This window comes from Ruditapes philippinarum, unplaced genomic scaffold (genome assembly GCF_026571515.1).
Source record: "Ruditapes philippinarum isolate M1 unplaced genomic scaffold, ASM2657151v2 ctg2245_1_1_1_1, whole genome shotgun sequence".
NCBI lineage: Eukaryota > Metazoa > Mollusca > Bivalvia > Venerida > Veneridae > Ruditapes > Ruditapes philippinarum.
In genome coordinates this window covers 1-101,043 of record NW_026857123.1, presented here as the reverse complement: position 1 = coordinate 101,043, position 101,043 = coordinate 1, and the positions used below count along the sequence as shown (strand labels likewise).

At 33.7% G+C, this 101,043-nt stretch overlaps 3 protein-coding genes across 7 annotated transcripts; 1 reads left to right on the top strand and 2 right to left on the bottom strand.

Moving 5' to 3' along the window:
• Nucleotides 1-2,785: 2,785 nt before the first annotated feature.
• On the bottom strand, nucleotides 2,786-51,523 carry LOC132748839 (interaptin-like). Its single transcript, XM_060738493.1, has 8 exons — nucleotides 51,372-51,523; nucleotides 12,611-13,363; nucleotides 12,169-12,261; nucleotides 10,807-10,938; nucleotides 9,967-10,032; nucleotides 8,196-8,306; nucleotides 7,764-7,889; nucleotides 2,786-6,218 (listed from the first exon to the last, which is right to left on the bottom strand). The coding sequence occupies exons 2-8, from the start codon at nucleotides 13,307-13,309 to the stop codon at nucleotides 5,847-5,849; spliced, it is 1,599 nt and encodes a 532-aa protein (XP_060594476.1). The 5' UTR covers nucleotides 13,310-13,363; nucleotides 51,372-51,523; the 3' UTR covers nucleotides 2,786-5,846.
• LOC132748838 (probable E3 ubiquitin-protein ligase HERC4) lies at nucleotides 41,205-88,279 on the top strand. 5 transcript variants are annotated; one of them, XM_060738492.1, is made up of 29 exons: nucleotides 41,205-41,310; nucleotides 43,547-43,686; nucleotides 48,441-48,603; nucleotides 48,848-49,010; nucleotides 58,593-58,663; nucleotides 60,946-61,132; nucleotides 61,612-61,643; nucleotides 62,630-62,852; nucleotides 63,675-63,915; nucleotides 64,557-64,684; nucleotides 65,055-65,111; nucleotides 65,762-65,873; nucleotides 68,465-68,654; nucleotides 69,513-69,562; nucleotides 70,633-70,692; nucleotides 71,253-71,444; nucleotides 72,078-72,167; nucleotides 72,403-72,567; nucleotides 74,501-74,548; nucleotides 75,500-75,595; nucleotides 77,292-77,410; nucleotides 79,719-79,766; nucleotides 81,482-81,548; nucleotides 82,084-82,166; nucleotides 82,460-82,568; nucleotides 83,954-84,028; nucleotides 84,643-84,745; nucleotides 85,993-86,045; nucleotides 86,421-88,279. In XM_060738492.1, the coding sequence occupies exons 2-29, from the start codon at nucleotides 43,615-43,617 to the stop codon at nucleotides 86,574-86,576; spliced, it is 3,153 nt and encodes a 1,050-aa protein (XP_060594475.1). In that variant the 5' UTR covers nucleotides 41,205-41,310; nucleotides 43,547-43,614; the 3' UTR covers nucleotides 86,577-88,279. The 5 variants fall into 5 exon arrangements, with proteins under 5 accessions (XP_060594475.1, XP_060594471.1, XP_060594473.1 ...); XM_060738488.1 differs by lacking the exon at nucleotides 74,501-74,548 and adding an exon at nucleotides 73,123-73,173; XM_060738490.1 differs by lacking the exons at nucleotides 41,205-41,310; nucleotides 74,501-74,548 and adding exons at nucleotides 41,311-41,334; nucleotides 73,123-73,173.
• An 8,247-nt stretch (nucleotides 88,280-96,526) lies between these two features.
• On the bottom strand, nucleotides 96,527-97,665 carry LOC132748837 (sodium-dependent multivitamin transporter-like). Its single transcript, XM_060738487.1, has 3 exons — nucleotides 97,582-97,665; nucleotides 97,083-97,201; nucleotides 96,527-96,721 (listed from the first exon to the last, which is right to left on the bottom strand). The coding sequence occupies exons 1-3, from the start codon at nucleotides 97,646-97,648 to the stop codon at nucleotides 96,656-96,658; spliced, it is 252 nt and encodes an 83-aa protein (XP_060594470.1). The 5' UTR covers nucleotides 97,649-97,665; the 3' UTR covers nucleotides 96,527-96,655.
• Nucleotides 97,666-101,043: the final 3,378 nt, after the last annotated feature.

The window sequence follows — 101,043 nt, the reverse complement described above, 5'->3', positions numbered from 1 at the left end:
AAAGTTTTTAAAGCAAAATTATAAGTTCAAAGAGGAAATAACTTTTGAAATAAAGATGCTAGAGTTATGAACCTTGTCATTCATGATGTGAGTAATAAAAAGAACAATTATCTTAGGTCTAGAGTAGATACCATTTATAATAACAAAGATAATTTATATACAAGACGGCCAAGATGGCCCTGAAATCGCTCACCTGAGTATAAAAACTCTCCATGACAAGGGACAAGTAATATTGTGAACTATAAACAAAAGCAGATATAAAATCTAAATATAAACTGATATCACAAAGTTCAAATTTGTATCTAAAATAGTGCATGTATAAAAACATAACCAGTTGCTATTGCTAATTCCAAAAGATGTGTATATATAAGAACAAGAACTGTCGGAGGACAGTAACGCTCGACTATTCGAAAATTTGTCACAAGGGTGTTTCATTGATTATAATAATGCTTACCTATATGAATACATAAAATTGTCGGAAAAGGTACAAACCCTTCAAGTTTCAATACATTCCCTTCAGTAGTTATGGAGATACAAGCTTACACACAAAAACTTAACCAAGAATTTATGAATCCAAAAAGGGGCATTATTATGCGAAAAAGAAAATCCAAGTTATGGGACTTGTGCCAATCATCTTAGATAATCACAGACAACAAGAGTGTTAAGTTTCAATCCATTCCCTTCAGTAGTTATGGAGATACCAGCTTACACGCAAAAAATTAACCAAGAATTTCTAAGTCCAAAAAGGGGCATAATTATGTTAAAAAGCAAATCAGACTGATGGGCCTTGTGTCAATCATCTTAGATAATCACAGAGAACAAGTGTGTGAAGTTTCAATCCATTCCCTTCAGTAGTTATGGAGATACCAGCTTACACGCAAAAACTTAACCAAGAATTTCTAAGTCGAAAAAGGGACATTATTAAGTAAAAAAGCAAATCAGAGTTATGGGACTTGTGCCAATCATCTAAGATAATCACAGAAAACAAGTGTGTGAAGTTTCAATCCATTCCCTTCAGTAGTTACGGAGATACCAGCTTACACGCAAAAACTTAACCAAGAATTTCTAAGTCGAAAAAGGGGCATTTTTATGTAAAAAAGCAAATCAGAGTTATGGGACTTGTGCCAATCATCTTTGATAATCACAGAGAACAAGCGTGTGAAGTTTCAATCCATTCCCTTCAGTAGTTATGGAGATACCAGCTTACACGCAAAAACTTAACCAAGAATTTCTAAGTCGAAAAAGGGGCATTATTATGTTAAAAAAGCAAATCAGAGTTATGGGACTTGTGCCAATCATCTTAGATAATCACAGAGAACAAGTGTGTGAAGTTTCAATCCATTCCCTTCAGTAGTTATGGAGATACCAGCTTACACGCAAAAACTTAACAAGAATTTCTAAGTCGAAAAAGGGGCATAATTATGTAAAAAAAGCAAATCAGAGTTATGGGACTTGTACCAATCATCTTAGATAATCACAGAGAACAAGTGTGTGAAGTTTTCAATCCATTCCCGATCAGTAGTTAATATGGACATACCAGCTTACACGCAAAAACTTAACCAAGAATTTCTAAGTCAAAAAAGGGACATAATTATGTAAAAAAAGCAACCCAGAGTTATGGGACTTGTACCAATCATCTAAGATAATCACAGAGAACAAGTGTGTGAAGTTTCAATCCATTCCCTTCAGTAGTTATGGAGATACCAGCTTACATACAAAAACTTAACCACAAATTTCTAAGTCGAAAAGGGGCATAATTATGTAAAAAAGCAAATCAGAGTTATGGGACTTGTGCCAATCATCTTAGATAATCACAGAGAACAAGTGTGTGAAGTTTCAATCCATTCCCTTCAGTGGTTATGGAGATACCAGCTTACATACAAAAACTTAACCACAGGGACGCCGACGCCGACACCGACGCCGACGCCGACAAATGGGTGACTGCATTAGCTCGATTATTCTGCGAATAGTCGAGCTAAAAATCAATGACCCCCTGGGACGGGCCAATTTTGATCCCATAACTTTTATTTAAACAAACTTGGTACACATTCACCAGATGATTCATGCAAAATATCTATGCTTTAGCTATTAAGCTTTTTTTTTAAAAGAAGATTTTTAAGCTTTTACTATAAACATATAAGGAAAATCAATGAGCACACATGGCGGGGCCAATTTTGACCCCAGGGTTTTTATTTGAACAAATTGGTAGACTCTAACTAAAAGATGTTTCATGCCATATATCTAAGCTCTAGCTCCTTTGGTTTTTTATAAAAGAGATATTTTAAGTTTTTCTTTCAGTTGCCATGGCAACCAGAGTTCTGCATTGAATTAAATACTTTGAATTAAAGTTGACCACCAAAGGAACATTCCTGTGAAGTATGGATGAAATTGGCTTAGCACTTTATGAGATGTTGTTTAAAGTAAAAGTTGATGGACCCATGCCGGACGAAAAGGGATCACAAAAGCTCACCATATCCCTTTGTGACAGGTGAGCTAATAAGATAAAATCCATTTCAAAAACAGTTTTTATCCAAAAAATCCAAAACTTTCATCTGAAATCTGAATGTGGATGCCAACGCTGTGGTGAGGACAGCTCTCCATATACTTTGCACAGTCAAGCTAACAATTGGCATTTTGGAACCAAAATATAGATTTCCAACTTCAAAGTATATTGATGAATATGAGCAACAATGTAATATATTTTGCTGTTGTATCATTGATTGAATAGTGTCTGTATATCTGACTTTTCACTTCTTATTTATATGAGAAATAAACAATAACAATATTAGATATAAAACATTTTATATAGTTAACATATCTTTAACTGCATTTATAACTCATGTAAACAGCATGACAAAATATGAAAATTTCAAATTTATACAAATGAAAACATGTTATGTATTTCATATAACTTTGACCATACATTGATGTACAACAATAGAGGCAAACATAACAAGGAATATCAATATATGAGCCGCGTCATGAAAAAACCAACGTAATGCGTTTGCGACCGGCATGGATGCAGACCAGTCTGATCAGACTCCATGCTGTTTGCTATCAGTTTCTCTACTTGTAATAGAGTTGGCAAGCGAACAGCATGGATCCCGATAAGACTACGCGGACACGCAGGTTAGTCTGGATCCTTGCTGGACGCATACCCACTTGTCATGACGCGGCTCATGTACTCCAATGTACCTGTAATGGGTAGTAAGAATAAGTTATCTGTATGAAAGTCTCAGAGAAATTGATGATTTAATGATAGGTGTTAAACAGTCAAAATCATTTCTGGCACAATATAATAAAATGAGCATATTGTCATATTCACCTCGTTTTTTTTTCCCTTTTGTCAATACATAACTGTATCTTTATAGTTTGCTTTAACCATGCTAAACTAAAAACTGATGGAGATAATAAAACACAAGAGGGCCATGATGGCCCTAATATTGCTCACCTGAATATAAATACCTTTAATGACAAGGAAAAAGTAAACTATAAGCAAAAGAAGTCTCTTGTTGCTATTCAAAATCAGTGGTTTCTTTGGAGGTCACTGAATGCTATGCAATTCAATGGTGAAGTTTGGCTAAAATTAGCCCAGTCATTTATGGGGAATTGTTGTTAAAGTAAAACTTTACAGACAGTCAGACGATGGATGGACTGACACCAGACAAATTGCAATCACAAAAGCTCACTTGTCACTCTGTGGCAGGTGAGCTAAAAAAGTGAATATAGGTGATTAAAGTTTTCACAGGATCACTTTGAACTTGACAAGCACCTTATCAATGTGGGTGATCATCCTATGTAGTAAGAAGTATATTGGTCAGTTGGTTCTCTTGTTATTGAGTGAAAACAATTTTTAAAGACCTTGACCTTCACACGTTGGTGCATGAAAATATTAAGTGTCTGTTACTCAACATTGAATGGTTCAAATCCTATGAAGTTTGAAAAAAAGTTCTTATATCCTTGAGTGGAAATGGTAACCTTGACCTTTATGCATCTGCACCCAAACAAAGAGGCATTCCACTAAATGAAGGTGATTTTCCTATGAAGTTTTATGGCTTTTGGTCAAATGGTTCCCTAGTGATTGATCACATTCAAGGCCACTGACCTTGACCTTCATGCATTTGTGCCCAAGAACAATAGGTGTTATACTCAATGAGAATGGCCATCCCATGAAGTTTGAGTAATCATCTAATCAAGTTTAAGTGAAATGGTTCTCTAGTTATTGAGCAGAAACAATTTTCACATTCAAGGCCACTGACATTTACCTCAAGGCATGTATGCCCAAAAACAGAGGCCTTCTACTCAATGAGATTAATCATCCTATAAAGTTGGAACGGTGTGCATCAAATAGTTCTCTAGTTATTAAGTGGAAATGGTTTTCACAGTCACTGTGACCTTGACCATTAAGCATGGGCATCCAAAATTAATAGGAATCTTCTATTCAATAAGGGTAATCATCTTATAAGGTTTGAAAGCTTATGTCATATAGTTCTGTAGTTATTGAGCAAAAAAGCATTCTCACATTCAAGGTCTCCATAACATTGGTCCTCACACATCAGCATCTGACTGACCATTATTTGCAAAACAATATGGCACGCCTCGATAATTAGATAAATAAAAACAGTAATATTTTTAGATAATTTTGATTTTCTCAAAATTTACTTTATACAGAGATACATATTTATTATAAGCAGTTTCTGAAATTTCATACACCAGTATTTATCTTATATCTAGATATACAGGTTTAACACTTAATCCAAGTTTAAATTTAGCAATTGCAAAATGCAAATGAAAAAAAGAAAAATGTGAGTAACTCTTCTTTTAATTTGCAAACTTTTGCAAATGAAGCAGGCAGTTAAAGAACATAACTTGGTAAGATTTTGTAAAAAGACATGAATTATTAATAAAAATGTCATCATCAAAGGCAAAAATTGTGCCTTGTTTATTCCAATTATTCTCCTTTCAAAATACATGTAATTAACTTTGCTGAAAACATTATTTCCTAAGCTATCCAGTGACTAGGTATCTTTCCATATAGGTTTCATTTACTATCGTTAGCCAATCAGAGTGTTCCTTTTACAGGTAGGAGAAGCTATCAAGGATCTTTACAAAACATCAGAATGGTCTTAGACAAGTTCAATAAATGACAACTTTGAGGCACTTTCTCAACTTCAGTAAGAAACAAGGTGATGGTCTTTTTTATGCTAATTGATGTCCGAAACTGCACAGTCCTGCCAGTTTGTACTGCTATTATTGTCTACCATTGGTGATTTTTTGTTATAATTACAAATGGATATAAAAAACTTTATTAGATAGCATACATGTACATGGCTTATATTTAACTAATTGCATATACGTTTTTTACGTTAAGCAATTACAAAATAAACAGATATATGTAGTTCATGGATATTAATACAATGTTGAAAAAAAAGTTCTGATTGGTTTCAGTGGGTTAAAATTTATTGTACTCGCAAAATTTGCAAGTGAATAAAAATGTTTAAATCTAGACTTGTTTATCTGCTGCATTTTTGTAATGGATCTGTCTTGTCTTAAATGTGGAACAGTCCATTTAATGAATTTCAGCATGTACAAAAACTGAGCTACTAACAGTATATAGCCTCATCAAACTTCATACATGCTGACCTGGCAAAGGCTTATCACTTTCAGTTGGCTAAATGTTAATTGTCATATCTTTGATAATTGGAGAAAGTTAATTCCCTCAAAAATGCTTTTTTCTGTTTGCTATTAATTAGAAAACAAAAGATTTCTCAAGACAAATTATATCCAATACTGTATGTCAGGTAAAACATGATTATGTAAATGTTTTATTAAACAGGAAAAAATTCTCAATCAATGCATGATTGTAAATGCATTAGGTAAACATTTTCCATTTGGAAAGTTTGCCAACAACGAGGACATTCCCAGCCTGGAATATTTGACAGCTTTTGTTCATCTTGATCTCCTAGTGACAGATTATTTTGAAATATTTTATGTGGTCTGTTTTCTGGGTGTATGTTTAAACCACAGTTTCTTGAGTTATACGGAGAGGTGTTTGAGTGACTGGAGCCGTATCGTGCATTCTCTCTCGACCGATTACTGCCACCTGATCTGTTCCTTTCAGAAGACACTGTTCTTTGTGATGTAAATCTTAAACTTGGGAAATCTTCCAGCGAGCGGGTTTTCTCTAGAGCATTCTTTTCTTGGCGAAGTTCTTCATACTAATAAAAAAAAAGCAAGTAAATCAAGAGAAGAAAACACAAAAAAAATATTTAAAAGCATATTTATTCACGATCATTTCTTTATTCCAACAAAACTGCCTTAAAGATATGCAGAGTTGTGTAAACTAACAAATAATCAAAGTCAATAAATAATGAATTTATTACACTTCTTTTTGCTTTACTTTAATTTTAACTGACATGATTATTATGTATATGCCTCTTAAAAAATTTCTAGGATTTACAATAGTTAAATAAAATTTCTAGTAAATCAAAATAAGTACAGATCACAGAGATAACAACAATGATTTTATAAAGTAAAAAATTGAATAAAGTGGACAAACTAGAACTGCCACTGTCATGGCGTGAATACCCCCGCATTACACTTTGTCAGAATCACATTTTTGAAATCAAGGCCCTGTGACCTTGACCCAGTGACCTCAAAATCAATAGGGGTCATCTACTCACCATGACTAACCTCCATGCCAAATATGAAGACTGTGGGTCAAAGGAATCTGAAGTTATTGGCGGACAAGGAAAAACTAACGGACAGCCGGACGGAAAAGCTGATTCCAGTATACCCCCTATAACTTCGTTGTGTGGGGGTATTAATATGAAAATTGCACATCCATGCTTCTTCAATATTGTCAGTGAACCAAAACACAGCATACATTTAAAGGAATATTTAGGTAAAATAATGACAAAAATACTAAAATGATCTCATGTACTCAAATCACGCTAAAATGATGTTTCTTAAAGTTCCAGCTTGAATTTCTGCTTAAATTCTATTTTTTGGGGTTTGAAACGTAAATATATCTATATATGTTTAACATGTGTACACAGTATCTTGAATTTTTTGAGAGTGTACGCAGTATCATAAGGTCTATTTCCTGTAAATAGTACGTTTTAAGACATTTTTCGTACAAAGGAAAAATAACAAAGATTTAAAATATATTAATGAAACAGGTTCTACAATAAAATAACTTCCAGCTGTGTGAAACTTTCAGTTTAATCGACAATTTCTCAATTTCCGTAACATTACAACGCTGGGTGTATGCAATATGCAGAATCAAAATTGCATTCAACGCGAAATATTGACAAAAAAAGGAAGACTTGTGTCAAGGCATTTGGAATATCAAAACTAGAAGTAAGGACATCTTCTTTGCAAAAGAAATTAAATTCAAATCGTTTTTTTGTTTAAAATACCAGTTGAAAAAGTGTTTGAAGTATCAGAATTTTGAGGATGCGCGCACATGGTATGACCCCCTTGCAAGCACCATTGATATCATGCTACCAAAAAAAACTTTTCTCTGAGTACTTTGTGCTTAGGTGAGCCAAAAAATGAGTGGTTTATCAAACAAACAAAATATTCATTGAAATAATATATGAGCTGCGTCACGACAAAACCGACATAATGCGTTTGCGACCAGCATGGATCCAGACCAGCCTGCACGTCCGCGCAGTCTGATCAGGATCCATGCTGTTCGCTATCAGTTTCTCTATTTGTAATAGAGTTTGTAAGCGGCTCAATTACATAACACAATTCACCTGTTGTCTAAGTGAGCCAAGCTGAGCTGACATCTTCCTTGTATCATCTGCTTTTATTCTAAGTCTTTCATCAGCATTCCTAAACCTAGCTTTTTCTTCTTGCAGACAGGTACTTAAAATCTTAACCTTAAAAGATCATGGACAAAGTGAATAATTTTAATCAACAAAATTAGTTTAAGCACATTTACTTTAGTTTGTTGGTGATAAAATATTGAAGCTTACTTCAACCATCTATTTATGAGTCTGTTCCTATATTTAACCAGTTCAGATGCCATATAAGGATTTACACCCACTCTCCCTGAGCTAAGAGATAGACACCTTAACTACTAAATCATCTCTCCCCTGGTAGTTAGGTCTATGTACATACTAGAAATTATTTATCCAATTATTAACAACTGTTTCATTGAGAGAATTTTTTTCTAAAAATCTTACATTTTCTACTAATGCTTCATAGGCTTCATTTTTCTGAATAAGCTCTCTTTTCATGTCTGCTTTGTCTTTTATCAACATGTTTTCCAATTCCTCCTTTTCATCTTTGATCAGCTGGAAAATAATTTTGGTATATCCATTAACAATGGACATTATACTGCTGACATTTTATTATGGATTGCTTTAAATTCTGACCTGTTCATCTTTTTGTGGAACAGTTTATGTAACAATTGGTCTACCAACAGTATATATGTAGTTTGATCTAACTAAATAAAGAGCAGACTGCCTGTCTCTGTATAGAGTGTAACTTCCGAAATCTGGAACTTCTGAAATCCGGAAACTTCTGAAATCAGAACATTTTTCAGGGTCCCGAAATTTCACCTTCTGTTTTCTATATAATTAAAACCTAGGAATTATGGAACTTCTAAATTCCGAACGATTTTCAGGTAAAATTTGGGTTATATCAACTGAAATCTACTTCCAAAATCCGGAAATGATAAGGTGTGAAGGAATATCTTAAACAATTGATGTTAAGTGTTTCTTTTTGTTCGATTAATTCCGAACCTCTGAATTCCGGTAACTTCAAAATTCAGAACTTTTTGGCTAGTCCCATAGGTGTTTGGTTTTGAAGTTACACTGTATATGCACTGTATTAGCTCTATATAGGTGGCATAGAAAAGTCACAGTTGATAAAATTAAATGATTAAGTTTTTTTTATTGCTCTGAGATTTACTTTAACTAAAATTTGTCATTTGGTTTTCCCCAAAAGTATGTATTTGTCTCGTGTTGATTTTCTATGCATTTACCTAGTGTTTTTGTACTTTGGAAAGAAACTGGAAGGATAAAATGTTGCATGTTTGGTAAGAGATATCAAAAATTGGTATATTAATCTATTTACAAATTAATTTATGATTATTATAATACTATTACATTATAAATATGGAACATGGCAATGGACGTTGTAAAATGTGTTTGCCAATAAAATTTTTGAAAAATCTTGAAAATCTTGTTATTTACATGATAATAAACAAGAAATGTTTTTTAAAACATGTATACCATCCACCCCCAAACACTAGCCAATTAGCCAAGTGGCAAGATCATTCTGACCAAGTTCAAGTTATTGGTTACATGGTCAATGTGACCTTGACATTTGACCCTGTGACCTCAAAATCAATGACCTAAACACCAATGAAGTTTGAGGGCAAATGGCCCATGGATTGTTAAATTATTGGTGGGAAACCATTTTGACAAACAAAGTGAATGTTACCTTGACCTCGGCCCCCTGCTCCCATAATCAATAGGGTGCTTGACTGGCAAAGACCAATGCACCTATATATTTTGGGGTTGTTAAGTTATTGGTCGGAAACTGTTTTACAGACAAGGTGAATGTGACCTTGACCTTTAATCACTTGACCTTCAAATCATAAGGGGTCCCCTACTAGCCAACACCAATGCACCTGCAAAGTTTGAAGAGCCCATGGGTTGTCAAGATATTTTGTTATAAAAGGTCAATGTGACCTTGAACTAGTGACCCCAAAAAGTTACAGGTTGGACAAATCTCAATACAAAGTAAGATGTTCCTAGGTTGAGCATTCTTAGCTATTTCTTGGAAATAGTTCTGTATACCGACCAACAAATACCCCTACTTCTTTGAAAGGGGCATAATAACTGAGTTATAAACAGACTGGAATAAACAATCCCAACACTGACGACTGTATAATATGTAATATGATTAGAAAAAACACTTTTATTTCCAAGAACTCAAAAAACTTACTTGATTCGTCTTTGTAAGTTCTTCAACTTCTTCTCTTAATCTTAGAATTTCTGCTTCAGTGGATCCCTGGTAACATAGATGCTAGCTATATTATCACAATCATAGATGCTAGCTATATTATCACAATCATTTATCTGGTAACATAGATGCTAACTATATTATCACAATCATTTATCAATTAATTCAGATAATGTAAAGTGATTATGGAATGACAACAGCCTAAGACATTAACAAAAATAAGAAGATCATCTAAAGTATCTCTGTCCATGAGTGCAATTATTACAAGAGAAACTGTGGAAAACTGCATCAGAATTGCAGAACCACAGACAAAGTGGGAACAAATAGCCCAAAAAGTACCTGTAAATGGTGAAAGAGATAGAATAATGCCATGAAAAATCAATAAATTGAAAAACCAAAATATTTCATACAACATACATAATAAGTATGTGTCTTAGGAAATTTCATCAAATTACAAGTAGATTGTACATTTAATGCAGAGATATATTTCATTTGGGAACTCTTCTACTTCACCACTTTAACAATAATTGTTTCTAATTACAGCTTTTCTAGCTTAAAAAAAATTGGTTGTACTCAAAACTACTCACTTAACAGTTGTATTTTATTCAGAAGTGCTTTTTCTTTGGGCTTTGGTTGTAAGTTCACTAACACAGTCTAGTTCATATGGCCACTTTCTAGTTACAGGCATTATAGGCACCTGAGTAGAATCAAAGTCACTCTGTAAGCTAGCTGGATAGCTTCCTCATTTGAAAAAAATGCAAAGACCCTTTCAGGCTGTGAGGAAAAAGTGGTTCAGAAGTGCTTAAAGCTGATGTTACTTACTTGGGAACTTGGATCACTATCAGTCTTAGATTGCTCTGCTGAGTCACTCTCTGAGCTCAACTCAAAGCTTTCATCTTTCACATGCAGCTGCTTTAGTTGATCTATTTCTCCCTCTTTTTCTTGAAGATGTCGCTTAAAAGTAATGCCACAACATAATTTCTATTGTCAAAATATCATTCTTGTACAGGGTAAGAAAAGAATATCATAGGAAAAGAAATATAAAAGCCAATTCTTAAAGGGACTCAACTGAGGTTTAAAAGCCTAAAAACATAACATTAGAATTTCTTACATAAATGAACTGGGGGGCTTAAAACAGAAATATGTGCAAAGATAGTTAAGAAATATACTTTAAAATAAATCGTAGTTTTATGCTTTTCTTAGCCTAATTTGAGTGAAAAGCGTTAAATTTTTTTTTACAATTTGTATAATTATTATGGAAAAACGAAGTGCGCGAATGATCAGAAAGTTTGCACAAAGATTTGTGGTCTACACCTACATCAAATGGTACATTTATCTGGAAAAAAATATTTTCTGTCCCATCATGTCAAAAAACCTCAGTGGGGTCCCTTTAAGAAATAATTAATTTCATTTCAATAATGTAAGTTCAATTCTAATTTATCAAATGAGAATAATAGGATAATCCAGATGTTTACATATTGTGTCTCTTCAAATGTTTCAGATGTAGGGAATGACAAATCATCCCATGTGAGAAATAAAAATTCTAGAAATTCCTAAAAAAAATTTTGAACTCCATGCAAGAATTAATCATGAAAAGATCCATGTCCACCTTTAAGTTTCTGCAACTTTTCATCTTCTCTTAAAGAACATAATTTCTCATAATTGGTCGCTCTAAGTGAAAATCTTAAAATATAAGTAATGCTTAAACAAATTGGTTGATTTTTCTCTGTACAGTTTTAAAGTCACACACACACACAAAATGGTCATATGACCATTATCTAGCTTTATTTTAACAGACAGCTGACCACATATGTCCCTCTGTGCATTATTTCACAAACAGAAATATTAGTAAAGTCTGAATACCTTAAATCAAGTGGATAGCAGCAAAGAATCTAAAGCCTCTAGCAGTATTTGAACCCATAAAGAATCAAGGGGCAAATGAGTTTAAGTGACTGTAACCATTCTGCCATAGACGCATCAAAAAGCATGAGGAAAGAATTGAGCCCCGTCATGACAAAACCAACATAGTGCGTTTGCAACCAGCATGGATCCAAACCAGCCGGCGTATCCGCGCAGTATGATCAGCATGGATCCTGATCAGACTGCCCGGATGAGCAAGCCGGTCTGGATCCTTGCAGGTCGCAAACCCATTATGTTGGTTTTGTTGTGACGCGGCTCAATTACCTGTAATTTCTGATTGGAAAAACGGAGCTGTTGTATTTCATTTCTCATTTTATCCATTTCTTTTTCATTTGTTGCAGTATCACTCTGTGTTTTCTAACATTTGAAAAAAGTACAATGTATTAAAATATACAAAAATATAAAAGATCTCATTTACTAAATGATGTATTTTTTTTATTATCAAATTGTCTTTATGTATTAATCAAATGAATTTTATTTATGTTAATAAATGATTCTTTAAAGTTATTTGAAGAGAATGAAAAGTCTGAAACTAATGGTTGTTCAGTATATAATATAACTAAGTTATCATTTTTTAATATATCTCTTAAACTTTTCCTTACAAAATATCATCCAGGGTAAATATCAAAATTGTATTATGAAATGCAATCTTACATTTTATTTAAAACTTTCCATTTAAAAGGCTAATTTAAAATTTATTGTTTACCTGTTTCATTTGTAGATTATGCAGTATACTCTTGGTTTTCATTAACTCATTAATAACATTGTTGAAATACTGTGCTGAAACACCAGGAGGCTCCTGAAAACTATCTCTTAAACTGAGGAATTCACTTGAATCTCTATCGGAGGAGGACAATTTTCCGGAGGAGAGAGAGCCGGGATCCTCGATACTCCCGCTAGCTCCATCTGCACTTACATGCACTGAACTACCTTGACTTCTATTGTCTGAAGACCATTTGTCAGTTCTTTGTTTCGTATCAGGAAATAAAAATATTTCTGGTGACGATACCTTTCTCGTATCTTGTAGTTTGTCATAACTTTCTGGAGCAGATTTTGATCTTAATACCGGCTCCTTGCTGCTTGTAGGTGTAACTCTCATCTCATCTAGTCTTATCTTTTGTTCTAAATGAGCACAGTGGTCTTTAAGATCTTTATTTTCTTTTTGTATTAAGCGCATATTTTGTAAAAGCAGCTCAAGGACTTTATCCACATTGCCATTTTGCTGCAGATTTTCAGTATTCTGCCATGGTGTTAAATGTCTGATAACAGTTCCTTGGGGTAAGAATGAAGGATCTGACTGCCCAGGAGTCTGCTGGTTATTTATCTGCTGGGTCCTGAACTCTGTCTGTGACATTTGTGTATATTCTGACAACGCTTTTTGATGTAAATCAGAAGGTTTAAACATTGTGCTTAATTTTGTTCTTCATATACCATTTAAATCCTCCTCCAATGGCTTTATCTGTGAGAAACAAGATAAAACAAAGTGTATTGATAGTTAAGATTATAATCATTTTAAAGTAAGAAAGTTGTACTACTTTTGGGAAAAAAGTTATGTTAATGACATACCATGATAAGCAAAGACCAACACATGAACATCTGAAATGTTTTAATTTAGATCTTCAGTTTAACAAGAGGGCCATGATGGCCCTAAGGTCGCTCACCTGTATAAAGGCACCCAGAGCGGGGCCAGTTTAAACCCCAGGGCTTTTTATTTGAACAAACTTGGAAGACACCCATTAGAAGATGTTCACGATGTTAAGTTTTTACTACACACATATAATGAAAGATAAATATGTTGTATTTGAAATACAAATACAAGCAACAAACAATGTAACAATGTGCAATGTAAAACATGAATAATGTAGGAGGAATTGCCACAGAAGAAGTGTTCACTATATATTCTGTATAAGGAAAAAATATTATATTCTGTATAAGGAAAAAAAACAAAGGGCCATAATTAGGTAAAAAATTATCTAATCACAAAACCTCTACAATATGCACCAGGGCACTTGATGACAAAGCTTCTGTGAAAGTTTGAACAAAATCTGTTGAGAAATGTAGGACTAGTTCAGCACAGAAGAATTTGTTCACTATATATTGATAATTCTGTATAAGGAAAAAAACAAAGGGGCATAATTAGGTCAAATATTATCCAATCACAAAACCGCGACAATATGCGCCAGGACACTTGATAACAAAGCTTCTGTGAAAGTTTGGTCAAAATCCGTTGAGAAATGTAGGAGAAGTTGCGCACGGTAGAAATTGTTCACAATATATTCTGTATAAGGAAAGAAACAAAGGGCCATAATTACGTCAAACATTATCCAATCACAAAACCCTGACAATATGTGCCAGGGCACTAGATAACAAAGCTTCTGAGAATGTTTGGTCAAAATCCGTTGAGAAATGTAGGAGGAGTTGCGCACAGAAGAAATTGTTCACAATATATTCTATATAAGGAAAAAAACAAAGGGCCATAATTAGGTCAAATATTATTCAATCGCAAAACCCGGACAATATGTGCCAGGGCACTTGATGACAAAGCTTCTGTGAAAGTTTGGTCAAAATCCATTGAGAAATGAAGGAGAAGTTGCGCACAGAAGAAATTGTTCACAATATATTCTATATAAGAAAAAACAACAAAGGGCCATAATAAGGTCAAATATTATCCAATGGCAAAACCCCGACAATATGCGCCAGGGCACTTGATAACAAAGCTTCTGTGAAAGTTTGGTCAAAATCTGTTGAGAAATGTAGGAGGAGTTGCGCACAGAAGAAATTGTTTACGTCGCCCACCCGCCAATCCGCCCGCCGACATACCTCAATCTAATTACCAGTTTTTTCCTTCGGAAAACCTGGTTAAAAACAACAATCTACCCCCTCCTTCCGCCCCCCCCCCCCCTTGGCAGGGGCAATTTTAACCCAAGGGCTTTTATTTGAACAAACTTGGTAGACGCCCATAAGCTAAACATCTAAGCTCTAGCTCATTGGATTTTTTTTTTTAAAGAAGATTTTTTAAGTTTTTACTGTACACATATAGTTAAAACCAATGACAACCCTGGGGCGGGGCCAATTTTGACCCCAGGGCTTTTATTTGAACAAACTTTGTAGACAATTACTAGAAGATGTTTCATGCTAAATATCTAAACTCTAGCTATTTGGGTTTTTTCAAAGAAGATTTTTAAGTTTCTGCTATACAACAATAAGGAAAATCAATAACACCCAGGGCAGGGCCAATTTTGACTCCAGGGCTTTAATTTGAACAAATTTTGTAGACACTCATTAGAAGATGTTTCATGCTTAATATCTTAACTCCAGCTATTTGGGTTTTTTCAAAGAAGATTTTTAAGTTTCTGCCATACAACAATAAGGAAAATCAATAACACCCAGGGCAGGGCCAATTTTGAATCCAGGGCTTTTATTTGAACAAATTTTGTAGACACTCACTAGAAGATGTTTCATGCTTAATATCTAAACTCCAGCTATTTGGGTTTTTTCAAAGAAGATTTTTTAAGTTTTTACTATATACATATAAGGAAAATCAATGACCCCCGGGGCGGGGCCAATTTTGACCCCAGGGCTTTTATTTGAACAAACTTGGCAGACACCAATTAGAACATGTTTTATGCTAAATATCTTAGCTCTTTGAGTTCTTTAAAAGAAGATTTTTTAAGTTTAAACTATATGCATATAGGGAAAATCAATGACCCCCCTGGGGCGGGGCCAATTTTGACCCAAGGGCTTTTATTTGAACAAACTTTGTAGACACTCATTAGAAGATGTTTCATGCCTAATATCTTAACTCTAGCTATTTGGGTTTTTTCAAAGAAGATTTTTAAGTCTTTACTATATGCATATAGGGAAAATCAAAGACCCCCTGGGGTGGGGCCAATTTTGACCCAAGGGCTTTTATTTGAACAAACTTGGTAGACACTCACTAGAAGATGTTTCATGCTTAATTTCTAAACTCTAGCTATTTGGGTTTTTTCAAAGAAGATTTTTTAAGTTTTTACTATATGCATATAGGGAAAATCAATGACCCCCTGGGGCGGGGCCAATTTTAACCCCAGGGCTTTTATTTGAACAAACTTGGTAGACACACATTAGAAGATGTTTCATGCTAAATATCTAAGCTCTAGCTCTTTGGGTTCTTTAAAAGAAGGTTTTTTAAGTTTTTACTATATGCATAGAGGGAAAATCAAAGACCCCCTGGGGCGGGGGCCAATTTTGACCCCTGGGCTTTTATTTGAACAAACTTGGTAGACACTCACTAGAAGATGTTTCATGCTAAATAACTTAGCTCTAGCTCTTTGGGTTCTTTAAAAGAAGATATTTTAAGTTTTTACTATATGCATATAGGGAAAATCAAAGACCCCCTGGGGCGGGGCCAATTTTGACCCCAGGGCTTTTATTTGAACAAACTTGGTAGACACTCATTAGAAGATGTTTCATGCCAAATATCTAAGCTCTAGCTCTATGGGTTTTTTTATAGAAGATATTTAAAGTTTTTTTCTTTTGGTTGCCATGGCAACCAGAGTTCTGCATGGAATTAAATTCTTTGAACAATTTTAAAAGGTGACCACCAAAGGAACATTCCTGTGAAGTTTGGATGAAATTGGCTTAGTGGTTTATGAGGAGATGTCATTTAGAGTAAAAGTTTACGGACAGACGGACGGACGACGGACGGACGGATGAAAAGCGATCACAAAAGCTCACCAAAGGAACAATAAAAATAGCTAAGCTACGTTCAATGGTTTCTTTTATTAAAATTTTAACAACTTTTTTTTTGCCATTAAAACAAAGACATTTTTTACCCTTTCTTCAGAAAATAAAACAATCAAAAGTACATTCAAATATCAACCTTAAACTTGTTTTATTTATTCATTACAAAATAAACTTCATGAAGGAATATTCTTATTCAAATGAGGCTATTTGAGTATTAAAGCAGGTTGTCAGCAACAGTGTTAAAACCATTAAAAATGTTGACTTCCTGCTCATTTAAAAAGATATTTTAACAATTAAGACAATTTGTCCCATCTTTCCTGACCATAACTTTCACACATTCACATTATGGTAAGGCCATCCTTAAAAAAATGTTTGTTTGCAGTAACCCGACCCAGAATTTTCAAGGTGGGTAGGTAGGTCGATTTTTTTTTTATTATTGAACTGTACTCCTAAATATACATGGAATTTCAAAATGCTGGACAATATATGCTTTGATAATCTGGTAACAATTAATAAATTGATAACTGAATTCTAATTTCCTTTAAAAGAACGAAAACAAAGCACAAGGCATAATTTTCTGATTCAAAAACAAAAAAATATCCAGACCATGAAAAAAAATTTGAGTAGGGGCAAATTTTGTGAGTCGGTCATGTTACTGCAAACAAACATTTTTTTAAGGATGGCCTAATTTAAATATTCAACAAGTATGAACCAAACCCTTGTCCAAAATGTTCTTTTGTCAAAGTATGAAGATAATCCATTTATTAAATACAAAGTTACACTCAATTATAGCAAAAATCAGTGAAAATTTATTAATTTAACCTTCAAGGTCAAGATCATTAAAGAGCAAGGTCAATTTGAGATTGATATAAACATGAAGGTGTTATCATAAACAGATGTGAATATGAAGTCAATCCAATAACAAAGTTATCCCAGGTTACAGCAAAAAGATGAAAATTTCAGTAATTTGACCTACAAGGTCAAGGTCATTTCTAGTGAAGGTCAAGGTCTGTCTGGTCAACTTGAAGGGCTACCCTGAAAGATTATTATGTTTCAGTTTGAAGACAATCCATTCAAAAAAACAAAGTTATTGCCACTTGAAGCAACAAGAACAATCGGAGAACACATGTGTCGCCTCATGATAGCAATTACTCAGCAAAAATCATTCAACCAATATGCATGAGAATTTGAGCTATCGATCAATCCTGTAAAGTTTCATTGAAATTGCATAAGTAGTATAACAGGGGTACTACAGACAAATTGCAAAATTAAAATCATGAAAGGGTCGAAACTCTGACAACAAGAGGGCCATGATGGCCCTGAGGTCGCTCACCTGTATATAGCCAACACCCCCCCCCCCCCCCCCCGGGCCAATTTTTACCCAAGGGCTTTTATTTGTTTATTTGAACAGCCTTGGTAGACACCCATAAGAAGATGTTTCATGCTAAACATCTAAGTTCTAGCTCATTGGCTTTTTTAAAAGAAGACTTTTAAAGTTTTTACTATACACATATAGTTAAAAACAATGACACCCCTGGGGCAGGGCCAGTTTTGACCCCCGGGCTTTTATTTGAACAAACTTTGTAGACATTTACTTAAAGACGTTTCATGCTTAATATCTAAACTCTAGTTATTTGGGTTTTTTCAAAGAGGATTTTTAAGTTTTTGCTATACACATATAAGGAAAATCAATGACCCCCCCCCCCCGGGTGGGGCCAGTTTTGACCCCAGGGCTTTTATTTGAACATGCTTGGTAGACACCGATTAGAACATGTTTCATGCTAAATATCTTAGCACTAGCTCTTTGAGTTCTTTAAAAGAAGATTTTTTAAGTTTTTTCTATATGCATATAGGGAAAATCAATGACCCCATGGGGCGGGGTCAATTTTGACCCCAGGGCTTTTATTTGAACAAACTTGGTAGACATTCACTAGAAGACGTTTCATGCCAAATATCTAAGCTCTAGCTCTTATGGTTCTTTAAAAGAAGATTTTTTAAGTTTTTACTATATACATATAGGGAAAATCAATGACCCCCGGGGCTGAGCCAATTTTGACCCCAGGGCTTTTATTTGAACAAACTTGGTAGACACTCACTAGAAGATGTTTCATGCTTAATATCTTAGCTCTAGCTCTTTGGGTTCTTTAAAAGAAGATTTTTTAAGTTTTTACTATATGCATATAGGGAAAATCAATGACCCCCTGGGGCGGGGCCAATTTTGACCCCAGGGCTTTTATTTGAATAAACTTGGTAGACATTCACTAGAAGATGTTTCATGCCAAATATCTAAGCTCTAGCTCTTACGGTTCTTTAAAAGAAGATTTTTAAGTTTTTATTATATGCATATAGGGAAAATCAATAAAATAGATAAATACAGAATCCCTAAAGAAAGCCCAACAAAGCCTAACCCCCGGGGCGGGGCCAATTTTGACCCCAGAGCTTTTATTTGAACAAACTTGTTAGACACTCACTAGAAGATGTTTCATGACAAATATCTCAGCTCTAGCTCTTTGGGTTCTTTTAAAGAAGATTTTTAAAGTTTTTACTATATGCATATAGGGAAAATCAATGACCCCCTGGGGCGGGGCCAATTTTGACCCCAGGGCTTTTATTTGAACAAAATTGGTAGACACTCACTAGAAGATGTTTCATGCCAAATATCTTAGCTCTAGCTCTTTGGGTTCTTTAAAAGAAGAATTTTTAAGTTTTAACTATATGCATATAGGGAAAATCAATGACCCCCTGGGGCGGGGCCAATTTTGACCCCAGGGCTTTTATTTGAACAAACTTGGTAGACATTCACTAGAAGATGTTTCATGCTTAATATCTAAGCTCTAGCTCTTACAGTTCTTTAAAAGAAGATTTTTAAGTTTTTACTATATGCATATAGGGAAAATCAATGACCCCCGGGGCGGGGCCAATTTTGACCCTAGGGCTTTTATTTGAACAAACTTGGTAGACACTCACTAGAAGATGTTTCATGCCAAATATCTTAGCTCTAGCTCTTTGGGTTCTTTAAAAGAAGATTTTTTAAGTTTTTACTATATGCATATAGGGAAAATCAATGACCCCCTGGGTCGGGGCCAATTTTGACCCCAGGGCTTTTATTTGAACAAATTTGGTAGACACTCACTAGAAGATGTTTCATGCCAAATATCTAAGCTCTAGCTCTAAGGGTTGTTTAAAAGAAGATATTAAAAGATTTTTCTTTCGGTTGCCATGGCAACCAGAGTTCTGCATGGAATTAAATTCTTTGAACAATTTTTAAAGGTGACCACCAAAGGAACATTCCTGTGAAGTTTGGATGAAATTGGCTCAGTGGTTTATGAGGAGATGTCATTTAAAGCAAAAGTTTACGGACGGACGACGGACGGACGGACGGACGCCGGACGAAAAGCGATCACAAAAGCTCACCCTGTCACTTTGTGACAGGTGAGCTAAAAAAACACCTTTTTTATATTCAAGTGCCATAACTCAGCCAACAAGAGCTGTCGGTAGGACAGCAACGCTCGACTATTCTTAGTGCTTGATAGTAAGAAAAAATGCTTGATACAATTACCTCCTCCTGTTTACAGGTTGGGGTAATGATGGTGAACAAGTGTGCAAAGTTTCAAAGCCATATGTCAATGGACTTTGAAAATATTTGAACTATTACAAAAACTTTAACGTAAATTCTAAGTCGAAAAAGGAGCATAATTCTGTCAAAATGCTTGAAACAGTTACCTCCTCCTGTTTACAGGTTGGGGTCATGATGGTGAACAAGTGTTCAAAGTTTCAAAGCCATATGTCAATGGACTTTGAAAATATTTGAACTATTACAAAAACTTTAACGTAAATTCTAAGTCGAAAAAGGGGCATAATTCTGTCAAAATGCTTGATACAGTTACCTCCTCCTATCTACAGGTTGGGGTCATGATGGTGAACAAGTGTGCCAAGTTTCAAAGCCATATGTCAATGGACTTTGAAAATATTTGAACTATTACAAAAACTTTAACGTAAATTCTAAGTTGAACTAGAAATGTGTCCATAGGACACGGATGCCCCCACACGCCACTGTTCTGTCAATCTTATGACTCTAGGTCAAATATTTTTTGGACTACATGTGCCACAAGTTGAAAACTAAAAATCAACAAAGGGCCATAATTCTGTTAAATTTGGTCGCAGCAAAAATTCCTACCTTTACTACCATCTACACATAAGGTAGTTAATCCCTGGCAGTTTAAGCAAAATCTGCCATCCGGAGTTGCGTTCACAAAATTTCTAAATAGTATATAATGAAAAAAACAACAAAGGGCCATAATTCTGTTAAATTTGGTTGCAGCGAAAATTCCTTCCTTTACTGCCATCTACACATAAAGGTTGTTCATCCTTGGAAGTTTAAGCGAAATCTGCCATCCGGTTTAAGAGGAGTTGCATTCACAAAATTTCTATATAGTATATAGTGAAAAAATCAACAAAGGGCCATAATTCTGTAAAATTTGGTCGCAGCAAAAATTCCTTCCTTTACTACCATCTTCACCTTAAGGTTGTTCATCCCTGTAAGTTTAAGCAAAATCTGCCATGCGGTTTAAGAGGAGTTGCATTCACAAAATTTCTATATAGTATATAGTGAAAAAATCAACAAAGGGCCATAATTCTGTTAACTTTGGTCGCAGCAAAAATTCCTTCCTTTACTACCATCTACACATTAAGGTTGTTCATCCCTGTTAGTTTAAGCAAAATCTGCCATGCGGTTTAAGAGGAGTTGCGTTCACAAAATTTCTACATAGTATATAGTGAAAAAATCAACAAAGGGCCATAATTCTGTTAAATTTGGTCGCAGCAAAAATTCCTTCCTTTACTACCATCTACACATTAAGGTTGTTCATCCCTGTAAGTTTAAGCAAAATCTGCCATGCGGTTTAAGAGGAGTTGCGTTCACAAAATTTCTACATAGTATCTAGTGAAAAAATCAACAAAGGGCCATAATTCTGTTAAATTTGGTCGCAGCGAAAATTCCTTCCTTTACTACCATCTACACATTAAGGTTGTTCATCCTTGTAAGTTTAAGCAAAATCTGCCATCCGGTTTAAGAGGAGTTGCGTTCACAAGATTTCGGGACGTACGGACGGACTGACGGACGGACGGACTGACGGACGGACACTCGGACGGACAAGTGCAACGCTATATGCTCCCACTCTGTGGGGGCATAAAAAGGGGCATAATTCTGTCAAAATGCTTGATACAGTTACCTCCTCCTGTCTACAGGTTGGGGTCATGATGGTGAACAAGTGTGCAAAGTTTCAAAGCCATATGTCAATGGACTTTGAAAATATTTGAACTATTACAAAAACTTTAATGTAAATTCTAAGTCGAAAAAGGGGCATAATTCTGTCAAAATGCTTGATACAGTTACCTCCTCCTGTCTACAGGTTGGGGTCATGATGGTGAACAAGTGTGCCAAGTTTCAAAGCCATATGTCAATGGACTTTGAAAATATTTGAACTATTACAAAAACTTTAACGTAAATTCTAAGTCGAAAAAGGGGCATAATTCTGTCAAAATGCTTGATACAGTTACCTCCTCCTGTCTACAGGTTGGGGTCATGATGGTGAACAAGTGTGCAAAGTTTCAAAGCCATATGTCAATGGACTTTGAAAATATTTGAACTATTACAAAAACTTTAATGTAAATTCTAAGTCGAAAAAGGGGCATAATTCTGTCAAAATGCTTGATACAGTTACCTCCTCCTGTCTACAGGTTGGGGTCATGATGGTGAACAAGTGTGCCAAGTTTCAAAGCCATATGTCAATGGACTTTGAAAATATTTGAACTATTACAAAAACTTTAACATAAGTGGTTACGCCGACGCAGACACCAACGCCGACGCCGACGCTCGGGTGACTACAATAGCTCTACTTATTCTTATCGAATAGTGGAGCTAAAAATCATTCAACCGGAAAACCCATGAAATATGAGCAAGGACTTAGGCTACAGATCAATCCTGTAAAGTTTCTTTGAAATTGCATAAGTGACATTACAAGAGTAGTCCGGACAAACTTTAAAAATAAAAATTATTAAAGAGCCATAAATCTGACAAAAATCATTGAACCAGAAAATGCTGATGATATGCACAACTAAACTTGGTACTGTTAAGTTTGGATGAAATTGCACCATAAGTTTATGAGGAGAAGTCCGGACCTTAAAGGTCAAGGTCATTTATGAATGAAGGTCAAAGTTAGTCTGGTCTACTTGAAGGTCTTGCTTGCTAAATACAAAGTTTCATTACATTATCTTATTCCTAACTCTAGTTATTTACCTGAAACACAATTTTTCTTTCTTGCGGTAAAAATTCCTTGACCATTGGGGGTCTAAAAGCAATCCCTAGCCCCACATAAGCTTGCTATATACCGGTAAACATAGTATACCAAGTTTGATTAAAATATTTCATTCTGAACACTAGGTATCAAATGAAATTCACACATTTGACACCCACTTCACCAAGTCCTTTACCTATTTTAAGCACACTCCTGATATCTAGTTCAGTTGAGCTCATTTTGTTGGCAAATTTAGGTCTGTGCTAAATCAATTTGCCTTTGGTTAATTTGCGTCAACTTTTATAAAAGCTATCAAGATATAGATTCTGTTTATGTGGCTTGTTTGTTAAATTATAAATTTATATCACCATCATGCCATCGTCTTCCGGTGGTCATGCGCAATGGTACATCAACAATGCATGCCTTCTCATTATTCAACCCCATACCCTTTCTATTTACATATCTTTGAGATCTTAGTATTTAAAACATGAAAAATAACAAAAGGCAATCGCTCAAAAATTTAAGAAAATGAAGTTGTCATCTTTGTGCACTGTACATAATTATGAACTTTCAAGTTGATATTTTAAGAACAGCAAAATTTTAGCATATATTAAATATTTTTGTTCTATATACAGGATAATGACATAAATGGAAAATTTAATGTTAAGATAACAAGTTTTATAATTCATAACTCAAATTAATTAGTTAGTATTCTTGTTTTTACTATCTGTCGTATCAGAATCTGACATCTTTCTGTATGTGTACTGGTCATACTGACCGAAAGGCGATGGCATGATGGTGAAAACGCGATGGTACCATGTGAAAACGCGATGACACGATGGTGAAAAAAGATGGTACGATAGTGAAAATGCAATGATATGATGGTGAAAACAGAATTGCACAATGATTGAAACCCGATGGTATAATGGTGAAATCGCGATGGTATGATGGTGATAACGCGATGGTACGATAGTGACAGGACGATGGCACGATGTTGAAAACGCAATGGTACGATGTTGAAAACACCATGGCGCGATGGTATGATGGTGAAAACGCGGTGGTGCGATGGTGAAAGCGCAATGGCACGATGGTGAAAACGCAATGGTACAATGTTGAAAACTTGATGGCGCAATGGTGAAAACACGATGGCACAATGGTGAAAATGTGATGGTATGATGGTGAAAATGTGATGGTACGATGATGAATTAAGTGGGATGGTAGTCCAACTAATTAGACTTGTCAAAGAGACACCGAGATAATTTTGGACGGGCGCTGTCTTTTTCCAAGTCCAACCACGAACTGCATTTTTATGCACGGACGCTTCCCAATTAGAAGTTGTTGGGAGCGAAAACTAAAAAAGTTTCAAAGAAACGGTCTACATTACCTGAAAGAGAACCGTTTTTTATGCAAGGTTCCAAGTTTTCATACTTCAAAGTCGAACACAAGTCTAAATATTCCACTTTAACTTTTTAAATCGTTCAAAATTATTGAAAGCGGCCATATTGGAAAATGACGCAAGCGGTGACATGGTAAAATTGTAAAATTTCCATGGTGTAACACAGGTATCGGCGGCAATCGATTGTATTTGTCAAGCTTTATTATACAATTTGTTTAAGTTATTTATATGAATTATTGCAGGAATAACTCTTTTATTCACACACGAATATTTCAGCATTAAAAATAAAATGTGAAAAGGAAATTCTGATAACCTTACTTAGAAATTAAATAGTTTATGATGTCCGACGTCAGATCTTACTGCATTTTAAAAGTCCATTTAAATTGTCAAATTAGAAATTGTAATGTCGGATATTTAACATCTGTGATCATTAGGTGAAATTTCTGAACTGCCTTTTTATTTTATAACCCTGCCATGATTTCACACATATGAAAATACAATGTGATTGTAGGTACATCTTAATGAATTATAATTAAACTATACATGATGAAGCAAAGAAGAATTTCAATTTATATTAAACTCCATATCAATTTCTAGTTTATTATCTTTAAAAAAAATTGAGGACAGTTGTGTAGGGACAGAAGTTCAAAACAACCAAAAATAACTTTAAATTCTGAGAAAAAAATCTTAAAATTTCAAACTATAAAATGGAATTTCAGACAGACTCCTCAGTAAAATGCAACTGTCGCACAGATATGACGGGTTTATGATAAAAACGAAGCAAATAAAATTCCATGTTATCTAGTTCTCACTTTTCATTGAACGGCAGCTCGAATGTGTCAAATTGAAAGTTCCATGATTACCGCCGTATTTTGTACACATCTGTGGGTGTTGATAAAAAATTTCACTATTATTAAGTTTAAGTGATCAATTCTGTTTAAACCAGCGGAAGGGAGCACTTGCACCTAACAGAGCCGTATTTGGCACTCATGTGTATTTATGTTTCGAATTTGCAGTTTCAGGCGGTTTTTTTGGTGGTTTTTTTAGGGTGGATATGTGGATAAGTTTTTACTGTTTTCTTTACATTTCTTTGCTTGCTTTCCGAACCTTGTATTGATAATCATTATCTGTTTGTTATGGTTAGGTATACATGTATACAATATGATAAACAAGATGAACAAGGAAAGGCGGCGTTCAATGAACGCAACCCCCACACGACCCAGGAACAAGAACCATTGGCAAGGAGCCCAGGAGGATCCTAAACAAAAACGGGACAGGGCGCAAGGGAAGCCACAGTCAGGCTTATCATTAAAATGTAACTGAAAAGGAAATCAAAGAAAATATATGAATGATTAATTGGACCACTAAGTAAACGGGCACAGGGGAAGGGGAAAGGAAATTCGGGGAAGGGGGAGGGGGCGAAATAAAGAAATATAACTAGGGGCAAAGGGAAGAAACTTACCATAGACAAGAAAATAACAAGGGACACAAACAAAAGTGTCACCAAAACAGTATGAAACAACAAGACATACACCTTATACATGTATAAGTCTCTTAATCTGTTCATTTGAAAATTCTGATCTTCTAAATGACTTTTTTTAATATCCTCTACATAAAATTTATTTCAATTAAAATATGTGACCCTTCCCTTATAGTTACACAGCATATGACTGGATCACAATAAAGTTCCTTTTTAATAAATTAATAAAGTATGTCAAGAAGACATTAAACTTTATCAGTAAGTTAAATTTGGTATTATATATCGGGCCATCCTTAAAAATATGTTTGTTTGCAGTAACCCGACCCAGAATTTTCAAGGTGGGTAGGTAGGTCGATTTTTTTTTTTTTTTTTTTTTTTATTGAACTGTACTCCCAAAAAACATTGAATTTCAAAATGCAGGACAATATATGCTTTGATAATCTGGTAACAATTGTAACCGGGGATAAATGATTGAAGACTTGCTTCTATTTCATCATTTTATTGTCGGACATACAAAAACGAGCCTACAAACAAAATACAAAGGAATTACAAATAATTGATTTACAAAATAATAAAATTACACATTTCATCCAATTCATCAATGGAAAAGAATAAATATGACATTAGAAATATATATATTCTTACCAGGATCAGCATACAAGAACTTTCCATAAATGATGTTCAAGTTTACTATAATAAGTAACTACTACTATCAACAACTATACTGTAAAGTAAGTTATCAGTTACTCGTATAATGTGGAACTGGCGAAGGGAAATATTTTACTTAAGCAAGAAAATGTTTCGCGGGGATTTTAGGGTCATGCACGTGAAATATTAGTGAACACATTCATACAACCTTTCAACTTACAGTGACCTCTCGTACGAAACAGACTATACAAAACATTACCACAGTTAGGCAAACAAACGACGACACAACAGTTAGGCGAATACCAACCAAATACAACATAACACGGAGGATACAATATACCAGTGATAAACAGAAAACGATACACAGGTTACACAATTAATAAATTGATAACTGAATTCTAATTTAATAAGAACTACATTTTATTTCTACTATCAACCTTTAAAAGAACGAAAACAAAGCACAAGGCATAATTTTCTGATTCAAAAAATAATTTCTTTTATCCAGACCATGAAAAAAAAATTTGAGTAGGGGCAAATTTTGTGAGTCGGTCTCGTTACTGCAAACAAACATTTTTTTAAGGATGGCCTCGGCAATCGGTGAAAAAGAACTCTTAAAATATTTGTACAAATACTGAATAATTTGAAGTGTATTTCAAGTAGTTTCCTTCAATATTTCTTTTATGTTCTTAATTGTCATATAAATATGCATGTATAAATGAAGTCAGTATTTTATCCGAGAGTGACATTTGGCAGTCATTAGCAGTTAACAAGAACGCAAACCACCTATTGATAAATGTTGAGTACATGTACTAAAATATTTAAAAAATATTAAACAACAGTACATGTACGGAGCCTATTTGCTACCATTGCATTTTAGGTTAAATACATTGATACTTTTCAATAGTATTCAATAATGCAAACATTTATTAAAAAATAATGAATAGATTTATTTCCCCCGATAATTTTTTTAATTTAATCTTCATGCGTAACCCACACTTACCTGCTACACACACTGGTAGCTAATACCAGCTTTCACGGAATCGATTTTTTACGATGACGTCATAACATGTCCGCCAAAGGTAGAGTAGACAGTACAAATTTGAAAGAAATCGCATGTATGCGTTAAGACAGGTACAATCTAATATTTTTTCTAGGAGAAGTTAGTACTAAAATTTATATTCTATTGATCTGTACAGGACATTGAAGTTACTTTCAGGTTTAAGCAGTAAAAATCAGCCCAAACTATCGGTACACTGACTCTAGTGTTGCCGGTAGATTTTCCGTGCGTAAAAATGACAGTTAAAATTAGGCGTAACGGTTTGACAGTAATAAAAAAAAAAGTCTGTAAAATGGATCAAACCGTTCACGCCAAATTAATTAGGCTAGTGGGATGGCACAATGTTAAAACGCGCTAGTACGATGGTGAAATGCAATGGTACAATGTAGTCAAAATTGTTGACGTGCCAAAGCTTGATTCTGAGATATTTTCGTTCTGGGGCAGAATCTCGTAGAGGCGAGATATTGCCCAGACACGAAAATAGCACAATATCTCGTCGCGCAGTACAATTAGTTGGACTATGGTACAATGGTGAAAATGCGATATAACATCACATTTTCACCATTGTACCATTGCAATTTCACCATCAACAGTACGATGGCATCGTACCATCGTGTTTTCACCATCATTCCATCATGTTTTCATCATCATGACGTGTCATCGCATTTTCAACATTGTACCATCGTGCATTGCAGGTAAGGACGAAATAAAAAAATCACTATTGTCCAAACGGAACACAGTAAAAAAATCCTTAAAACGCACAATTTGTTGGGCCAAGTTAGTGTCTGACAGCAATATATTTTTCTATCTGAGTATCTTGCCAAACTGTCCCTATCTTAGTTTGAATCATTTCGGTCCTACTAAACACTGCTAAGGACTGCTAAGGACCGCTAAGGACCGCTAAGGACTGCTAAGGACTGCTAAGGAGCCACAAAGGACTACTAAAGAGGCACAAAGGACCTTAAAATACCTCCTAGGCCATTCTTACATTACATGGTATTATTTTTAGTGAAAAAAAATATATGATTTTAAGAAAAAATATGATTTTGGTGAAAATTTTATGAGTTGTCGGACCGCTAAGGACTGCTCAGATACACAAAAGACTGCTAAGGAGGCACAAAGGACCTTAAAATACCTCCTAGGGCATTCTTATAATACAAGGTAGTATGTTTAGTGACAAAAATGTATTATTTTATGAAAAAATATCATTATAGTGATAAAATTCATGTTTTGAAGAGTTGCCCGACCGCTAAGGACTGCTCAGATGCACTCACAACTGCTAGGGAGGTACAAAGGACCTTCAAATCCCTCCTAGAACATTCTTATAATATATGGTAGTAAGTTAATAGACAAAAGTGTATTATTGTAAGAAAAAAATATAATTTTGGTGATAGAATTTATGTTTTTGATGAGTTGCGGGACCCCTAAGGACTGCTCAGGTGCGAAAAGGACTGCTAGGGACCTCAAATATTTCCTAAGGAGGCACAAATGACCTTAAAATACCTGTAAGGGCATTCTTATAATACATGGTAGTATGTTTAGTGATAAAAATGTATAATTTTAAGGATAAATATCATTATAGTGATAAAATTCATGTTTTGTAAGAGTTGTCGGACCGCTAAGGAATGCTCAGGTGCACTAACAACTGCTAGGAAGGCACAAAGGACCTTCAAATCCCTCCTAGAACATTCTTATAATATATGGTAGTAAGTTAATAGACAAAAATGTATTATTGTAAGAAAAAATATAATTTTGGGGATAGAATTTATGTTTTTGATGAGTTGCAGGACCCCTTAGGACTGCTAGGGAAGTACAAAGAATCTTAAAATACCTCCTAGGGGCACAAAGGACTGCAAGGGAGGCAAAAAGGACATTTAAATACCTCCTAGGGCATTCTAATAATATATGGTAGTATGTTTAGTGACAAAAAATGTATAATTTTAAAAAAAATATATAATTTTGGTAATAGAATTTATGCTTTCGATGAGTTGCCGGACCGTTAAGGACTGCTCAGGTGCACTGACAACTGCTAGAGAGGCACAAAGAACCTTAAATTACTTCTTTGGGCATTTTAATATTATATTGTAGTAAGGTAATAGATAAAAAATGTATTATTTTAAGAAAAAATATAATTTTGGTGATAGAATTTATGCTTTTGATGAGTTGCCGGACCGCTAAAAACTGCTAGGGAGGTACAAAGAATCTTAAAATACCTCCTAGGGGCACAAAGGACTTCTAGGGAGGCACAAAGGACATTTATATATCTCCTAGGGCAGCATGGACCCTGATCAGACTTCAAACTTGGTATGCATGCTTCTTTCAATAACCCGAAGTGCAGTGCACAAGGACTGGTACTCTGCAGTTTTGATTTTTTGAGTTATTGCCCTTTGTTAATTTTCATACTTTAATTTTGTCCGGGCCATTTCTCTTCAACTAAAAAAGCTATGGACTTGAAACTTCATAGGATGATAGATCTCATTATTAAGAAGTGCAGTGCACAAGAATTAGTACTCTGCATTTCTTAATTTTTGAGTTATGGCCCTTTGTTAATTTTCATACTTAATTTTTGTCCAGGCCATTTCTCCGAAAGTATAAAAGTTATGGACTTGAAACTTCATAGGATGATAGATCTCATTAAAAAGAAGTTCAGTGCATAAGGACTGATACTCTGCATTTCTTATTTTTGAGTTATTGCCCTTTGTTGATGTTCTTACTTTATTTTTGTCCTGGTCATTTCTTTTCAAGTATGAAAGCTATGGACTTGAAACATCATAGAATGATAGATCTTATTGATAAGAAGTGCAGTGTACAGAAACTGCTGCTCTGCACTTATTATTTTTTAAGTTATTGCCCTTTGTTATTTTTCATATTTCATTTTTGTCCTGGCCATTTCCCCTAAACTACATTGTTCACAAGGCGACACATCCGACTCGCGGAGTTCTAGTTTCATAAAATTATACATTTTTTGTCACTAAACATACTACCATGAATTATAAAAATGCCCCAACAGTTATTTTAAGGTCCTTTGTGCCTCCCTAGGAAATATTTATAGGTCTTTGTGCCTGCCTAGCAGTCCTTTTCGCACCTGAGCAGTCCTTAGCGGTCCTGCAACTCATCGAAAGCATAAATTCTATCACCAAAATTATATTTTTTTCTTACAATAATACATTTTTGTCTATTAACTTACTACCATATATTATAAGAATGTTCTAGGAGGGATTTGAAGGTCCTTTGTGCCTCCCTAGCAGTTGTGAGTGCATCTGAGCAGTCCTTAGCGGTCGGGCAACTCTTCAAAAACATGAATTTTATCACTATAATGATATTTTTTCTTAAAATTATACATTTTTTGTCACTAAACATACTACCATGAATTATAAGAATGCCCCCAACAGTTATTTTAAGGTCCTCTGTGCCTCCCTAGGAAATATTTATAGGTCTTTGTGCCTGCCTAGCAGTCCTTTTCGCACCTGAGCAGTCCTTAGCGGTCCAGCAACTCATCGAAAGCATAAAATTCTATCACCAAAATTATATTTTTTTCTTACAATAATACACTTTTGTCTATTAACTTACTACCATATATTATAAGAATGTTCTAGGAGGGATTTGAAGGTCCTTTGTACCTCCCTAGCAGTTGTGAGTGCATCTGAGCAGTCCTTAGCGGTCGGGCAACTCTTCAAAAACATGAATTTTATCACTATAATGATATTTTTTCATAAAATAATACATTTTTGTCACTAAACATACTACCTTGTATTATAAGAATGCCCTAGGAGGGATTTGAAGGTCCTTTGTGCCTCCCTAGCAGTTGTTAGTGCATCTGAGCATTCCTTAGCGGTCCGACAACTCTTCAAAAACATGAATTTTATCACTATAATGATATTTTTTCATAAAATAATACATTTTTGTCACTAAACATACTACCTTGTATTATAAGAATGCCCTAGGAGGTATTTTAAGGTCCTTTGTGCCTCCTTAGCAGTCTTTTGTGTATCTGAGCAGTCCTTAGCGGTCCGACAACGCTTCAAAAACATGAATTTTATCACTATAATGATATTTTTTCATAAAATTATACATTTTTTGTCACTAAACATACTACCATGAATTATAAGAATGCCCCAACAGTTATTTTAAGGTCCTCTGTGCCTCCCTAGGAAATATTTATAGGTCTTTGTGCCTGCCTAGCAGTCCTTTTCGCACCTGAGCAGTCCTTAGCGGTCCAGCAACTCATCGAAAGCATAAATTCTATCACCAAAATTATATTTTTTTCTTACAATAATACACTTTTGTCTATTAACTTACTACCATATATTATAAGAATGTTCTAGGAGGGATTTGAAGGTCCTTTGTGCCTCCCTAGCAGTTGTTAGTGCACCTGAGCATTCCTTAGCGGTCCGACAACTCTTCAAAAACATGAATTTTATCACTATAATGATATTTTTTCTTACAATTATACATTTTTTGTCACTAAACATACTACCATGAATTATAAGAATGCCCCAACAGTTATTTTAAGGTCCTCTGTGCCTCCCTAGGAAATATTTATAGGTCTTTGTGCCTGCCTAGCAGTCCTTTTCGCACCTGAGCAGTCGTTAGCGGTCCAGCAACTCATCGAAAGCATAAATTCTATCACCAAAATTATATTTTTTTCTTACAATAATACACTTTTGTCTATTAACTTACTACCATATATTATAAGAATGTTCTAGGAGGGATTTGAAGGTCCTTTGTACCTCCCTAGCAGTTGTGAGTGCATCTGAGCAGTCCTTAGCGGTCGGGCAACTCTTCAAAAACATGAATTTTATCACTATAATGATATTTTTTCATAAAATAATACATTTTTGTCACTAAACATACTACCTTGTATTATAAGAATGCCCTAGGAGGTATTTTAAGGTCCTTTGTGCCTCCTTAGCAGTCTTTTGTGTATCTGAGCAGTCCTTAGCGGTCCGACAACGCTTCAAAAACATGAATTTTATCACTATAATGATATTTTTTTTCATAAAATTATACATTTTTTGTCACTAAACATACTACCATGAATTATAAGAATGCCCCAACAGTTATTTTAAGGTCCTTTGTGCCTCCCTAGGAAATATTTATAGGTCTTTGTGCCTGCCTAGCAGTCCTTTTCGCACCTGAGCAGTCCTTAGCGGTCCTGCAACTCATCGAAAGCATAAATTCTATCACCAAAATTATATTTTTTTCTTACAATAATACACTTTTGTCTATTAACTTACTACCATATATTATAAGAATGTTCTAGGAGGGATATGAAGGTCCTTTGTGCCTCCCTAGCAGTTGTTAGTGCACCTGAGCAGTCCTTAGCGGTCGGGCAACTCTTCAAAAACATGAATTTTATCACTATAATGATATTTTTTCTTAAAATTATACATTTTTTGTCACTAAACATACTACCATGAATTATAAGAATGCCCCAACAGTTATTTTAAGGTCCTCTGTGCCTCCCTCGGAAATATTTATAGGTCTTTGTGCCTGCCTAACAGTCCTTTACGCACCTGAGCAGTCCTTAGCGGTCCGGCAACTCATCGAAAGCATAAATTCTATCACCAAAATTATATTTTTTTTCTTACAATAATACATTTTTGTCTATTCACTTACTACCATATATGATAAAAATGTTCTAGGAGGGATTTGAAGGTCCTTTGTGCCTCCCTAGCAGTTGTTAGTGCACCTGAGCATTCCTTAACGGTCCGACAACTCTTCAAAAACATAAATTTGATCACTATAATGATATTTATCCTTGTCCATGTATCCTTGGATATTCAAAGTTTCATTTGGATGGATGATCAATCTATGAGTTGTAGCATTTCTAATTATGGCTAGTCTATCTTTGTTCTTCTTTAATTCTTTTTCCCTTAAAACCAAGCATCTAAATGATAAATACCAAGAAGTGTGTAGTTGCGCCTTCTGTAGAAACTGTTCCCCAAAATTTTGTTTGCATTCCATTAGTAATTCGTTCAATATGTTTGTCCCAAGAATGATTGGAGTTGTTGTCGAATAATCGGTATCTGGTGTTATTAAGAACAGGCATGTCAGAGATTTAGATTTTGGCAGTCCCACTTTAATGCTGAGTTCTAATTCAAGATATCCTAAATAAGGTAATTGTTTTCCATCAGCACATTCAATGTTCAATATGTTTTCCAAAGGCTGAATTTTAATATGTTGAAGATGGCTGTTATGGAATGACTGCGAAATCAGGCTAAACACAACTTCCACTGTCTAATAAAGCTGTTGTATCTATGTTGTTGATGGATATATTAACCTCGTTGGTATTTCCTACTAATTTGGAATCTCTATTAATAGTAGTGCCCTGATTGGATTCCGAAATCTGAGCACTTATTCTTTTGGGCAGTACTTAGCAATGTGTCCTTTTTCATTACACTTAAAACATGTTGGCTGATTTAGTGGGCAGTTTCTAGATAGATGTCCCTTCTCATTGCAATTATAGCAAGTTGGCTGAAACGTGTTTGTACCAATAGGTCTTGCCGGTCTAACGTCATTTCTACCTCTTCCTCTATAACCTCTGTAATTGGAACCTCTCCATGAACCTCTGTATCCTCTTGGAAATCTATTGTAATTATATTGATGTTGATCTTGTTTCTTTTCCTTTTCAATATTATCGATTCTGTCATTCAGCTTCTTTAAAAGATCTTTCACTTCTGACATTTCTGAAGTTTCTTTCTTCTCTAAATTTGCTGCCACATTACATCTTTTAGTAGTAGATTCCGATTTCTGACTTTTAGTTCCGCTTCTATCTTCCTCAATTCAATTTTGAAAAGATCATAATCATCTATAGTGTCACACTTATAAGCTGCTAAATGTTTAATGTCTGGTCTTAATCCTTGGTACAGTACTTGCTTTAATATTTCATCATCTGTTTTCTTCAATGCTTTTCAAACTGACTGCCTTGCGTAAATATTTCTTCCAATTTTGATGAAAAACTAAGAATAGACTCATTTGATTGTTTTGTGGAATAGAATTTTCTAAGAATGCTCTCCTTTGTTTCTTATATTTCCAAATGTACTTTTCCAATTTCGTCAACACTTCTTTCACTGTAACTCCAATCCCAAGTCGTCTCACTACATCACTTGCATTTCCTTTAACTGCTCTACGATACCAAGAAGTATCTGGTCATCTGTAAAATATTTTTCACCCAACAATAAACAAAATTTTCCAAAATAAAAATGCCCCCCAAGGCTCAGTCTCCTTTATTATTTTCTCCTTTTATAAAATTTTTAGTTTAATTCTGGGAAATTTTGGGTTTTTAACCCCCTTCCCTTATACTACTTTTCATCTTTTACTCCCCACTTAGTTAAAGGGGTTTCCCACTTTTAAAATTTTGCCCATATTTCAACAATGTAATTTAAAATCTTCGGGAAGTTTTCCCATTTTCTCGGGTTTTCACAGATAATTTATTGAAAACACATTCCAAAAATTTGCCCTTTTCCTCCTCACTTAATTGACATCCTAAACTCTTTTTTCTTTTCCTTTTCCCCCCGGGGAAGTCCATTTTTAAAATTCCAAAATTTCCCATTTTCTTTTAAAAATCACCAAATGAAATCCACTTCTGAATTAAATCATTTAAGTTTTCACTTAACTAAGTTTTCACTTCACTTAAGTATTCACTCAACTTAAGTATCCACTCAACTTAAGTATTCACTTGATGTTAGTATTTCCTCAACTTAAGTATTCACTATCCACTTAAGTATTTCACTCCACAATTCACTTAAGTATTTCACTTCACAATTCACTTAAGTATTTCACTTCACTTCAATTAAGTATTTCACTTCATTATTCACTTAAGTATTTCACTTCACTATTTACTTAAGTATTTCACTTCACTATTCACTTAAGTATTTCACTTCACTATTCACTTCACTATTCACTTAAGTATTTCAATTTCACTCAACTTCACTTAAGTTGATTGATGAACTCTCCAATATAATGAATCTGTAATTCAAATAAATCAATCCCACTCAAACTAAGTTTTTACTCAACTTAAGTTTTTACTCAAATAGTCACACTTAGTTAGGTAATTATGTTCAACGTGTACTTTTCCGTTCAATCACATCGTAATATTTGCTCCTCTAATGATTATCTAATTTCATCAAAATATAAACGCACCCAATGTTCAAATAAGTGTCTTTTTTATATTTTATGAATCACAAATCACAACACAATTATAGTATTTTTCCTTTCAATTAATACAATATTCCTTCCAAATTGTTGAAAACCCTTTTCACAATTCAACCACTTGCCATCAATTAATTTCACTTTGCAATATTAATCAAACAAATTTCTTCAGGCCTTTTCAATATAATAATGTAACCTTCTTTTATTTTAAATTTCACGTTCAAAATGCCGATATTGCACAATATTATGCAACGCGATTATGGTGAATTTGGTTTTGAATAATAAAATATTAATTAAGTTTCTGATTTATTTTATCAGTAACTTAAAACACAAAAAAAAATTTATACATGTACATGTTTTGCTGTTTGTTTTGTTTTCTAAGTGCTTTAAACAATTACTTGATAATAATCAAACAATTGCAAAAAAATCACTTTGACAAAATTACTATAATTATTTCTTTAAATAAAGAAACAAATATATTAATTTAAAAGTTAATTTCTTACTAGTTTGTAAGAAATCACAACCCACATATGGCTTATAAATTATTGAAAGTTTATATTTCAATAATTTACATCATTTTTTTTTATAGCTCAATCTTTAATTGTTTCATCATATATATGTTTTCTTTTAATTGAAGTACCTTTAATATATTAATTATGCAATCAATAACACACAATTGCAATTGATAACACTTTGTTTACTCAAGTATACCAATTCAACTTTATATAGGTCAAGTCAAGTTCATCAATACACATTTATCAATAGTTGTATAGTAAAATGACCATGTGACACTGACATCACTGCTGTAAATACAATATCCAATGAAAACACAGCAAAAAAATCACATGACTTTTACATCACAATCAATAAACCAATGAAAAATGGGAATCCCTGAAATACAGGTCAACTAATTTGCATACAAATGAAATTGCAATCCACAACAGCTGATAAATCTGTAGCTTTGTTTACTAAACAATCCTAAGTAGAACCTTCAGGAATAATTACACACAGGTGTATGATACCTTAACCTTTTCCCTTATAGAAGCGAGAATCGCCGTCTTTTACCATTCCCTGATAGAAGCGAGAATCGACGGCTTTATCGATTACCGCATGTAAGCGAGAATCGCCGACATGCATGATCTCAATGGAAGCGACTTTCGCCGACTTTAATATTTACCTGTCCAAAAATCAACAATTTTCCCGGAAAATAGACATGTAAATTGTGTTAATATCGTAAAGATCAACATTTCATGAGGGGATTCCGTGCATAAAATTATGGTGTTACTATTTAAAGTTTTTGTATAATTAGCGACCAACCAGCTGAGGGGTTTTCCTTACGTCACGCAGTTAATGAGTGCGCGGGTCAATGAAATAAATATAGAACGTATCGTAAGACAGGAACAAAAGTGTCTAAAAATAGCATCTAATGAATAAATAGTATTTATATGATCACGGGTCGTTCACGTGCCAGGCATGGTATAATGGATTTGATGTTTGTTTTGGTTTATGATAGCTGACATGTGTATATACACGGATTAATTAACGTCCTGACAAGGGGTATCTCTCTGGCCCCTGCAATAAAATATTTCCGGTAGCAGCGGCGTTTTTATTAAGAAAATGACCGACAAAGAAATGTTTAATAGTTTAAATTCTTTCATGTGCGCTATTGTTTTCATAACAGACACAGCATGGGGCCGTGTATTATACGACATGATAAAATCATATCCCATATATCATCTTTGATGTCGGCAACATGAAAATGCCGAAAAGGCCGTGGAACTCGAGGATGTCTTTCCTTTATCATCATTTGATCTAAATTAGATCTATAAATGATAAAATTTAATTAAATTCATAATTCATGAAGAAAATATATGACCATGACAGCAGAAATTCTGAAATATTTCATTCAACAGTTATATACATGTATTACAGAAATGACAGTTACTATTATGAAATAAAATATAAAAAAAAAAACTGATAAAATAAATAAAAAAAAGATTTCTTTTTACTGGTATAAAAAAAGGTAAAAAAAGAACTTGTTATTTATTTCACTAAAAATGAATGCTGCATAAACCAAAAAAATTAATAATAAATTAGCCATATTTCCCTAATGAGAGAAAAAATTATACATCATTTTATTGTTTATAACTACTGTAATTATACTGTTATAAAGCCCACAAATATAAAATTTATACCACTGGAAAGATAATTCAAATCTCTACAAATCTTACATTGACATATATATTGTCAAACTTGTAATTAAACCATTTCACATTAGTTAAAACACATAAGTAGCCTAATTTATCTGAAACAATGGAGAAAAAAACACCTAGTATATAGTTTATTACTTTATAACTCATGTAGACATATTTGTATAAACCCAACAAATATGATATTTATACCATTGGAAAGGTATTTCAATTCTCTACAAACTTTTTATTGATACAAAAATTGTCAAAACACAACTTAATACTTTATTTTCCAGTTAAAGTATATAAATATCTAAATTGACCAATTTTACCTATAATTTATCATACCCTATATGGAGATAGTGTGTGACTCCTTATCAGTAGGATATTGATTATTGATTATCTATCTGGCTACTGTATTATGGGGTGTAAAGCAGTAAATTAAGGGGGCTGTATCAGGGAAAAGGTTAAAATAGATCCAAACAACAGAATTTTCCAGCAAACCTGAAATTTGATGAATCAATCAAAGGGGAAATACTTACATTATCAAATTGTACACTAAATCAAAAGGTCAAGAAGTGTATTGATCAATGATTTGTTTACACTCTAATTTTTAATGAATTTAGGAGAGAATTGTTTCACAATCAGCAGTATAAAAGAAATAGATTTAATTAGAAGGAATTAGATTGATTGACAGTTAGAAAAGGTACATTACTGATACTGAATTGGGAGCCTTCACCTGTTATTTAATTAATCATGCAAAGGTGAAATCTTTCAGATTTACAATTTATCAATCACACATATTACTCAAAAAACTGCAGTTGCAAAAGAATCATTATTAAATAACACAAACAAATACTTTATACTCTGTTATTTCTAAATTTATATGTATGTATTTTTGTTAATCGGTCAACTGCAATTGATTGAATAATCACATTTCAAATATTCCTACTTACAATCTGTTGAACAACTTTGCAGCCAATAGAACATTGTACCAATATTCACTTGTAATAATAAATAGATAAAGTTCTAATGTCACATTTTCTCATATATCACACATAAAATGATATCTGCACAATTTACAGTTCTAAATGTTCATCTTTACTCCATACGTCTGTCTAGATGGTTGATACTTGGGTGAAATTGGTCCGTCCTTGTTAACTTGATGAATAATGGTCTGTCTTCCCAATTTGTCGGTTGACATCGGTTCAACAAACTTCATTGCTCATCTGCTCAATATTTCTACGTCACCGATCTTGATCTGTTGACGCCATTTGTAACTTGGTTGAAATTAAAAGGTTGTACTAACCAAGAAATTGGGTTCTACTCTTATCTCCGCGGCGTCTAAATTTGGATCAAAGATGTCTTTCCAAACAAATAACTGTGCACAGTTCTAATGTATTTATTTATCTTCTAGTTCTGACATACATGTATATCAATCTTACATATATATCCAAACATCAGTAAACCAATCAATGATCGACAAACTAAATGAATCGTCAATGAATCGTCAATGAATCGTCAATAAATCTCATTCAATCGAATCGATCAAATCAATCGACACTCTGAAAGTAAACAAATTATATCAACATAAAAATAAAGTAAAATCCAGTTCCTATATCTGAAAAGCATAATTATCAATTATAAAAACATCCTTACTTAGTTGATCAATTACAAATAGATATTTGCAACACATTACACATAGGTACATTAACATATAATATAGTTATATGCTTTCTATTGGCTGTCATTAACATAAATAGTTCATTTAATGAAATAATCATAAAATACATAACAATCATAGAGAATATCCAAACTTACCAGTTTGTGGAACTGAATGTACAATTATATCATATTACATCATCTTCTTCAGAACACACATACTTCCAAACTCTCTGTGCTGTAATTTCTGCAAATTATAATAAACAAAATGTGCAAAGTGATGGGAATGAAATGTGATATTAAGTTAATAGAAAGATAGATTTACTGCTTTTTCTGAAACAATTCTCAAACCACGAAAACTAATGATATTTCAAATAAGACCACAATCATTACTTAATTAAAAACAAATCTATGACATACACTCTTTAAAACACTGATAATAACCAAATACAACTCAAAATCATAAATACCAACTATCAATAATCCAAATTTTAAATAAATTTAAAACACTAAGAAAATGTCTGATCTTATTTTTCACAAAGCCGCTTCAACAAAAACAAAACTAGTCACATGATCAAAATTGCGGGAAACCAAGGGAAACAACTCAAACAACCAAAAATGTATCAAGACACTTGAATTATCCATCCTGTTACAAAATTATACATTTTTATCACTAAACATACTACCATGTATTATAAGAATGCCCTTACAGGTATTTTAAGGTCATTTGTGCCTCCTTAGGAAATATTTTAAGGTCCCTAGCAGTCCTTTTCGCACCTGAGCAGTCCTTAGGGGTCCCGCAACTCATCAAAAACATAAATTCTATCACCAAAATTATATTTTTTTCTTACAAAAATACATTTTTTATCTATTAACTTACTACTATATAATATAAAAATGCCCTAGGAAGTAATTTAAGGTCCTTTGTGCCTCCTTAGCAGTTGTTAGTGCACCTGAGCAGTCCTTAGCGGTCCGACAACTCTTCAAAAACATAAATTTTATCACTAAAATGATATTTTTTCTTAAAATAATACATTTTTTGTCACTAAACATACTACCTTGTATTATAAGAATGCCCTAGGAGGTATTTTAAGGTCCTTTGTGCCTCCTTAGCAGTCTTTTGTGTATCTGAGCAGTCCTTAGCGGTCCGACAACTCATAAAATTTTCACCAAAATCATATTTTTTCTTAAAATTATATTTTTTTTTTCACTAAAAATAATACCATGTAATGTAAGAATGGCCTAGGAGGTATTTTAAGGTCCTTTGTGCCTCTTTAGTAGTCCTTTGTGGCTCCTTAGCAGTCCTTAGCGGTCCTTAGCAGTCCTTAGCAGTGTTTAGTAGGACCCTGAATAATTTATTTCCCTTATTTACTTTTAAAAGAAAATTGATTCATGAAAAACAATCCGTTAAACAACTCTTTTGCTATATAAAAAACGAGTATATGTCATTTAATTATACATACCATGAATGATACACAGAACATTTGTTGACTAATTTGTTTTTCTTCCGCGATTGGAAATTCCTGTAAGCGTTTGAGGATCCAGACAAAGGTCACAGACCCTTATCATTCTTTTGCATTTTATGAATTTGTTTTTTCTAATATTTATAGCAATAAAAAGGGAACTTCAAATATATTAATAGGAAATAAAACATTTTTAACTTCATCAAGCCTTTAAGCTGCTCAATTCATCACACATTCTAGATGAGTGGAAATAATTCTTGAACATTCCACACAAGTAAAATTTAGTGTTGTGCAACCTATTCAATTTTTGACGTTCAAGGAAAATCCGAAAATCAGGTATAGTTTCCAGGAATTTAACAGGTTGTTTGTGTTCCCACTTACAATTTCAATTGCAATGCGTTCAAGGTTTACTGTAAATAGAATTGTTATTTCTGTAGGTATATAACATTCTTTTGATGCCTTTGTCACATATTTTCGTGACCAACATAGTTACCTGTCAGTGTTCGTGATTTAGTTGATTTCTAATTGGTATGTCTTAGAATGGAAGTTTGAATACGTTTGGTTTGACTAAATCAAAAGAACAGAAAACTGGAAGAAATTTTAAGGCAAATTAAATGGTAATGATCAGCTTTGTATATAGAATGTTCAAATTATTCTAAAAATTTCATCACAAGTTTATTTTATTGTTCAAATTATTCTAAAAATTTCATCACAAGTTTATTTTATTTGTGCATGGACATATGTGATATGTTACATTTTTAGCCATAACAACAACATGATCACATACTTTTTGCCATTTACAAATTTAAATATAGTCTTTCCCTAGTCCTATAAATATGACGTCGCTTTGAGATATTTTTGCTGCTGGGCAAAGTCAGGCTTGACCGACAAAAACTATAACAAGCCTGTAATGTCTAATATATTGGACTAAGTCTTTCCCATGTAAGATAAATTCCAAACCTAGGGTCAAATTTCAGTACAGTTATTATGTCTTTGATCAGTTACTGGTTTTGTAGCAGTTTCCAGACCTCAACAATGTTTTACCTGTTTATCTTGTTCATGTTGTACTATACCGTCTATTTTTACCAATAAGGCACCTACTTTTTCAAATCAGTTCAATGCAACACAGCAATCAAAATTTAAAAGTATACATTAAGAGCAGTATAATACTTGCCATAATGTCCTGGACACCCAGGATTGTCTCGGAAATAAGGTGTCTGTCTCAGAGATAAGATAAGTTTTATTTCAAATACCTTTATTTCACGTCGGCTTTTATAACCAACATTATATAACATAAAGTATAAGATCAACAAAGATGAAACAGCTGCAATAAAAATTCATCAGGCATGATGTATATATAAAATACATGTAGTCCTTTTTAAATATTTTTTTTATAAAAATGAATCAGATGCTAAAAATTACTTAATTCTACATCGATAATTTACTTAATTCTAAATCACTAGCTTGTATGTTAAATTATGCTTACAATGTCAAGTATCTAAAAACATTTTACTTAAAGTTCAATAATATACTGATTTAACAATTAAAAGTTAAATGAATAGTTAAATAAATAATTAAAAAAAAACAGTTTTTATCTAATTTAAATATGAAAGACTATGGGTTATCAAACAGATACACAAAGACAGAGGGGATTATACATGTAAGTCAACAGTTGAACTCATGTAGCTAGCTTGAGTTGAGCTGGGAAGATAAGCAAAAACAAAACTTCACAAATAAAGCAACATCCATTCCTATCTAGAAACTAAATGATAATATTATAAAATAAGCTGGTTGGAGACATCCCGGTGATGATTTATGTCACGGTAAAAATAAAAATCTAAAATAATCTACTTTCCAGCCAGAAAAACATTTTTATATAATCTTATTGTCAAGTTATGAACGCAATTAACAAACGATAATCCCCATACAGCATTGCAATATACAGTAAATGGTGACACTAATCCTTTGATTGGTAAATATATGTGCCTCTTCCAACTAACAATTATCGGCAGTAATTTTGATCAATTAAAAGATTAATTGTTTACCCCCTGTGGCTTCCTGAGCGAAGGTGTCAACAACTGGCCAGCATGAATTTAATCTGCCTGCTGACTATTATTAGTGGTCAAACACTGAAAATTACCGCTAAATGTGAGGTGATGAAATCTACAGGATTCGGCGAATGTTTCAGGTATATTTACCAAACAACATGACTTATTGTCCTTACTTAACATAGCTTTTAAAGTTTATTCTATTCTATGGCTGATTGAATTTACGAAGCCTTAAAACTTTAAAGAAACAGGTAGAAAAACTGTGATTTTATAACCTATATCTACCAGCATACTGTGAATTGTTCAGAGATTTTGGCAATAATTATTTCAATCAACCTGTCTTACATCACATGATGTTAATCACCTCTGATAGAATGACATGAATAAATATTGAGGGTGCTTCTTTTTAGGAATATCATACTTTCTTGCCTAGAGGAAACAGATGATATTTATTTGTAAAATGCATGAGAAGAATCACTGATTACCAATTTACAGTGCATATTTTGCTATCTTTTTTTTCACAGTGTAATGATCAATATATCAAGTTAGATAACCTACACAAGAAGTTCTTCATAACTTTAAGGCAGGGGAGATGAGCAGACTATTTTGTTGGGGCAGTAACCAATCAGGGCAGCTTGGAATTGGCAATTTAGAACAACAAAAGGTTAGACGAAAGCATCTCAGTATTAAAGGTTCTTGAGAGTGACTGAGAAATACTTTTGTATAGTTGTTAACAATTTGTAGTGTTTTTTTCACAAACATTTTTTTTGAAAAACTGTATGATTTATGATTATAAAGAACATTTTAGGGGACTGGTTTGGCCTGACTTTATCTGATTTATATATACACAGACATTCATGTGTAATATCAATTTGCCTTATATTGTTATGCACACGGTTGTTCATCCATTTGCATAAAGGCCATCTTACTGTAAACTAAACAAAAGAGAAAAAAGAGTCACAATAGAATAAAGGGCCAATGGCCCTCTACTGAATAAAAGAAAGTATCAAAAAAGACAGAAATGTTACTTATAATGAGATGATGTGCAGAATGCAGGACATCCTCAGATTAAGGTTACATTTTGTATGAATTTTAAAATTGTGTGGTCACACTTATTATTTCATTTGATATGTACTTCTTTGACATATATTATGCTATGAATGGACTGTATATATTTAACATGTATTTCTTGTTCTGACAATTTCAATGTACATTGTAACACAATGTTGTTGCAATTATTAGCTCGACTATTCGATAAGAATAAGTAGAGCTATTGCAGTCACCCGAGCGTCGGCGTCGGCGTAACCACTTATGTTAAAGTTTTTGTAATAGTTCAAATATTTTCAAAGTCCATTGACATATGGCTTTGAAACTTTGCACACTTGTTCACCATCATGACCCCAACCTGTAGACAGGAGGAGGTAACTCTACCAAGCATTTTGACAGAATTATGCCCCTTTTTCGACTTAGAATTTACGTTAAAGTTTTTGTAATAGTTCAAATATTTTCAAAGTCCATTGACATATGGCTTTGAAACTTTGCACACTTGTTCACCATCATGACCCCAACCTGTAGACAGGAGGAGGTAACTCTATCAAGTATTTTTGACAGAATTATGCCCCTTTTTCGACTTTAGAATTTACGTTAAAGTTTTTGTAATAGTTCAAATATTTTCAAAGTCCATTGACATATGGCTTTGAAACTTTGCACACTTGTTCACCATCATGACCCCAACCTGTAAACAGGAGGAGGTAACTCTATCAAGCATTTTGACAGAATTATGCCCCTTTTTCGACTTAGAATTTACGTTCAAGTTTTTGTAATAGTTCAAATATTTTTCAAAGTCCATAGACATATGGCTTTGAAACTTTGCACACTTGTTCAACATCATGACCCCAACCTGTAGACAGCAGGAGGTAACTCTATTAAGCATTTTGACAGAATTATGCCCCTTTTTCGACTTAGAATTTACGTTAAAGTTTTTGTAATAGTTCAAATATTTTCAAAGTCCATTGACATATGGCTTTGAAACTTTGCACACTTGTTCAACATCATGACCCCAACCTGTAAACAGGAGGAGGTAACTGTATCAGGCATTTTTTTTACTATCAAGCACTAAGAATAGTCGAGCATGCTGTCCTACCGACAGCTCTTGTTTTTGTAATATTGTAGTTGTATATATTGTAAATTATGTTTCATAGAGGCCAACATGGAAGATTGGGAAACCAAATGTGTAGCCTTGATAAATAAAGCCTTTACTTACTTACTTTACACTACTTTTCAAAAGCTACAAATGTTATATTAATCATGACCCCAGCTCAAAATTGGCCCCCCCAGCGGTAGTCACGTCTTGCTTTATTTAGACTGAGGTATAGGAAAACACATCTCACATGGTTCGTACCGTCTTAATAAGTGCTTAAATTTGAGTCCCTGTCTTAAAAAGTGCTTAAAAAATGTAAAATAGTGCTTAAAAGTCCTTGAATTTGATTACTGTCTGAAAAGTGCTTAAAAAGTGCTTATTTGCTGAAAATATGCTTGAAAATGATTGAATGACATAGTGCCGATAAAAATCAACAGTTAACAAAATAAAAAAAATGATCCAATTTAGTATCAAAATCAATGAAATGTTTGCTCAAGATAACAGTACGTGGTCAATTTGCACTTGTTTTGAACTAATTTGTATTTGATGCACCCTTTGTTGTTCTTCTATAAAACCTTAACTTGGCCAGAAAATGTGTATGATTCAAGAAAAACTTGTGTAAAAACTATCCTTCTTAGGTTGAATATTTTGTTGATATATGTGCAACAAATGTGCTTAAAAATGGGAATACATGCTTAAATAGTGCTTAAATAGTGCTTGAATTTTGGCATTGGATGTCTCTATGAACCCTGTCTCATCTTTTGTGGATAACAACTATGCCTCTATATTTGACATAAAGTGAACATTACATTGTACATGGCAATTGCCTACTGTAGCCCTCTATTAAAGTTTTAAGAATCATTCACCTAGGGTAAAAATGTTCCCACCTTGGAGGTCATAAAGTATCACAAGGAAAACAAACATAAAATATTTTTCAGACATGTTTCTTAATTGGGTGTTCTTGTTCACAAATTAAATTATTAATATTGCTGGGGAAAAAAACAGCGAATAAACTGAAATTTTGCTTACAATTTATTGGTCCAGACCTCCATGACATTATACATAAATCTCTTAAATTCCTGTCATGTGAAAAAACCTCAGTGGAGACCCTTTAATGTTTGTCTTAATTACAAGAAATTATTGAATTATAGAAACAATAAAAAGCATTTGTATTGCAGTGTTCTTTCTTGTTGGGTGGTTCCAGTATTCCTCACTTGAATACTGTTTAATCACCCCTAGGATATGAGGCCTGCTTTTTAGCTCGACTTTTCTATGAAAAGGGGAGCTATCCTACTCGCCCCGGCGTCGGCGTCGGCGTTGGCGTCACACCTTGGTTAAGTTTTTCGTACCACCCCACTTTATTTCAGAAGTATTACAAGTATGGCTTTGAAACTTACCATACTTGTTCACCATCATAACCTCCATCTACAGACAAGAGTACATAACTCTGTCAAGGTTTTTGACAGAATTATGGCCCTTTTTTGACTAAGAAAGTGTATTGAGCTTGGTTAAGTTTTTTGTACCACCTCACTTTATTTCAAAACCATTGGAGGTATTGCTTTGAAACTGACCATACTTGTTTACCATCACGACCTTCATCAACAGACAAGAGGACATAACTCTGTCAAGGTTTTTTTGACAGAATTATGCCCCCTTTTGACTTAGAAAAATACATTGAATATGGTAAAATCCACTTATTGCCTTAACCCTTTGAGATATTGCTTTGAAACTTTTAATGCTATTTCACATCATTACCCCATCTGTACGCAAGAGAAGGTAACTCTGTCAAGGATTTGTTTTAAAAATTAAGGCCTTTTATCGACTTAGAATCTTGGTTAAGTTTTTAGTACCAGTCCACTTTTTGACTGAACTGTTTGAGATATTAATTTGAAAGTTGGAATACTTGTTTACAATCATGATTCCCAAACATGTCCAGGAGAAGGTAATTCTGTCAAAGATTTTATTTGAATTTGTATTGCCTTTTACTGCAAAAACTTTTTTTATTGGCAAGCAATAAAAAAGTCGAGCGCGCTGTCTTACGGACAGCTCTTGTTAAATGTGTCTTTTGACATTATATCTGTGATATGCAGGCTTCATAACCTCAGATCTCCTTTCAAAATTCCATTTTATTTAGTTCCGCCCATTGTTTTCTCGTTTCGGGCACACGCATTTTTTTACTTGGGGACCATATGCCGCTTTTCATGGAATGGCACTAACGTGTCACATTGAAGGTTCCATGATAACCGCCATATGAACACATCTGCAGATGTTTCAAAATTCTAAATTTTACTAGATCGTGTTAAATGTTGAATTCTGCTTAAGCCGGTGCTAGGGGGCGTGGACGGTAGTTTGCACTTGACAGTACTGTCCATGAACAGGCTCAATCAAACCGAGCCTGCAACATTTTCAATTTTGTCACATTGGCCTTTCTTTAGGGATTCTTATTTCACTCTATTTTATCGCCACATCAGCGTTGTTTGTGCCGTGTGGAGGCTGTAAAAAGTCGCCCCGTACATTCAATCAGGGATGTTATATTTCCGATCCTTAGAGATCGTTCAGCACGACATCATTGTTGTGCTTGTGGTATTTTAGTTCTATCAATTCGGCATCTTTCTTGTTGGGTGGTTCCAGTATTCCTCACTTGAATACTGTTAATCACCCTTAGGATGAGAGGCCTGCTTTTTAAATTTGTCTTTTGATGTTATATCTGTGATATGCAGGCTTCATAACCTCAGATCCCCTTTCAAAATTCCATTTTATTTAGTTCAGCCCATTGTTTTCTCGTTTAGGGCACAAGCATTTTTTTACTTTGGGACCATATGCCGCTTTTCATGGAATGGCACTAACGTGTCACATTGAAGGTTCCATGATAACCGCCATATGAACACATCTGCGGATGTTTCAAAATTCTAAATTTTACCAGATCATGTTAAATGTTGAATTCTGCTTAAGCCGGTGCTAGGGGGCGTGGACGGTAGTTTGCACTTGACAGTACCGTCCATGAACAGGCTCAATCAAACCGAGCCTGCACATTTTCAATTTTGTTGCGTTGGCCTTTCTTTAGGGATTCTTATTTCACTCTATTTTATTGTGTGATGCTGCTATGAGTTATTAACTTATTTAAATTATAGCTGTTTTCCTAAGTGATAGATATTATTAATTATTTTGAAATTTTACATCAATTTAAGATATATGGCTACTTAGTGTTATACAAATGTATGATATCATTCTGTTGTATCATTATATACAGTGGATGCAACTGTATTTGTTTTTTTAAGGTCACAGAGCCTATGATAGTGAAGGATCCACCAAAAGGGGATATTGCTCAAATTGTTTGTGGAGAATCACATACTTTGTTTGTAATCAAAGATGGCAGTTTATATTCCTGTGGAAACAATGATTATGGACAACTTGGACATAGTAAAAGAACTTCTATACCAGGTAAGCCTCTAATTTCAAGGTTTAGGAATATATATTGTACAAGAATTTTTAATTTCTGAAAGTAATGGTTAAGAAAATTCCAGATTGATTTTGCCAACTTTGGTAGTTTAAATGAAATATGAATATTTCCTGTTGTAATTGGTTAAAGATAGATATAGGTTTTATGTAACATTTTGGAAGAAACCTACATATAAATTTGGCGAGTGAATATCAGTTATAATTTAGAGTACATGTATGGTTTCAGAACAAATTGATGAATTGAAAGCACAAACAGTTAAATATGCAAGTGTTGGTACCAGTCACAGTGTGTGTTTGACAGAAGCTGGTGAGTTGTTCAGTTGGGGAGATAACTCACACGGTCAACTTGGTAGAGGTCAACTTGAACCAGAGCTTTGCAGGAAACCCAAGTATGAAATGTGATATTTTTACATTATTTAGTAAATATCTACCCTTTATCATAACCATTGATGATTACTTGTTATTTTTCGTAAACAATATAGGCCTGGTACACTGAACTGTATATGCTTGGTAAGAGGAATATTGTATTCTCGGTCTGCTGAACTGTATATGCTTGGTAACATCAACATTATAGGCCATAAACTACATGTTTATTATTTGTCTGGTAAACTGTATCATATATGCAAGGTAAATTGAGCATTCTATGCATGGTAAACTAAACATTTTTGCATTGAAAACTGATCAATTTATGTTAGGTAAACAGAACATTATATGCCTGATAAACTAAATAATATAGGCCTAATGAGGTAAACATTATAGGCTTGGTAAATAGAAAGATACCGGCCAAATGAGGAAAATGAGGAAAATAAAGGTTTAGTGAAGTGTGCATTATATGCCTAGTAAATTAAACATGATAGGCCTAGTGAAGTTAGAATTATGGACCTAGTAAAGTGAACATTATAGGCCTAATAAAGTGAAAATCATAGGGCTAGTATAATGAACATTATAGGCCTAGTAAAGTGAACATCATAGGCCTAGTGAAGTGAACATTATAGGCCTAGTAAAATGAACATTATAGGTCTAGTAAAGTGAATATCATAGGCCTAGTAAAGTGAACATCATAGGCCTAGTGAAGTGAACATTATAGGCCTAGTAAAATGAACATTATAGGCCTAGTAAAGTGAATATCATAGGCTTAGTAAAGTGAATATCTTAGGCCTAGTGAAGTGAACATCATAGGCCTAGTAAAGTGAACATCATAACCTAGTAAAATGGACATTATAGGCCTAGTAAAGTAAACATAGACCTAGTAAAATGTACCTTATAAGCCTAGTAAAATGAACATTATAGGCCTCATAAAGTGAACATCATAGGGCTAGTATAATGAACATTATAGGCCTAGTATAATGAACATTATAGGCCAAGTAAAATGAACATTATAGGCCTAGTAAAGTGAATATCATAGGCCTAGTAAAGTGAACATCTTAGGCCTAGTGAAGTGAACAATATAGGCCTAGTGAAGTGAACATTATAGACCTAGTGAAGTGAACATCATAACCTAGTAAAATGAACATTATAGGCCTAGTAAAGTGAACATCATAGGCCTAGTGAAGTGAACATCATAACCTAGTAAAATGGACATTATAGGCCTAGTAAAGTAAACATAAACCTAGTAAAATATACCTTATAGGCCTAGTTAAATGAACATTATAGGCCTCATAAATGAACATTATAGGCCTAGTAAAATGAACATTATAGGCCTAGTAAAATGGACATTATAGGCCTAGTAAAATGGACATTATAGGCCTAGTAAAATGGACATTATAGGCCTAGTAAAATGGACATTATAGGCCTAGTAAAATGGACATTATAGGGCTAGTAAAATGGACATTATAGGCCTAGTAAAATGGACATTATAGGCCTAGTAAAATGGACATTATAGGCCTAGTAAAATGGACATTATAGGCCTAGTAAAATGGACATTATAGGCCTAGTAAAATGGACATTATAGGCCTAGTAAAATGGACATTATAGGCCTAGTAAAATGGACATTATAGGCCTAGTAAAGTGAACATTATAGGGCTAGTAAAGTGAACATTATAGGGCTAGTAAAGTGAACATTATAGGGCTAGTAAAGTGAACATTATAGGGCTAGTAAAGTGAACATTATAGGGCTAGTAAAGTGAACATTATAGGGCTAGTAAAGTGAACATTATAGGCCTAGTAAATTGAACATTATAGGCCTAGTAAAGTGAACATTATAGGCCTAGTAAAGTGAACATTATAGGCCTAGTAAAATGGACATTATAGGCCTAGTAAAATGGACATTATAGGCCTAGTAAAATGGACATTATAGGGCTAGTAAAATGGACATTATAGGCCTAGTAAAGTGAACATTATAGGGCTAGTAAAATGGACATTATAGGCCTAGTAAAGTAAACATTACATTGTACAAGTCTGTTACACTGTTTAATAGAATATCATATGTATGGTAAAAATAATTTTTGTTCCTTTCTTTAGTATAGTAATTAAGTTACATTTTAATTTACTAGTATTATATATATTATATGTGCATCATTTACCACATGTAAATATAACATTATCATTTAATTACATTTTAATGATAAGAATTTGTTGCTTTTAATAATTGGTATGTATAAATCATGAATTTATCAAGGATAAAACAAACATCAACATCATTCTGTATCGTGCACTTTGATTAAACATGACATTTTGATATTGGTACAATGATTTAAAAGTAGTTATTTTTTATGCTTTGAAATTATCTCATGTAACTAACATATTCCTACCTCAATATTTGTATTTGGGGAATTTCTGCCAGTCTCTTTCCTTTATAACAAGTCTTGTCTAAATACTTAGATTTTTATATTTCCCCATATGATATATCTTTAAGTGACTTTTTTAAGAAAAAGAAAATATGGAAGAAAATATTTCCTGTTGAGATATAATAAGTCAAGTAGGAATAAGAGGGAAGTTGAGTGATGTTATTTATATATGTTTGTTTGGTATTTATAGATTAGGATCCTGGAGGTTAGTCTTCCAATCATAGTAAATTTCCCTGTATATCTACATGTATTTATGTATTACAGTATTTGAATGGGTTAAATAAATGATTTGGTAAGGAGATACAGTTTCACATTGTTATATATAAAGATGTCGGAGATAACATTGGGGTTGTTTGTCTTTGTTAAGTGAAATACATAACAATATTGAAACATTGTATTGTGAAGATTTCATGTATCATATACCGGTATTCACTTGCCTGTACGAAATTTTGGCACGGATTCTGGGCGGAATTGGCACGGAATTGACACGGAATCAGTGATTTCTGGGCGGACCAGGGACGGAAACGCAAATTCCGTGTCATTCCGTCTCACAAGAAAAATATTTTGTTCACTTTTCTGGGCGGAAAACTAGAAAAATTCCGGCTGGAATTTTATTTGGAGCAGAATTTATACTTAAACATTTCATCTTGGACAGAATTTTCAACTTTGAAATTTTCTTGGGAAGGAATGGTCTTCACTATGGGCGGAATTCTATACTTAAACATTTTTCTTGAACAGAATTTCACATATAAGATGTCTAAATCATAATTGTACTCTTGTTTTTGCACTTGCGGACATTGAAATTTTACGAACTGTACTTATTTTTTTTTTTGAAGCATGATACTTGACCAATAATTACAGGTGTATTTTTAGAATAAATATGTTTATTTTTTTAGACATTAAAATAGGCCTTCTTTTTAGATATTATGGCAAATGATATATTATTTGTCAGACTAATTTAGAAAATTTTTTTTTTACTGAAAAACAACTGTAATAATCTTAGTGTAGAACTTGAAAACATTCACCTCCAAAATGCTTAAGTTTATAATATAAAGGTTTTTCATACAGCTTGTATATACATGTACTGTATTATGAATTTATGACATCATCTGAAAGCAACATTGAAATAAGAATGCTGTTTAAATTTGAATATACTGTAGAATATAGGACAGCCACAGGACAAGATAGTGTGCTTGCCATTTTAAATTCTAAGAATTCATGATTTTGTTATAAAAAAATAATAATAAAAAAAATTAAAAAAACAAAAACAGTGCATGAAATAATCTCATATATTATGCCCTTTTAAACTATATAAAATTGATCAACCAATATGCCCAATAATTGCTTTTATTTAGGTAAATAGTTTTATACACAGAGAGTTTACACTACACAGATCAGAGCTCTGATAAAACTCAACTGACCAGCAGTTTCCCACGGATCTATGCATGACTAATTTACTCAACTGGTCATTCCAACAGATCGGACTATTCCATTGAATTATTTTGGAGAGATAACATTATAAATATATAAGCAGAATTTGTCTAGGACATTGCAATTTTCTTTTGTACAAAAATTTGTAATGATTTTTAAATTCTATCTATATATTTATTTGTTACTTGAATATATTTTTTACATTCAATAAATGAAAGTTAAGATGATGAGTAAATTAACCCTGTTTTACATAATGATTGACCTGTCCATGCAGTTATACAGTTGTGAATTTTGAATTCTAAGATATCTGGGTCAGCAAAAAGAGTGCAAATTACAGAGGATGAACTTGATATTTTAACAATTTTGGAGATATAGTTTTGTTCAAGATCTCAAAGTGTTTTAGTATTTGTATGATAAATAAGTGTGATAACATGGGACAAGGAGATGTACAACATAATCTAAGGTAATTATAAACCTTTAGTTACATTAATGCAGAAACAGGTTTTATATCAAACTATCAATGGTAGCAAACTAAAATTTGTAGCAAGAGGTCAATGTTGTTTTTATATTTTCAACTTCGTACATTTGTTTTTTTTCTGATAATTGTTTTAAATCTTTAATACTTGTATAATTTGTAAGATATAAATTATTCAATGATTCTATATAATGAATGTGTATATTGTATAATAAAAGCAAAATTTTAGTAGTAACTGATCTTTTTCATTTCCTGGAAATTAAACAAATTAAATCAATTTGATTAAATAGGAATAAATGGTACAAATTCAGAAGTTTTGTACAGTTGAACAGGGTCATCATAATCATTTATTATTTTACATGTATGTGTTGTGTTTCCAATGGAACAATCTAACATTACATTTTACACTCATATTTGCAGGCTGGGACTTAAGTGCTGACTGTGAGATGCAAGGTATTTCAATAAAGATGTGCAGTATTAATCCTGAAAAGGTATATTTTTAAATCTCAATACTTTACTATTCAACATCTTTCCTTGAAAAATAAATTAAACCAGTAATAAATAGTGTCACAAATAAAGCAGTTAATTAATTCTTATACAGAGCAATTCTAAACACTTGTGCACTGAAATAAGATACTGTGTAAGCTTTAGTATTTTTGAATATGCAAAAGCACAGTTAATATTTAATTTAATACTGTTGAAACATAAAATTTGATGTTATCAAAAAATATGAAATATAACTGCACATAATTATGCAATGAATCATAAATCATTACAACATTTTTGTTTAATTTATTATAAATTTTATTATTAAAGGTGAACACAACCACAAGAAGTTCTAGGAAACACAGGCAGTGGACTTAAAACAGACATCAATTAAAGAAATAGTATTTAAATAATCAGAAACATTTGAAACAAATTTATGATTAAAACATTCACAGCAAAATAATTGCAAAAAACAAAGTGTTGGATTCTAAGAAAACCAGTACCTACCAAAACCTGCAGCTAAAAAAAACTGTGTGTTATAGTGAATGTAAGGTATTCTATTCTGTATTTGGACTAAAGGATATGTATTAAATTTTATGAAAGAAAAATTAATGTGATACATTATTGATAATTTTATCCCAAAAAATGTGATCATGTTAAACTCATAAAAATTCCGCCCCCATGAATTCTGTCCCAGAATTCCGCCCAGAATCCTTTTTGACAATTCCGTTCCGAAATTCCGCCCCAAGATTCCGCTTCAAAATTCCGCCCCAAGATTCCGCTCCAACTCATTTGCATATTTCGTCCCAATTCCGCCCAGAATCCGTCCCGTTTCCGCCTGGAATCCGGCCGGAATCCGTGCCAAAAGCAAATGGTTTAACACTTGTATATTTGGGGGAGAATTTCAATTTCTGGGCGGAATCTGCCATTGAATTCCGCCCCATTTCCGTGCAGAAAATTTCGTACAGGTGTGGCTGCATTCAGCTGCTAACATTTCTTTCTTATTGCCAAAAAGAAAAAGATATCACGTCTCATGTTTATTTTAATATTCTGAAATAAAATCCTTGTATTTAAGTAGTGCAAAATATGTGCTTTATATGTTAGTTATTTTTTTTTTTAGCTCACCTGTCACTTTGTGACAGGGTGAGCTTTTGTGATCGCTTTTTGTCGGGCGTCCGCCTGTCCGTCGTCCGTAAACTTTTACTATAAATAACATCTCCTCATAAACCACTAAGCCAATTTCATCCAAACTTCACAGGAATGTTCCTTTGGTGGTCACCTTTGAAAATTGTTCAAAGACTTTAATTCCATGCAGAACTCTGGTTGCCATGGCAACCAAAAGAAAAAAACTTTAAATATCTTCTTCTAAAAAACCCAAAGAGCTAGAGCTTAGATATTTGGCATGAAACATCTTCTAGTGAGTGTCTACCAAGTTTGTTCAAATAAAAGCCCTGGGGTCAAAATTGGCCCTGCCCCAGGGGGTCATTGATTTTCCCTATATGTATATAGTAAAAACTTAAAAAATCTTCTTTTAAAGAACCCAAAGAGCTAGAGCTAAGATATTTAGCATGAAACATATTCTAATGGGTGTCTTCCAAGTTTGTTCAAATAAAAGCCCTGGGGTCAAAATTGGCCCCGCCCCAGGGGGTCATTGATTTTTCCTATATGCATATAGTAAAAACTTAAAAATCTTTTTTAGCTCGACTATTCAATAAGAATAAGTAGAGCTATTGCAGTCACCCGAGCGTCGGCGTCTGCGTCGGCGTAACCACTTATGTTAAAGTTTTTGTAATAGTTCAAATATTTTCAAAGTCCATTGACATATGGCTTTGAAACTTTGCACACTTGTTCACCATCATGACCCCAACCTGTAGACAGGAGGAGGTAACTCTATCAAGCATTTTGACAGAATTATGCCCCTTTTTCGACTTAGAATTTACGTTAAAGTTTTTGTAATACCTCAAATATTTTCAAAGTTTATTGACATATGGCTTTGAAACTTTGCACACTTGTTCACCATCATTACCCCAACCTGTAAACAGGAGGAGGTAACTGTATCAAGCATTTTTTTTACTATCAAGCACTAAGAATAGTCGAGCGTTGCTGTCCTACCGACAGCTCTTGTTTAAAGAACACAAAGAGCTAGATCTAAGATATTTAGCATGAAACATGTTCTAATGGATGTCTACCAAGTTTGTTCAAATAAGAGCCCTGGGGTCAAAATTGGCCCTGCCCCAAGGGGTCATTGATTTTCCCTATATAAATATAGTAAAAACTTAAAAATCTTCTTTTAAAGAACACAAAGAGCTAGATTTAAGCTATTTGGCATGAAACATGTTCTAATGGATGTCTACCAAGTTTGTTCAAATAAGAGCCCTGGGATCAAAATTGGCCCCGCCCCTTTTCCTTATATGTGTATAGCAAAAACTTAAAAATCTTCCTCGAAAAAAACCTGAATAGCTAGAGTTTATATATTAAGCATGAAACATCTTTAGTAAATGTCTACAAAGATTGTTCAAATAAAAGCCCTGGGATCAAAACTGGCCCTGCCCCAGGGGTGTCATTGTTTTTAAATATACGAGGGTTGTTCGGGAAGTTTTGAGAATTTTGTCATATCTCCTATATTTTTTGTTTCTACGACGTAATATTTTGCACATACTAAGATTAGCATATCACGGAACTATTCCTAAAAATTGAATAGAATCAGACAACAATAGCCGGAAATAGCAGTAACCATAGCAACACTATAACGCCGCACCGGAGCAGTCCGACTCTAAAGAAAGGTATAAAGCGCTACACTAATAATATTTCGTAATTTTGATAACGTAAAAAATGCGCGAAAACGCTGGTCAGCAGCGGAACGTCAGGACATCATTTCCTGAAAATATCATAACGTTATTTAAATTATCAATGGATCAACATTGTTTTAAAGTTGTTGCCCAGAGCCACTGAGTTAACAACATGACGTCGATAGGTGACGTTGAATTGCGAAGTATCGTGAAATTTTGTGTTACTCTGTAAAAGTCTTCCACAGAAACAATGAAAATGATCAATTCTATAGGAAAATACAAGAAATGCAGTCCGGCTACAGTGTATAGATGGCATGCTCGTTTTAAAGGAAGAATCTCGATCGAAGATGATCCTAGATGCGGTCAGCAGTCTTTTTGTTGCATGTTCAATTAAAGACTCGGTAAAAGACATGATAAATTGCGACAGAAGAACGACAGTTAGAGCTATTGCAGATGAACTTTGCGTATCAGTTTCTACTGTACACGGAATACTAATAAGTGGATCAGCCGACACAGGAAATGCATCGAAATTGCAGGTGACTACGTTGAAAAGGTGCGACGATCGATGGACTTTAACGTCGCATAACGTTGCTAATGACTTCGGCGTGCTCCGGGTGTTTGTTATATGGTTATTTACTATTTTTATTATGTTTTAGTTTCTGTGTGTTTGATGATGATATTTTCAGATACTGTACGGTATATATTGAAATAAATGCGTATATATTTATATTTACGCTAACCCGACTACAACGTGTGCTATAAAACAATTCTCAGAACTTCCCGAACAACCCTCGTATGTGTAAAGAAAAAACTAAGAAAACTTCTTTTAAAAAACCCAACGAGCTAGACCTTAGATATTTAGCATGAAACATCTTCTAATGGGTGTATACCAAGTTTGTTCAAATAAAAGCCCTGGGGTTTAAACTGGCCCCGCTCTGGGGGGCCTATATACAGGTGAGCGACATCAGGGCCATCATGGCCCTCTTGTTTAATTTGTAATTTACAAATTTATATGTTAGTTATGTTTATGAGATGCTTGACTGGCAATTAAGAAAAAAGTTTTCTATGTGATGATAATATGTTATGTTTAACATCTTAACTGTATGAAAAGTTGATCTAACAGAATAAGATTTACAAAAACAACAACTACTTTTTCCTCTCCCAGTCAACTTTATAAAGATCATCAACATCACTATCTCTATAGTCTGTAGTAATATGATTTTCAGGAATAGTAGAACATTTTTACAATTAACTTATGATAAGGTAGTCTTACTGTAATGCTTTACCACAAAAGGATTTCTAACATCGGCCAACATCATAATAAATTGGTCATTTCCGGAATGTTATTTTTCTTAATCTAAAGTATTCAATAATTTTTAATCGTTTATAAACTGAATTTAGTATATACCGATAAAGGATGAGTGATTGTAAATAATCTAATGCCCAAGATTTTGAAAAAATAACATTTCGGAAATAACTGATTTGCTACGATATTGGCCGATGTTAGATTTTTTTGGCAAGAAAGCATTACAGTAAGACTTCCTTAAGATGATGTGACCAATTTTACATGTTAGTGAACAGCATGTGTATAGAAAGTCTTATGAGGTGTTATCAGAACCGTTTCACTCTTTTTAGTCTGCAGTATGGTTTTCATGGAACTGCTGACCTGTACATAAAAGAAAATATAGGATAATTATATACCCATGACTTTAAATACTGGAATAGATTTGTACTATCATTTTTTCTATTTGTTGAATAAAGTTTGGCTAAGTGTCTACAAGTTTGTTATGAAACTCAGTTTAAACTTATAACAATCTCATTGGGACCATGACCTTTTCTATATTATATTCAAGGTTTTTGATGGCCAACATAAGGAATTAGTATCTTATGAACATTTTATATATACTTGTATATAGCCAACATTATGTTCTATGTATATTTAAGTTCAGGCAACCCCTGTAGTGTTTGTGTATAATTTATTTGAATTGCAATGTTATTTTACAGACTGATCAAGTTCCCTCGTACTATTGTACAAGTTAGCTGTGGAAGGTATCACAATTTGTTACTCACTGATGGTATGTACTGCAATATGTTCACAACTATTTCAATACCATGAAGTAACAAAGTATCTATTGTTCATCTTTATGGCTATGATAATGTATGCAATGTTTTGACAGACACACAATATTTGACACAATTTGACTAAGATCAGCCCAGTGTGTTTTTGACCTTTATTTTTGTATAGCAATTCACCTGTGTGTGTGTTTGTGTGTGTGTTATATAGATTATATAGTGAACTTAAAAAATCTTCTTGTTAAAAACCACTAGTCCAATTTCCACCAAACTTGGCAGGATTGATCCTTGGGTGAAGGGCTTCCAAACTTGTTCAAAGAATTTCATTCCATGCAGAAATCTGGTTGCCATGGCAACCAAAAGGAATTATAAGAATAAATTTAAAATATCTTCTTGTAAAGACCCAAAAGGCCTAGAGCTTAGATATTTTGCATAAGGCATTGTCTGGTAGACCCTTACCAAGATTGTTCAAATTATAGCCCTGGGGTCAAAATCGGCTCTGCCCTGGGGTCATTTATTTTCACTATATGTACATATAGTAAAAAATTAAAATACCTTCTTGTAAAGACCCAAAAGGCTTAGAGCTTAGATATTTTGCATAAGGCATTGTCTGGTAGACCTCTACCCAGATTGTTCAAATTATAGCCCTGGGGTCAAAATCGGCCCCGCCCTGTGGGTCATTGGTTTTCCTTATATGTATATAGTAAAACTTATAGTAAAAACTTTAACAAAAATTCTTCTAGCAATTGACAAATGCTAGAGGTTAGATATTTTGCATGAAACCTTGTGTAGTAAACCTCTAGCAAGATTGTTCAAATTATAGCCCTGGGGTCAAAATGGCCCCGCCCTGGGGGTTATTGATTTCAATATATACATATAGTAAAAAATCAAAAAATCTTATTGTCTGAATGTACAAGGCTTATAGCTTTAATATTTGTTAAATAATATCATCTATAGGTACTCTACCAAAGTTGTTCAAATTTTGCCTCTAGTGTCAAAAGTAGCCCCACCCCGGGGGCCATAGGTTTTCCTTATATGTATATAGTAAAAACTTAAAAAATCATCTTCTCTAAATTTACAAAGGCTAGAGTTAAGATATTTTGCATGAAACATTGTGTAGTGAACCTCTAGCAAGTTTGTTCAAATTATAGCCCTGGGGTCAAAATTGGCCCCACCCCAGGGGTCATTGATTTTCACTATGCACATATAGTAAAAAATTAAAAAAATTCTCTTGTCTGAAGGTACAAGGCTTAGAGCTTTGATATTTGGTACCGGTATATAATATCATCTATGAGTCCTCTACTAAAGTTGTTTTAATTATGCCCCTAGTGTAAAAATTGCCCTGCCCCAGAGGCAATAGTTGTCCTTATATGTATAAAGTAAAAACTTGAAAAATCTTCTTCTCTGAATCAACAAAGGCTAGAGGTTAAATTATGGCATGAGTTTTTGCTAAGTGAACCTCTACCAAGATTGTTCAAATTATAGCCCTGGGGTAAAAATTGGTTCCGCCCCGGGGGTCATTGATTTTCATTATGTACATATAGTGAAAAAATAAAAAATATTTTTGTCTGAAGGTACAAGGCATAGATCTTTGATGTTTTATATATAATATCATTTATAGGTCCTCTACCAAAGTTGTTAAATTTTTCCCCTGGTGTCAAAATTGCCCTGCCCGGGGGCAGTGATTCTCATTATGTACACAGTAAAAACAGAAAATAAAACAAATGTTTTCTGAATGGGAGAAAGCTACAGCTTAGATATTTGACTTGAAATGTTGTTTGGTGGACCTGTATCAAGATTGTTTTGAATTAAACCCTTGTGTCAAAATTTTGCCTTGCCCAAGGGGACAGTGACCTACTTTCTTGTCCTTTGATGTACAGCAATGAAATTTTGACCATGTGCACAGTTTTAGTTGTAAAATTGAACTTTGATATCAGGTGACCTAGATTTTGATGATGTGACCTACTTTCTTGTCCTTTGATGTACAGCTATGAAATTTGAACCATGCGGTTGCATAACATTTTTCTCAAATGCAATCTTGTTTTCCATTATGTTAAAAAACAAATTTCTATATGTCATAAATCTGTTATTTTATAGGAATTTTCAATTGTTTATACATGGCCCTTTCATTAATGTTACATTCATTGAAGTGAATAGCATTTATGTTTTGCTTGTTTATTAAATTAGCCACTTCAAGATGACTCTATTAGATTATGTTTATATGATATAGTTGAGTCTGAATTTAATTTAACATTTATTCTTTCACTGTATTATTTTGTTATAGATGGACAGATATACAGTTGGGGAGACAACAGATTTGGTCAACTAGGGCTAGGTCACACTATATCACAGAATATTCCACAGTATATAGCTAGCTTGAAAGGAATCCCTGTAGCTCAGGTTGTTTGTGGGGGCTCCCATAGTTTACTGCTGTCAAAATCTGGGGCTATATTTGGCTGGGGAAGAAACTGGTGAGTATTTTGTAAGCATTCTAAAATTATTATTATTATGATAATTATGTGCTGGTAGCTGTGGGGCATCCGTGGCCGAATGGTTAAGGTTGTTGACTTCAAACCACTTGCATCTTACTGCTGTAAGTGCAAGTGTCGTCAAATTTTACATGTTAGAATGCTATCCAGCTAGCTAATAGAATGTAGGAGGTTCTGCTCTGGTGTTTGTTTGTGTAGGAAATAATGTACAGAAGGGCACCTGAGGTCTTACTCCACCAGTAAAGCTTGAAAGTTGCCATTTGACCTATTCTGTGTTGGTACAACGTAAAACCCAACCAAAAAAAAACACACACAAAAAATGACGGTTTTGCATTGATTTTGTTCTTTTTACCTTCTGTTTTGTATGAAAATTGTACAAATATCATATTGAATCAGTATTTTTGTAACACATGCTCCTTAATTTAGTGACAATGATTACGTAAAAATTCTTTTGTTTTCAGTTTTGGTCAACTTGGCTTGAATGATGAATTAGGTAACTTATATAATTTTTTTTTTAATTTTATGTCAAAAATTTTTATGTAGCATGGTTTGCAATGTGCAAAGTTCAGTTGTAGATACAAATGTAAACGTGTAGTTTTTTACATCTTTACAACATATCAACATTTATAAAAAAAAGATATTAATTTATAAATGAGAATAGATTACCAAGAAAATGCCACAGCCATAGAAAAGGACCTGTTGATACCAAATCATGATTATGTACTTACTATGATACATACATCGCACATTCGGATAGTTGTGTCGCCTATACAGGGATTACTTCTTCCTCGTCTGTCTGTCCATCTGTTTGTCCGTCCGTCCGTCACAAAACTCGTCCTAACTTCTCCTCAGATACTACTGGTGAAATTTCTTCCAAACTTAACAGGAACGATCAATACCAAGTCTTGTTGTGCATATTGTCGGCATTTTCTGGTTCTCAGATTTTTGTGAGAGTTATGACCCTTTAATGATTTTAAGTTTTAAAGTTTGTACAGGCTACTCCTCTCATACCACTAATGCAAATTCATTGAACTTTACAAAATTGATCATAGCTGGAGTACTTGCACATATTTCACAGGTTTTCTGGTTGGAGGATTTTTAGTCGAGTTATTGCCCTTGAATAAAAAATGTGTTTTGAAATGTTAATGATTTTTGTGTCTCTTGCTATGCAATAGCTGCAACATGCAATTGGCTATCAGGAGGGGACACATGTCAACATGTCAGCACTGATGGCCCTTGTATTTATTATTTTTGCTCATTGTAAATTTATATTTGAAAAAAAAACAAAAACAAACAACACACACACAAAATAAAGCATTGTAAGGAAATGTTCTGAATCTTGATGTAATAGAAGATTTTGTTGCTTGCCTCATGCACATTTATTATCTTTGAGATTATTGAGTTATGATTTTTCTGAAGGAACAAGATTTTAGAAACACAAGTTTTTACAGCAGGAAATGATATATTTTTGTTCTGTAGATCGACATTTCCCTTGTTTGTGTAAATCACTGCGACATCAACGAGTATGCTATATTGGCTGTGGTGAGGATCACACTTTGGCCCTGACACTGGATGGAGGAGTATTCACCTTTGGTGCAGGGACATTCGGGCAACTTGGACATGGCTCCAAAACACAAGAAATTTTACCAAAGAAGGTTACAGAGTTAATGGGATCTAAAGTTACACAAATAGCTTGTGGGAGGTTAGACCAACAATAGTCTTAAATTGCTCAATTTTTCACTGTTTAATTTTCAAGAAATTGATTGATTGTTAGATTTTATGACAAAAAAAAACAACAAATAATGATGAAAATTGACTGGACTAATCTGTAAAGCATAGGCTTTCAGTTAAAAAAAGATAAAAGCATATGCAACTTTATGTTTTTCAACCCAAAACAAATGTATAAGATACTGTTTATGTCAAGAAGTGTAGTTTTTATGCACCCTGAAGGGTGAGCATATTGTCACAGCCTTGTCCATCCGTCCATTATTTGGTCCGTCCGTCCGTTGTGCCTGTCCAGAACATAACTTAAAAACCCTTGGACATAATTTGTTTAAACTTAACACAGTGGTAGAGGGCATTGAGGGGGAGTGCAGTATCAAAGAACATTATTTTGGAGTTACAGCCCTTTGTTCATTTTGACACTTGGAACTTTGTCCAGGACATAACTCTAAAACTATTAGAGATATGAACAAGAAATTTTGTAGGTAGATAGATCTCATTATAGCCTTTTTTCAATTTTACACTGTGAACTTTGTCCGGGACATTAATGTGAAGCCACAAGAGGTATCAACAAGAAACTAATTTGGTAGATTGATCTCATTGATTAGAAGTCCAGTGCAAAGAACAGTTTCTCTGCCTTGGCTAATTTTGGAATTATTGCACTTTGAACAGGAACATAACTCTGAAACTTCAAGAGGTGCCCTTTTCTGTGTCCAAAACTTATTCGGGAAGCATCACCTGGTTCAAACCGGGCTCTTGTATAATTTATATATATCAAATTTATATATATTTATATATACAGACGGCACTGTTTAGTGTTTGTATCAGACAGTGGAAGGCTGTATGGTTTTGGATCTGAAGCCAACGGTCAACTTTGTACAAATAGTGTGGAAGTGAAATCTCTGCCAGTGGCTATAAAAGGACAGTTTGTGGCATTCAATAATGCTGGTAGATCAAACAATTCAGGAAATAGTTCATCATTTGTGATAAATATTGTAGCTGCTGGAGGAGATTACTGTTTTCTGTGGGCGGTCTCAGAACAGGTATCAACTTCTTACTATAAAGTACAAGTGATCATTCATAGCTAATACATCTAAAACATGACAAGATAGGAAATGGTTAAGGCTGTTGAGGTAGAGACGTTAAGTCACTTTTCCTTTACCTCAGTGCTGTGGACTGAATTCTTAAATTCTTCTTGAGGATTTCTATGAGGCTAACATAGGGGTGGTTGTTGGTTTATATTGGATGCCTTCTTATGTCTAAAATTAAAACGTGAACAATACCACATGAAAGGTCACCTGAGATCTTTCTCAATCAGTAAAACTGGAAAGTCATATGACCTGAATTTGTCTGTGTGAGTAGAAACCAAAGAAAACTGCTACCTATTTTGTTACCTATTTTAAAACAGTTAGTTATTCAGGTGTTAAAGTAAACCTGTTAATTTACAATGTTTAAATAAAAGTCATATTGGTGGAGGTGAAAATAACAGATTGCTGCCCAAACAACCTGCTTTTCTACATACTAGTATTAATAAACTACTAACACCTAGCAACAGAAAGAGAGCATAGTAAAGGAAACTCCTGCGAATTTGACTGTTTAAGACAGACATCCTTTACTGTACATATATAAAATTTGTACATGACCTCAGTAAAGTCCATAACAATATTATGAATTTATTTCACAGATCAAGATTTCTCCACTAGATCACAGACTGTGGAGCTCTATGTTTTCTATAAAAATATTATCTGTGGATATGACTGAGAGAATTTCCAAATTGACATCAAGTGATAGTGTACCTGTAGAGTTTGAGGAGTAAGTCATGTTTACTTTAACTGTTGAAGTATTTTAAAGATGTTATGTTAACAAAAGATTATCAATAGATTATAATATTATAACATTATACTTTTTTCAGGTCCTAACCTTTGTATGCATGATGGGATTTTAAAATAAATTGGTGCACATTACCAATATAGAACTCTTTTTCTAGGGAATTATAAAACAAAACTTGTATGAATAAAATATTAATTGTTTTTCAATTTTATATTATTATGTAAGTCCAAAAATAGTAATTAACAAATTCATGGACCTTTTAGTGAAAATGAGTTGAATAATATTACCTTTAATAGCAAATTATCTTGAAAATGATCATTTTTGTTATGTCAACTTATTTGTATAATTTCAGGGAAGTCATTAGAGTATTTTCATCAGCTTCATGTTTAAACTCTTCCTTCTTATTGAAGTAAGTATTGTCTGAATTGTAAACACTTTACTTTGTTCAATGGATACAATGTGTTACTATTTTAATGTCACAGTATGAGAATGTTTTTTATAGATACAAGGTTAATGGTTTAGAATAAAGTTGTTTTCATTGGCAAAACTCACCTATCCAAGACCCAACAATAAATCTAATTGCCAATTAAGCTGTTTTCTATGTCCATATTTTCTATGACTATATTTAGTAATAAGTTTGGCTATTTAGAAAATTGATGAAAAGTCTCATAGATTCAGCATTTGACATACTACTTATGTATAAAGGACAACATTATTGCATGTTTGTAACCATCACAATATTAGACTGGTTTTGTATTTTAATCTTTCCATTGTCAGACAAATTAATTTAAAGGTGTTATCCTAAGATTAAGCTGCTCACAGTATGTACTCAGACTGCTCTACTTTGTGGGCATGTACAGGGTGTTTCATAATATCTGTCCTTATTAGAAAGTTACATATTTGGTATATTTGTTTATCTATGATATCAAATCATATATCATTTTAAAGGCTAAAGACATACTGTACATAGAGTGCAAAGTTCTATACCAGTCATGTTAGCCTATTGGTGTTAGGATTCAGGTGTGACCAGTAATAACTGATACAGTTATAATTATACAGGGACAATGAGCATTATGGTAGTAGTAGTAAGAGGCATGGAGTAGATCTGGAACTAGTTAGGAGCAAGTTTGATAAGATGAGTGATACATCTAACGTTCATATCATACAAAAGGTATTGTTTACATACATATATGTTAAATTAGCCGCGTCATGACATAACCAAAATAGTGGGTTTGCGACCAGCCTGGATCCAGACCAGCTTACGCATCCACCCAGTCTGATCAGGATCCATGCTGTTGGCGTACCAACCCTATTACAAGTAGAGAAACTGATAGCGAACAGCATGGATCCTGATCAGACTGCACATTTGCGCAGGCTGGTCTGGATCCATGCTGGTCGCAAACGCACTATGTTGGTTTTGTCGTGACATGGCTCATTAATGGTATTTGATTTTACCCTGAACCAGCTGATTGTCATAAATGGACTCATCCAGCTCCTATATTTGGAACTGTCCATTATCAGTATTGGGGATATCAAGAGGAACTTTTGAATTTTGTCAGCAAACAGTACAGAGCCTGGTCAGACTGCATAGATGTGTTAGCTGGCTGGGGTTTATACTGGTGGCATATGGTAATGCTCCAGCAGATTGAAGGTTAAAGTAAAGAATGTATAAGGCTGTATTTATACCCCCACCACAAAATGTGGGTGGGGGGGCTATAATGGATTCGCTTTGTCGCGTCCGTCAGTCGGTCCGTCGTCCGTCTCCATTTTTGTGTCTGCTCTATAAATCCTATACCAATTGAAGGATTTTCTTCAAACTTGGCTCAAATGTTCACCTCAACAAGGGGATGTGCAGAACTCATGTTGCCCATGTGTCAGCTCAAGGTCAAGGTCACAATTGAAGGTCAAATATCAAACAATCATATATTAGACAGTATGTCATGTCCGCTCTGTAAGTCCTACACTAATTGAAAGATTTTCTTCAAACTTGGCTCAAATATTCACCTCAACAAGGGGATGTGCAGAACTCATGTTGCCCATGTGTCAGCTCAAGGTCAAGGTCACAATTGAAGGTCAAATATCAAACAATCAAATATAAGACAGTATGTCGTGTCTGCTCTGTAAGTCCTACACAAATTGAAAGATTTTCTTCAAACTTGGCTCAAATGTTCATCTCAACAAGGGGATGTGCAGAACCCATGTTGCCCATGTGTCAGCTCAAGGTCAAGGTCACAATTGAAGGTCAAATATCAAACAATCAAATATTAGACAGTTGAAGGTCAAATAACAAACAATCAAATATTAGACAGTATGTTGTGTCCGCTCTGTAAGTCCTACAGTAATTGAAAGATTTTCTTCAATCTTGGCTCAAATTTTCACCTCAACAAGGTAATGTGCAGAACCCATGTTACCATTTTGCCGGCTTAAGGTCAAGGTCACACTTGGGGGTCAAAAATTGACTTGGAAAATATTCTTAAATTTTAACATGTATTTTAATATTTCTGAAACTAGCACAGTTATTTCCTTAAAACTTGAAATATATATAAAGTTTCACAATTAAGATATGCTGGTCAAGTTTCATAACTCTGTATTGCATTTTAACAAAGTTATGCCCCTTTTTAAGTCTTCAAATTTACATACAATTAAATATTAGACAATATGTCGTGTCTGCTCTTTAAATCCTATACTAATGGAAGAAGTTTCTTCGAACTTTACTCAAATGTTCACCCCAATTGGGCAATGTGCAGGACCCATCTTACTCTTGTGCCAGATTAAGGTCAAGGCCACACTTGAAGGTCAAAAATTGACTTAGAAATGTTAAGTACATTGGGAAAATGAAAGGTTATTTGTAACTGTTTCGAACATGATTGACAATATATATATTTATACTATTACCTGTACAATTAGTCTTCTTTTCACCAGAGATAATTTCTTTTTATGTATATGTATTTGTGCCCCTAAAGTTATTCCCTTAACCACCTTTCCAAGTTGTCTTCTGTCAAGGACATTGGTGGGGGTATGAATCGCATTCAGCGATAGTTCTAGTTATATAAGGCTTGACATTTGCGATATGAGTGTGTCAGGTCTAGTAGAATACAAGATAAATATTTTACTTTATTTTTTATCACTTAAAATCTCATAAGTATAAATTTCAAAGACATTTTTAGCTAAAACTTTCTGCATATACATACAGTCAATATATGTTCATTCGGACACATAGGGCCGGAGCAAATTTGTGATTATAGTTCACACCATCTGAGGATATCCGCTTCCATAGTCAAGTACTTGTGCATATTTTTGCTTGAATGATTTTTTGCCGAGTTATGACACTTGAATAAAAAAAGGGTGTCGATAAAGTTTGTAAATATGAGAAAGTATTTGTTGTCTTGAACACTCTTTTTAAAGTAAAAATGCCTAGGTCATGGATCCTCTACTGGGCCTGCTGGGCGGGGTAGGGAGCATTTGTCTGTTTCCAACAACAAGTCTTGGTTAATTGTTAAGTTGTACTTTTATGCCATTGGATTAAATAAGTTAGCTTGCATTTTGAATTTTTATTGAAGACAATATTGTAAGTTTTCAGTAAAAAATATGGTAAATTCTTTATGTTACTTTATGAAGTACACAAAATTGTTTTTTGAAGTATCAATCAGCATCATACCTGGAGTATGTCATGTGAATCAGATTTAAAGCTTAAATTAAAGTTGAATAGTTTTCTGTTTATAATAAGAATAAAATTGAAATGAAATTTGTTTTATCCTGCAGATTTTACTTAGTTTAAGTGGAACATTGTATCCAAGTCTTCCAAAATCGCCGCCAGATGTTGAAGCCCTGCGTTTATATTTGATACTGCCTCATCTCCATATGTTTGAGCAGCCAAAATACTACAACACTTTGATAGAGCCATTTGGTAACTCCATCATCAGTCTTGATAAACAAGCTTCTAGAGTTCTTGGTAAGTAACAGTACATGTATATTGCAAGGTTTGACTGATCCTCTGTCTTCATCAGAATTACAGGGTTGAATGGTTCTGTGTGAAAATCCGAGTTAGAGTGTGATTTTTTTTTAACATTCTTTATTATGATTTGAATATTTTATTTGTATAAGTTTCACTATATAATGCAACTATATATATTACAATGCTGGATTATATGACCTACATCTAGAACACAGAATTGCTATTCTCATTTGTTGTTTTTCTGCTCCCAAAAAATTTAGATCGAGCATATACAAGTAGTACTGTTTATTTCCCTCCATCCTTCTGTCTGTCCCTATGATTTGTCATAGCTTTTTCATTTATTGGTGGACATCTTAGATATTTTATTGTGTTGATTGACATGGTTTTTTTGTATTCTTCTTTGATTGAGTTTAAATCGCTGGAGCTAAAAATAGTTTCCCTGCTTGCCATTATAGTATTAATGAAAGTGACTTTTGAGATCATCCATTTGTGTAACAGATATTTGTCTTTGAAGATATTAGGCAAAAATAAGTGTAATTTTGTGGCAATCATTAGTATTTATTGATGAGCAAGGTTTATCATTTGAATAAACTTCCTGCCAGGTGTAAATAATATTTAATTCGTACCTGTTACTCTATAGAAGCTGACTTTTGTTATAAGAAATAAAAGACTTGATTCAAATTCATTGTAAGGGGAAAGGTCATGGGTGTTTTTTATAATCATGAATTTAGAGAACAGTAGACAGAAGGGAAGAATGTTTATTGTCCCAATCGCAAACATTGTATATTGTGCACATTGTAAGTCTTTGTGTGTTTATTCTTATTAAAATTTTGAATATCTCAAATTTTGTTTCAGATTTGTGGTGGGGAAGTTTTACATCTCCATTTTTTCTCAGGCTTGTTTATGTGAGTATATAGAGGATATTTGTTTGTTTTGCATGTAAGATTGAAATATAATTTCACTGAGTGAACACCAGATGCAATATTTTCACGAGTGGCACAGCCACGAGTGAAAATATAATAGCTGGTGTTCACGAATGAAATATATTTCAATCTTATATGTAAAACAAATAAATTTTCTTTTTATTTCATGCCTTTTAAGTGATTTAAAATATTTTTACTGATTTTGCAGCGTAACGTCGCGCATTCTCCTTTGTGACGTCATCACATCATGACGTCACATCATCAACTTTGAAATATAGTTCTGTTAAATTTCTCTAATTTTGTTACATTCATAACATGATGTATGGTGACATTGACTTTCTTTTCCTAAAGAAGCAAAATTTACGTATGACGGCATTTATTTCTGCCTGTTATTCCATTGCATTCACATATAGTCCGTCTACAGTGAAAATTATATTTTATAAATTTCACTAGTGGTTTATCAGAATATAATCATCTGATATATTACAATAAAACACTGGAAAGCATGCAATAATGTGTGTTTATCATATTACATTTTCCCAACGCAATGCTGAATTATTCTTGTTTTCCTTATTCCATAGACACCTACCTTTACATAATCACTTTATCTGTACTTAACATAATGGTTACTTATTTTTAGGTAAAGGTCGTTTTGACATTTCTTGGGTTTTTTTTTATACTTTTGACCAAAGCTTTGTCAAATATGAACCAGGTATTTGTTACAAAAAGTAATATCTAAACTTATCATGAAGCAGCATTTCAACACTGTTTAAAATTTTGTAATAAACTTGAATATTCTTGACAAATGACATATTGGTAGTTTTGTTTTTCAATCTTTTGTTATTGTTTATTAAAATCTTGCAAATACTAAAATGAAATTATGTTCACTTCATTTGCTGAAATATTGTGTAGTGCCAACATTTGTATAAGCTGTATTGGAATGGTAATTATTATGCCCATTGTTCTTGAATCACAATAATAACTTGTACACCAGTGTTTGTAATTTTATATCCTATATTATTATATAATTCTTCTGTGTAATGTTTTCACAGATCTTCAAAGAAACTGTGATATATATACTTCAGCTGCCTGACCCACAACAATTACAAGAGGTATGTGTTTAATATAGAATCACAAATAAATATTTACACAATTTTTTCTCCCTTCAAATCAATATCTTTTTGTTATACTTTATGTATATTTAAATGGATGACTGTCTAATGGAAACAAAATAAAAAATAGGAATATAAAATCAGATCACTGAATAAGAATTAAGAGGGGCGTCAGTTGCTGAGTGGTTAAGGTCTTGACTTCAAACCATTTGCCCATCACCTCTGTGGGTTATATATCTCCAGGGACATGGATAGTTTTTTTATAAGACAGCTATCTGGCTAACTAATGGAAAGTTGGTAGATCTACTCAGGTGCCTGTTCATGCCTGTAAAGCTGGAAAGTCACATGTGATCTTTACAGTGGTAGTGCCAGGAGAAAGTTGAAACCCAACCAAAAACAAAAAGTAAATAATGATTTTAAAGAATATCAAATATAAATTAACTTTTGGACACTATTTTGAAGTGAAGTTTGTATACAAAAATAATCATGCATTTAATGCTCGGATATATAGGCTTAGATAAAAAGGATAAATATCATCCATGTACTGTTTATATTAACAGATGGAAACTCGGTTCAAAGCTTTGTTTATATCATTGGAAGTACTGAAGAAGTTAAACAATGTGAATGAACAGAATGGTCAGATAATTCCTTACAATAAATTCTATATCAATGACCTTAAAGACAAGGTGAACTTGAAAGGAGATTATGTCAACTGGGTACAGACACAGAGCCATGTTAAATTTGCACCTGGGGTAAGTGAACATATTATTCTGACAGACATGTATGATGACTGTCCTTTGATTATGAATACTTAAAACATTCTTGCATATATTTGATTCTGGTATTCTATACCATTCTCAGTTAAAGGTGTAAGTTTCTTTTAGAGAACAAAAATGTTTGGCAGTGTGGACAAGTGGTTTACACCTAAAACTTGATGACTTTCTTGGTTCAAATCTTGTTTGAGGCAAGCCGTTGTTTCCTTTCAGAGTACTGGTTGGTTCCAAGAATGGATTACAGAGTGTATTAACTTGTATCTTCCTACACAGTGAAACTAAAATAAATTATATATGCACTAAATCTAGAAGTAATGCAGACATCTACTTAGAGTTAATCTATACCATTTTGTTCTGTATAATAATGTACATTGTACAAATAAATTTTGACACAATTAAAAACTTATTATTAATTAAATGATAAATATAAGAATAGGCATAATCTTGACAGAAGATTTTCAAAACTTTATTTTAAGGATGAAAATATGGGTGACAGTCTTAAAGGACTTACTTTATCATAGATTTTAGAATTTTGAATTTATTTTTTTCTACTTAAATAATAATAGTGAGGATATTGCCTTGTTGATTGACTGGTGTATTGCTTGTTTTCAGCAAAGACTGCTATTTTGTAATTATCCATTCACATTTGATGCTGCTGCTAAAAGTTTGTTGCTGCAGACAGATGCTCTCTTACAAATGCAGGTAAATAATAGATTGAATGAGATTCACAAAGTATAAAAAGATATGATTTGTATTAACAGAAATTGTTTAACTGAACATATTTCTTAAAAAATTGACTTATGTGACTTAAAGCGTTAGAAAGAATACCTTGGATTTTCTTACAAATTTTTGTAGATGGATTCTCTGAGTTAGTGTGATGCTTAAATGATTTGCTATTGTTATTTTGAGTTGAAGTTTTTAATATCACTGTTTGTAGTCTGCCATTGAAGAAGTGCGGCGAAGAAATATTCAATGTTTATTCCTACCTATTGATCCAGAGAACCCTTGTTTGGTGTTCTGTGTTTCACGGACAAACATTGTACATGATACCTTACAGCAGTTGATGAATAAAGGAAGTGCTGACCTCAAGAAACCTTTAAAGGTTTGATTTATACTTTTATAATCACAATTACATTTGGTTTCAACACTAATGTGAATTTTTTGATTTTACAGATAAGTAAGTAAGTAAGTAAGTAACGACTTTATTTAATGAGGCAACACAGTTGGGCAAGCCCAGTCTTCCCTGTGAGCCTCAACAATGTACAAAACAATTTATAAAATAAAATACATCAATAAGAGAATAAATAACTACATAAGTTGATTTCATTATTATAAGATTGTCTTTAAAGTAATAATTGTCAGTACATATTGTAAGAACATGAAATATTGTCATCTTTTATGTATAAGTGTTATGTATTAGTCATTATTTTTGGCTTTCTGATTTAGTTCTAGGTGACATTAAATTTTATACCAAGTAAATTATTTCATTTTCAAATATATAACAATAATGAAGAAATAAATGTAATTTTGTATGATAATTTTGATGATGATGATAATGATGATGAAGTTTATGGTAAAAATGATGATGATGATGATATTGAAAACGATGAAGATGAGAATGATTGATAACATTGTACATGTAAGTTCTACAAATCAGATAACATTTTCTGGTGATGAGGAGACAATAGATGCTGGTGGTGTTACCAAGGTTTGTACACAAGTAGTGTTGATTTGTTACTATCATGTCTGCTTTATCTATGTAGTGTAGAGCAGAAAGTTTGTTATAACACTGAAACGTCTTACAGAATAGTAACAACATTTGACGAACATCAAATATATACATATTATTTGTTAATTTTAAATCTTGAGGAGCTGTTGAAACAAGCTTTCTGTTTCTAACGACAAGATTCTTCTATTACTGAAATAATCAGGGCTGATCATTTGCATTCTGACACTGTGTGGACAACTAGAAGTTATTATAATAATTTTTGTTTTCCTTTTCCTTAAAAATTTTCAATTTACTGCTTCTCATTTTCTTCCCGTTAGGGGTCATGTTTTATTATCCACTGGAATTGATAGTAGATTGGGAAGATATTGTGTATATTGCCTTTGATCTGTTTGTCCATTCATCTATTTGTCACAAAGTTTAACCTTGACCTTAGTGCTGAAGTCCTTCCACCTTGAACTTAACATTGAAGTCCTTCACCTACAAACCAAAATCTTTACAGGTACACGCAGCTTGAGGTTTACCCACTAAACCAACAATTGGGTCACTGGGTCAAAGTCTTAAGGTTGAACACCCCAGACATGGTTGAATGTTCATTCAAACATAGTCCTGTTACATTTATATAATTTAATTTGTCCATCATATATAAGTTCTCATGGTTTTGAAGCTTACTAACCATCTGTAGTTTTTTCTCCAGTTTAACTAATAGCGATGGTCTGACAACTGACTGAATTTAATAAACTAATATATCAGAATTAATTTGATAATCATTCAGTGCAGTCTGATTAGTCTAAGCTGCTCTATTTTAATAGCACATTGAAAACAAATCAGACCTAGCACTTCCAAATTCAAAGCTAAAAAACAGAATAATCGTAACAAATGCCATAGCTAAAAAACTTAATTATCCTTACAAGTTCAACATGTAAGGGTTAAACTATTCTAGAATTAGGGAGAGATGGCAAAGTGGCTTATGTGGCTGCCTCAGAATCAAGGGATCATAGGTTCAAGGCCTTCCTTACTTTTAGCCTCAGCAAGGTTTTCTCATGTGGCAAAAGTGCAAGTAAGTTCCAGAAAGCACAGTGTTTCTATTAATTACTAAGTTTCATTGCAACTGTGCAAAAAATGAATTTATGTACATCATGTTGTACATATAAACTTCATTATTCCTAGAGGTAACTTAAATTGGAATTTTACTCTCTTTGTCCACACAGTGACATTTTCATCCACTCATATTGTCATGAACCTCTTTTATACTCACATTGATCACATTGACATTGGTGTGTAAGGATATTGGGATGTTTGTTTTCAGGTGGTATTTGATGGGGAGGAAGCACAAGATGAGGGTGGTGTAAGAAAGGTGGGCAACTTATTTCTAAATTAAGAAAGCATGTTTCTGTAGGTTTACCTATCTAAAAGATTTTTCATAGAGGATTCTGTCTCTACAAAGATAACACAAAAACAAACTCAAGTAAGGTAGAATGATGTTTGCTGATGTGGTGGTGGTAGTGGTTGTTGTTTACCCACCAGGTCATGCCAGTAAGACACACTGAATGGATTGTTTGATGATGTTTTCACAACAAAGGTTTTATATGTTTGAGCTCTTTAGTATGATACTACTGTATCTGTTGGTGAATAAAGATGCAGGCAAATGACAGTTGGTTATCACAAGTTAAAGATGTCAGTCATTTCATCATTTTCCTATCTATTTCCAGTCTTTGCTTATCTGCCAGTCATATTCATAAATGCCATCCTTCATTTGAACTATATCCCTAACTCTTGATTATTTGCTTTGCATATGTGAGAAAATAATTAATTAATGAAATTTCTTTAAACTTTATTGTTAGGTTATTTTGATTATTTATTTCATAAATCTGTTTCTAGTATTATCATCTTACAAAAAATAATACCGTATCAATTGTGAAAACATTGCTGTATAATATTGCACAGTTTTAGTTCAGATGAATTGTTGTTCAATCAATTACTAACCATCTGAACAACAAACTTTGAAATATTATATGATAATGCAAGGGGAAAATATCACATGTTTCCATTCTGATATGCTTGATGTATATTTGTTGAACTTGATAAAGTATAACAGTATTGTACCTGATGTTAGTTGTGTTAATTCACATCACACATACATAATAGTATTTTTACTCAATCAAGAGCTTTGTCTTTATGTAATATGGAAATAATGGAAACACTGTCAGCTTGTGGAGTAAATAAGTTTTTGTTCAGTTATAAAAATGATAATGGCAAACAAATTGTGGAAATAGCATTGATGATATTATATTGCTCACTTTTACAGGAATTCTTTCTGTTACTACTGAGAGAGCTATTAGATCCAAAATATGGAATGTTCAAGTTTTATGAAGAATCTAGAATGCAGTGGTTCTCCCCTTTTGTAAGTATTTTGAAAAATTCTTGAACAAGGCTCATGGCTTGATATTTTTCCAAAATTACAAATCCTTACACTTCATAAGACATCTTCTTGTGTATTGGCTGAATTAGGAAGAAAGTAGACTGGCAAGAAACAATGGAAAATATGTTTTACTGACTGAAAAATAACTTTTTAGAGTGAAAATACAGAAAATCAAAATACCAATTCTGTATTATCAATATTTCTCAATATTTTATTTATAAGTATATGATAAAAATGTTACATTGTAAAGATAGTTTTAATGAATTACCATGCTATCAGTGTAAAGTAAAATCACCCAAAATGTCCATACAATGTTAACTAGATTTTATCAAATTGGTTGTTTAATTTTAAAGGGAGACACAGACAAAATTTTGATTTCTTTATTTTTGAATTTTCTTTCATTGTTCTGTAAATGTCCTCAAACTGAATACACTAAACAGTCAAAGGAACAAAACTTTTCTTCAAATAAAGAATAAAATGGTGTTTTCCTAACCTGACCCGCGTGGGTCAGGTTAGAGCGCTAAGATTTCACAATAGTTGTCACTGTGTACTCTGGAAATGTTAAAGAACATGTCAAATAAATAACTTAGACTTGTTTCAATCATTCAATATCCGCAATACCTGTTATTGTAACTTCCAGGGTTTGTTGAAATCACATGACTTGTTTTTAAACTATTCGGTGATTCTGTTGGCGTCTAAATTTCGTTTAACATATATAGATATATTTAAGCTTCAAACCCAAAATATACAGAATTTATACAGAAATTCATGCTGGGACTTTAAGAAATGTCATTTTAGAGTGATTTGAGTACAGAAGATCATTTTTATATTTTTGTCATTATTTTGCCTGAGTATCCCTTTAAGTTATTTCTATCAAAAATCTTTTAATATTACATTGGACAGTTCTAATAACAAACAGAACTTGCTGTTTATAAAGAGTTACTGGTGTAAGGGCTAAAAGCATTAGTTTGTAATGCAATAAGCCTTTGTCATGATTGGACAGAATATTATACACCTTTGCCATAAGTTTAGGGCCAGATCAGTTTGCCCATCAATGCCGTCTGGCTAGTCTCTTTACTGGTGGTAGTTCAAATTTATATTTTGATTTTAAAATCCCTTAATTTTCAAATGGAATGTGCTAAACTCAAGTCAGGGCAAATTCATTTCACAAATTTAGCAGGTTTTTATGAGTTAAGATATTTATGGGGAGGCTGAAGTTTTAAATTAAAATGTGTTGCCCAATCATGTTGAAAATATTACCAGCAGAAATAGATGATATCTAGTAAGGTACCTAGAAACTTGTGTTAGTTTCCTTGCAAGAGTGGTAGCAAAAATACTGTAAATATTGTATTCTTTATATGAGAAAGAAGCATTTTCATTTCTATATAAGCACCTGAAATGAATCAACATATAACTACTATTTCTGAAATATAAATTATATTTAATTAGTTTTTAATAAGACTGTAATAAAAAAAGGACACTGCCCCTCAAAGAAAAATTCTTTAAAATCATGCAGTTTTCCTCCAAAATTGAATGAGCATAGAGTTTTATTTCTTCCCCTTTTGTAAGTTTATCCTATAATTTCCCCCCAAGATTAAGGTTTGCTTCCCCAATCTGTGGAAGAAAGCCATGAATTGTACATATAAGAGAGTTACAGGTAATGATTGCTTTATTTCAGGCATTTGAGGATCATCAGATGTACTGTTTGATTGGAGTTTTATGTGGTCTAGCTATATATAACTCTGTCATTATACAACTTAGCTTTCCTTTAGTTCTCTTCAAAAAACTTTTAAATAGGTAAGTTTGGCTTATATAATATACATGTATATCATATTCAATTTTCACCCCAGCTGGCGGGCATCAACTTTTGGTTTCCGCGCAATAACTTGAGTTTTCTTTGGCCTATTGACATTAAACTTGGTTTATTGGTAGCTTATATCAAAAGGCAGCTTGGGATTGCTACCAAGATGTCTGTGCTTAAGGTCAAGGTCACTGTTGCTAAAAATAGGAAATTAGTTTCCGCTCAATAACTTGACTTTGCTTAGGCTTACTGACACCAAACTTAGTGTATGGGTAGCTTATATCAAGAGGCAGCTTGGGGTTGCAACCAGGTGTCTGTGATCAAGGTAAAGGTCACTGTTGCTAAAAATAGAAATTCAGTGTCCACTCAATAACTTGAGTTTGCTTAGGCCTATTGACACCAAACTTGGTGTATGTTTAGTAAGTATATCAAGTGGCAGCTTGGGATTGCTACGGAGGTGTCTGTGATCAAGGTCACTGTTACTAAAAATAGAAATGCACTTTCCAATCAATAACTTGAGTTTGCTTTGACCTATTGACACCAAACTTGCTGTGTGGGTAAATTATATTCAGATGCAGCTTGGGATTGCTATTTAGATGTCTGGCAGCAAGGTCAAGGTCACTTGTTTACAATAGAATCTTCAGCTTCTACTCAATAACTTCAGTATACTTTGACCTATTGATACTTAACTTGGCATGTGTGTAGCTAACATGAATATGAACCTTGTGTTGCTTCTCAGATATCTGGTATATTTTTATTTTGAACTATTGAAACCAACTTTCTGTGTTGGTACAAATAACAGCATTATTTTTTACTTCACTGCCATACTTCATTCCTAATTCCTGTCACATCAAAACTTGGTCATTGAAAACCTGGTTTTTGTCACATTGCTGTTTGTTTGTTTCTAAAGAACTGGAATTTACAATTGAGGATAATTTTTTCTTTATTTTGTATCACAATGGTTATAGTTAAGATTTATACTTTGTGAAAGTATTTAATGCAATGTAAATTATAGAATCTGTTGAGGATTTAAAGAATGCTGAGATATAGTCCAGATAAAAATAACTACATGTATAGGGTATTAAAGGGACATGTACCTCAGAAATATTATATATGGAAGAGCAAGATATTTTAATGAATTAAATGCTGTTAAAGTACAAGTTTCACTAAGTGTCTTGTATGTTTATTAGTCCCCTACCGGTTTACCGGAGGGGACTTTAGGTTTACCCTCCGTCCGTCTGTCTGTTTGTCCGTCTGTCTGTCAGTCCGTCCGTCCACAAAACTGGATCCCGCGATAACTTGAAAAGTGCTGAAAATATTTTTATGAAACTTGATATATGGATAGATGGCAGTATGGAGATTATGCACGTCTTTTTTTTCTTCCTATGTTGAAAATTCTGGTTGCTATGGCAACAAATATGCTTAAAATATGGCAAATTTTGCACATAAACTGGATCCAGTGATAACGTAAAAAGTACTGGAAATATTTTTATGAAACTTGAAATATGGGTAGATGGCAGTCTGGAGATTATGCACGTCCTTTTCTTTTCTTCCTATGTTGAAAATTCTGGTTGCTATGGCAACAAATAGACTGAAAATATGGCAAAATTTACAAATAAACTGGATCCTGTGTTAACGCAAAAAGTATTAGAAATATTTTTATGAAACTTGTAATATGGGTAGATGGCAGTCTGGAGATTATGCACGTTTTTTTCTTTTCTTCTTATGTTGAAAATTCTGGTTGCTATGGCAACACATAGACTGAAAATATGGCAAATTTTACACATACATTGAATCCAGTGATAACTCAAAAAGTACTGGAAATATTTTTATGAAACTTGACATATGGGTAGGTGGCAGTCTTGAGATTATGCATATCTTATCTGTTCTCCCTATTTTGAAAAAATATTGGTTGCCTTGGCAACAAATAGGCTTAAAACATGGCAAATATAACATTATTTGTAATTAGTCAAAAAGAGCTGAATTTTTTTTATGAAATTGCATCTTTAATTCAAGAGTTATTTCCTCTTTAAGAATTTTGCTTTTAAAAATGTTATATTTTGGTAACAGGGATGTTTCAAATATTAACTTTAGAGTGTCCTTCAGTCTGTCTGTCTGTCTGTTCATAAAAACTGTTTCCTGTGATCACTTTTAAAGAACTTTTCCAACAAATTTGCTTAAAATATAGAAAAATTGAAACGTTAGTGAATGGCCAATGGCCCTTCAGAATGTTGATGGGGTTCTAACCGGTAGGGGACTTATGGATTGCTTGCAATACTATGATAATTGCTTGTTATTATACAGGAAGCCTTCATTAGATGATGTTTTAGAGCTGATGCCTACGATAGGGAGGTAATGTCTTAATATTCTCTTTTATAGTTTAATCATACAATATATAATAATACATAGAGGATATTTGTTTAGTTCAGTGTAAGATCGGAATATATTTCACCGAGTGAGGACCAAAAGGTATATTTCACGAGTTGCGCAGCCACGAGTGAAATATGAACTTTTGGTGTTCACAAGGTGAAATATATTTCGATCTTACACTAAACTAAACAAATTTTCTTTTTATTATATGCAAAGAAACGTTTTAAAAAGACATTAAATCTAATACTGAATGAAAAGCGCGCCAAATAATAATACAACGTGACGTCATTTACGACGTCACGCCATTAAGTTGGTACCCAGTACTGTGCACGCTTGTATTTCACTGAGGGGCTTAAATTCAAAACAGTGAAATTATCAAAGTGGTAATTTCACTGTTTCAAACAGTGAAATTACCAGTTTTATATCACTGATATATTTCTATAAACCACCGAAAAGCATGTAATAAAAGTAGATAAAGCTATTTGATTTGTATGAAGTTATAAATGATGACATCAACCCTATTTCTTATAGTTTTATGGTGGTTCTTAGTTTTGTGAAACAGGGTTATCTATATGCCAGGATAGGAGTACAAAGAAATTATAAATTCTCAGTTGAAGGATACTTGGTATTATACATATACATTGTATTCCAATAAAGTCCTGAATACAATTATTTAACCTAAACATTGATACATGTACTCAGTGTCCTCTTGTGATATGCATGGGACATAAAACCTATAATAATGTCAGTCCAGGATTAATTATATTGGGTATGGTCAGTTTTTAGCTGAAAACCGGTTAGAAAATTCAATAACCAATAACCGAGGTTTGTTTTTGTCAAAGAGGCGAAAAAGTTTTAAATTGATTCTAAATATTACCTTAGTGTTTTGTGACAAGAGAACACAATTAGTTTGTATTTTAGTTTTACTCAACAATGTATTTTTTCTGATGGAGTACGGTACAACTGAAAATAGTTACTACATGTATATATGGGATATGTACATTGTATTATAATAATTTTGAGTACAACAAAATAGGAACAAAATGTCATATTTTGTCATAAAGAAACAAAGTGAATGATTTTATTAGTACCATCCTTTAAACGTTTAACACTGTAATTAGGAAAGCATTTTTTTGTAACCATGACAACCCTTAGTTATAGGATAAAGTGTAGAGCCCCCTCATTCAAGTGAGTTGCCAATAATACATAAAAATAGATATAAAATCAATTTTTTTTTGTGGTAAAATGAAACAGTATGAATTTCTGATTGTCCAAACATGTGGTTTCAATTTATGAATAGATTATTGATTTTTGCCCAAAAAACATTTTAGGTTATTCATTAAAATGAGCAGTCTGTACACTTTATCCCATTGAAAATAGTCTTATAAATAGTAATATTAAAAAAGTAATAAAATGAATCTTACCTTGGAGGCTGGACTGACTAATATTATGCTGGTTTTATGCAATTCTATATTATAGATAGAATTTGAAGGGTTAAATTTTATATTTGCCATTTATAAAATAGCAAAATGCTAAAAGCATATTAGTTGGAAGAGGATTGTGATATTTTAGTGCTTCTACATGAAGCCATATGAAGTTGAGCCTTATTTAACATTATTATATTGTCATCAAGACCTCAATTAATTTACAATTTTAGTTTTTAAGACAAATAAATGTATGTATCTCTGACATTACAGAAGTTTTGAAAGTTTACTAAACTACGAAGGTGATGACATTGAGGATGTTTTCTGCCTTACATTTGAGGTATTGTGTACTTATATCTTATATTCCTTGGTCTTAAAAATATTAACTAACCATTTTATAAATAATACGAGTTAAGTATGTTTCAAAGGGGAAAAAATGGTCAAGCTCCCATCTTAGTTTGTTGTACTATTTTGATCATCATTTTTTTAGTGATTCCTTTTAACATTTATGCTATGTAAATAGAACTTGACCACATGTTTTAGAAACACATATGACAAATCACATACATGTTTTAGTTACTGTATAGAGATGGCTTATACATGTTTTAGTTACTGTATAGAGATGGCTTATATAGTAATATGTTACAGAATCTTCCTTTTGGGCTATAGGTTCATGGTTTGATTGGTCTAACCATGGCATGTGTCAGACACTTAAAGATACAGCGTAAAGTCCCTACTTATTGAACTCTAGTTAAAGATATTTACACCATGAAAGCTCAAAAACTTTTTATAATATTAACATACTGTGAATTTTGGTTTGGGATAAGTATCAAACATTATTATAGAAATACTTACATATATTTCATTCTTTCCAGATCACTCAGGAATGTTTTGGTGAAACAAAAACTGTAGAACTTGTATCCAATGGTTCTTCTAAGGTTGTAAATAAAGAGAATAGGTAATGGAGTATGTGCTTTAACATTTGTATAAATCACATTCTTAAAAAAGAAGTCATTACCTGCATTACTGTTTTCTTAATGAATTCTTTAGAAATCTTCTGTCATCTTTACATAAATATACATGGAGCTATTGTTCAGACTATTGGTATGCATTAAGTTTCTTTCAGATCTTATTTTCATAAAATGTATAAATAAAAATTATATATTGACAATACAATTTTCACAACAAATTTAGAAATTCTTTTATCTTGGAATAGAGTGTATGAAAGTGATGATATAAATATGTTTACAGGAAAGAGTTTGTAGACCTGTATGTTAACTACATTTTCAACAAAGCGGTGGAGAGCCATTTTAGTTCATTCTACACAGGATTTCATAAAGTTTGCGGAGGTCGAGTTCTTGTAAGTTACGATATACATGTATGATAGTTACATCAATGTAAGGTCAGTTTACTGTAAGATGTCTCTGTAAATAACTGATTGTAATTTTTGTAAGTCACTTCAAAATTCACTGTTGTTTAGGTCCAAAAATGGATATTGAGTTCTTTCATTTGAAGGTGATACTGATTAGGTTTATGATTACAGTTTTCCTAAAATACCTTGAAAGTCACCATATGAATTTTCAATGTGTATTGAAAACAAACCAAGAAAGAAGATTCCTGATAATAATTAAATTGCATCTTTAAATTTACAGAGGTTTTTGTGCCTCCACTTTAGTGGCGGGGATTTAGATTTACCCTTGTCCGTCCGTCCTTCCCTCCGTCCGTCCCTTCACTTTTGTGTCGCATGTAACTCAAAAAGTATTTGATCTAGCGTCATGAAATTTTACAGGAATGTTGATCAGCATGTGAAGTTGTGCACCTGGGTATTTTCGTCTGGATATTTTTAGTATTTTTAGAGTTATTGCCCTTGACTTAGTAAAATTTTGCAATTTTCAACTTGTGTCGCATGTAACTCAAAAAGTATTTGACCTAGAGTCATGAAATTTTACAGGAATGTTGATCAGCATGTGTAGTTGTGCACCTAGGTATTTTCATCTGGATATTTTTAGTATTTTAAGAGTTATTGCCCTTGACTTAGTAAAATTTTGCAATTTTCAACTTGTGTCGCATGTAACTCAAAAAGCATTTGACCTACATGTAGAGTCATGAAACTTTACAGGAATGTGGATCAGCATATGTAGTTGTGCACCTGGTTATTTTCGTCTGGATATTTTTAGTATTTTTAGAGTTATTGCCCTTGATTTAGTAAAATTTTGCAATTTTCAACTTGTGTCGCATGTAACTCAAAAAGTATTTTACATAGAGTCATGAAACTTTACAGGAATGTTGATCAGCATGTGTTGTTGTGCACCTGGGAATTTCGTCTGGTAAAATTTTGCAATTTTCAACTTGTGTCGCATGTAACTCAAAAAGGATTTGACATAGACACATTAAACCTTACGGGAAAGTTGCTCAGTATATTAAGTTCTGCACCTGGTGTTTCGCTTGTGGATTTATCCAGTATTTGTAGAGTTATTTCCCTTGACTTACTAAAAGATTTTTAGTTTTCAAAAGCTATTTGACCTAGAGTCATAAGATTGACAGAACAGTGGCGCGGTGGGGGCACCTGTGTCCTATGGACACATTTCTAGTTTATTATTATTTTCATCATTTAGATTAAACCATTGTTAAGTGTTTTGTTGAATGTAGATTAATCATTCACTTCATTTTAAGTTATTATTTCCTTCTAATATGTACTGTCACAATTTTAATCTGAGAAATATAACCAATTCACATATATTACAGGAATTGTTCCATCCAGAAGAGCTTAGATCTATGGTTATAGGGAATGAAAATTATGACTTCCATGAACTAGAAAAGGTTTAAATCTTTCCATTGACATTTTGTAATAACTTAACAAATTTCCTCTTTTAGAGGTAAAGTTAAATATTGTTTTGAACATGTCAGTGTATTGTTAGTTGGTAAATTACATGGTTTTGGTTTAATAATAAAAATAAACTTGAGTTTACTGGATGTTTAAGATTTAAAGCAGCTGCCTCAAGATTCATGTTAATTTTCATGAAAATTTTGGAAATGTATTTTAATAGTAAAATATTGTGAATTGAACAAATAAAAAAATTAACATAATGCAATTGACACAATGCAAGAAAATTACCAAAAAGTTGTCAACATATGCAAAAACAGCCCTTACTGCATTAGTAACACAGTAGAAATATGGTAATAAAATACTGCAAAATCAGTCTTAAACTGCACTTTACATGTAAAATATAACTAGGATCTTGAATGTTTTACCTTTCTCAAAATTTTAGTACATTTTTCTCAAAATTGATTTTCTGAAAAAATATTTTGGCTCATCTGGAGGCGTGCATATTTAAAAACAGTTGTCACAATGCTGTTTACCTGATGTTATGAATATTACAACCCAATCTGTTATTACACAGTAAACATACATGTATATCTTCCATATCTTACAGAACACTGAATACAAGGGAGATTACCACAGATATCACCAGACAATCAAACATTTCTGGGATGTATTCCATGATCTTACTCTAGAGGACAAGAAGAAATTCTTATGTAATTATTTTCTATCAAGCTATCTCTTGAAGTGAAGTAAGGTTGATTTACAGAAATAGATAGAAATATGATGTGCAGTTCAGTTAACAAAATGTTTATAGGATCATGGTTACTTTCTTTTTTCAGACTGAAAACTATAGTGCCTACCTCCTCTAAACATGACTATAAGCCAAATTTTTATACTTTTTTCATTTTAAGGCTTAAAGTTTAAAGTCATTTACAATATTGAAAGTTCTTTTGTTATATGGAAGGTTGGTGACTTTAAATATGCATTCTATAACATGTGTTTAGGTCTGTCTGTAAATGCAGTCTTCAATATCAAGTAATGACCCTGGACATGCCATGAGTCATGCATTTAAAGGGTTAATTTTGAAGTACATAGTGGTGATAATTTACCACAATGTAATTTCCACAGAGTATGAATTTTGAGTCAAAAGTAGGTCACTGTAGAGCGGCCAATGGGAACCTAAATGTACAGTAACCGGAGACAATATGAAGAGGATGCAGCCCGAAAAAGGCTGTTGGTGCCAATTAAAGGGTCTGCCTTTCAAGCCATCACTCTGTGCTAGGGGCTCATGTAGCCTTGCACTCTTCCTCATTGTCCCTGCCTACTTTGTAGGGCCACTCCCTTCAGCTTAGTCATTACATTGGCAGCTGGTTAGCAGGATACAAGTTTTGGTTATCTTTTTCGCGATCACAATTTCTTCAAATCTCCTGCTGATTCCCTGTGACTTCTTCACAATGTACATGTATCGAGGGGAAGAGAGATGTGTTTAGATGGCCAAATACAAAAGTTATATAATTGATTCCAGTTTAATGCACAAGTACATCACAAGAGCGAAAAATATACTTTAAAAAGAAGTCTCCAAAATATGACCAGAAACTACAATACCCAGATCTTAGATATATGGCATGTAACATCACCTTATTGTCCTCTACAAAATTCACTTTTTTTATTGGCACTGCTGCTTGGATCACTTAGTTCATACAAGTTTTTATAGGAAATGACATTAAAGTCTTCTCGTGTGAAAATACAATGCTCAGAGCTAAATAATTTAGCAAGTAGTATTGTACTTCTTTTAAATTTATATAAATTATACCCCCATTACAAATTGTGACACTAATACTTACTTCTGCATTGAAGAGTTGTGCCCTATACAATGTGCTTCAGGCGAGTGATCGAGGGTGACATTGCCCTCTTGTTTGCTCTTCTCATTAGCAATGGTGTTCTTCTATTCTGGTTTCAGTATACCTCACAGGAAGTGACAAAATTCCAATAGTTGGAATGAAACATGTCAAGGTAATATTTCTTTTTATTTTTCTAATTATAATTTATTAATTCTATTTATAATTTATAAACATTTAACATGTATTTACATTCAGGAAAAATTATTAATCATTGAGCTAGATGTGCTGTTTTTTCATAAAAGTATGTAACAGTTTATTGGAAATAAGGGGCAAATTATTAAAGGTCAACAATTTTGACCTTAGGAAGCAGCCAAGGGGCTATATGAGTAGAAGATTAGCATTTGTCTTGACAAAATTCAGTTAACATTTTACATGCTTTGTAATAGTACTGTATTTCATTTAACATGTATGTTTGATCATCAGTTTTAAAGTATACTAGGGTTTACTGATGTGATGAAACTTTGAACTATGATTGTTTTATTATCAGCTTGTGATACAGCCTATGAATGTTGAAGAGAAATATCTACCTGTGGCTCATACATGCTTCAACCTTCTAGATCTTCCTAAATACTCTACGAAGGAGACAATGAAAAACAAACTGTTACAGGCCATTCAGCAAACAGAGGGGTTTGGACTGGTTTAATTTTCAAACAAAAATATGACATAAACTAATGTATAATTGTAAGTTTAAAGCATACCTTGTTGAAATGATATCTTTCAAATCAACAGATACCTCAGAATGTTTAAGATTGTCTCCCTGTGAATAGACTTGATGGTTGTCTATTGAGGGTAAAAATAGTGTGATGTTTATTGTAACATCCAATCCAGAACACATGGTAGTTCATTGTGGTGTTGACAAATTTAAACATGGTGGAAAATATGAAATTTCCCCTTCATAAATAAACCTTTTCAAATTGCATTTTATTACCTAGATAGAATGTCTTTATAAAGGATGTTACTTGTATGCTAACTTTCTGTGAATATTGCATGGTAACTTTCTATGTGATATTTAAATAAAATACATATGTTAAGACATAATTATTGATTGAAGGTTGATGGTAACACTCAGTAAATGTTATGCTACTTGTTACATTAATAAAAGGCAATGATGTCTTCTTTAGTTTTACATTACATGATTGTTTAGCAGCAAAATAAATTGATTTCTTTGCAAAGATATTTGGTATCAAAGTACTTGTACAGACTTCTTTTCATGAGATTGATGGTATTTAGCTTGCTAAGACTTGAAAGAAGTTTTTATTCTGTACTGCATAGCCCTTTCATTCGTTGACTAAAATCTTAGCAATTTGCTATATACTGTATACTAACATAGGTTAAAGTTCAGTGGCATTAAGGTCAATTATCTTAAGACTGAATAAATACAAAGCTTTTAAAAAGAAATCCTTATCTGTTGATGCATTTTATTCATTATTATAACTCACACTATATACTCCATATCAAGTCAAAAAACAAAACAATCTAATGGTGCCCCCTTTAAAAAAATTACATTTTGTTGTAGTTACCTCCCTTCATACAGTATTGTTCTGCTAAAATAGTAAGGCCTTATTGACTTAAACAATAAGACACATTAGGGTGAAAACTCATTTTATAACTTATACTTTCATAGCCTTTATTTATTGAATTATTTCTTAAATGTTTGTAATGGAGGTACCTTACATAGACTTTTACACTTGTGTGATGATTGAATTCAACGAGGGTCAAGATCATTGAAAATAAAAAAAGAAATTATACTTTTATAAATAGCTTGTGGTTGGGTTGGAGCAGCTTAGGTATCATCAATTTATCACCCTAGTGTAGTAACGGGTTAACTCCTCCGAATATAGTTGTATAGAATTTAGCCTGTTCCTGCACTAAGGTGACAATTTTGCATCAACTTTAGATGTTTACGTTCACTAATTGTATAAAATTTAAACAATGAGTAATCAGATGCTGCCTCTAGTAAAATATACCTGTATTACTCTAGCTATTGTTAAGTATCTTGTCTTTTGTTTTTGTGTTTAATTTTACTCTTAATTATCTTATTTCTGTTGCTGTTAAATCATATAAAAGTTCAGTAGAAACATGCATTATATCTTGGTTATATATACAATGTAAGCAGAGTTTAGAAGGGAGGAAAGCTAGCATCAAAGTCATACAAGAGGTGTTCAAATATGAATGCAACTTGGCCAATATATGCTGTGAATGCTTTAAAAAATTGTTTTTTGTTTCATTCATTGTGTTTAAAGCAATTTCGTCGTCACTCTGAATTACAAACTTTCTTACTTACTTTAAAGGGCTGATTTGATAAAATATATTTCAGGAAAGGGGAATATAATTACATTATTCTTTCCACAAAAAAAACCCTATTAGCTTACCTCCAAACTCTATAAAAAAGCAATAAATTATTGTGATCTGTATATACATGCACTATCGTTGGATTTTGTAATAATTTTATTGTGTGAAATGCTAATTGTGATATATTGTCAGCATAATGTATTTAATATAATGATATATTTGATATAAAATATGAAGATATCATGGAGTTTTATTTGGCTTATATTGAGCTATGTCAATGATACATCTGTGGGTAGAATAATATGTTTATATTGTTTAAACTATGTTAGAGATGAAGTGTATACACAATTAAGTTTTTATGACAAATGTTATATTTTAATCCATGACAAATGATCTGCTGCTATGATAGTTTTATTGGTAATATTTTTACATTTCATCTAAAATATTACCACTGAATGTTGTAGGTTACTACTAGTTTTACCATGAATTCTGTAATGTCAGTTTTACAAGTTGCAGCAGTCAACAATCACTTTCCCCTCACTACTTTGAGTTTGAATTGTGTCAGGGACTTTACATTCTTTAACATAAGGAAGCTGTCCAGCTAGCTAACGGAAGGCTCTATTCAGGTCTGAGTCTGAAATTATGTCTTCCTTCACTAGTAAAGCTTGAAAGTTACAGTATGACCATTACAGTCTTGGTGTGACTTGAAATCCAACAAAACAAACAATCAAAAGCTCTCTGGATCAAAAGTAACACCTTTCTTATAAAAGGGGCATTGTAAAGATGTTCTGTATCCAAGCAGATTGGTACAAGTTAAATTTAATTTATCTATACAGAAAATTGGTATATTTTATCTATACAGTAAATTGGTATATTTTATCTATACAGAAAATTAGAATAAGTTAAATTTAACCTATCTATGAAGTAAATAGCTATATGTTAAATCTAGCATGTCTATTATGTTAAATCTAACTTGTCTATAAAGTAAATATTTATATGTTAAATCAAATTTATCTAGACTGTAAACAGGTTTGACTTCAGAATTTAATTTACTTCATGAACCTTTCACTGCATGAGCATATCGTGAAAAATGGCTGTTTTCATTGAAAATCCTCCTGTTACAAGTTCAAACTGCTTTGAAACTATAAAAAGGCTTCAATACTGATCAAACTTGGCACAAATGTTGACTTGACCATATCCTTTGTAACAGCATGCTCTCTCTTAAATTTCCTGTTACCATGGCAATGGGACATCTCAAAATTGCCAAAATTACTATTTCGTCAAAATTGATTTCAAAGTGCTGCAGCTCCTTAATGGATTTAGATAGAGTCAAAGGCTTTTCAGTGTTGGTTACACCTTATGTTAAGATTGACCTTGAGCCATTTTTAGCTCTCACAAGTCCAAAATTTTCTTGGCAATGAGGAGGGGTGGGGCCTTTCAAACCCCCCAAACAGAAGGGGCACATCCCACCTCTCCACCCCCTTGATGTACCTTCTTTATAGGAGGTGGTGCTGAAAAAGTGATTACTTTTTTAACAACATCTTGAAACGTAAACAAGTGTTTGGGGCCAAAATAGGGTATTTTTTTCACTATTTCAGGCCTCAAAAATGGGGGGGGGGGGGGTGAAAACATTCAAAACACATCTATATCAGGTTAAAGGTTAAGTTAAAAAAAAAATCAGAGTGAGATATTTAAAATCAGTCAATATTTTTTATTGATACTTATGTTAATATTTTGTATTTTAAAATGAATAAAATTGCTTTTATGAAAATATTTTGTATGCCTTTGTTTAATTAGTTGCCACTTTGTCCGTCCATCCAGCTGTCCATTAGACTAGGAGAACAATAAGTAACAGTACATTATCTTTGATCCTTTTCATTCCATTTTTACTTACCTGTCTTTTTTTAGGCCTTTTGTGACTATAAATTACTTAAAAAATCAAAAGAAAAATCACATAAGATCTGACCCTAGATCCACACTGTCTGTCCTAAGTCCCACATCCTCTGTCCCTAGACCCACACTGTCTGTCCCCAGTCCCACACTGCCTGTCCCTAGACCCACACTGTCCCTAAACCAACATCGTCTGCCCCTTAACACACACTTTCAGTCTGTAGTCCCACACTGTCTGTCCCTAGTTCCACACTGTTGGCTCATAGATCCACACTGTCTGTCCCTAGTTCCACACTGAATTCCCTAGATCCACACTATCTGTCCCCAGACCCACACTGTCCCTAGTCCCACACTGTCTGTCCATTGAACCACACTGTCTGTTCCTGCACCCACACTGTCTGTCCTTAGATCCACACTGTCTCTCTGTAGACCTACACCATCTGTCCGTAGACCCACACCATCTGTCTCTAGACCCACACTGTCTGACCCTAGTCCCACACTGTCTGTTCTGAGTCCCACACTGTCTGTCTCTAGACCCACACTGTCCCTAGATCAACACTGTCTGTCCTTAGACCCACACTGTCTGTCGCTAGACCCACAGTGTCCCTAGATCCACACTGACTGTCCTCAGACCCACACTGTCTGTCACTATACCCACACTGTCTGTCCCTAGATCCACACACACTGTCCCTAGATTAACACTGTCCCTAGACCCACACCGTCTGTCCTTAGATCCACACTGTCTGTCCCTATATCAACGATGTCTGTCCCTAGATCCACACTGTATGTCCTTAGATCCACATTCTCTTTCCCAAGATCCACACTGTTAATCCCAAGACCCACACTGATTTCCTTAGATCCACACTGTGTCCCTAGATCCACACTGTCTGCCCCTAGACCCACACTGTCTGTCTCTAGATCCACACTGTCTGTCACTAGATCCACACTGTCTGTCTCTAGACCCACACTGTCTGTCCCTAGACCCACACTGTCTGGCCCTAGATCCACACTGTCTGGCCCTAGATCCACACTGTCTGTCCCTAGATCCACACTGTCTGTCCATAGACCCACACTGTCTGGACCTAGATCCACACTGTCTGTCCCTAGACCCACATGGTCTGTCCCTAGATCCACATGCTGTCTGTCCATAGACCCACACTGTCTGTCCCTAGATCCACACCGTCTGTCCCTAGACCCACACTGTCTGGACCTAGATCCACACTGTCTGTCCCTAGACCCACATGGACTGTTCATAGATCCACACTGTCTGTCCCTAGATCCACATGCTGTCTGTCCCTAGACTAACACTCTCTGTCCCTAGATCCTAACTGTCTGTCCCTAGACCCACACTGCCTGTCCCTAGACACCCACTGTCTGTCCCTAGATCCACACTCTCTGTCCCTAAACTTACACTGTCTGTCCCTAGATCCACACACTGTCTGTCCCTAGATCCACACTGTCTGTCCCAAGACTTACACTGTCTGTCCCTAGACTTACACTGTCTGTCCGTAGATCCACACTGTCTGTCCCAAGACTTACACTGTCTGTCCCTAGTCACACACTGTCTGTCCCTAGACTTACACTGTCTGTCCCTAGATCCTAACTGTCTGTCCCTAGACCCACACTGTCTGTCCCTAGATCCAAACTGTCTGTCCCAAGACTTACACTGTCTGTCCATAGTCACACACTGTCTGTCCCTAGACTTACACTGTCTGTCCCTAGATCCACACTGTCTGTCCCAAGACTTACACTGTCTGTCCCGGACTCCCTAGTCACACACTGTCTGTCTCTAGACTTACACTGTCTGTCCCTAGATCCTAACTGTCTGTCCCTAGACCCACACTGTCTGTCCCTAGACCCACACTGTCTGTCCCTAGACCCACACTGTCTGTCCCTAGACCCACACTGTCTGTCCCAAGATTTACACTGTCTGTCCCTAGTCACACACTGTCTGTCCCTAGACTTATACCGTCTGTCCCTAGGTCCTAACTGTCTGTCCCTAGACTTACACTGTCTGTCCCTAGACACACACTGTTTGTCCCTAGACCCCACACTGTCTGTCCCTAGACCCACACTGTTTGTCCCTAGTCACACACTGTCTGTCCCTAGACTTACACTGTCTGTCCCTAGATCCTAACTGTCTGTCCTAGACCCACACTGTCTGTCCCTAGACACACACTGTCTGTCCCTAGTCACACACTGTCTGTCCCTAGTCACACACTGTCTGTCCCTAGATCCTAACTGTCTGTCCCTAGACCCACACTGTCTGTCCCTAGACACACACTGTTTGTCCCTAGACCCACACTGTCTGTCCCTAGACCCACACTGTTTGTCCCTAGTCACACACTGTCTGTCCCTAGTCACACACTGTCTGTCCCTAGATCCTAACTGTCTGTCCCTAGATCCTAACTGTCTGTCCCTAGACCCACACTGTCTGTCCCTAGTCACACACTGTCTGTCCCTAGTCACACACTGTCTGTCCCTAGTCACACACTGTCTGTCCCTAGTCACACACTGTCTGTCCCTAGACACACACTGTCTGTCCCTAGTCACACACTGTCTGTCCCTAGTCACACACTGTCTGTCCCTAGATCCACACTGTCTGTCCCTAGTCACACACTGTCTGTCCCTAGACACACACTGTCTGTCCCTAGTCACACACTGTCTGTCCCTAGACTTACACTGTCTGGCCCGAGATCCACACACTGTCTGTCCCTAACCCACACTGTCTGTCCCTAGATCCACACTGTCTGTCCCTTGATCCACATTGTCTATCCCTAGACTTACACTGTCTGTCCCTAGACCCACACTGTCTGTCCCTAGTCACACACTGTCTGTCCCTAGACTTACACTGTCTGTCCCTAGTCACACACTGTCTGTCCCTAGACTTACACTGTCTGTCCCTAGATCCTAACTGTCTGTCCCTATATCCACACTGTCTGTCCCTAGATCCACACTGTCTGTCCCTAGATCCACACACTGTCTGTCCCAAGACCCACACTGTCTGTCCCTAGACTTACACTGTCTGTCCCTAGATCCTCACTGTCTGTCCCAAGACCCACACTGTCTGTCCCTAGACTTACACTGTCTGTCCCTAGATCCACACTGTCTGTCCCTAGACTTACACTGTCTGTCCCTAGTCACACACTGTCTGTCCCTAGACTTACACTGTCTGGCCCGAGATCCACACTGTCTGTCCCTAGAACCACACTGTCTGTCCCTAGATCCACACACTGTATGTCCCTAGATCCACACTGTCTGTCCCAAGACCCACACTGTCTGTCCCTAGACTTACACTGTCTGTCCCTAGAATTATTCTGTCTGTCCCTAGACTTACACTGTCTGTCCCTAGAATTACACTGTCTGTCCCTAGACCCACACTGTCTGTCCCTAACCCACACTGTCTGTCCCTAGATCGACACTGTCTGTCCCTAAATCCACACTGTCTGTCCCTAGACACACACTGTCTGTACATAGACTTACACTGTATGTCCCTAGACCCACACTGTCTGTCCCTAGACCCACACTGTCTGTCCCTAGATCCACACGGCCTGTCCCTAGATCCACACTGTCTGTCCCTTGATCCACACTGTCTGTCCCTAGATCTACACTGTCTGTCCCTAGACCCACACTGTCTGTCCCTAGACTTACACTGTCTGTCCCTAGACCCACACTGTCTGTCCCTAGATCCACACTGTATGTCCCTAGATCCATACTGTCTTTCCCTAGATCCACACTGTCTGTCCTTAGACCCACACTTTCAGTCCCTAGTCCCACACTGTCACCAATGATATTTTTGATTGTAAACTAAACAAAATTAGTTTCTCCTATTGCATTGATGTGTTAATGACTAGAATCTGTTGGTTATTTGATGTTTCAATTAAAGTTAAATTCAAGAGAATGACTTATTTCACTTACACATTGATGGAATATGTCATGCTTGTATATTATACATGTAGTTCTAATTATCAAAACAAGGGATTTATTTTGTGATTGACACATATAATATAATAGCAACCGTTTGTGTAGTTTGGTTATGAAGAAAAAACACATTAACACACAATGAACAGTCCAAGTTTCAAAGCAGAAAGAGGCCATAAAATATTTTAGGCAGGGGCAGTGTTAATATGAAACATATTTACCTTTCCTAATTTTTTAGTACTCTAGGCACATTGATAATTCAGTAAAAATAATTGTAAATGGCAGTTACAGGAAACTCGAGAAGCAGAGAATGAAGTTTAATAAAAAGAAACTAATAAAAACGTAAAGGACGTTTCTGGGAGTTTTCATATAGACATATAGGCAACATTAAAACTGTTCAATAGAATTTCTTTAAACTTGGTATGTTGTTAGAATATGATCACAGATACATTTTCAGCGAAAAAAAATTGTTTCGAGTTATCTGCCCTTGATTTCGAGTTTTTCGTTAAATTCAAGGGCAGATAAGTTGCAATGAAGGGAAACAATACATTTTTTTTCCTTATTTTCATGAAGCTTACTTTCCTTTTAGTCGATATGCAAAATTTCAAAAACAAATTTAGAGTGGGTGTTTTTTTTTCTCCACATTTTCTTTTAACCTGTGCATTTTTTTCTTAAAAAATGCACTATTTTTAAGAATTTAAAGTACCTTTATTTTCATTGAAAAAAATAACAAACAATATAAGCAATTGCATGTTATTGGCGACGCCGGTGAGCGGCGTCGTCTCTTATGGAATGCTTTTTATTTTGGCCTATGGAAGGAGCTGTTATTATTAGCAGTTAATGTCATGTTGTGTTAATTAGTTTTATTTTGTTATGTATTGTACTCAACAATAAAAAGAAAAACATAATCCAGAAGTAAAATCAAGAATTCGTTTAAGTATGTATAAGTTATCTGCCCTTGAAATGACGTCAAATAAGTAGAAAATTCTGATTCAGGGGCAGATAACTCAAAAACGAGAATGGTGACCCCAATTATTTTTCGCTTAATATGTTTCTGTTATCATATTCTAACAACATGCCAAGTTTAAAGAAATTCTATTGAACAGTTTAAATTTTGCCTATATGTCTATAATCAAACTCCCGAAAACGTCCAAAGTACATTCACGAATGATACGATTGTTCATGGGCACTGTCATCATTGTACTTTAATTGGGAGTTAGGTGTGACCTTGATGTTTGAGCTAAAAGCATTTGGTTATGTGCGAGACACATCTGCTCAAATATTTATGCCTTATGATTTTAAAATCTCAAATGATTCCAAAATTTATCCTTGAATGCCATTTCCATCACACTTATACCAAATTATTTTAAAAAATCTATCCATGAATGACAGAATTGTTGAACAGCCACGACCTTCTGTACACTTTCATGAAAAAAAATCATGTCATAACTGTGGACTTACAAACCATACCTTGACCTTTGAACTTGATAGCAAATTTTTGCTTTGGACATGTCATTATGTCCAACACATTTATACAAGGTCATTTTAAAATTCATTCAGAATGTCAGACTTCTTGACCAAAAATGACCATCAAAATGCCCTTTTATCAAATATTCCTTTCAAGTCTGCGGCCTTGACCTTTGACCTACAAATCTGTATCTTGCAAGCGACACATCCTCTCAATGTGAAACACATGCGAAATTATTTTATGATAGCAAGGTTATTTATTACCTGCACAAAACTGTATACGGACAGACAAATGGACAGTTTAAATTCAGGGGATGAAGGATATAAAGAGCGCATTTAATGATGTGTAAATATTTATTACAATCTGATTACATGTAATTCAAATACAAAAATGTGTAAAACATTAAATTTTAAAAGTATAGATTCAAAAATAATATTAGACTGATTAAACAAGAATAAAAATAAAAAAGGAGTACATCGATCCAATAAAAATACCTATATTATTTAAATAATATATTCATTTAGTGATGTGGAGAAAAGATATATATGAAATGTGATGAACTTGAGATAAAATGAATATTGAAAAAGAAACAAAATGGGGAACATTCAGTTTCAAAAATTTGGTCGTGAAAATATAGATATCTTAATTACAAGTAAAAGGGGGAAAAAAAAGAATTTGTCCAAAACACTGCCCAAACTGATAATTATTTTCAGAGATCTGATAATAGTGAAGGCAAAAAAAAACTGGTGAATTTTGTTAGAAAGCATCAATATATTTAAAGTTAATTTAGACTAACATAGACAATAATATCATTTTAGCTGTGGAACGAAGCTAGAAAAGGAAAGTAAACTGTTTCAATTATAATTCTATTAAAATTAATAGTATACGTTATGTATGACGGATGTCCAAGTCCATCTAAAATGTCTGAATCAATCTTTCGAGGAAAATCATTAATTTTAGAAAACAAAATAAGTTGCACAAATGTTGTCACTGAATCTCTGCATCAAGTCTGATACGATTTGATATATAATGTGACTGGATAACGGTGATTTAAAGTTTTGTATCATATGTAGGGTCAACATGGGCAATATTGTCATGTCCATTGATTTGCTGAGATTTTCCGTTGATAATGTAAGGACGGATTTCTTCATTTAAAATGTAGACTGGCAATCCTTTTCTTTCCTCTTCTCTATAGTATCAGGCTCATCTTCTATGTCCTACAAATTTATATTTTCTTTGTAACTTTTCACTAGTTTAATATTTGATTATTATTTTTATATGTTGGCAATTAATATACAAAGAATATATTGGGGAAAAATGTAATGCCAGACAAGGAAATATTTCTTTTATGGTAGTAACATACGGAATAACGATCAAATGCATCAAAAAATCTTTTTAGAGTTCATAGAATTGAATTAAACTTTTAGGAAATACTTCTTTTATGGTGGCAATATACGGAATAACGATTAAATATACAAAAAAATATTTTAAGAAATCCTAGAATTGAAAAAAAAAATAATTTAACTTATCACATTAGCTTGAATGCAATCGGAATTAATTATACAGCATTTTATTTACCTCCCCATGCCTAACTCCGAACCGGAGTGGTTTTCTCCAACTTTCTGGTAAATACGGGAAGAATATGTCAAACACAGGGCATATCAGTTTTGGATTTAACTTTGAGGTATCAGTAACACCTACAATATAATCCATGGTTAATAATTTATATTCGAATCAAATCTCAATTGTAATATTATGGACTTTATTAGCGACAAATGTTGATTTCATGGACAGTAAGCTGATAAATATGTTTTACATGATCTACTATGTCAGCCAATAAATCAATACATTGGTTAATATGTTATAAGACCAATGAATCATTACTTCTATCAAACGATACTTTATATTTTACATGTCATAAGATCAAATGATACAGTGGTTTACTAAATACAATGTAATAATATATTTACTTGTAAAAAGATGAATACTTTTGGAAGTCAGTTATATGAATATGCAATGGCTGATAAGGTGTTCGAACGTTTAAAAGCGACTGAAAGTGGAAGTGTGACATATTTACCAGTTATAAGACTGACAATCATTCCCACCACTACCACTGTTACCACACCAATACCCGAGTACCACATATAAGACACCGTGTACAGTCTTTTGTAGTCCTCTGAAAAAAAAACAGACAAAATAACCCACTTTAAATTATTATATAAAGGGCCAAAAAAGTAATAAAAAGACCCATCAAAATTTTGGTAAAAGGGGGGCTTTTACCCCCGATTTAATCAGTTTGCCGAGGGGTTTTGATGTTTTTTTCCCCTTTTGAAATCATAGCCCAAAAACATAAAAAACACTTTTCCCTTTTTGCCCAAAATATGAAACCCCAAAAAAAAGGAAAAATTTAAAACGAGAAATCTGAATTTGATTTTTTCCCTTTTGGGTTTTCCCCTTTCTTCTGCCGTCACAAAAAAAGTAAACCCCAGCAAAAATGACCAATAAAAAGGGGCCATGCTTTTGGAGTGGGGGTTTAACTAATACCATGCACTCCAGTTAACGCACTGTGCATGTATATGTATACGATTTAACTCTGACACATTTTCAACAGAAATGTCCCCAAACTATGATACAATATATGCTTATCGTTTTATAAAAAATAACTGAGCAAGAATTACTTACTCGTAGTTATCATTGACATCGTTCGGTGCTAGAGTGACCGATGTGTCTATTATTTCTGGGGCTGTTTTGTTTAACGCTGTCCAGTTACAGGCAGACGTGTACACAGGTGGTTTTACTGTGACACTTGTAGATGTGATAGACGTTCCGAGACCAATCCACATTAACAAACAAACACTGGTTGAAATTCCTATACACCCGCCCTGAAACAAACATAGTCTGTTGTATTTGTCATGTATATTTTTTGATCAACCGCATACCTCATTCGGTTAGAGTGCGGGACTTGTAATGTCGACATTGTAGTGCTGGCCAACTACAATTACTAATCAGTCTTTCGGATGCGACTTAAAATCGAGGTCCTGTGTATGAGTGCTTTAACACTTGCCACGCTAAAGAACATTGAGAAGCTTCTGGAATTCTGCACTATCCTACAAAATCTAAAATTACTAATACTCTTCTGGAGCAACCGTTGAAAAGTATAAATGAACTCAAATACACACACATGTATACTTCTACCAACAGACGGTCATTCCTTCAACAGCCATATTAATATCATCAAAAAATTTAAAGACATATTCGGGGAAAAAAACACATTTACAAGTATTCCGTGTATTATCGTATAATCGTTCTGTAAGTAAGTTCACCGATTTGTAACTATAATTAGATGATTAGAAAGGAGTGCCGTTCATTTGCAGGAGAGAAAAGGAAACACTGAAAAATATTAAATAGATCTACATACCCATTTGTTTGCCCATGGAAATAACATACCCAATGTGAACATTCCTAGCAAAGGGCCTCCGAGTATTCCAAATAACACGTATCCTAACTGGAAAAACAACAAATGACAATATACAAGTAAAAAAGTAAATATTTCCGTATATGTACTAATACGTTGATTGAAATGATGTTGATGTAAATGTGCAGGATTAATTGTACTAAATTAACTTTTGTTTCGAGTATATGTACACGAATCGTGCTCCAAATTGATGAATTAATTCATTTCTTTTTTTTAATAAAAGAAGAAAACAAGTTAGCAGTATCATGAATTCGTTACAATGACATTTAAATGCTATATGACCATGTATTTCGGTTTTGTCTTATATAACCCTCACCTTTAATCTTTTATATATGTCATATAACCTAACAAAATCTTATACAGTATGAAAATTTGTCGTTGGTTATTTGACACACAAACATAATACGGAATAAAAAATACTGCACATCGCTTTCTTGGCTAGTAGTCATGTATATAAATAATATAAACGTTACTATTATCAATGAACTTGATTCTAAAAACAAGTTATATCATAAAATAATGATTTAAACAAGGTTACCAAAACGTAGGGTATGCTATATTTAAATGGTCTAATGATATAGTATTCATATAATGATATAGTATTCTAACCATGTTATACAATTATAACTTATCTAGTTATTGATCAGAACATGATTTTATACATAATATCACTTTCTCCTTGACCTTTGACCTAATGACCTCAAAGACAATAAGATCATCTACTGACCATGGGCAATACCCCCTTATAAGCTAGATAAACCATGGTTTATACTTTTTCAAATTATAGAATGGGCAAGGAAGACATGATTTACGTACGGACAGACAGACCGAAGTGTGCTGTCTACTTTTTAAGTTGGAACATTTAAAAGCATTTGAATAACATCAAGGTTCGACCTATATGATCAAGCTTCGAGTTACATGCAGACCCTGCAATATACACAGATCAGTCCATTAGTTAACGGCGAAGTGAAATGATACGACAGAATGACATGTTTACCTGTAAGATCATGGTTCCAACTTGAGAGACGATGAAAGCAAATGCCAGCGAGAGACAGCCGAAGAATATTACTGGTAAAACATAAAGAAAGGAAATTAAACATTACTTTTGATAACAAAATATGTTTGAGGGTTTTTTAAAAATTGTAATCTTGTTAAAGTATTCTCTGTAATTTTCTAAGCGCAAATTTTTTGTCTTTCTTTCAGAGTCGAAGACAACAGCTTTTACAATATAACAATTAACATAATCCCTTTTTAATTCAGTTGCATATAAGTATTTTTTCACTTATAAGATTGAAACTTTAATTATGTGAAATAGAGAGCATACCAAACATCTTTGAAAATAAAGTTGCCCGTGCATTAGATATTCCCTGACAGCACATTGGTCTTACAAAGTCCTCCAATATCACGGCTGCTACAGCATTTAGACCAGATGATATAGTACTGTTTAAAACAAAATACATAAGAATTTCATTGCTGACAAAAGAATTTTTTACATATTGTTCCTGAAATCCTGAAAGACTGTTCATTGTTTGGTTCTTTATTTGAACGGTTTAATTGACCTTGGTATGCTATTTACGAGTTATTTAACGCTTCACTTATCTACATATAAAATATACTGTCATATTTTTGGAGATAAAATCAGTTCAGTTAATTTATGAATTTTTCACGTTTACGAAAGTTTTGTGGTCTCATGATTGTAAGATAGACTTAATTTATTCATGAAATGCGCCAACATCTCTCTGTATCAATTTGTTATTTCACAATCAGTGAAGCTGAAGGGGAAGTTGCCCCGTACTTCACTTCAGTGTTATTATATTTTTCTGGTCCTTCGGGATCATTGATGCCAGCACTATTTAGTGTTGAGAATTGAGTACCGCTCAAGACGGTGCTAGGGGGCGTGAGGGATGTTGCACGTATTCATTATCCCTCATGTACAGACTCAATCAAACCGAGTTTGCAATTCTCTTGTAATTTTGTTGTGATTAATGCTTCCGAGGGATCACTTTGTTTCCAGATTTTTATACTTCACAACAGCAGGTGTCAAGTGCTGTGTGGCAGCTGTAA

Coding starts and splice junctions, on each gene's coding strand:
- LOC132748839 (XM_060738493.1), bottom strand. CDS start 13,309: ATGTTTAAACCTTCTGATTTACATCAAAAAGCGTTGTCAGAATATACA. Junction 12,262..12,610: donor ATAATCTACAAATGAAACAG/GTAAACAATAAA, acceptor TTCAAATGTTAG/AAAACACAGAGTGATACTGC. Junction 6,219..7,763: donor TTGGCTCACTTAGACAACAG/GTGAATTGTGTT, acceptor TTTTTTTATTAG/TATGAAGAACTTCGCCAAGA.
- LOC132748838 (XM_060738488.1), top strand. CDS start 43,615: ATGAGCAGACTATTTTGTTGGGGCAGTAACCAATCAGGGCAGCTTGGA. Junction 61,133..61,611: donor TTTGGCTGGGGAAGAAACTG/GTGAGTATTTTG, acceptor TTTTGTTTTCAG/TTTTGGTCAACTTGGCTTGA. Junction 86,046..86,420: donor TTGGAATGAAACATGTCAAG/GTAATATTTCTT, acceptor TTTTATTATCAG/CTTGTGATACAGCCTATGAA.
- LOC132748837 (XM_060738487.1), bottom strand. CDS start 97,648: ATGTGGTACTCGGGTATTGGTGTGGTAACAGTGGTAGTGGTGGGAATG. Junction 97,202..97,581: donor GATTGTCAGTCTTATAACTG/GTAAATATGTCA, acceptor ATTATATTGTAG/GTGTTACTGATACCTCAAAG. Junction 96,722..97,082: donor TCGGAGTTAGGCATGGGGAG/GTAAATAAAATG, acceptor ATAAATTTGTAG/GACATAGAAGATGAGCCTGA.